General features: G+C 50.6%; 4 protein-coding genes and 1 long non-coding RNA gene across 11 annotated transcripts in view; 2 read left to right on the top strand and 3 right to left on the bottom strand.

Annotated features, from left to right (window-relative positions):
• AEN (apoptosis enhancing nuclease) overlaps nucleotides 1-2965 on the top strand; it is a 2973-nt gene extending 8 nt beyond the window's left edge. Inside the window, exons 1-4 of one of the 2 annotated variants that reach the window (XM_056347474.1) lie at nucleotides 1-125; nucleotides 588-1237; nucleotides 1540-1740; nucleotides 2120-2965. The exon at nucleotides 1-125 is cut by the window's left edge and continues 8 nt beyond it. In XM_056347474.1, the coding sequence (XP_056203449.1) occupies nucleotides 1-125; nucleotides 588-1237; nucleotides 1540-1740; nucleotides 2120-2323 (1180 nt within the window). In that variant the 3' untranslated portion in view covers nucleotides 2324-2965. Of the gene's footprint in view, nucleotides 126-587; nucleotides 1238-1539; nucleotides 1848-2119 lie in introns of both variants that reach the window. The other variant, XM_056347475.1, reaches the window with a different exon arrangement.
• A 40864-nt stretch (nucleotides 2966-43829) lies between these two features.
• LOC130152931 (uncharacterized) lies at nucleotides 43830-58117 on the bottom strand. Its single transcript, XR_008823155.1, has 2 exons — nucleotides 57924-58117; nucleotides 43830-44630 (listed from the first exon to the last, which is right to left on the bottom strand). It is a non-coding gene; the product is annotated as an uncharacterized LOC130152931 (long non-coding RNA).
• Nucleotides 58118-67299: 9182 nt separating this feature from the next.
• Nucleotides 67300-117977, top strand: ACAN (aggrecan). Its single transcript, XM_056347473.1, has 18 exons — nucleotides 67300-67664; nucleotides 89772-89848; nucleotides 90387-90758; nucleotides 92066-92240; nucleotides 92787-92914; nucleotides 93482-93775; nucleotides 95548-96060; nucleotides 96570-96744; nucleotides 97167-97294; nucleotides 97408-97701; nucleotides 97862-98056; nucleotides 98734-102054; nucleotides 111391-111504; nucleotides 114227-114385; nucleotides 114869-114951; nucleotides 115297-115441; nucleotides 116022-116204; nucleotides 117642-117977. The coding sequence occupies exons 2-18, from the start codon at nucleotides 89779-89781 to the stop codon at nucleotides 117728-117730; spliced, it is 6438 nt and encodes a 2145-aa protein (XP_056203448.1). The 5' UTR covers nucleotides 67300-67664; nucleotides 89772-89778; the 3' UTR covers nucleotides 117731-117977.
• A 983-nt stretch (nucleotides 117978-118960) lies between these two features.
• On the bottom strand, nucleotides 118961-124063 carry HAPLN3 (hyaluronan and proteoglycan link protein 3). 5 transcript variants are annotated; one of them, XM_056347472.1, is made up of 6 exons: nucleotides 123841-124063; nucleotides 123294-123348; nucleotides 122140-122268; nucleotides 121499-121870; nucleotides 120073-120375; nucleotides 118961-119888 (listed from the first exon to the last, which is right to left on the bottom strand). In XM_056347472.1, the coding sequence occupies exons 3-6, from the start codon at nucleotides 122264-122266 to the stop codon at nucleotides 119608-119610; spliced, it is 1083 nt and encodes a 360-aa protein (XP_056203447.1). In that variant the 5' UTR covers nucleotides 122267-122268; nucleotides 123294-123348; nucleotides 123841-124063; the 3' UTR covers nucleotides 118961-119607. The 5 variants fall into 5 exon arrangements, with proteins under 5 accessions (XP_056203447.1, XP_056203444.1, XP_056203446.1 ...); XM_056347469.1 differs by having other exon boundaries at nucleotides 122140-122299; nucleotides 123841-124059; XM_056347471.1 differs by lacking the exon at nucleotides 123294-123348.
• Nucleotides 124064-127590: 3527 nt separating this feature from the next.
• MFGE8 (milk fat globule EGF and factor V/VIII domain containing) lies at nucleotides 127591-138886 on the bottom strand. 2 transcript variants are annotated; one of them, XM_056347228.1, is made up of 10 exons: nucleotides 138635-138886; nucleotides 134956-135081; nucleotides 134559-134684; nucleotides 133930-134043; nucleotides 133309-133490; nucleotides 132735-132890; nucleotides 131716-131860; nucleotides 130647-130849; nucleotides 129162-129317; nucleotides 127591-129040 (listed from the first exon to the last, which is right to left on the bottom strand). In XM_056347228.1, exons 1-10 carry the CDS (start codon nucleotides 138705-138707, stop codon nucleotides 128897-128899), a joined length of 1425 nt encoding a protein of 474 aa, XP_056203203.1. In that variant the 5' UTR covers nucleotides 138708-138886; the 3' UTR covers nucleotides 127591-128896. The 2 variants fall into 2 exon arrangements, with proteins under 2 accessions (XP_056203203.1, XP_056203204.1); XM_056347229.1 differs by having other exon boundaries at nucleotides 130647-130831; nucleotides 138635-138885.
• Between the last annotated feature and the right edge of the window lie 1210 nt (nucleotides 138887-140096).

The following is a 140096-nucleotide window of genomic DNA, read 5'->3' as shown; positions in this document are numbered from 1 at the left end:
CATCCCTCCGGGACAGCCAATGGGAAGGCAGGGGGCGTGGCTACGACGGGACTTGCCCGGGCATGTGAGCGCGGCCGCTTCCGGACCGGACACGTGGGAGCCGCGCCGGGTCGGGGCAGGCGGCGGTGGGTCTGGGGGCGGCCGAGGGGGCGTATGGGGCGGCTGGGGGCAATGGGGCCGGGTAACGGGGCGGGTCGGGGTCTGAGACTGGGTAACTGGGGGGGGGAGGGGCTTGGGCCGGGAGAGAGGCAGAGAAGGCCTGGGTAATGGGCAGGCAGGGCCCTAGGGGACGTGTATTGCGGCGGGCAGAGGGGTAACGGGGCAGGGGGCTACGGATCGGTACGGCGAGCACGGCCGTGGCACTGGGAATAGGGCAGGCGAGGCCGGGCAATGAGGGGGCGAGGGGGTGCGGCTGGGATAATGTGTCCGTGTCCCTCGTTCCTCAGTCCCATAGGCCCTGCCCGGGCTGCCTGTGCCTGCCCACACCGCGGGAGGGGGGGGGGTCGTTGCTGTGGGATCTGTGGGCCCTTTTTGACAGGGGGCATGGGGGCTGCATGGCACTCATGCCCCCCTGCACACGCCGGCAGGGATGCCTCCCGGCAAAGGGCAGATGACCTCGCTGCTGCCTGCCCCGAAGGTCTCAGCGCCCACCCCTGGCCCCGCCGCGGGGGGCTGTGCTCGGCCCCCCGAGGGACCCAGCTCGCCGCAGGGTCGCAGCAAGAAGAAGAGCCGTAAGCACCAGCGGTTCATGGAGCGCCGGGCGCTGCTGGAGCAGAAGGGGCTGCTGAGCCCCCGCAGGCGCCAGAGCAGCCAGGCCCCTGCACGCAGCGCGCTCCCCAAGGCAGACGGCACCAGGGCACCGCGCTGCGGGAAGGTCCCCAAGCCCAAACAGGTCATCTCCACATCCCTGTCCCCATCCGCCTCTCCGGACAGCATAGCCAGGCACCACTCCATGCTCCTGTCCCAGGGGAATGGCAGCTGCAAGGGGGTGCGAATGTCCTCCCCGCTCCTGCGCCCGGGCAAGTACGTGGCCATCGACTGTGAGATGGTGGGCACTGGTCCTCAGGGCAGGCTGAGCGAGCTGGCACGGTGCTCTGTGGTGAACTATGAGGGCGACGTCATCTATGACAAGTATGTCCGGCCCGAGCTCCCCATTGTGGACTACCGGACACGCTGGAGTGGCATCACCAAGCAGCACATGAAGAGTGCGATTCCCTTCAAGACTGCCCAGGCAGAGGTGAGGAAAGAGAGACATGTAAAAAAAACACAAAACAAAAAACAAAACAAAACCAAAAAAACCCCTGTGTGTTATCTGCCAAATACCAGTTGGGATATTTGGTGGCCTGTGTTGAGCTTCTCTGAGGCAGAGACGCAAGTACAGGACAGGGAGCCTCTGAAGCTGTGCAGTGGAGCTCTGGAGTTCTGGGAACCTAAAAACTAGAACTGAGGGAACTGAATTTAACACTGAATGGTTTATTTTATGCTTAACCGGTGTTTCTTTTGCTGTACCACCTGTCTAACCCTTTCTGACGCTTCCAGATCCTGAAAATCTTGAAAGACAAGATTGTGGTAGGACACGCCATCCACAATGACTTCCAAGCCCTGAAGTACTTCCACCCGAAAGACAGGACCCGAGACACCAGCCAGAGCCCTGTGCTGAACCAGAGGGCAGGGCTGCCCGGCAGGGCCAGCATCTCACTGAAGAGCCTGGCCAGGCAACTGCTACAGAAAAAGATCCAGGTTAGCAGCAGGAACCTTGAAGTGGGGAGCAGTTCCTGGGTTTGCTACGAGCCTGTGTGGTCAGCTTGGTCCCCCCCATCTCCATGGGTGCTCTCTGCGAGATGGAGGTGAGCCTTGTTTATCCTGTGTTCCTGGCTATGATCAAGCTGGGGGAGCCCAGGACCTCCCAAGCTGACCACTAAGTATTTCAGTAAAGCAGGGACAGGACCTGTGCCCTCCAGAAAGTGCTCAAGAGATTCCTGCATCTCTTCAGCTGCATCAAACCTTTGCCATCTCCAAACACCCAGCACCTGAGTCCTTCCGAGCAAGCAGACAAAATGACGCTTGTGGGATTTTTGTCACCCACTTTATCTAACATGGCTTTTCCCCTTTTGTTCAGGTCAGCTGCAAAGGGCACTCATCGGTGGAGGATGCTCGGACGGCCATGGAGCTGTACAGACTGGTAGAGGTGCAGTGGGAGACAGAGCTGGCCCGCAGCCTGCCCCCTCGGCCCCCCAGCCCCATCGAAGATCCCACCGCTGACAGCATCCAGTACATGGATGACCAGTACTGGCCCACAGACCTGATGACAAGCAGTCTGTGATGGGGGACAGCATCTTCTCCATGTGTTTCAGGCCATCCTGTAGCCCTCAGGTATTAAAGGTGGAGGTGGCTGCTGACCTTCATCCGCAGGGCTTGTGCCCCATAGGCTCTGCCTGGCACCCAACCCTACTGTAGGCAACAGCACAGGGGAGTTGGACACCCCCAGCCCTGTTCAGGGACAGAGAAGTGGCGACACTTGGGCACCAGCAGTCTCCTGAAAACGCTGTATGCAGCCTCTTGCTGTCACACAGCTATCGGTGCTGGGGCTGCCCTCTGTCACTTAGTGCTCAGGGGCGAGCAGGGTCCTGGTGTCAGCCTTGGGGAGCCTCTGTGGGTGTGCGATGGCTGCAGCAGTGGGTGGGGGCTGCCAGGGTACCCCCCCTGCCCTCTGGGGAGGGGTTACCCCCATGGTGGGCAAGTGGCAAGTCCTCCTGTGGGAGGACTGTGGCGTCCTCCTGATGCCCAAAGGCTGCAAACTGTCCAGGGCCAGTCTCCTCCTCACTTCATTTGCACAGTGAAGCCTGAAAAGAAAGTCTGGGTCTAACCAGTGTCTAGCCAGCCTGGACAACAGATAGGATGCATTTAATTTAAAATACACTATTCACACAATTGTCCAATTCTGAATTAAAAATTGTTCTTGCTAGACTGTTGTGTACATGTTGCATGATCTTGATCTGGCAGCTCTCCAGGAGGGTGAGGGCAGGGACGAGGTTGGCAAACAGCTGCCTGTGTACCATGCCATTCCCCAGGGCTTAAAGCCCACCTGCAACCTGAAAAGGTGCTTTGAGTGGCCTGATGGTGGCTGGACGCAGCGGTTCCTTGGGCTATGGAGTGGCCCCCTCCCTCTAGGGCTATCCCTGTGAAGGCAAGAGAACCAAGGGATGGGCTCAGCCACAGCCCTGCAGTCCAGCACTGCCAGCTGCTTGGAGAAAGCCCCCTGCAAGAGAAAGCATCCCGCTGTGTCACCCTCCAGCAGCTGGGCTGTCCCAGCTTGGGGAGCTTCCCCGTGTTAAGGAGATTCACTGTTGGGATTTGTCTGCCCTGCAAGGCTGCATCCCTGTGCACAGGGTCTGGGGCCGAGAGCTGTGCCTGCTCTGCGGGGTGGCAGTGATGCTGAGCTGCGGCGTGGGCTGCTGTGACAGCGTGGGGATGGGGTGATGCCCACCTGCAGGGGCTCTGCCTGCAGGTTGCTGCTTCGTGGCTGATGCATGTAGGTAACTTGGTGCAGATGTCCCCCAGCTGGGGGTTCGAGCACCAGAGCAGGGTTTGGGGCTGGACTGGGGGAGTCGCACGCTTCCCTGGGGAACTGAACAGCCATGGTTATAGAAAATCTGTATTTACTATAGAAACCCGCTGCCTGGACTGTGAGACAGGAGGGGGCTGGAGGGCTGCCAGCACCCCTGGGGCTTTTGGGAGCCTGGCCACAGCACAGTGGGTACAGCAGCCAGCACTGAAATGGAGATCATGTTCCCGGTGGCCAGGCTAGATGTGTCCCAGGCTTTTCCCAGCGGCCGGGGGGAGGGAAGGGGAGCTCAGCCCCAGCCTTGGGAAGCAGCCAAGGGAGCCAGTTGACGCAGGCACACCTGACGCACACATCAATGCCATTACAAGATGCATCTTGTACTTCCCATCTTAACTCCTCCCTGCCTGGCAGAGGAAGCTGGGGACAGCTCAAAAACACTTCAGAACACGTTGGATGTGTCTAAAAAGCTCTGCCTTCCTAGTTGCCCAAGCGCAACTATCCTTCAACAGAAATAATAATAACCTGGGCTGTGTTGTGGGCTCGCGGTCCAGACACTCTCCACCAGACCTGGTAGGAAACATAGCTCCACAGCAGGTCTTTAAACCCAGCTCGTGTCGGTTTGTCCCAGGCGTGTTCCTCATGCAGCAAGCTGTAAAACACTGCTGGCATCACCCTCTGTGTGAGCCTCGGGGTGCAGCTCAGCTGAGCCCCATCATGATGCTGTGCAACTACAGCAAGACCCGGCAGGGTATGGGAGGGACCCAAACCCCATGGGGACACCTAGGGGGGTGCAGGAGGAGCACAGTGGGCATAGATTTGAGGAAGAACTTCTTTACTTTGAGGGTGACACAGCACTGGAACAGGCTGCCCAGGGGGGTTGTGGAGTCTCCTCTGGAGATATTCAAAACCCGCCTGGACACAACTCGGTGCAACCTGCTCTGGGTGAGCCTGCTTTAGCAGGGGGTTGGACTAGATGATCTCCCTGACCATCCTGTGATAGTGTGGTTCTGTTTTTCTCTGTTTCCTCTTGTGCTGTTTTCACCTCTCCCGGAGTGGCAAGAGGGAAGCAAAGCTGTAGGAAAGGTGAAAGCTCGGCAGGTCAGCAGACCCACTGTCAGAAGATGGTGGCATCGCAAAGCCAATGCAGCAGCACTGTCTTCTGCTCCTGGGAAAGGAGACATGAAGGAAGGGCACAGCGGAGGGATGCTTTGCTCATGGCCATATAACCTAGCTCATATAACTGCACCCCCTCACAGGGTACACAAGTTAGTGGGGAGCTCGCATGGGGTGCCCCACAGCTCCCGGCTCACTTGCCCACCTGAGTCCCCCACTTGCTGTCCCCCCAGCCCACCCTGTCTTGCCACCCCATAGCACTGACTTGCCCTGAGCCACGTGATGGCTGGATGCGAGACATGGCGTGTTGGGGTGAGGCTGGAGAAAGCTGCAAAAGGAGGTGGAAGGCCACGAGGCTTTATCAGCCTGTGACTCAGCCTGCCTTGCCATCAGCCAGCGTTGAGGGAAAAGTGTAATTAAGGGGGAAAAGAAACCCACATTTCTGTAGTCTTTATCCAAACACTTTAGCAAGACCCACTTCCAAAAGTAAGCTTGGGCTGAGCTCCAGGCAAGGGGGAGATTTCTCTAAGCATTCATCCCCTGTGATTCAGGACAGCTTTTTCCCTGCCCGCCCACAGTGGAGTTCCCCAGCCTACCTGTGGGACTGCTTGGCGTGAGGTGCTGGAAAAGTCTCAGGCTGCCTCTGTGACCTTGTCCCCATCGCCACCACATTGACTTAACAACCCTGCTGAAATACGTCCCCTGCTTTGGGGCAAATTTGAAGGTAGCAAGGCAGCCGAAGGCCAGCTGCTCTTTGGTGCTCACATGCCCTGCAAGCTTTGCCTCTATGCTGTCATCTCCAGCTCTTGGGGAAGTCGAGAAATAAATCCGGGGGAGTCAACCCCTATTTACCTCAGATTTGAAGGGCTGGAAAAACCCCAACATTGTGCACTGCAGCACCCCAGCCCCCTGAGAAGGGGTTGCTGATAAGCAGACCCCACCATGGATGATGAGGGGTGGTGGCAATCCACTCCCTGCCAATGAAGCAGTGTTTGTTTGCTCTGAGTAATCTGAATGGCAACAGGAGCCCTGTTTGCACCAGGTGAATCCTTCAAGAGCTAATCAGGATTTTCACAGGTGTTTGTGAATATTCACCTACATGCCAGGGAGTTGCTACGGCTGAAAGCAGCCAATCTTTGCTCTGTTCTTCCCTTGAGTGGCCTGCTGGTGCTCATGCTGGGAAGCTGAGCATCTTTAGGCAGGCTGAGATCTTTAGGCGGGTAAAGGAGAGCTGGGCTGGCTCACCATTTCGCTAAATTTCATGATAATTGAAGAATCTGCAAAAAACTCGGCCGTTATCTCAGCGACCCTGAATAATGATTAACCCAAACCCACAAATCCAGCAATGGGCTTTTTTATCAGAGGGAAAACATTGTCAAATGAGTTTTTTCCAGCCAACTGCGAGGGCAGGTAACTGATAAGCTCATCATTGGAGTGGGGCTGAGCCAATGGGAGCCGATGGTGACAGCTTTTACTTCTGTCTAGCAACAGCTTCTCCTTGAGCAGCAGACAGCAATTCAATGCTTTCCCTTGCTTTTATTGCACTACTCTCCTGCAACATGGGGGTTTTCGTGGGGGACACTCAGAAACTGAGTTTTGCATAGATTGTCCATGGTTTTCTGCATGTTTTGGTGTCTATTCCTATCCCACAGGGCAAGAGCTTTGCAGCTGTAACAGTGGATGCACACCCCCATCCCGCTCAGGTCCTGGGCTCTGCTTGCACCCTGCCTTGCTCATGCACCTGGAGCTCTGCTTCTGCTGGGTGGCTGTCAGACACCCATAGGGTACTTGAAATAGGACCATAGCAGCACAGCAGCTGTACCAGGAGACCCTGCACCAGTGTTGGGTCTGACTCTCCTGCCCTTCATTGCCAGCACCTGGCCATGGTCCAGCACCTCTCCCGGCTGCCAGGGGCTGTTTGTGTGGGGACCATGGCTGGGAGCAACATTTCCTGATCAAACACCTGGCTTGTTTTGGATGCTGGCTCTGGTTATCACAGTACGTGCGGTTAAAGAGCCACGTAAGCCCCAAACGTCTTGGGGTGGAGCAATGCTGGTACCTAATAACAACCTGGAGCAAGCCCCTAATCTGGGGCAGGCTGTCCCCTCGCTGTGGGGACACAGAGGGTTGGGTCACCCCCTTTGCAGGCAGAGAGACGAGGCTTTGCTCAGGCAACTTGCCAGAGACCAAACCAGCTGCAGTAGAGGGAAGAACTGGCTTCCCTGCACCCCTGCCCCATCAATACCTTTACCCACCATCACCCCTCTTCTCTACACCCCAAGTGTAAATTAGAAGGCAGAAAACTCGCAGCTGGACATAAATTAAAATCTCAGGAGCCTTAATAACTTGCTTGGCCGGAAGAAGCGAATAGGTGTGATGTGGAAATGAATAGGCACATCTGGCAGCCGCTTAGCACTTTGGCTGCAGGAGGGGTGTGTGTGCGTGTGCATGTGTGCATGTGTGCGTGTGCATGTGTGCGTGTCCATGTGTGCGTGCATGCCAACCGCCAGCACAGCCTCCCGGATTGGCTGCAAAACCCCTTCCCGACCAATGCCAGGGACCAGGGTGGCCTAGCAACAGCCTTTTCCTAATGAAAAACAAGCCACTTTTAACCATCGTGACTGTCTGCAGGTGAGAGGAAAAGGCACAATTCCCTGCATGCTCCATCCTCCCCAGGGAGCTGGCCCCAAAAGGGGCTGCAAAGGCTGGGCCGGGTGGGCTGGGGTGCTCCAACCCAAGCACCCATGTACCCCTCAGTCCCTGCTCTGTGGATGCATTGGGTGCATGGGAAAGTTTTACTGCAGGCACAACTGCAGGAGAAACGTCCTCCTGATCAGCTGTGGCTCCATCCCCCTGTGCAGGTAGCCTGGGTGCTGGGCTTACGCCTGGCATGGCAAGGGGATCCCTGCCACAGGCACCCCACAGCTCTGCGCCCACAGGGCAGGCTGGGGGCTGGATGCCAAGAAGCCACAGGGGCTGTGAGCTGCTGAAGATGCCACCTCTAGGGCAGGAGGCATTGGTGGGGTGCAGTGCTAGGGGCATGCAGGGTGTGCCCCAGCACCACCAGATAAAGGAGTAGCCGAGGAGCTGGTCACCATGGTGGTCTTGCTTGGAGATGTCACCTTCCCTTGTTCCTGCCCTGGGATTCTCTCCTCCAACAGCTGTCCAGGGAAAGAGCTCTGAGGACAACGTGGCTGGACACCTGAGCATAAGCCCATGCCTTAGCAATAGCCTCTCTACAAACCAGGTTACAAAATAACTTCTGATCTTATGGCTGGGGGGACCAGGAGTTGGTCCTGAGGTCGGTGGGCATGGGGACACGTTGCAGGAGGCAGGCTGGAAGCTGGGGACAATGACAGAGGTTACTGAGGCACAGCATCAATTTTGGGCTGCAGAAATGCCTCTTCCTTGGAAATAGCAAGCAGCATGTCAGCTTACTCCTGGTAAGGTGTGCAGTTCCCAGTAAGGCAATGTGGGGAGAGGACCCAGCTCAGCCAAGCCAGCGCTGGGAGCAGCAGCAGTGTGACATGGTATTTCCTTCATCGCTGGTTGCTGCATCATTTCAGGGAACTTTAAGCTCTGCACCAAACCTATGGTCTTTCAGCCTGCTTTTCTCCTGTCAGCTCACCCCGGGGGTGATGGGGAGATGTCAGAGCACCTATGGTGATTTTCAAATTTTCTAATTCAAAAGGGAGGCTTCAGCTCAGCTGAAAGCACAGCCTATGCCTCCAGCTCAGACCTGCCCCACTGCAGAGCTGCGTGCACCATTCCACTCCCACACACCCTGCCCCCCTTGTAAAGCGTTAGAAATAACCCTTTAGTTTGGTTTTAGCGTTATTTTTTTCGAAAGAAGAAAAAATAACATCATCTTTCCAATGCCACCTGACTGGGGCAATGCAGCAAGTGCGCTACGCCCCAGGCCAACAACTCTGTCGTGGCAGATGGAGCACGGCAAAGGCTCTCCTCTGGGGGAACCTGATGGACAAAATTAAAACATAACTGGAGGGGTGGGGAAAGCAAAAAACATGACTCTCCACTCCTCTGGGCTGACCCCCTGGGGAGGCCCCCCCCGGTTTTCACTCCGTTTCTGCCCGTTCCAGGTTTGTGCGGTCCTGGCTGTTCACTAGATGGTGCCCTCGGGCTGCCGGTTCCTGAGCTGTCCCCTCGCAGGCTGGGGATGGGACAGGGCTCTGCCCCGGGTTCCCAGGGTGCGTTTTAAGCAGGTCACAAGCACAAAAGGGGCATGAAAGTCATTTGCATCACTCATTTAAATCCCTGTGCGTTTTGGGGGCTTCGGGGTCTGGGTCCAGTAATATGCTGCAAACACTGGTCTCTCTCCCATACCTCAGGTTTATCTGAATCCCTCAGTATTTTATATTTCTGCCACTGGCAAGGTGATTTACATTGCCAAGACAGGAAAAGAAGATGGGATGGGCAAAGAGGGAGTTCCATGGTGAATGCATTTGAGTAAAATAGCAACTAGCCATCCACAACTGTCACCAAAAAAACACCTACAGCCATAGTTCTGCAGCCCTGGTGCAGGGGGGGAAGAGGAGGAAGACAAGCTAACACACATTAGTGTTACTAGGAGGATATTTATTCATTTAGAAATGTAAGTCAATGGGCATAAAGCAGCATTATCTGTCCGTTAGGGAGGAGCCCTGTCACAGGGCAGAAGGATGCAGTGGGACAGGAATGCAGGGCACCCGTGGGGCTGCCCATGGACCCAGGGCAGGAGCAGCTGGGGCTGCTGCAGGTCAGCACCGGGGTCTGTTTCCCATCCTGGGAGGTCACGGTTTGCATTTGGCCTTCACCTGGCCTGGTTGGAGACTCTCTCTGTTTATTTAGACCACTCCTGCCTTTGTAAGACGGGGATCCCAGCCATGAGTGGCAATTTGCAGGGGCCAATTCACACAAGGCCACTCCGTGGTGGCACTGTAGGATGTGCCAGCATCCCTCTTAGTCTCCTGGTCTCTTAAAACCGCAGAATGATGGAAAAGATCAAAGCCAGATCTACACAAAGTAGTATTAGTTGTCATTTTAAGATGGCACTAATATGCAGTTCTGGGTGAAAAAGTTGCTCCCAAACCAATTTCTTGTTTCTGCTCATCTCTGCCCTGCCCCAGGCAAACCCTGAGTCCTGCCCGTGTGCGGGGGACTCACATTGCTCCAGGTTCTGTAGAGCCAGCCGGACAGTAGGGTCTGAGCCACAAAGGCTAAGGACTTCTCCTAATTTTTATTGTTATTTTTATGTTTTCATTCTTTTAAAATCTTTATTTTTATTTTTGGGGGATACTGGACAGATCGAGCTGGAAATAATGTGGAAGAAATTATGTTTGCCTTTAGCATCAGTAGCCCAAATGTCCCAGAGGGAGACACCTCACCAATGAGCCTTGAGGAGCTAATGTCAGCAGGAGGCAGGAATGGTCCTCTTGGCCTCTGGCATCATCAACTCCAATAAAAAGATGTAAAAGAGGACAAAATAGCACTCAGAGGCCTCCACAGTGTCTCTCATTTGGGGGTCAAATGTGAAGAAAGAGTGCATGAACACAACAACTGCCCACAGAGCCTGCTTTTGACCTTCCAGGTCTCCCTGGAGGAGGGAAGTTTGGCAAAGCCAACCCATTAAATTGGGAATTCAGTCCCAGGTACCTCTGTGAGGGCTGCTCTTCAATGATCAAATGATGCTCCTGCCTTGGACAGACACAAGTTCATCCCACCTCTAGGAATGGCACCTTCCTCCCAGCTGAATCCCACCTTCAGGAACCTTCACCTGTGGGCAGGAGGCAGACCTGTCCCTTCATGCCTGGGGGCCTGACAATCCACTGCCTTCAGCCCTGCAAATAAACCCCATGTTTAGCACCTAAGTCCAGCGTCAGGAAAAACTGCAGTAAAGCTACACACCCCTGTCATGTCTATAATTTACCTTTGTGTAAGCTCAGAATATCCCCTTATGAAGGAGTTTTTGTAGCCCACGCTACATTGAACATGAATGTGTTTTCCATATTTACTTGCAGCTCAGGAGAGAAAACTTGCAGCAGGGAACCAAGTCTTTACCTGCCTGCTCAGACAGGTGAATATTTCATTAGGAGACCACAAAAGTTGTTACAGATGTCTGGGTTTGACCCATTTCAGCAGATTTCTCAAATTCACAAAGAATTTAACAGAGAATAAATCCATTAATTCACACTCTGATGAAACAACACGGGCACAAAGAGGGAAGCATGCAGAAAGCTATCCCCTCCTCCCTTCCCGAGCCTCCCCTGCTTCGGGCTGGCCCACACAGATGCTAGCCAGGATGGCCACACAGGTGCTAGCCAGGATGGCCACACAGGTGCTAGCCAGGATGAAGCAGGCTAAACCTGAACCCCAGTTTGCATCCCTGGGGCGGCACGGTCCCTTCTGCAGCTCTCAGAGCTGTGCTGCAGCACCGATGCCCTCACCAAGAGGCTGAGCAGGGACTGCAGCCTGGCCCAGCGGGGGCTGACCACTGCTGCTTGCCCTGGGCAGTGGGAAATGCTCGGCACAGGCGGGCTCTGTCTCCTTTCAAAGCTCCTTTGGCAAGCGCCGAGCCCTCCGGGAGGGGACGGGGGCAGTAGGGGTGGGGAGAGAGGAAGACGAAGCAGCTGATGGGGAACCGGTTTAAGGGGAGGGAGTACTCCCTAGGACTTGCCTCTAAATGTGTCCCCTATCTCAGGCTACCGCTGCCTCCCCCAAGGGACCCATTTCACCTCCTGACAGCTCCGCACATAGGAATTGCTGCAGCGGGAACCCACGGAGCTTTGCCGGGCTCCACCAAAGGCTTTGGGCACACGCTCATACCCTCGCAGGGGGACAGCCATCCATCCCCCAGTCCCCGATAGCCTTCATAGGCAGGATCAGGATCAGTCCTGGCCGCCTGCATCCCCCGAGGCTGACAAACACTCGTGCCAGGACCAAGACACTACGCATGTGTGCACCTATTTGGCCTGTCTCTCCATCCCCGGGAGCAGGGCTGACCTGCTCGGCATATCCTGATAACGGGCCATTTTCAGCAAGAGCCTTATGAAACTGCCTTTCACAGGCAGCACAGAGGATGGTTGTTCCCAGGGCCAAAACCTCCCTCTCCCCCGCTCCTGCCATGGGATGCTCGGCTGCTCAAAACCTGCGGGAACCCGTGGTGAAGGAGGAGATGTGGGAAGGGGGATTTACGGCTTGCTGCAAGGCAAGCGGGGGTAGCGGGAGGAACCGTGCCGAGGCAGGGGTTTTGGGGGAGAGGGCGGCATCAAGGCAGGGCTGTAGCCGGCTGACGCCAGCCCCACTCTGTGGCCTGAGACCCTTCCAAGGCGCCGGCCGAGGTACAGATGTTCCCATTGTGCATCTTGGGAGCCTTCTCGGAAAACTCCAGCAGCTTCGTTCCTCAAGCTGCCTTTTTAGCTCCAGCTTTTGGGTTTGTGTTTCTTTTTTTTTTTTTTAAATCATATATATGTTTGGAAGAGAGCCTTCTTGCTGCTGCATTTCTTTGCCTTGTGCCAACCCCCCCAGTGTTTTAAGAGCTCCCTCCCTGCTTCATGTCCCCCCCCTGCCTGAATGATCGTCACCATCTCGGGGGTTGGCATATTAGGCTCCGGTGCAAAGCAACCGCTGCCAACCACAGCCTGTTTTGTACTGCAGGGGCTGGTTAGTGGGGTAAAGCAGATGGGTGGAAAGGCAGGCTGTGCACCAGGGATCCTGCAAACCGGTTCTGCCTCAGCATTGTCAGGCATTTGATGCTAGACATGCACATGACCCTGTCACTGCTCCCTAACTCAATTTTCCCACCACCAGAACAGGCAGCGTTACAGTGGGGAGAAGAGAGGTTTGCAAATCACTTTGAGATTCTCAGTGATAGGGTTTTTGTTTCCCTCCCAGCTTCCTATGGGCAAAAGCAGCTAAGCAGGGATAAGAAGTGAGATGCGTGACCTGCGAGAGGGATGTTAGATCAGCCTTCAAATGCAGTGGAAGAAGCAGCTTTGAAAAACTGAGCTGAGAATGAAGCTGAAAAACGATTGAAGGATTTTAGGAAGAAGCAGCTTCTTAGAGCAGGATCAGGGACAGGAACCAGAGCTGCAAGGTGCCTGCCCCTGCCTCTAGCTCCATCATTGGCCAACTTTGTTGTGTGCTCAGTCCCTGCTTGGAGAGGGACTGACCAAACCCTTGGATTAAACCCAGGTGTGATCAGAGAGGCTGATAAAACCCTGTTTTGGGACCTGCTTGTCTCCTGCATGTCACCCTGCCCTTGCTTATAAATCATTTTGGCAGTGTCGCACAGCACTGCTGGCTCCCCATGGCTGAGGTTCCCAGTTAGCCTCCAGGTCCAAATGCAAAGGAAGGGGGCAAGGAGAAAGCCCTGCAACACTCTCAAACCCTTATCCTGGCCTGAATCCTCTCTCAAGTACAGCATCTTTAAGGTTAGCAGTGAATCCAGGTGTAATTTAGTTAGGAAGTATAGCTTAGGAGAGAGGAAATTACCCCACCTCCCCCGGCCAGCACTAGCAGCTTAGGGAGAAGTCGGCAATAAATGAGAATCAACTCCCAAAGAGAAATAAAAAAGCAACACTGCTAAGAGCCAGAAAGCAACTGAAAGGGCACATTTGTAACAGGAAAGATGTTTACAGCCTGCTAGCAGCAAGAAAAGCCATGGCTTTTAAAGGTAGCAGGGGCAGAGGGCATCTGTCTTTCAAAACAATCAGGAAAGGGAATCTGAAAAGCAAACACAGCTCTCTGAGACATTAAAGAAAAGGCAGCAGCTGGTGGAAGTCACCCTTGGATCACAAGGGCATCTGGAGCAGGGATCACATCAGGAGGCACGCCAGCAGCAGGGTGACAGGCAGGGCTGGCAGCGGGCAGGAGGACAGAGCTCCCACGAGCCCTTTACTGGCGACAGACTGCCTTGGGAAACTCCAGGCCAGAGGGTTTTAATCTGCTCCTGGAGATAGGCTCTTCCTTATCAGCTTCCTTCTCCAGGCACAAGGCTCTCAGGGCTAGTGAGCCAGCACATCCCCCCACTCTACTGGTGGCAGGAGGAAGAGGGCAGCTCAGAGCTGGTGTCGACATGGTGCTGATTTCATACTGCTTTGCTTCCCATGTTCCCTAAAAAACATCCAGCAAAAACGTGGGCAGCCCCAGCACCAAGCCATAAACACAAGCCAGACCAGTGTCCACTGCTCCCCAGCATAGGAACTGGGGTCTTACAGAGGCTGTTTCATATCCTGCAAGTTGCATTTAAGCTACTAAAAGCATAACCTCTACCCTACCGTGTCCATCTTTGAGGTCTCTGTGCCTGCCAGGAACCATGGCCCCATCCACCTTCCCCTTCTGATGTGCACCCCAGACACAGAACGTGGGCATGGCAAGGTGCCGAGGAAAGGGCTTTCGAAGGCTGCCTTGCTAAATAGGGAGTCAAGACAGCAAAGCAGGGAGAGCCCCACACAACAGCTTTGAGATGTCTGGTCTGAGAAACTGAGAAGCACCTGTAGGATTAAGGAGCCAGGCAGAAGCTTTCAGAGCACCCTCAGTCCCTAAGTGATGAATAGGAGCCACCTCCCTCCCTCTGACACCTCATGCCTTTTTGAAGTCTTGGCTCATACCCTGAAAAACTAATAGCTTTAAAGAGAAACATAAAGAGGATGCATCTTCCAGCAAAAGGTATGTAAGCATGCACATCCTACTGCTGTTCATTAAAAGTAGCTAATAATTGCTACTTTTTTTTTTTCCAGCTCAGATGAAGCACTGTGTATAAGTAGATAAGAGGCTTACATACCCAGGAGGCTCAATTAATGTTCTTAGTTCACACGGCCTCAGGTAGAAGGCATTGCTGACCCTGGGCTGCAGCTTCCAACTGTTGAAAGAATAGCTTTAAGTCCTTATAATCCAAAGGCTTTTATTTTTAGGTATTCCTAGTACTTCTCATCTCCACAGCACTTCAGCACAATTTTCCCTGGCTCTATAGGTACTGCTGGCCATACACCAGCAGCCTAACAAAAATTATTTCTTTGTCCTCCCGCACCACCTAAATCCTTACAGGAAAGGAGACACCTGATGAACCTGATCTTATATAGCCCGGCCGGTGAGCGGGCAGGCTCAGCTGGACTGGCATGAAGGGCTGCACTGGCCCACCTGTAGCCTCTGTCCTACATCAAGCAGGATCTGCCTCTGGTGCTGTTTTAAGTGAGTCTGTGGGAGCCCAGGATACCTGGAGGAGGGATTGGTTGTTTTCCTCATCTGAGCCTGCTAGGCAGGCTTGTTCACTCTGAGTTAGTTTTTGCTATTTACTCTCCTGTAGTCTTTATCAGAGAAGAAGCTCTGGGGGTTCTATTTTTTCCTAGAAAAATAGTGAATATTTGAGCTGGGTATGTGTTTTCTAAGGAATGTTCTGGGGTGTAACTCCCAAGTTTTGCTGACTTTCAGAGGTGGCTTTTAGGCTACTCCCTGGGTAAACACCCTACGCTGGGCTGTCAGCTGGTCCCTGCAGCTACTTGATGCTTTCTTCATCACTTGCTGATGGCAGCAGCAGGGTTCGGGTCTGTCTGTTTTCTAGGGCTGATCAAAGGAGCAAGGTGTCCTTCACTGATGAAGTCAGAAGGATGGTTGAAGCAATAAAAAAGATGCTTTAGAGTTGCTGGGGTATAGTCACGGGAGACAGCAGTGCTATAGAAGCACTGGTGATAATATGGGTGCAGCACTAGTGCTGAGAGCTATAGATGTTCTGGGGCACAGGTGCTATGAGCAGGTTAACCATGGATCAAGGGTCAGCAGAGCTGGGCAGGGCTGTAGTCATGGCTGAAGCCTGCAGTGTGTCAGCCTGTGCTCCTGGGCTCTTCCTCCTGCTCTTATGTCGCATCAGTGGGTGCCAGAGCATCCTGAATATTTACAGGGTGAGGTGAGTGGTCTAAGTGAAGGATGCTGTGCAGATGCAGTCAGGAAGCATAGCAGCAGTGAGCAGGGGGTTCTTCTGCCTCTGTGGGACACTGCCCTACTGGCATTGCCCAGAGCACTGCCTGTGCCCTGGCCATGGAACACAAGTGTTTGCATGTTTCTTCCCTCTGCTTGGCTTGGGGCTGTACCCTGACCCAGCCTTCCAGGCTTTGGTCCCTTCTGGCATCATTGGTGACCACATGTGAAGGTGACGTTCAGGTACGAATGGTTCCAGTTCCCAGCTGTATGCTTCCCCACCAGCCCACTCCACCTTGTAGCTGATCTTCCTCATGGCTGGGTGAACCTGGCATAGAAGTATGCAAGTGCTGAGATGAACACTGTGTTTTATTCCAAGAGCACAGCGTCCCTACGCTGCTGGACACACCGTGCTCCCACATTCATCCTGTGCGTTGAAGCTGATGATCACTGTTTCTCAAGCTGGCACACACCCTACCCCTCCTGCCCAGCTCTTCTTTGCCAGCCCAGCCATCCTCTGGGACTGCACGGTGTCTGCAAAAGACAATGTGGGCTATCTGTTGGCGATCCTGGCCGGGAGGCTTCACCAGCATCTGCACTAAACAGGGAAGAGAAGATTAAGTGCTCTCTCTGCTCCTGAAAGGACCATTTAATTCACTTTCACCCTCTCTTCCCCCTCCCCTGGACCTCCCTGGCATCCAGGACACAGGGACTTTTATTACACCACTGAAAACCTTGAAGGGGACGGATCCTTTTTTTTTTTTTTTTTTTTGCCTGTTCCACCCCTTAGAGAAATGTCTCCTCTGACAGGCCACCAAGCTTACGTGCCTGCTGTCACGACCAGACAGCTCGTGCCCCAGGACAGCCTGCCAGTGGCTTTGCTCAGCCAGCATCTGCTTTGGGCTCAGATGGCCCCAAGAGCAAGATTTAAAGCTTGGCAGTGGGGAGGGCTCTGAGAAAGAATGTGTTATCAGCCAGGGACAAAGATTGTCTCTTGCTGTTGGTCCCCTTCAGTGCTTTGTAGGGACCTGGCACAAGCCCTGAGGTGCTGGCAGGGTGGCAATAAGATGGGCAGGAGGCTGCAGCTGGCACCAGGATGGGGACAGCCTGGCCTTGACTTTTCCTCTTCTGTTTTTTTTTCTGTGCTGGGCTATCAGTTTGCCTCTTGCTAGCCCTTAGCACTGACCAACTGTGGCAGGGAACAGCTGCCTGATGAAACAGTTGAAATTCCAGAAATGTCTGAAATTAATTTAGCTTCCTTGGTTTTTGCTGGGGATGCTGAAACCCACTTCACTCCGGGTTTGTCCTACTGGAAGTGAGTTTTTCTCTGCATTGCACAGGGGCCAGCCATGCAGCTGGGCTGGTTTTCTTCTTTGGGGGGGAAAGCAGGCTGTGGGGAATGCAAGGTATTATGGGCTTTGCATATTTGTGTTCTCTGGCTCAGCTCAGGAGCGAGTTTGCTGTCTACGTGGGGCCAAGTTCTCCCTGGTGTAACAGCCCTAGAGGCATCAGGAACACAGGTGGGACTACTCTGGCCCGCAGAGCAGCTTTCACAGCTCAGCACCAGGTGACTCGCCAGATGCAAGCATCTGAGTTTAACTGGAAAGGGGCTAGATTCCCCACTGGAGCAGACAACTGCAAAATGTGCTGGCTGTTAGATACTTAATTGAAACCCCTTTGGACCTGCCTCATTAAAACAAACTGGAAATCAAAAGGTTTCTCTCAAGAGATGCATAAGCAGGAAAGGTATATCTGCCTGTTTGGTGAGCCCCCCAGCCCAGAGAGGTTTCCCTTTATTTGCCGCCCTTTACCAGGAGGGGTTTGGATGAATCCTGCACCCTGTGTCTGACTTTGAAATACTGCTTTGTGTGCAGAACCCCTCCAGCCTTCTGATGAGAGTTACAAATGCACTGATGTAACTGTGACAGCAACCCTGCACTGCAGCTTCAGCAGTGTAGGAGGGCACCTGTAGAGACACACCGCTGTCACTGCCTTCCAGCCCTATTCTCAGCTCTTTGGGTTAACCAAGATTGTGTCCTTGCAGAAGTCCATGGCAAAACTCCAGCTGAGCTGAAAAGTCTCAAGTTTCTTATTAGGAAATCTTGCTAAAGGTACAGTAATAAAACCAGTATTTCTAAAAGAAAATCAAATGCCAAGCAAGAATAGTATGTTCTCCTAAAGATGTGCCAATAATGAGAAAATCCTCAGTCAATAAACAGCAAGAGAAATTCTAAGCTGCTAGAAATCAGGTGCGGCTGTCTCCAATTAGCCTCTTACCATGTGAATACAGCACATCTGGATTTTCTTTTGTTGCTCTGACATTTCTTTTCCAACAGACATAAATGTCCAACATGTCTTTTCTTTTTTTTTTTCTGGGAGACAGTCCCGCCTTTCCCAGCACTCAGTCCTCTGGCAGTTGTGCTTCCTTACTGTAAGTGGGTGAGGTGCCAGCCTGCACCGCCGGGCTCTGGAGAGACAGTCATTTACCCCAGGGAAGGTCTGGCAGGTGAATTTGAGCTGCATGAGAAGAGCAGTAGGCTTTGAAAATTGAAACCTGAAAGGAACATATGCACATGCTACTGCAAACCACCACCTTGCCAAAGTGTAGCTGTTGTAGACAACGGAGATCAGAAGACATGCCATATGCCCCCAGCACCAGCTTGCTGCAAGGCTTGCTTTGGGGCGATGCGCTGGCATTGCTGTGCCACAGCACCAGCGTGCCTGGGCTGCTCTCATCCCACAGCAATGCTAGCGCATCGCCCCAAAGCAAGCCTTGCAGCAAGCTGGTGGTGGGGACATATGGCATGTGTTCTGACTTCTGTTGTATGGGGAAAGCAAAGATGTGAGTAAGGCAGAGTGAAATGAGGCTTTCTGTTTCAAGGAAACTGCAGGCTTTGAAGGTCAAGAACTCTTCCATAAGGTCCATGCCATGGGCTTGCCCAAAGGCTCCTGGAGACTCCTGGCTCTGCCATGGAGGTTGCGAAGGGGGCACTTTCCATCCACGACTCAACAAGCTCTTGGGGGAAGATTCAGCCTATGAATAAGGGTGAAACTTCAGAACAGCCTGGCACAGCCACTGTTTGGGTAAGGCGTGTTGGCAAATGTCTTCCCTTCACTCAGCAGAAATGGGGAGAAACCTGTCAGCCAGTGGTTACTAAAGACTTTTGCCTTTTTCCCTTGTCCATTGCTTGAAAAGAAAACACAGCTTTCTGCAAAGTGTGTGTTTATTTGAAATGAGTTCTTGAACTCCTTCCCTCCCTAGGTGTCAGACTGTAGGACATCTGTGGTGTCAAAGCGGCATTGCTTGCTCTGATGGGACACAGGTCAAATTTCTTCCTCAATCTCTCACTCCAAACACCCTCTCCAATATTTGCTTTAAAAAAAAATCACTCTTTCCATGTCCATTCTGCCAGAAATTTCTCTTACTAGAATCTCTTGTAGTTCAAGTGCTGTCAAAAGAAGAAAAATAGCCCAAATAATCTTATTCCCTAGTGTTATCACACACTGGCTGCTCCATCCAGGATGTGCTCCCAGTAAAGCAGAACTAGAGTCGCCAGTAATAATTACTATTATGGCGCTGCTAAAAGCCTTAAAAGTCATGGTGGTTACGGGCAGGAAAACCTGCAGCTAGCAACCAGGTCCAGTTTATGCAAACACAACCTGACTCACAAAAGCCGTAGTCAGACGAAGAGTTGAGAGCTCCTTCTGTCATCCCAGGACTCTTTCCGGCTTTTGCTGGGCTGGCCGAGCTCTGGGATGAGCTGTAGCCCAGGCTGTGCGCTGTAGCAAAGCGGGCTGTGTGCGCCCCAGCAATGCAAGCCCCTCTGTTTCCTTCCCTGAGGCCAACCCGAGCTTGTGTGCACACCACAGACTCCTCTCACCACTTAACCAGCTGTAGGACAACAAGCAGGGCTGAAACCTGAGCAGTGCTGACCACTGTTAGGAGAGCAGGAGAAGGAGAGCACTGAAAGATTGCTTTTCAAGTAGCATGCTCGTTTTCCAAGCCTTAGTACACATGGAGAGGACGTTTCTGTTTCTAGATCTGTCCCCTCATGCCAGGGCTGGGGAAAGCAAGGGTATCTATGACTTTCCCTGGGCACAGTCCCCAAGCCCACATCTCACCCGTTCACGCTGCTTGTAGCAACAGCAGCCCTCCCAGTGCTCTGGCCATTCAGAAGCGGGCTGTGTCTAACCATGCTTTACAAAGAGATAAAACCTGGAGACTGCTGGAGAAGAGAAACCTCACCTTCCTTTAACAGCGTATTACATGCATCATCTCCTGAGCAGCACCCCTACCTCGAGACACTGGACAACATAACCAGAAGTCATTATGTGATGGACAGTTAATGCAGAATATGTGTTTGTGTCCTGGCAAGGCTGTTCTTCCTGCCCAAGATCAAGTACAGTCTCCTTCTGCTCCTGTCTTTCTGGGGAAGCAGAGGGAAGGCAGGTCTCCAAGACCAAGACTTCAGAAGAGTGTGTTCAGTTCACACAGCAGAGGTACGACTGCCTGGTGCCTGCAGCCTGTGTCTGCAGAAGGGGTGATCTTGCTGGGCTCCCTTCCTCCAGAGATCCCTGGTGCCTTGCATATTATCCTGGCAGTACCTCGTTCCTACCTCTTTTGCACATCTCTACCTTCCTCTTGTCCAGGGGCAGAGCTCTTGGCTGGGACACCAGGAAAGGCAGCTGCCAACGTTGGCAGCTAGACTTCTGCATCATGTACAGAAAGCTGGAAGTCTGGGGGTGGGATATTTAGGTGAGTATTTGGTGGATAAATGTTTCAGAGTCATTAACTGAGCAGGAAAGGAGTTGAGTTTTGATACCCTAAAGCACATATCTCTGCTCTTTGTCCTGCTGCTTTGCTGCCCATCTGCCCCATCCCAGGTAGCCAGGAGAGGCATGACGTGCCAGCCTGTGTGTGTGTGTGTGTGTGTGTGTGTGCAGCCATCAGAAGCTGTCAGCTGGTCACAGGGGTGTGTGTTTTTTTCTGGTGAACTCCACGAGCAGAGGAAAGAGGCGATCCTGAAGGCAGTGTTGCACCCAGGGCAGAGGCTCACACGTGCCACTGTCCACTGTCCCAGGGACAGGCGACCTTGCCAGGGTCTGTGGTGCTTCCCCACATGCTGCGTCATGCCAGAGGCTTCAGGTTCACATATGTGAGGGGACAGCTACTAGGACTCTAAAACATAAGGCTGCCATCTTTCTCCCCAGACATGCTGGCTCCGTCCTCTGCAGGTTACCATGGGAGCCACAAAGCTCTGCCAAAATTCACACCTTATAAGAACTTCTGAGTGGAAACTCCAAATCTGTGCAATTTCCACATTCTCAGCAGCAACTTCTCCATCCTTCCCCCCTTTTCCCAGTCCTTCATTATCCTATAGATCCATGGATCGGACAGGGCTCCCCATTTCAATGTCCGTGCCCTGCAGCTCTGTGCTGTGCCTGCCCTGGCACTCAATGGAGCCATTGATAGCAATCCCTGGTTTGCTTTGGCCTCTGGTTCAGCTCCTTAGAAATCCTGAAAAAGACACCAGCATTTCCCCAATGTACACCTAGGAATAAAGCATTTCAGGGAGGCCACACAGCCCTGGCCCTGCCTGAGTGGCGCAGCAGGACTCAAGGGAGGATTTGACTCCATCTCCTCCCTGCTCCTCTTTAGCTCTCCCTGGGGATGTAGAGCAATGGCTTTCCCAAAGCAGACATTGCTTTCTCCAAGCTGTGGGTACAGGGACCTCACAGCTACTTAGCTCCAGCCCAGGCCCTCCACCACTCGTTGGCTACTGATCTAATTTAGGGACTTTCTACATGTGTTCTGGGGCACCCCCTTGTCCCCTCCTTCTTGCCCCTTCTCTGCCCTGGAGTAAAGGCACGTCCAGCTGGTTCACAAGCTGATGCTTTTGGCTTTATGCTAATGGAAAGTTTTCCTCCACAAGGCAAATTTATTTCCTCCGGCCAGTCACAACTAAAATCCAGTCCTCAACTTAGCAAGGACAGAGCAAAAGTCTCTGTATATGACTTGTGGGTTCTGGCTGGCAAATCTTAACATCATATATGGTTGTTGACTTTTCAGGTTTACAAATGTACAAGTCACACATTTTGTAGACCAGCTGGTGGGAGGTATTTTCTTTAAGCTCTTTGAAAGCCCCAGTGAAGAACAGTGAACATTTCTTATCCCCAGGCTACATACTTATTTTATCCTTAGATGTTCTTAGTAACTATTCACAGATTAAGTCTCTAATTTTCTTCAGGTGTAAAGGTCAAGACAGATTTTAGATAGCAAGGGCTATCAGCAGAAATGGAAGAGCACGGCTGAGATCCTTTTTTGATCACTACAGCGTGATGCAGAGAATTTAACAAGCTGCATGTTGCAAGGTGAAAACTATATAGACCAACATTTTGATGAATTACATAAAGATTTATATATACATATTATACATGTATAAAAATGCATATACAAACACACACAACTGGAGAAAATTAGTTTAGCTAAGGGTTGTGCCTGGCACTTACATTGCTTTCGTCATATAAGGAGCTCAGCATGGTTTACCAAGCTATATGAGAGCACTTTTCCCTTGCTGCTGAAAAATGGGAATAGTTGTTTTAATGTTTCATAGCAACAACTTGAAAGAGAAAGCAGTGTCCAAGTGAAGCTGTTGGCTAGCTGGGGGAGGCAGGTTTATTGGGGGCTGGCTAGTGCAGCGGAGTTAATGCACTTCTTTCATCAGGTGCCAGGGGCACTCTGGTGACCACAGGCTCACAGGGACACAGGCTGCCAGAGACCCCGTCTTCTCTGTCAACCAAAAGGCAGCCTTTCGTGGTGTGGCTGGGCTTTCCATAAGACTTAGCTTGTGCTGATAAGCTTCTTACTGAACTTGCAATAGAGATTGACAGCATCTGTCCATCGTGGTGAATGCTCCTTGGACCTGCCTGCCTGCTGGCGTGGTAGGCAGTCCAGTGCTTGGACAGGCAGGGCAGCCTGGCTTCCAGTGTGACCAGCAGGTAAAGGTGACCTCCACACTCTCTCAGAAACCAAGAAAGTTCTTGCCTTGTGGACAAACATCCCACAAATCAGTTTCAACTGGGTCGTGCTTGGGTTCTCTGGAAATGTCTTATGGACCCATCTGTGAGCTTGAAAGGTATTCATCCCCTGTATCTACAGTGTGGTGGAGTCCAGTCATCCCAGTCCTGCCCAGTGTGCCATTGTGCTTGGTTCTTAAACAATCAGCAAAAACTAGATTTTGCTCCAAATTGTGCCATTTGTGATGAAGCATGTTGGCTGATGGAGTTTTGGTGCCTGGAGGTTCAGTATAAACGGCTTTCATCTTGGCACACCATGAAGGGGACCAGTGTTGGATTTCCATGACTGCTCATGGCCCAGCAGAAGGTCTTCCAGTAAACAAGCAGATGAGAGGCAACATCTAGCAGAGCCAGCTGGGAGAGAAGGGGAGAGGCAAAGGAAGGGTCAAGCACCACCATGCATGGGCCAGGGTTCCCCTAACCTTGGGAGTACTCCATCCCAGAAAGCACTCTCCCATCAGCCAGTGAATTGTATGGTGCCAACAGAACGAGAAGATACCCTTGGTTCTAGCTTAATCCTTACTGTTTCCTTCTTCTCAATTCTAACAGTTGTTCTTTTTTTCTTGGTTGCTCTTTTCCTTCCCTCCCTGTCTCTTCTCCCTGTGCCTGCTCCAAGCCATCTTTTCTTAATTGCCTGCATGTATTTTTTAAAATGAAAGGGCTATACAAACAGAACCCCATGAGTGCCAGGCTAAATTCCTAAAACAAGCTTTCTCTTCCGCGAGGAGACCCAAACACATTCACTCATTGATTGGGCCGCTAGCTGATACTCGGCTCACCCCCCTCCTCCTGTATTTCAGATAGGTTTTCTTTTTTATTAAACGTCTCTAAAAAGACCAACAGATTGCCTGTGAATGACCACACAGTAGAATCCTACAAAGCTCCCATTCATGGCCAAGAAACTTGTACAATCCCAGTGGTGCAACAGAAAGACAGCTCTTTATAAACCAACCTGAGTTAAAAGGTCAATGGCCATAAACTCCCCCTCCCTGCTTTCCTGCAGGGTTTGGGTTTTTAATAGTAATCAGTACTTTTTTACTATCATAAGGAATAGGTCTTTTGAAGGGTCGGGGGAAGGGTTATTTTTTTGCTTGAGGACTGCAGGGAAAGAGCTGTATCATGCTGAGAGATGTGCCCCAGGGCTCCTCCACTGCAGTTCCCTTTATTCAGTGGAGTTCTTGGCTGGATGGATTAACGCTGGCCTTGTTTGTTTCATTCTGCTGGCCTTGGAAAGCAGAAGCATGCTTTGGCTTGAACATGGTCTGAAGGTGAAAGAATGTCCTACAGATGACCATGGAATCTCCTACAGAAGATGACCATGGACGTAACCTCTGAGAGAAGACAGGCAATGGAGTTATCTGGTCAAGAGTCTTAAAATCAGGCCAGCTGTTATGGCCAAGGACAGGCAAGTTTCCACAGTGTCAACAGTCTCTGTACATATAGCAGCATCCTCTCCACTTGATCATTTGACCTTCCTGCCATGAAGAAGCTGCTCTGGCTGCCTGACCCACTTTTCACCTTCTGTTGCTTAACTATAGTGTACAGACAATACACAGGTCTCTTCAAGGTTCTTTCACTTGCACTAACAAGAAGCCATACAAGAACGCTTACAAAAGGACAAAACTAAAAGGAAACAGGTCATCATGGACAGAACATCCAGGTGGTCTGTGCCTGTGTGGCCGGCTAACATCTATATGTCTCTCCCCAATGGCAGAGCTATGACAGTAATCAGATGTGTCCTAGAGACCGAAGTGGAGAAGCAGAGAGAGAAATTTAGCTTTGCTACATCTATGTGAACACAATCAATACCTTCTCCAAGCAGGTTCCTCAGCCAGAAGGTTAGGAAGAGCCTAAGGACATCACTCATTAAAGTGTGCGGTGGATTCCCAGAGAAGAAAGCACACAAGTAGGCTGTGCTAAGGCAGGACCAGTGAGCCCTGTTAGCAGATGACCCTCAAGGGTTTGTCCAAGGAGGAACAACTTCTGCCACCCTTTTGGACTTTTAGGAATTGACCTGGATACTTTCATATCTCTGATAGCTGTAAAGTGAAACTGATTTTGAAAATGTTAAGTAAATTTTATAGAAGACGATAAAATTCCTTTCTTAAAAAACGCTGTAGCCAAAGGAGACGGAGTCCTCCACTGCAATAAAAAAGCATTAATGGGACCACAAATAGGAGGACTTGTAGCTTTTTCATGAATTGAGCATGTATTTCCTGTCTGAGAGACACGTCTTTACTTAGGAATTATTGGGAAACGACTACAATTCCCCGTGGCAGTAGGGATGAATGGGTGGGCCTGGGTAAAGGCAAGCATGTTCCCATGGAAGTGTATGTTCAAGTGAACTTCAAAGGCATCAGTACACAAACATACACGCTCAACGTGGTGGGAATAAAAGGTTATTTAAGTTCTTTCATTAAAAAATATTATTCTTCAATTATTTTAGCATGTTTAAGGTGTTTAAGCCCTCATTAATATCCTTTAAATCTGCCTTTCACATACACTGCAAGGCTTTTCAATGAAGGACTCATTTTAATGGATTTAGAGGTAATCTTGTTTTTTAGCAAATAAAATAAAGATTTCACTAATTAAAAACGTTACAACATTTAGACTGGTCTTTTCTTTCCACTGCTTTAATTAAAAAGCATCTTGGGGGAAGGTTTCAAGAGCTGGATTCAAGTTTTATTTAATAATCCTAATACCAAGGACAAAAAGGAACAAACTGTTCTTGAAAGAGTTTCATCCAGGAGATGTAGGGAGTGGGAAAGGCTTGGCTTAGCTATGAGTGACTACTTCAGGTGGTCAGATCTGAGCAAACCCTTCATGAGAACAAATAGTGGGTATGTGAAGCAGACGACACTGCTCCGTCTCTTACCATGGAGAGCGGGGTTAAAATAGTCATGCTTTTGGGTCAAGGATGAGGAATACACTTCTTAGGTCCCTGGAGAGCAATCACAGCTGTGGCAGCTCTAGCCCCATGTGGTCAGCTGCACATCCTATCAGCTATCCATCCCCTCTGCAGAATATACGTCCCACAAGAGCTGCAGCCCGGCCAGCTGGCCTCACAGCCTGCCAACGGAGGGATGCAAGTGCTTGCTCTGTGCACTCATTTAACAACCCACACCACCTTTGGTAGGTGGTTGAGGTACAAGCTACAGCAGAGTTGAGATCTGGTGATCCCTGTGTATTTGCTGGGAAAAGGCAGGTTATCTGTTCCTCAGGCTAGCTGTCTGCAGGAGATGGTGTGAGCGCTCCCTCCAGAGCCCATGCTGACTGCCACGTGTGCTGGGTTTGAATCAACATCTTGGTGGAAAACAGGTTTCTTTGGTGGAAAACCAGATAGGAGAGGTTCTGCTCCCTCCTCTTTTTCCTTCCCTCACCCAAACTCCTGTTGGTGAGCACCTCTTTTGTGCTTAAAATCAGTGAAATTATCGAGGTTTGTAAGACAGCTTATGTTTATTCTTGATGGCTTTTTTATAACACAGATCCCTGACCCAGTTAGACATAAGCTGGCACAACAGCGTGGGGTGGCCAGCTGCCTCACAGCACAGAGGAACAAGTGGCTGGAGGTTGGCAAGATGTGAACTCGAACTGGCTTTGCCACTAGGAAAATTGCAGTGGCACCACACCCTGCCCCTCTTCTCCCTTCTCCTCCTCCTAACAGTGCTTGAACAAAAGACCGAACCCCAGCCTGCTTTGCAACAGGCACCCTATTACACAGTGCTGCTCTCTGCTTGATCCCAAATCCTGCCACCTCGACTCTGAGGTGCTGGAAGACATTGAGTTGGTGCTAAATGGCAAGGAGGCAGAGAGGTCCTGGTATCCACATAGCGCACAAGCGGATGAAGAACAGCATCCTAAGGATTGCTGCTGTTGTCCCTTTTCAGGGAATGGGAAAGGGCCAGAGGCTTCCTTTTCCCCATGGAAGGAAGGAAGCTGGACTAGATGACCATTTTAAGTTCCTTCCAATTGAAGTATTCTATTATATTCTATTCTATTTGATTCGATTCTATTCTGTTCTATTCTATTCCATATCATCTAAGCCTGTTTCCTTTGGCTAGTGCAGGAATAGCTGGAGCTCTGGCTCCCACTTCATTCTGGTGAGCAGGTATGAGTGAAGACACATGGTGAAGATGAAGGCTTCTCTGGCACTGACCTAAACAGATACCCACGGCTTTGACCATGGGAGAGGGACTGCCCTTCCACCTTTCAGCACCGAATGCCTCTTCCACCCCTTGATGGAGAAGCCCTGAAGGACTCTGTTGATCTTGGATGTGTTTTACAGCCTTCACCTTGCTCAGCATCTAGGCTGTGAAAACATACAGGATGAGATGGTGAGAGTCTGAACATCAGATTCAGCAGGGCACCTTGTTGCTAACTAGCATAGAGGGTCTTTAGGTTCACTCACTTGTCCTTCATAGACTATAAAAGCTATTTTCAAAGCCTGGCCTCACGTGTCTTTATTGGTGTTGAGCAATACACCACTTCGCAGCTCAGTTGCTTGCATTCTTCCCACACATCTGTTAAAGGACCAGCAGCAACTGTTAAAGAGTGCATGAGACATCAGCCACTTCTGGAAAATGTTAACATTTTCCTGCCTGATATGCTCAACTACCCTGGAATTATTTAAAAAAAAAAAAAGGACTTTTCCACAAGATTTCTGGGAGGGGTCTGCAAAGAGGAACTTGTTGTCAGCCACAACTCATGACTAATGTAATATAAAAAGCGTCTGTTTGGCAGGATTTTAGGTAAGTGTTTCAGGCATGAGGGTATTATTTTATGTGCAAGGTTATATTTAGAATTTGTAGACTGCAGAGTCGCAAGAAAATAATTGCATCAAGGAAATCTGGTGAAATCATAAACCATGAGAATGCAAAGTCTGAATCATCCGAGCCCGCAGGAGCCTGGGATTTATTCCACCAGAGCTCGCAGCAGCTCATCCATTTGTTGGTGGCTAGGGTATTTCCTTAGCTTTAAAGAAGTTTATGCTTCCGTGTTGATATATTTACTAAGGCAATAAGTGCAGCATGTGAGAATGACTGAAGCTGTAAATGGTTTCTAGACCCTTAGAAATCAGACTTCAAACTGTCTTGTTTTGAACTGTACCTCCTCCTTCTGGCACGGGTGCATCTGGAAGCTCCAAAGATATGAATCCTCAGGAATCTGACTGTTGTTCAGATGTGGCTTTCCACATGATGATTCACACCCTCCTCATTTTGGGCATCCTGGTGTTCAAGAGATGATGTGTCCTTCCTCCTAAGGATCAGTCTAGAATATAAAATGCACTAGGACGTGATGACAAAGCATTGGCCTGTGACACCCTCACCCCCCTGCCCCCACAAGATCCTCTTGTGTGAGATAAAAGACCCTCAGAGGGCTGTGGAGGTGTTTATAGCCCACAGATAATGCACTGTTTGCCTGTATGAGGTTGGAGGTGGGAGGGTTGCGTATAGTGGCTCTTGCATTCCTGTATGGCAGGACTGTAGATATGCAAGCTGGATGCTTTTAAAAGAGGGGAGAGTTTTCAGCTCAGCTGGGACAGGAACATGCAACAAACCCTCTGACCCTGATCTCCCTCTGTCAGCTCCAGACCCCTTCTCCTCGCCTCTCTCCATACAGGTGCACAGTGCTTCCCCTCTGCCTCCTGGGGCGGGCAGCCCACGACTCCTTCTCGTCCCAATTCAGAAGATCTCGCCATGTCTCCCTTCAGCCAGGTTGGCATCCCCATCCCGGCTCAGCCGTCCCCAGCAGCAACAAACACTCAGCTTTATGACTCTTGTGAGTAGGCTGCAGTGACATCTTTGCATACGTACAAAATCTGACTATGTCTGCAAAGCAGTGCTGACAGTAGAGGCTGCAAGGAAAGCTGAGAGAGAATTCCTTCCAAATTCTTGTGCTGTATCTCAGAAATGGTCTGATCTAATGATTTCACGTGTAGCCTTTAAGACTCCTCAACATGTTGCAGTTGGCTAAGCAGAAGTCTGTCTGTTTTTAAATTAAATAGATACTTTATTGAGTCTTCACTCTGGTTGCACAGTGCGATGGGTCAGAGATGATCCTGGCGGTCACTGCTCTTGCCTTTTCTATCAATAAAGGCACATGTTTATCCCAGGGCAAGCAGGACGTGTGAATGGTGCCAAGGGTTGGCTCAGGTAAATTTTCCTTGCAGTAAAATCATAACACCTCCTCTTCACTTCTGCATCTGAGCTGAAGAGCATAATGGGTTTCAGTTACTTTTATTTGGGCAGTGAAGACAAGAGCCTTGTCACAGCATCTCAAGGGACAGTCAAACACAAACCGTCCATGGTTCCCAACCTCCCTCCAACTGAAGGGCACATATGATACCTAAGAAGAGTCTCTTTCTTCACAAGTCAATACACTGCCATAGTGTCCTCAGTGAGCAGGAAGGAGGGATGGGGCAAAAGAGGGTTTCGGAGAAAGAGATGAGAGCGGTGGTGACATTTATTTCAAGACCTTCATGATGAAAGGTTCCTCATGCTGTGAGGACTCATTCATGCCATTTCAGAGCTGGCATTCAACCAGGGCTTAATCCGGTGCAGAATGAAATCAGGCATTATGAAGAGATGGATGGTTGTAATTGAAATAATAACATAAATATAATTGAAATATAAATATATGTATGCGCGCACACACACACACTGTATAAAACCTCCGAGGAAACAACAATAACCTTTTAGCTCTGCAAGCCAACTAACCTATTCCTGTAACCGCCTCTAATCTGTATGTTTGCACCTGGGGTTCTTTAAGGAAACACAGAGTTGTAATTAACTGGGGGTGTGGAGAAGTCAGATGAGTGGGATATTCACACTGCAAGACCAGAGCGTGAATTTGCACCAGGTCACAAGCATAAAGAGAGCAGGCGGGCCAGCTTCGTCCCAAGAGATTGTTTTACGTGCTCTCCATCATCAAATAGCCACACATTGCAACTCACAAATTTCCTCCAGTGACCGTAAAGCTTCTCAGAAAGCTTTACTTCTGAGTTAGTCATTCAAAAAGTTACTCTGTGACATTAATAAAGACCCTTGGATTTCGTTAGACTTCTGCACAGCTTTAGCAGCCGTGAAGCTGGTACCGAGCTGCCATGAGACATTACAGTACCTACATTGTTGGTGGGAACCTCAGGGAAAGAGTTTTCTGGACATGCCCTAGCGTCCACTTTCAGGTGATAACTTCTTGGCTAATAAACACATTTAAAACACAAAATATGAATTTCCCTTATTGCTTATGATGGAGTGGCTGCCAAGCATCGGCAATTAGGATTATGTCTGGAGAGGGAAGGGGCTTAGCCAGCGCCTTCGGATGCTCAGCACAGGAGTCCTGGCTCACAGCTGAGACTGCTTTCACATCTGGCTGGAAAGGCTGGCTGGTTGTGATGCTTAGGTGAAGCTTTAAACTGGGTCTAGGTCTGGCTAGATGAAGCACAGCTTACCCCAAGATCCCATGGTCCAGTTCTTGGGCAAGCAGTTCATTCTTTTTCCCTGACGACAATACTGTTCCTGGCCTGGTTTTAACTTGGGGCTGAAAGCTGTCTGCAGAGCCTCCACATCCAAACCAGTAGTGTCAAAGGTGTTCAGGAGGCTCCAGGAACAAAACTGAGGAGTCTATAAATCTAAATCTCCAATCAGTCTAACACAGCCCACAAACAGGCTCTTGTCTGTTCCTCTCTTGTCGCAGCACTCTCCAAGCTAGCCAGCTGCAACAAGGTCTTCTACCACCACACTCGTCATGCCAGTCCCTCTGCTGCCTTCTCCTCCTCTCACCTCATCCAGGGCCCACTCTCTCATCTCTTGCTTCTTCTTCTCTTGCTTCTTCCTCTCTCTGCTCTCTCTTCATTGACTATCAACCATTTAACCAGCCACAGCTGCACCTTATCTACATTGGCCAACCCGCCACCCCTGAAGCCAGCCCACAGTTGTATATTATCAATGCTAATTAACCTAGCTTCATTCCTCTACACTCTCTCAGATGCTGCAGCCCACAAAGTGGCTTTTGAAAGGAGATGATGATTGCACTGTTTGCTGAAGAATGCTCTGAAATGATTGAGACATCCATAGCTACCTTAAGGTAACACCGTGGTGCGGCTAGCAGGGCAAATGTAGAGAAATTGACAGTGAGTGATGGAGCTGAGAATAATATGGAGGTTTCATTCTGTCAATGCGGATGTTGCTGATGGGTGGAGGTGTCTGGTGTGTGTTCTTGTCAGTGACAACTCTGAAAAATGCCAAAAAATTGTCATCGGTGATTAAGCTCCCTCACGCAGGGAGGCTTTGGGAATAGCAGTCAATGGCTTTATAATTAGCAAAAATTACTGAGAAAAGAGTCATTTGGATGCTTCTTTTTTCTCATCAAAGACTGTCTGTCTCTAAGTCCCCTTCTGAGCTGGTCTCTCTCCCAGCCCAGCCTTCTTGTGATGACAAGGGACAACAGACCGCCTCAGATCACACAAGACAGGGTGGATTCACACTTGCCAATGTGTGAATCATATAATGACTAAAGAAGCTCCACGGGAGTCTGCTCCTCTGGATACCAGTCAGCATTTGCATCGCACCTGATCCTGGCTGTGTGGTCAGTCCCATGCATGGTGTTCCCTGCTGGGGCTCATCCCTGCCAGCTAAAGCAGTTGATCATTCAATAGACCTGCAGCTGGCTAACAGACCTGTAAGCCTGTGCTCTAGAAACATTCTGTGATCCTCCCGGCCTGCAGCCCAAAGATCCAAATGTAAAAACTAGGACCACATCAGGACCTTCAGCTCTGAGCTGGTCCTCCTGGACCAAGCTCATCTTTTGCTCCTGGTACCATTAAATCCTCTTTTCTAGCTGGATCATGTGTGCAGCCAGAGGAACAGGAGCCTGTCAATGTTTAGAAGTGGGTTGCTGGTGTTTTAGGCACAAATTATACTCGGGAAATACTGCTAGTGTGGCTTGCATGCTCAGCTATTCACCATATGTGTATGAAGGCCTGGCCGGCACGTCCATGCTGATACGCAGAGTGTGCAGAAGCCCGAACCTTTCCTTCTGGAGCTGATGAGCCTGGCTGAGCCCCACGGAACTGTGATGGATTCACATCCCTGCTGGATGAGGCTCCAAGAGGATGCATAACATGCCTTCCACAGGCAGATTGCATACATTAGTGCAGCAGTTTCTCAGGAAAACCCATTCTTAGAGAGAGCTGGCTTCTATTTAGCAAACACCACATGAAACAAGCTGTCATAAGACTGCTGTCTCCTATAGCAGGATATCTTTTCTTTCTTGAAGGAGTCTTCTTGGATGTACAGATTTTATCTGCCCACGCCCCCAGCCACCCCAATTTCACCATCTTTGTATCTGCAGCTGTATTTTTCTTTCCAGGGGGCTGGACATGCCTGCCAGTGAGCCTTCTTCCACTGGTATGAACCCAGGGACTGTCACCAAAACACAGTGTGATGAGGGTTAGAGTTACTGGGTGCAAGGGAGCTGGTGGCACAGTGGTCATACGCTGACCCTGGATGATACAGTGACATCCAGCAGTGGGATGCTCAAGTCACTTGTCAGTGTATAAAGCATGTGCTCAAACACCCATGAGTTGCCCTTGGTTACTTGGATGTGACTCTGTTGGCTGCAGGGGAAGCGGCAATGGATGGGGGAGCAAAGCAGATCCCTGGGAGAGGGACACGGTGTCCCCGTTGTCATCTGCCATGTGGAAGCGGCAGGGATTGCTTCTGCTGCGTTCAGCAGCTGGTCCTGTAAAACATACCACGGAAAACGGCAAACATCTTGACAGCAGAGGCCCCTTAGCAGAGAGCGCTGCCTGCTCGCTGCTTCAGGGTGACACTCGGGAGAGGTCCCCGGAGGCATCGGTGGAGCCTGGGGCTCCCACCGGAGCCAGCCCTCAGCTTCCCTGAGTCCTGCAGCCTCCGGCGAGCCCTGGGCAGCGTCCTGCCAGCAGACTGGAGCTCCTCAAGTCTCAAAGACTGGAAGTGTTGTTCCAGGCATAAGGCAGCAGTGTTTTAAGCCGCCGGTCCCCCGGGCTTTCTCTCGCAAGCTCTGTGATTACGTCATGTCTCCAGTGAGGTCAGTGCTCAGCTATCGGGATGGAGTTTCAATTACTCCTGGGCTTGCAGGCACGCTCCCGCCTGCGCAGGATGCGGCCAAGCCATCAGCAGGAGGGTGCAATGGGACTGTCCCTCCTCAGTAGTCCTTTCTTCAGGGACCGGCTTCCCCTCCCACAACCGTGCAAGTCCCGTGGCGGGAAGAAAGGGGTGCTTGTTTCTTGCCTACCGTTAATAGAAAGGGCTGGAAGTGTAACCAGAAATGACAACTTGAGTGAAATGCGATGCCTCCAGAGGGGCCCAGAAGGCAGCAAAGTGGTGCCTTCCAGCCATGCTAGAGACCCCTTTCTCCCCCTTACCGAAGAAGCAGTCAGCTTGGGAAATCTTGCTTTTGCAAATGTATATTTTTCCTTCTAAAAACAATAAATGGTGTTATTGATGGACAAAGCTGAGGTCCAGTGTGGCCACACACCGGGGTTTGGCTGGCTTCCTCTGCTGTCGCTATACTCTACATTTCCCAGGGAGACTTTGGATGCTTCCTTCTGCTGCAAGGGCCACACAGGCAGACAGAACAACCCATTGGAGGATCCTCTGCATCCCATCCAGTCTCATTGAGGACCTGGGAGGTGCAGAGGGGTCCAGGAGAATGAGGCACTGGCCCCTGACTGTAATCTGTGTCTCCAGCTCCTTCTGTCACTGCTGCCCTGCAAGAACAGAGCCTGCCTGAAGCCTTAAGGTCCAGTCCAAGCTGACCAACCCATTTCTCAATACTAAGTTTCAATTCACAAGCCTATAAATTCGTGTGCACACAGAAATGACCATCCTCAGATGGAGAAACAGCTCTGAGCAACGGCTGCTCTTTCAGTCCCACCTACTGCATGGGCTGGGCTCATTTGAAGCCATCCTTATCTCTCAGGTACAAGTGATTCGGGAGCTCTGTTGAGCACAGATGCTCAGGCACGGGTCCAATGTCACCTGGACAAGGTCTAAGCAAGGAAGGAAACATGGCTTAGTGTCTGGCTTGGACAATGTTTAGTTCTCAGGAGCTGTCCTCACAATTTCCCCCCAACACTGCCTCTAACCAGTAGTTGCCAAAAAAAAATAATAAAGGTCAGACCCTAGACAGATGTTAGAAAAGAAAAATTAGAGCAAATAAATAGTATCTGGCTTCATATCAGGAATCCAAACTACGAACAAAACCCAACAGCCGGTCACCATTAAAGCAAACATAGGAGAAGCAAGCGGAAACTGGCCAAGCCCTTGATCTCTCCCACACATCTGCAACACCGTTACTTCACTGATTTACATCCCCTCCTGTCTCACCCAGCTCCCATGCATCACATCCCCCTTCACGTGTTGACTTCCATGTGTGCACAGGCACACTCACACATGCTCACGCTCACACGCACCCATTCCTCCCATCCCCTCCAGCCCACTCTGCTCATTTTGGTCAGTGCCCTGGCTGCCATGGCATGGCTGCTGCTGATTCACATGTCGTCACCGGCGGCTGCCCTCCCACAGTGCCCCCATCCCTTGGATCTGCGGCGCTGCACGTCGCTGGCACGTAACAGGGCCAGGAGCATTTACTGCCATGAAGTAGGGTACTGGGGCAAATGCCCACTGCATACCAATGAGTGGAAAGCAGCCCGTGAGCAGACGCAGAGCAAAGGTTCCCTATTCTCTTTTCTTGGCTGCCGGCACATGTGGGGCAGCGGGGATGTGGGAGAGGAGGGAAGGAGTGGCGTGAGCCAGAGACAGCAGTAGGAGCTCTGTCGCACTTTGGGATGAATGCTAAGCAGACCCCACCGGGCGGGAGTGCCCAGATGAATGGGATCCTTTCACATCAGCCTGACAGAGGAGGGATTTCATAGTTCTCTGAGCAGCACAGAGCTGCCTTAATCCAGCAGATACAATGCCCTGCTCATACGGCTCAGGAAACAAAATAAATATGTTCTTGCAAAGACATCACAATGAAGCTTTTAAGAACTCAACACAAGAAGGCTCTACCTGGTCCTCGGGTCTCCTTGCATGTGTGGGAGCTAAGAGCCAGGCTTTTTATTTTCTCACTCTCTTTACTTTTCTCAACATTTTCCTCCACCGCTGAACCTGGCCCTGGGGTGGAGGAGAAGAACATTTCCATATAGGCTCTCCTCTAAAAATAAAAAGAAACAGTCACCCCCAGGTTCATTCTAAAGAAAACGATCACAGAGACACCTGGCGAAAAAAGTAGAAATACAACTGACTTTGCAGATCAAGTAAAAATAACCAAAAAAGACTAGAAGACCTGAGGGGACCATGCCTGGACAGGACAGAGAAGATGTCTGCTCCCCATATCTAACACCTCTGGTGTCTCTACCAAACAGCCATGACAGCAGCAGCATGTAGTAGTGACTGCAGAAGAACCATGGAGGGAAGCCCACCGTTGAGGAACAGGGGCTGTTCATTCCACCTTTCCACTAATCCCACATGCAGGCAGGGATGCAGCAAAACAGCCCAACAGGGTGCAGTGTAGCAATGCCCAAAGTGGAGCCTGAGATGAGCCGTTTGTACTGTGGCTTAGTCCTTCAGCAGGTATGCCAGCCTGCAGGACTACACACTGCCACAGCTTGGCAGAGTCTGGTACCCGCCGAGCTCTGAACAGCTTCGAGACACTTTCTCCACTTGCATCCAACCATGGGTGGAAAGGAGTCTTTAGCATTAGTGGCTAACCCAGCTGCCCTGCTCTGGCATCACCTGGCTCCTCATATTCTCCTTTTGTTCTGTGCTGCTGCTGCAGCAAAGAGCATTAACTCTGCTGTACAGGTGTGATGCTATAAGGGATCTGTGGCATACTTGCTGCGCTGTGTGGGGTGGTCATGGTGCTGCAGTCAGGGCCGTTTGAGTCCACCCCTCCCTCCCAAGACTGCTCTTTCCCAAGTAGCATGCAGCCTTGAGAACAGGCTGGGTGACTCCAGCCCACTTAAGGCATATATGGTTCATTTCTTATTTCCTTGATGGTTTAGGTTCCCAGCTGAAGGGAAACCCTGTTGTGCTGGGAAGGGATACATTAATATCTCTGCTCAGAGGTCACAAAGGCTCTTTCAAACACTGCAGCTGAAATCTCCCCTGGGTATGGCTCCCAGGAGATGGGCTCATAATACCCAGAGGTTATGACAGAATTATACCATGTATACGGGAGGGGTGACTGCCTTGTTCGGCCATCTGTGCTGTCCTTGTGGTTGAGGGTCATGTACGCAGTGCTACTTGGGCAGCCTTTGGCACCTATCTGGAAAAAATGTCAGAGTGCAGGACTCTCTGCTCCCACACATCAGCTTGGGAAGCTGCCTGCATCTTCTGCACCTGGCAGGTGCCGAACAGCAGTATAAAACTGTCAAATCCATTCCCGAGATAAAGAGCTTGTGTCAAGCTGATCAAAGCATGAAGACATGAGAAACACACAGAGGCAAAGCTTTTAGGACCAGAACTGGTGGCTTTTCCGCCAGAACCCCCTGCATCACCCAGGCCATGTCAACTGGCAAATCCTGCAATGGCAGAGATTGTTCCTCCTATCAATGAGAAGAGATGTACCTTCTGGAGAAAAAGCTCTGCTTTCCAAAATGCCAGCAGCCTGCTGTCCCACCACAAGACTTCTGGCCACATTTTGCTTTCCCGAAGTATCAAGCTCTGTCAAAAACCCAGTGCCAGTGCCCACCGCTGAAACGGAAACATGCTCTTCCAAAAATTAACCGAACCGTGGCCCTTGCTGTTAGATGTGTGTTAGCTCCCATGCTCTGCAGCCTGTCTGGATGTGGAGTAAAATTCCCATTTTTCTGCCAGCTTCCCCTGCCCCTCTGTGTGCGAGCGCTGCCGTTCCCGTGCCAGAGCTGCCGAGACGAGGCGGTGGGTTGGCTGGGATAACGGCAGCTCCGTGATTCCCCCGGCCGATGATCTACCAGAAGTGCCAAACTGTGTCAAGCGACGTGTGAGTCACCACTCACAGCTTCTGCTCAGCAATTCTGGCAAAATTTAGGTCTTTTTATTATTCTTTCTAGCAGCCTTACCAAGCTGGCATTTTTAGCGTCCCAAACCGAAGTTGAATAGAGCTGCCAAGGGCTGTCATCCCAAATTTCTGCTTCTAATTTCCTTGCAGTGGAGATGCTGAGATGGCTGAGAATATTTCATTTTACCACCTGGCCGCCAAAAAGCTGGGTCTGCATTTTGGGTGATGTCACATTTCCTGAGCTTTGGAGAATGGTTGTCTCTCCTTTCTCTTTTGGCGCAAAACAAGCTCGATCATTCAAAAAAAGAAACCCCTCATGAGCTGCCAAGGAAATACCAATGAGAGAGACAGGAACAAAAGCACAACTGTAAAATCAGAGGAGACAAAAGGATTCAATAAATTTGATTTTTTTTTTTCCCACCCAGACTGTACCATTCATGTCAACTGATGACAAGAATTATTTGGTGACGTTGGAAGAAGTCAGAACAAATCTGCTCTTCCTTAACAGCCCTGTGTCTAAGCCACCCATCCCAGTGGGTTTGTGGTTAATCTGGCTAAGGTCTATGCCCTCTTTGACAGAAGCTGTAGCTTCCATACAGCCCTCCCTAGCAGGATTCATCTTAGACATGTCAAGGAGATGACTAATAACCAAATGTGCTCTCAGGCTCGGTGATTGAATTCATTTGTGTGGCCAAAACCCCCATTAATAGTCTGTACACACAGTATATATAGTTACTTTTTAAATATAGAGGCATTGTCCAGAGGTATTTCTATTGCCCTGTTTACTCCCAAACCACTTGGGCTCAGACATCTCGACGTCCTGAACCTAAATGTGGATAAAGTGTGAGGCAGCGCTCCAAAGGGTGAGACAGAAGGGAAATCACTGTGCCCAGCAGCATTAATGGAAAAAACATTTGAAGCTGCCACAGTTCAGCATTTCTTTTTTTTTTAACCTGGGTAACCCAGGTTAAGTGCTATGGCTGGGTGACATTAGAGGTGGGGATTACGTGCTCAGGGTCACACCAGAGGTGGGAGTTAGATGCTCACGGAGAAGGAAAGGATGTCAGTCACAAGGGGAATGCCAGATTTGGTCATTGGAGTATCTCGCTACTGGAAAAAAGTGGAGGTTGATTTGCTGGGAATTCCCATAGGGGCAGCTATCTCCTTTTTGAGTTGTTATTTGTCAGGGCGCAGCCTTTTCTTCAGTTTGCTAGTGGAATGACCCCAGCTTCCAGAACATTTGCTACTCCGAAGCACCTATGAATGAACCTCTCTGCAGCGATTCTTAGGGAAAGAAGCATCTGATGGCTATTTCCAGTTCACTCCTTACACTCTGTCACTCAGGAGCTGAACTGCACCAGGTTTTGATTTTGGTTTGCACTTGGTTGTGTTCCTGAGGGCCTTGTGTTTTTTTTTCCATTCTGAATGAAGAACAGAAAATCATTTAAAAAGAGCAATGGAAAAAAATAGCATCTGTATGGCAAGGCCATGTGAGCAGATGACCAGTAAGGCTTAAAGAATATGGGGGTTTGCAAATATTTTCACCCAGAAACAACATTCCACCACCTGTAAATAGCAGCAATACAAACAGAGAGCTTGAGCTCAGAAATAAATGCATGAATCACTGTTTTTATTCTTTAGTCACATTAGTTACTAAGTACTTGGGAACTCCAGTTCTTGCACTCTTCTAGCTGGGCTGGGAAAAGCAAAAGTGTAGGGCCAAATTCTGACTCAGAACAGTGAATAAAAGTATATAGGTGACTGAAGAGCTTATGAGAGCCATTCTCCTTTCAGTCTGCCTTGTTCTGCTAGAGCTCTTCTGCGCCTTTCGCTGAGGACTCAGCATCTTTAGAAATGTGCTTTGGTTTGATCAAAAACAAAACAAAACTTTCCAGCTAAAGGAAAGCCTGAGGGTCTGTGGCTCCGGGGTGATTCTGCTGGCTGGTATGAAAAAGGATGCAGTGGGGATCTGATCCCAGCCGCAGGCAGCCGTGGGACTAGACTCCTCTGCTGTTCCCGTCCCTACCTGCAGATCCTGGGAGCTGTGCTGTGCAGGAGTCAGGGACCACCATTTTGGCTGACTGCAAAGGCAGCTGGTGAGATTAGTACAGGTCCCGGTGCACCAAGCAAGCTTCTGGAGCATCTCCTGACATGCCAGGGGTGGCAGCCATTACACAAGCTTTTTTTCCCACATTTAGCCCCCGTAGAGAAACCCTGTTGGTGGTTTTGGCAACACTGAAAGCACATCAAAAAAGAAAGGGTTCTTGGGAGAGGAAATGGGGAAAAATGAAAGGGAAGAGCCTGAGACTGCATCTCTGTCACCTAAGGGACAAAGAGAAACGGGCATTGCTAATTAATGGGTGGTTTTCAACATTATGTAACATGTTTTAAAAAGTCTCATTTGAACAAGAGCTGCCCTGATGTGCCGGGGCATGTTTGAGCTCTTTCAGGTCTCAGCTGGTTTGCTCGCACCTCAGCCCTGCCGAGCCCGCCCAGCTGCTCCCGCAGAAGCAGGGCATTCATGCTCCCGGAGTGTTAATGATTTCACCCTCCATAAACCCGGCCACTCAACCACACGCTCAGCGGGACACACACTGAGATGAAATGCTCTCTTTGAAGGCCAGGAGGAGGTGACAGGACTGAAGTTTCTTCCTGGGACAGTTTCACCTCCATCCGAGGGAAGTTCCCCATGGGAAAGATTGTCTGATTCTCATCACCCATGGAGGCATCTAGCTCTCTTAGCCTCACTGGTATTGGTGTATTTTAACAGAGTCAGCCAGCCCTGGGCTTGTGCAGGCTGTTAATGCCTGTCCTAGAGCATTTCTCAAAGCCAGTCCTCCTCTTGGCTCCTGCTTTGACAAAGGGGCATAGGCAGAAGACCTTCTCGTGGCAGAGCTCTCCACCCCAGGCACACACGGTTAATTTGTTCCCCAAGCACTCTGTTGACAAATTTTACAGGAGGCTGGGAAAGTAATGAAAATAGTCTGCACTGCATGTTTATTTGAAAAATGCTATAAACCCCCCCGAAAAATTTTCACACTGAGGTGATCTGACCAGCCCAACGTGGAATACTTAAGTGGGTAACAGCCCCGGACCTGCCTGCATAACCCAGCTGGGCACGATGCTCTTTGTTGCCGTTGCGTGCTCTAGCCATGCCTGGGGGTTGGTGAGACTCTGCTGCTGGCTCTGGGCTGCTCCCACTTGCATCCAGCTGTGGGATCCACCATGCCACTGCCAGGACTGCCAGTGCACCAGGGTGCTCTGTGATCCACCCTCCCCGAGCCAGGAGCATGGGACACATGGAAGGAACCTGAACCAGGGATGCTCCTGCATTGGGAGGTTCTCAAGTGGTGACACAGGGTAGCACAGCATCTTCCCAAGGCAAAGGCAAGGGAGGAGGAGACAGCAAGGAAAACCCAGGATTTCCCTTCTGTTTTCAAGGGGAAAAAATGATGCAACCATTCAGATGCAGTGAATTAAACATGATTCTGTCTCATAACTAAAGCATCATGGGGAACCACCTCTTCAGATGAAACTTCACAGGTTCCTCTCCCTGCAGTTTGGACATTTGCAGCTGAAAGGAACGACAGATCCCAGTATGCAATGGTCCCTCTCCTTCTAAAAAGCCTGAGGGAAATGTGGGTACTATTGGGTTAAAGCATTTTCACTGGTAAGACTCCTCCACACCAGTACAGATGTTTCTATAGCTTTTATCCTCACTCCATCTTCTTGGCTGCAGGAGGGAGTATTTCCCTCTGTGACACACTAATGCTTTTTGCATAGGTGTTAATGGCAGTAAGATCCAAACCCGCCAGCTCTGTTGGGTGAAGCGGCTTTACATGCTCTCACACGGTGGTAACATCCACTGAGAAAAGCCAAAGGAAAACAACTGAGCCTCCTGCTGCCCTGTCCTGCCGTCCTGGGTGGGGAAATTCCTGTTAACCAGCCCAAGTGATCACACGAGAGGGTGAGGGGGCAGAAGAAAATGCAAGTGAATGGTTTTACTTCAGATACAGCTCTTAAAGCTTGTTTTGATGAGCGGTCATCTGATTTTTTCACTGTGCAAGTTCAGCCATCCATCTCAGGAGGAGGTGGGGTGGTCCTTTGCCAGCAAGTCCATTATGGATGCTCTGGGTCAGTGAGGGGTAGGACTGAGAACTGGAGGAAGGCAAGAGCCTTCTCAAAATAGGGGACGGAGGAGCACAACATGTCTTCATCTTCTGGAAGATCCATGGTCCACAGCAGATAGAAAAGCAGGAGAGGAGCAACACAGTCTCCATGAAACTGCATGGTGCTTTTGGAAGGAGGAAGGGATAGCTGAGGTATTTCATGGGGTAGCTGAGGTCAGAGTTTGGACCAGTGTGTGACTGAGACAGCAGCTCACATTTTGCTTCAGGATCACCCAGACGCGCTTCTCCCAGTGACCAGAGCTCCTTCTCCCTCTTCTGTAGCAAGAAATGCCAGTGCTCCACCTTCCCATTTCAGAACCTCTGGCCTCCAGTGAGGTGCAAGGCAGCTTCAGAAGGATGAGTGAAATCCCTTAGCTGCTGGCATCACGAACAGGACATGTCACTAAAGTGTGGGAAGATGGAAAGAGGACACAAACTGCAGACTTCCTGAGCAAAGAGGGAACTCCATCCTGTGCCTGACACAGCCCCTCCAGCCACTTTTGCACAAGCCACCCGGTCCCCACCATGAGACTGACCACACGCCAGCCTTCTTGCCTGCCTCTCCCGCCCCCTCCTGCCTGCCTGCCTAGCCTCTCCTAGAGAGGGAAAGCAAACAGCTTCTGTTTATTCCCTTTCCTCCATCTGCTGGTGCATAATATGAGCCCACTCTGCCGTTTTTCCCCTTCTTTTCCCCCTTTCGCCTTCATGAAGGAGCCAGTCTCCACTGAGCCGAGGGACAGCCACCCACACTGCCCCACGCTGAGACATGGTCCTTGGTCTAAATGAGAAAATTTAGAAACAAACAAAATCTTTCATTTGCCTTCACCAGTTTCAGATATTTGTCACAGGAAGACAAGTCCAAAATATCGACTTCACGTGCAAAATGTTTCTTCTATTCTTAACCTTCTAAGCTTTTTTTAAAATAATACCTGTCATCCCCAATAAATGAAGAAAGGACCTTTCCACGGGGGGAAAGTTAAAAAAACAACCTTAATTCTTGTGAATACACCTGCTGTGCTGTCTTTTCCCATTCCCTTCCTATCCTACTCTGCTGTGTGGGACAACTGCATGGTTGCCTGCAGAGCAGCCCCCACCGGACACTGCGAAGCTCTGTGGGATTTGGGGGCTGGGAGGCAGCAGGGGAACATCACAGCTGGCTTTCGCAGCTCCTCTGCCACACAATGCCACTGTCATGAGGTAGCTACAGCTGAGCACGGGACACTCTCAGTGTTTGCCCTGCTCCTGCACACTTCCCTGTAATTTTTTGTGGAGCACTTAGCTTGAGCGTGAAAATCCTGTATCAATACATAAAGCAGAATCTTTTCTAATTAAGCACTCTGCTCTTAATTTTTCTGGGGAGAAATGGCTAGAAAATAGCCAGAGGTGCACTGGGGGTTGAAGGTCCATCCTTTTTTCTTTCTGTCTGCCCGACTCATATTCTCTGCATGCGACATCAGATTAAACTGTCCCCCTTGCAAGACTAGAGCTGGTCCCCCACAAGGACTCTCTGCAGAGCCACACTCAGCATGACAGTATCTCTGTGATGGTGTGTCAGCTCCCTGGCTGGATGCTCTTGCTGCCCTGCATGAGTCCCACATCATATATTTCATTAATACTCCCTGGAAGCTTCACCCATGGGAAGTCAGGAGTGTGTTTGTCACATCTAGGCATAGCAAAACACGCCCCAGCACCTGGGAGCACTGGGACCTGCTGGCAGCATTTCTGAGTTATACGCCTTCACGGCACAGGCAGCTCCCAAAGCTCAGCAAATAGCCAAAACCTCCCTAAAACTCACTTTTCGGTAATGGGTGGAGATGGGAGGAGCTCTCCCACCCCCGCTGCGAGTTATCCAAGGTGAGTCTCCACTATATGGGTCTGCTTCCAAATAAAAACCATCATTGCTTACACATAGTATTTATATGTTCCTCCGCCCTGGTTTTGGCTCCTTCCCACTTTTCTTCACAAACTGCAGGCTGAAAAGGGCCATTCAGGGAGGCTGGCCGATGTGAACGTGGCTCCAGCCCCTCTGCCAGTTCCCTGCTCCAGAGTGAGCACAACAGATTTTCAGCAGGAGAAATATCTTTCTTGGCCTCTGTTAACACTTTCACTTCTTACACTTAGACTATGTTCCCCTGGGCTTTTCTTTTTTCTTCTTTCTTCTTTTGATGCTAATTGTTTTGATAGAGACCATAGCAGCAACTGGGCAGCAGAGCTGCAGCCCATGTAAACTCCAGGTGAACTCTGCGTATCCACATAAGCCTGGGGAAACGGCGCCTTCTTCCCATGACCCCACTTCTGAGAAAACTCTAAACCAACATAGACAGCCCTTGATTTCTGCTCCTGAAACACATTTGCACCTGGTTTGCTATCAACAAGTGCAAAATGGAAAATAAGCACAAATGTGGGTTCCCCTATAGTGGATCAAACAGGTCTTTATTTCCTTTAGTGATTAGATGGGAAAACGTATATTCACCAGCAGTTTTGAATGGCAGGAGCTGTGGGCATCAGCAAAACACTCCTGCTCGCAGGACATGGAACCATTTAAATCTCTTACCACGTGACAAACTGCACGCAAGTTAAGGGGGGAATATGCCAACAGTAAAACTGTCTTTCCTTTTTCTCTTTTTCCTAAATCATGAAATCGAGATGCAAACAGCTGTTTGCTGTGCTGCAGATTTCCGAAGTTGCAGGGTGTTCCCGGGAGTACCTGACAGCCCCACAACAACAGCCAGGGCTGGAAGGAAGGGGCAGCTTCCTCTCAAAGCTTGAAGAAAGCTCAGTACTAATCAACCCTACTGCCGTCCCAGATTTTATTGTTATGCCTATCAAATCTCAACCAAAACCAACATCCTTTCTGCTTAAACTCATCACTGTCTTTCTGATTAGATATATTCCCTCTGTCTATATAAATAGGACAAGCTGAGCCAGGAGTACTGTAAGAGAGGAGACAGCCACAAGTAAAGAAATAGTATCTTCAGGTTTTATTAAGAGTAATAATGTTGGGAGCTAAAAACAAACCAAAAAAATGTATTTTACCCTCTTTTGAAGACACAATCTTTATCTTTAAGGATAAGGATTTCCATCTGTTAAAGAAATTCCCCAGGGGAGCCAGCGTGTTTCCTTTCAAGGAGAGACTTGAATCCCATGCTGATCTTTTATTCAACAATTTCATTTCTTCCCAAGTGATGCTGGAGTCTACATTACTTTACCTGATGGAAATTTATGCAGAAGGGTGCATCTTTCGCATTACAGCTCAAAAAAGACATCACCTTCTTCCTAGAATAGGCCCAAGACAGCACCAGCTCCAACTTCTTCCAGTCGTGGATGCAGAACAACCTCAGATTTGGGCATACAATTTCTTTGGTGGTTTTTTTTCTTGTTGGAAGCTGAATTCCTTGCTTTCTGTAATATATTAAATGTATCCTAGCAATCAGATCTGCAGCTGGGACAACCAGTGTGGCTCCACTTAGTCATTGGAGTTTGGCTGATTTGCATTTCACAACCATTTCACACCTCACTTCCAGTCACTTATAAGCATACATGAACACACTTGCAGTGTCTCCATAATTGCTATGAAGCTGATTTTTAGAGGAAATTTGAAATCTCTCCACTGTATATTAAGTCACTGAAGACATTCTTAGCTCCAACAGGACAGCTGGATTGGTAAACATGGATCAGATATCCTCTGGTCATCAGTGCAAGGACAGACTGGGCAGAAATGGGACAGAAGCTTCTCATTGATCAATATGCTTGAAGGTAAGCTGAACCTGGTGGTGGAAGCACATGGAAAACTCTGGAGCACATAGAATGACCTTGATCCTTTTTTCCAAATCACCAAGCCAAGCAATGCCAAACTCCACAGCTGCTGGGTTTTGCAGAACACTGTCATTGGGGTCAAAAAGGGGATTCCCCAACTCAAGCGATGAAAAATACTGCCAAATTGTAATGGCTTTTGTACATAGCCGTGTCAAAAGAGAGGGCCAATTATCTAAAGAAAAGCTGTTTTCCCCCTCTCAGTACTTATGCTAGCTGTGCAGCAGACAATTATTCCCCCCAGAGGCACCAAGGTCCATTTGCTGTGAGTTAGGGTCATGTTTGTTGTACACAAACACTCCTTTAGCCATTGGGAGCTTGCAAAAATATTTGTGAGTCCAATGACAATATACCTGGTAGCACAAAGATCTACCTGTGAAGGAATCGTCTAAGGAGAAGAGCATTATTATTGTCCTGTTTTTAAAAAGATGCCTTATACAATCAGGAGGCTGGAGTCTGGTAGCCAATCACCAAATGTAGATGGCAAGTAAACAAAGGACGAAGTACACAAATGACCTGTGGTTCTGGCTGGGATGACTCAAAAGCTCCTTACAAACACGTAAGAGAACATGCTGGGGACCTGCTCCCATGCCAGTGTTTGCGGTGGGGGTGGCAGGGTGCCGAACAGGTGCTCCCATCAACTCCATCCCAAGCAGCATCTCCTTTCCAGGTGGACTGAGTCAAAGAATCTGGGGAGAAGCTGGGGGCTGAAGCTGGGGATGTGAAAGATTTTGTCTGGAAGACATGGAGTAATGGCAAGCTGAGAGGAGGCCCTGCAATAAACCAAACTGTGGGGAGGGCACGGTGCTCTTTGCTCCCACAACACCACCCAGAGCTAAACCATCTCTTGAAGGCTGCTGATAAAACCCACCCCAGCCCAGCTTCGCTTTTCAAAACATCTCTGGAGCAAAGAGCCCTGCTGCCCACCATGCTGTAACCAGACCTTGTCCCGGTGAACTTGGCAGAACAGCCCCCACCCCCACCCCCCCAGCGCAAAACCAGACCACATTTCTCTCCTGGTGTCCATCACAACACTCCGAGAGCTGCCCAATTTAGGGACCTTACAAGGCTTTCTTCTCCCCCTGCATTTGCTACATGTGTTTGCTTTGGCTGTCTCACCCCAACCTCCTTTTCATTTCTAATTTTTTTATTCAATCACTTTACACACAGCAATTGGCTCTGGTCAGAGCACACACAGGTCCTCACTTGTTCCTCAGCTGGAGCCATAGACCATGCAGTGTTCGAAATCACAAAGGGGAGGAAAATGTAGACAGAGAAGAAGTGACTTAAAGACCCAGGTAGCTGCAGCATATGGCGAGTGGACGGGACTAGTTCACAGTGGTCCTGGCTCGAGGGGTTCGTGGAGCTGGGCTGAGCTTTGCTTTTCTCAAATGGCTTTCTGTTGTCCACGTGAAGGGACATCATATTTTTTAAAAAACTGCCAGTCAGAATACAAAATGCCATGTTGTTCATGGTGGGGGTTTTCATCCGTGACTGGTTTTGACTGTTTTTTTTCCTGTTATTACCGCTTGCAGTGTGTGTGTAAGCTGGTGTCGGCATGCTCTGGTGAAATAAGACATCGATGGTTTGGTTTGTTTGCTTTGCTCCAGCAGGTGCGGCTCCCTTGTGGCAGCATGGTCCTGGCTCTTTCACCTGCCTCATCATGTAAATGCAGAGGTTGTGATGGTGTCTGTGCTAAAAGCCATTACAAAACTGGGCATAAGGGATGTGCTCAAGCCACTACAGAGGACTGGGGAGAAAGTGGGCACAGGGTCCAGCTCTTTGGCTCAGGCACAGCCTCTGTCCTCACAGAAGGACAAGAAACTGTCTCATTGCCATGTGAGTCAATGAGGGAACCTCAAAGGGGTAAAGCCTTGAAGTGGTGGCCATCCATACACCATGCTCTGCGCCACACACCACAGCTGGGCTGGGCGAAGCCTCATAGCTCAATGACAACTAACAGGTGCACTGAAGTTAGCTAAAGAGTTAGATGACATCTCTCCCTCTCTCCTCCTCAGGGCGCTTACTGCTTTGTAAAACATCTACTACATGATGCTGCCAACTTTGTCACGCAGGATTTTATACCAGTCTTCATAAACGCTGTTACACCCGCCTATAACATCACCAATGTCCTTAGGACTTGACTAAAAATCTTCAGGTCTCATGGCTGAAGCGGTTTCTCAGGATCTCTTTTCAGTTCTGTTTTGACAGGTAATTTATAATCCACCTCTATTATTTTTACAGCACTGAAGAGCCCCATTATGAAATAAAACATGGCCAACCAAAGACACACATTGCTTCCAGATGCTGACCAAACGCAGACCAAAAACTATCTTAGATCATTCAGGAAAGGCTCAGAAATGAGACACAGAGCTTGTCCTTGCTCTTAGGGAACTTCCCCACCTTCTCTTTTGCCCACTGTCTTTCTAAATCTTGCGTCACAAACAAAAGCTTGTGTCACAAGCATCCAGAAAGCGGATGCATTTTGAGAGGGAGAAAACCACAGTCACCTGTGGCTGTGGTAGCCTGGCACTGGAGGAGTTAAACCCTGGTAGCACCTCTGAAGGGCTGGAATCCACAAAGGTGTGCAAAAGACAGCCAGCCCCTCTGAAGTGCTGAGTTTGCCCAGGGGCTGCTAAATTCCTGCCTCTCCCCAAGCAGTTGACATCTCCATCCCCACCAGCTTGCTGGCTGCCTTCCCTCCCCTGCCTAGCTGGGAGAGGGAAAGGAAAATAAAGATGACTATGAGGCTGGAGAAAACGCTGCTGCTCCTGCTGCAAAGGTGGTTCCTGGCAAAGGAGGATTTGCCATGTCATGGGACATTTCTTGGCTTCAGCCCTACAAACAGCTCCCACCGAGGCAGCCAGCAGCCTGCGAGGAGGAGGATGATGGAAAAGTACCAGTGAGTGCTCGCTCCCAGCCCTCCTCCTCCTGGAGGGAGCTTTACAGATACCCCACACGCTCCTATGCTGCGGTATTTAACACGGGCCTGCGGGGACCGTGATGCTTTTGGAGGGCAGGGGCCTCGGGGGGTCGCAGACACTGCGGTGGGAGCATGGAGAGTGCAGGAGAGACAAGACCAAGTGGCCTGGTCCTTTCAAAGGTGATTGGAAAAGAGTCTCCGGTCTCCGGCTGGCCCTATTCCCACAGCTGATCTGGCACCCAAGGAGGACAACAGAGGGGTTGCTTGGACAGTCCCAGGATTTCCAAGCCTGTCTCCATGCAAAGGAGTTAAATCTATAGGCAACTGACCAAACTCCAAGCCCAGGAGCCAACAGATGCCCCAGAGATGACAGACTAGCTGATCTGAGAGCTGTCTGAATATTTTGCAGTTAAGACTTAAAAACGGGAGGTGAGCAATTTATAATGAAGCAGTGTCACCAGCTGGCATGAGAAAAGCATTTCCTCTCTGTCAACGAGCAGGAGAAAAACTGGAGGAAATTATGTGAAAACAAATTTCATTTGCTTTTATTCATAAAACATTTCCCCAGCTCAGCAGCTGAGCAGCTTCAGGACGGTTTTCGGGATCAGGGATCAGAGTGTGTCCCCTGAGCCAGCAGCAGCAACTGCCTTAAGCTGTGTTTGCAGTGTGGCATGGATCAACACTTGAGTTAAGCCTCATCCCGATGTCAAAAAGCATGCCAAGATAGCACATGTGTATGAATATTGGCAGTGGAGGCATGACTGTATTTTCTTAAGCTGATGCTATGTAAAAGATAAGAACACTCAGATCCCATGTTTGTGGGCTTCATGCAGCCATGCAGAGGAAGAGAAACAGCTCTTCTCCGCCTCTGAATCTCATTTGCCCATTATCTCCCAGCTCCTGCTCTCCAGCCTGGGGAGTAATTGGGAATACAGATCTCTTTGTAATTCTCCTCCATAAGCACATGAGTCAGAGCTGCTGCCTTCATTTGCAGGTAATCACACTAGTGAATGCAGCCACACTAGCTCCTTGCCTTCCAACGTCCTTAGAGGGGGTCTTCAGAGTTTTAATGCTCTGAATCTGGATCAGCTCTCTCAGCCCATTATTTATGGCCATTTCTCCCAACCTGAAACAGGTCCTACAAGCTCTTTGGTAAATGGGATGAGAGATCATCTAATTCCAAAGGAGTTTCTGAAAGTGCCACCGTCTTCTACTCAAAATGGCATCATCCTAACCATTTAGCTTCATGATTTTCCTGTGAGTTAATGTCATAACCATCCCTTCCTTGCCTCCGCAGATACCCGGGAGTCCTAGGGCCTCTGCAAGTCACCCCATGCTGATGCAGGAAGACACTGTCCAGAGTGTGTCATAGAATTATTTAGCTTGGAAAAGACCTTTAAGATCATCGAGTCCAACATGGTTAGAGGAGTACGGTCATTCAGGGCCAAGCTGGGGAGGGTACTAAGAATGGTCAGGAGCCACAGCATCTCCTGATCCCCTCAGCAAGCCTGCCCTTGTCACGGCAGATCCCAGCGTGTGTACTGTGGCTTGGTAACATGGGAGAAGAGGGAATTAGAAAGCAGCTCTCCTCACACCTCCAACCACCTCTCAGAGCTTTCAGCTTTGCTAACTTAGAAGGACCAGTGGTGTCTTCTTGAAATGTGGTGGGTGGGTGTAGCCCGATTCTCTGAGCTGGCCAAGCGCAAGGCTGCACTCAGACCACACAGATAACAGTCTAACCCCAGACAACAGTTTAACTCCTGCTTAATTCAGTTGAAGGATTCAGCAGCAGATATCTGTTGAGTTCTTCTGGGAAAAATACAAAAGCAGCAGGCACAGGAGCCTGTTGATTGAGGAAAGGTGATAGGGAGAAAACAACTGTCCAACCAAGCTGGGCGGCGTGCAGCAAAGTGCAGGGCCCTCTCTGAGCATAAACAGGGGTGCTCTGTGTGCAGAGAGCTGCAGGACTTCTAAAAGTCCAGGTCTTGAGTCACTGTTCCCTGCCAGATACCTGTGGTCATCAGCTCCAGGGCACTGGCAGGCAGGACAAAATGACCAGAGCTACCTCTGCCCTCCTCAAATCACAGTTATGCAAATTGCTCACTGGATTAACAAACTGATTTAGATTAAACACAGGTTTCTTTTTTACCCAAAGGTTGCAATGCCAGCCATGCTACCACTAAGACCAAGAGTGGATGTTAAATTCCTGCCCTCTGTTCATGTGCTGAAAGAAAATCATGGCCAACAGGCAAAGCATCCTCGCTAATCCAGCTTGGACCCAATGCCCACACAGTCCCCAACGTTTATGTTTAGCGTCCAGAAACCCAGCTCCATACGCTCCCATGCTCTTTTGCTGATGAATCTTAACCTTCTCCCAAAGGACTTCCTCCTGCTGTCCCTGGCAGGTGCCCTGGGTTTATATCCTCTTTGGTACCTTCAAAGCCTAAGCATGAGTACCATGTTAGGGCCACTTCTTGCATTCCCGTAATATCTCTGCTGCCTTCCCCACACAGACACTGTTTCAGGAAACTCCCCTAAGACCCCTGTAGAGTTCTGGTAAAGAGCATCAAAAGCTTTGGCCATTTTCATGCACAAGCCTTGAACTGTACCCTATTGCTTTCACTTCTGCTGCTGCCTTTTCTGAAGATGGGGGGTTTACCCTCTCCCCAGCCAGAATAGCTCAAGATACCTATCATATCAGGCCTACTGATGTTTTTAGGAAGATTCACCACCAGCTGCTGAAACAAATGCCTAGCAGCTGGAGCAGGGCCCAGAGAAAAGACATCCTCTGTAAAATCCCTCTCTACACCTGATTAAAGCTCAGCAGGCTTTTCTGCTGAGACACAGATGCAATCCTTGGCCTTGAAGAGGGGCATTTCAATAGCCTGAAGTGGCTTGTTCGTGAATTAAGCACTGGACTGGGAACAAGATTCCTGCTTTTCAGCCCAGAGGCTGTGTGCAGCTTTGGTCCCATCCTTTAAAGCCGTTGATCCAGTGTTTCATGAGTTTCTATAAAGGGGCTGCTCTTGCGCGTGCCTGCGCTGCCAGCAGCACAGCAAAGTGCAGTTATCCCAGGTAGCTTTAAATGAGTTAGCACAAGCGCTGGAAGGAGCCTAGCCCTAGGCATCTGGTTTGCTGCGCTGCAGATTCCACCCACTCCTCCACAGCAAGGAGCCAGATGCCAGGCTCACCCCAGGGAGCTGGGGCTGGGGGTAGCAGCAGGCTCCCAGCACACCAGGGTGTCACCAGGAGAGACGTCCCACCACACCGCTCAGCCCATGGGTTCGCACCACTGCAGCCTGGGTTTTTGCCCTGCTCTGTGCTCTCCGGTCAGATGAGAGCCACTTTAATTTGATGTGAGTGTGGTAATACAGACATGCCCAAACGCTGCACCTCCAGTCCCTCATCGCAGACATACACCTGGCCAGGCAGGCACTTCTCCAGCCAACACAAGAGGGGAAATAGATCTCTGGTGGAACCTGAAAATCTGCTTTTTCCCTCACTCCTGCTCTCTCTCAACTGGAGTTTTCTGGTCCCACTGGCTGCCGTTGCTTATGCAGAGGTCTCTGACATGTGAAATGAAATACAGAGGCAGCCACAGGCCCTGCAGTTAGGTTCTGTGAGTCTCCAACGGCAGCAGGTTGGCAGCTTCTCAGAAGACAGCACCAGCACTCACCCCAGGACAGAAATTTATATCTGAGTGTGTTTGAGGTCAGTCTGCTCTGAGCTGTGTCAAGCATCCCGTTGAGGTCTCAGCTCTTATTAACCAGTTCCTTCATTCCGCTGCGGCTCACGGCCGTGCCTAGAAAGGAAACCTCTTTCTGTATCTTTACATACTGAAGTTCCCTCAGCAGGAGTTCACTGCAGCACAGACCAAGGCTCCATGGGGAGGTTGGATCCATGTGAGGGAGGCAAATGTATTGCTGTCCAGAGAGCCAGAAGCTGTTATACCAGACCAGTTGCTTCTTCATCCAACCTCATAAATCTCTCGTGTCATCTCTCTTTTGCGGAATTGAAAAGTGACCATTTATTCTCAATCTACCCCATCTCTCCCAGCTGGTTTCTAATCCTGGCTCTCTGATGTTGATCTTGGGGCAGAAGTTTCCCATCAGCTCTCCCCAGGCTTGCTGCTTTGAGGGAATTTAAAATAATTGACTTGTTATATCACATTGTATGCTTATATTCACTTGACAAGTGTTTTTTGAATGAGTTTCCTGCTCAGAGCTGGGTTTCTGAAGGTGTCATTGAGTAACTCCTTGTCACACAGCAAGGGGGTAGTTTTCCTCCTGTGTTCAAGCTGCCTTTCTGGTTCAAGTTATGCAGGCAAGATAAAATTAAGGTGCCTTTGTTTGGGGACTGTCAGAGAGGACAAAAGTGACAGAACTTGGCAGGGCCAGCAGCAGGGAGGCGATGCTCTTATCATTCACTCAAATAAATGGCAGGGAGTGCGATGGACTCTTACTCTGAGTGTGCTTGTAGCTAGGGACTACCAACCTTTTGCTGGTGCAGTGGTCACGTACCTGGCCCAGGTACTTGTGGAGACAGGGATGCCACCTGAGACCAGTACTGTAATTTGTGGGGTCTGTGGGGAGGAGTCCCAGTTGTGGAGCAATACCAAGCCCAGGCAGTGGGAACGGAGCATGCTCTGGGACACTTTGTTTCTAGATCTTCCTTTCCCACCACTTGTGCTGCCTTGTTTTGCTGTGGTGCATGCATGGCTGTGGCAAAGGCACTGGACCACTGGCTTTCTTAAACCAGAGACATGCCAGTAGCTTATTTGCCCACCTCAGCAGAGAAAGAATAAATGTCATGAACCAACCTCAGCACTAACGGACATGGAAAATTGGCAGGGAAGAGAGCAGCATAATTGTAGTGGCCAAGGGAGCATGGAACAACGCTGCCCAGAGACACACATCAAAGGAAAATCCCTGCCAACCTGGCTGGCTCTGCCACCAGCCCTGCTTCCCTCCTCCATCTTTTGTCTCCTGCCCCGAGGGTACCATGAGGCAGAGCCTGCCTGCCAGCCCTCCACCTCTGCATCCAGACTGGAAGGTAAACAGTGTGGCTTTAAATGAGGCAAGAGTGGCAACAAAGAGACCGCTGCCACCTACGTGTCTTATGGGCTGCTGGGGATGCATGCTGTCCTTCCTCGCACCCCAGCCTCCTCCCCACAGGCTAAGCAGTGTTGAATAGAGAAGCTTGTTTGGGGACAACCGGGGCAGTGGCTTTTCCAGGGCTGGCACGCGCCAAGGGACAGAGATGAGAGCCACACACAGGGCAAATGGAAAAATCCAGCCAGTTCACCTTGCTAATGGCTAATGGAGGGTTATTCTTGGCCACCCTCCCCCGGTACCAAGGAGGAGTGCTGTAAACACTGTCCCAGATCCTTCCCTGCCTCCTGGTACTGCTTCCCAATTAATCCGCATCCTGAGTTTCAGGCAATAGCTTAGGAATGGGCAGAAATACTCACTTACTTAATCTAATTCCCAATGCCCAGGTTCTCCTTGGCCAGCAGAGGCTAGATGCATGCCATGTTACTCAGGACCATTCTCAGACCCAGCAGTACTAGTGCATCACTTTCACCTGTGACATACAGGGTTCACCAGGCAGATCCTGGCAGGGAAAGGTACAAAGTCCAAAAGGGAGAAGAAGAAAGGTGATGAGCTCCCAAGAAAAAGAGTGGGCACAGCTTGAATTTAGTGCTGAGTGACTTGTGTGCTCTGCTTTACCTCCATTGTCCTCCATGCTCAACACCCCTAACTTTGTGTTCTCTAGCCAAGCACCACCATCCAGCCAGAACAACACAGCGTGGCAGCTGAGGTGACATATCAAGAATTGAGCAGCTGTTGAATTACTGAATAATCCGGGTGTTGCCAGCTTATTTGTGGAGTAGCTAAATATCCTGATGCCCCTGTCAAGGATGAGGAGACCGGGTCATGTCACTTTATCTTCAAAGTCAGTGGCATTACTGCGCAAACAGCCCAGAAGTCCTGACTGCTGGTCCCTGCACTGACCACCAGGCAATGCTCCTCCCTAAGGTCTAACAGCAATCACCACAAATATGCTTCACTCATCTCCTAAGCACAGCAGGAAATAAATGGCCGCAGTATATTCGTGCCTTCTGTAGAGCTGCTGTTCAGTTCTGGCGTTGCCCTCAGGTAACCTGGGAGAGAGTGGCTCTTGTAAGGTACCCACGACATTGCTGGCCACAGAATGATGTAAGCTTTAAAAATGAAGTGAGCAACAATAAAGAAGACAAACCAGACAGCAGCGAGCACTTGGTTTTCATAGAAGTTTCATTTTCGTAGGGAAGAGCAGGATTTGCAAACAGGGGAGTCTAAATGCTGCTTCCCCTGCCTGGGAATAACCATAGCGAGCCACTGCAGGGCTATTTGTAGGCAGCTAAATATATGTAAAGCAGAGGTTTTTAACACAGCCCTGGGCAAGGCTATGCACTTCTTTTAAAGCAGGAATAATGGTATTTCTGTGTCACAAGTTAAAGTGACACATCAGCATGGGTGGAGAGCTCAGAGAGATCAGCAACAGATGCCGTGCAATAAAGTAGTAACATGAGTCTCATGGATGGGTCAGTCCTTCGCTCCCCATATCAGTTTCCCTCAAACTAGAGTAAACAAGAAACTCAAGATCTTTATTTTCAGGGATCTCACTGAGCCCAAGGGGCCCAAAATTCCCAACAATGGCAAACACCTCAGCCAGATAAGGTCATGCCTCACTCACACAAATCACTTTTTAGAGGGAAACACACACAGATACAGCAAGGTCCACCAGGGAACTTAGAGCTCTAGAGGTTGCAAAGCCCTTGATGATGGGTTTCATGGAAACACCTGGAAAGAAAGAGGTCTGTGATGGTCTTGTCACTAGAGTATGGACGAGGTTGAGCAGCTTGAATCTGTCTTGGGAGTTTTTGCATTCAAAGAACTGCTGTTTTGTGTGGAGTGGGGTCAGTAGATGGAAGAAGGGGGCAAGAACTCTTACCGCATGTTGGAGAGGTCTTCAAGACAGAAAGACCAGCTGGTTTTACCTGCTGACACAGGGCTGAAAATGGGTGGATTTAGCTGAAGGAGACACCAGGGTTTCTGAGTAAGTCAGGCGCTTGGTCCTTGCTCTCCTCCCTCCATAGGAGTGGTGTCTTACCCGTGCACTCCACACCTGACCACCCAGGTTGGCAGTCTGCAGCACTCACAGGATCTGGGGGAGGGAAGCAGGAGCATCACAGCCCACAGTAGCTTAGTTTAATCACAGGCCCTGATGCACATGCTGCCCTCCTGAACAGTTTCTTTCTTGCAGCTTGAACACTCCACATTGTCCTTCCCCACCATTTTGCAGGCAAGGTCCTTCTCCTGGTTGCTAGTGTTAACACAGGTTTCCCTTGTTCTGTCCCTTGAAATTTCCAGTAAAGCGCCTTTAATACAATCTCTCTGTGGCTGCTCTAATTATGTGTGAAATATTTTTTCCCCCCATAAACCAAAGAAAACAAATCAACACAGTAAGATCCTTTCTCTCTGGCTGGTTGGCAGGTCTCACGGTCTTCAAAAAAGTTACCCAAGGTCCACACAGTCTCTGCTGTCTTTTCACAACAGCTACTTTTGGGTTCCTGTAAAAGGACCCAACAAAGGAAAGGGTGAAACAAATCACAAAGCTCTGAAAGGCTGTTTTCCCACCTGAATAGTCCCAGGCCAAAGAACAGGCTGCCTGCTGAATGGCAGAATATGTGTGGCCTGTGTCAGGGCTGTTTCTGAAGGAAGGAGGGATATGAGGCAGGGTGGCAGCTGACCAGGATCCTTTAAAGGCAGGGATGGGTCAGTCAGTCTTTTATTCTCACAAAGGCCAAGATGCATTCACAGCATCCAGGAAGAGAAAGGGAATTTATTCTGTTTCTGGAAGTGAGGGACTGTTTAACCTCCTCCCCACACCTGTGCATCTCGACACCTCGCTGCCCCATCCCTGGGTAGCACCCAGGTGCGCACACAGCCCTGTCAACACACCTCGGTCATAACCTACGGACCCTGCACCCTTCCCGGTGCTCCTCCGCCTGCAGCCTAGGCTCTCTGCTTGCACCTCCGTCCCTCCCCACAGCAGCCCTGCTCCAGCCCAGCTCTCCTCAGGGCCACACCACCAGCGCTCTGGAGCCCCCCCAGCCCTCACTGCCTAGTGGAGGGATTTCCTTGGTCTGCTTAATTCTGCTGTGGTTTATCGCTTCCCTCTTCATAACTGTCAGCTGCTGCTCAGTTCCAGTCTCTCTTGCAGTGGCTTTTGCTTTTGCTTGCCACCTGGGCCACGTAGGTGGCCTTTTCTAACAATGCTTGGGAAAAGAGGGTCCAGAAAGTGAACGACTTTCAAAAGTGAGCATAGCTGTCACTCCTTTCACACAAGGAAGTATTCTTACATCTTTTTTTCCAAAACCAATACCAAGCACTTACCACTTAGGGGAACATTATCCCCATATTTGGGACTTACTTGAAACACCACAAAGAAGAAAGAAAGAAGGGAAGGAGGTCAAGTTTATATGCTATGGGAGCAGCCAGTCTTTATCTGGTAACCGTGCCAGGTCTGTTACTCACTCATCTGAAGGGTCCTGGCATTATGTCAGGTTCAGGCTCCTAGCCCATTCTTTCTGAGGTGGCTGGTCCCCTCCTGGGGACAGTGACGTTACTGTTGCAGCCTGCCATCAGCATCATTACATCAAGGCTCAGCTTCTTGCCTGCACACACCCATTTCAGGGCTGTGAGATTCACGTCACTGTTAACTCGCCCCCCCAAGGAAGCAGCGTTTTGATGGGGTGACTGCACCAGAGCAATATTATCCCTTTGCAGACATCAAGACTCTTCCCCCATGCCCTCAGGCAACTCTGACGCCGTATCAAAACCAGTTCACTTCTGCATTTTGCCAAAGCAGAAACACCACAGCATCAAAGCAACGCTTGCTGTCTGCTTCTCTGAAGAACCGTATAAATCTCACACAAACCTCAAAGGGGCAGCTTAGGGCTGTGAATAGAGCCATCCCACCTTCACCTCACCAGCTTCATGGGGCAGATCCAGGTGGGGGATCCTGCAGCAGCCCCAGTCCCAGGTGTCCCAGGCTGAGCCCCAAGCAGCTGCCCCAGCTCTGAGCACAGAGACTTGTTTCTGGAAATGCTGCAGCTGGCAGGGCCCTTCCTACTTCACAAATATTGACACTGAGATCTTTGCATCCCAGCCGAGGAATAATATTTTCAGCGAGCCCTTGATCTGCAGAGCTTCTCTGTTGAATGGGGGGGGATTTGGACTTTAGTCCTTTGTTTTCCACTGTAGCATCCCCTTAGGTGGACCTGTCCAACCCTGACTCAGCTTCAGGCACCAGGAACCTCTGGAGAGCCCACAGAAATGCCTCCTGGAGGTGCAGCCACCATTTTGCAGACCAGTGAGGGATGCACATAAAAGTACAGATGCCAGGAAGCACCAGTTATCAAAGACAGACCTGTTAAGAGCTCTGAGCGCATTCGCATCTGGGTTTTTAAGAAAGCAACAGCAATCAGTAAAGTAGAAGCACACAGACTGCTGGGAAGGTGTCCTGAGGACTTCTCCCCTGCATCCTAGCTTGGTTCAGTATTTGGCAGTGAGTGTGGATCTATATCCCAGCACAGATGCAAAAATGTAGGGCAGTTCAAGATGTTCTCTCCTAACACAAGCATAAGCCAAGACAAGCTTTTCTTACCAGCCACACCACATATGCCTCAGCCCAGGTTCAAACATCTACCATTCATATCATCAGACTAGAAACTCAGCAGAGGGCACAGACAGACATCAACATGTGGTGAAGGGCTCAGCTGCAAGGAGCTAAGGAAAAGGAGGAGGCCGTATGGAGGTGTCTTTGGTGATGGAGAACCATATGAGCATCTCTCATAACTCTGGATGCTCCTCAGAGAGCTGCTCCAGTGCCGAGGGAAGGATGGGAGGGTCACAACCTGTTCTCCAACCATGGGGTTTTTTAGTGCAAAGTTTGATCTCCCCCTGTCAGAGCTAAAAAATGAGGCAGATTACATCTTGCACTGGCAGAAAAAGATGAGGTGTGCTATTAGGAGTAACCCTGAGGATATTTCTTGGCCTTCTGAATTAAAACTCCAGCTCCACCTACCCACCCTACAACCCAGACAGAGAAACATGCTCTCTTCTGCGGCAAACAAAAAGATACGTTTGCTGAAGACTGAAAAACAAGGATTGAAAGGCTGAAACCAGAGGCTGAGGTCTTGTGGGTAAATAAACCAAGAAAGAGAAAGACTAATAATAAATGTAAAATAAGTGGAAGGAACAAGTTGCCAACTCACTGTCAACCCTGGGGCTGGATAATTTATCAAGGTCTCCATGTGTCGTGCCTGGAGAAGCCCCTGACACTCTTCTCCTTCCATATAAGTCTGCTACTGAGCTCTGACTGCTCCCATGGGAAAAGGGCTGATGGCAGATGGCGTCTAGTGGTGATCTTAAATCCACATCTGTCATATGCAGGTCCGTATAAATATTACTGTCAAAGTGTGAAGCTTTGAGTGGGATTTTGGTTTTGAGATTGACTTTTTAACAATATTTTCTTGTCTACCAGCATGAAACCTATTTCACTTGCAAATTAGGAACTGAGATGTACACGGGGAAGGGAAAATGAATACTCCAGGGCAAGACTGAGACGGTTAAAAGGCTCAAGGGGCTTCTTGTGTTAATGGAGGACAGAAAAGGCTGACCTCCAAAAGATGAGTGTACACCTCTTACTGAAGGACTGAAAACCCATTTAACTACAGTAAGAAAAGCCCACTGCCTGCTGTGAATGTTCTTGGACTTTCTGCTTAAAAAATGACCTCTGGGCTGTTTCATGCCAGCAGAGCCGAGTATGTCTGAGATCCCCTCATTTGTCAGCTGAAGCTGCTCAGCCTGGAGGATTCCTGGAAAGTGGAAAGCTCCTTGCAGCTGAGTGTCTTGGCCTAGTCCTCTGCAGGGATTTTAAAGCAGCCAGCACAATATCCATGACCTTCTGAGTGGGAGATACATAAGATGTTCCTTCTAGTGCCTAGGAGGAAGCCTTTCCCCTCCTAGAAATAAGTGACTCTGGGTGAGGAGCACCTCATGCACCTCTCAGCACTGAGATGCACAGGTTCATTCCTCCTGTTTCTCAGCAACACTGGCCAGAGGACAAGTCATACCCAGCGCTGCCGAGCAGCCCCTTCCACAGTGGCAGGCCATCGCTGGTTTTGCTGAGCTTACTTTTCACTACTGACAAATCAGCTAAAATATTTCTTTGTGGAGGAGCATTGGTATGCTCATGTCAAAAGCCTTTCCAGCAATCTCTCCCAGCTCCAAAGCAGCTGAAGAGCCTGACACAGGCCACCAGTGCTTCTTTTGCAGAGAAGCTTTTTGAAGAAGGCAGAAGGAGCTACACCTGCTGCCGGACAATATTTGCTGCCTGTTCTTTGCACTCCTGCATCCTCTCACCTCCTCTTCCTCACCAAGCTCAGACAAGCAAACACATTTCATTGAAATAAAACGAACACCACAAAAACCTTGTTTGACAAAAAACCCCAAACAAAGCAAAAGGAGAAACTCTCTGCAGAATTTACCCTGCGCAGCCAGTTTCACTGGGGGTCAGGGAGACCCCCAGGCTTCCCCGCTGCCCTGTCGGCATGCAGGGAGAGGCAGCCAACCCTGCTTCGGAGCCCAGCACATGGCTGAGTGTGCGCAGTGTACGTCACCTCTGTAGCCAAAGTAAAAGAGTGCGAGACCATAAATATCCAGCCCAGCAAACCTGACAGGCTTGACGTAATCTCTCCGCCAGCTTCCAAGGTCAACAGCAATATGTTTATACTGCGCAGGGCGAGAAGAGGCATTCTGGGGGAAAAGCAAACAGAGGAGATGTCCTATGACTGTACAAAAGGTGCTGTATTCCTGTGTTGCTCCATCCCAGGCTGGGAGGAACATAAAATTAGCACTGTTTTCATTCATTCATTGTATAAATATTCTGCGTGGTGCCCACCCCCATGTTTCCTTGCTGAGCCTGCAAGGCTTCATCAGGGACGCTGGGAGGGGGGGAAGTTAGGTTCAGTCCAAGCAGCTGGTTATAAGGTGAGATGAGGGCATGCATGTGTGCAAAAGGGTAAAAAAGGAGGAAGCGAGAACTGAGATTTGTGTTCGAAGGCAAGCAGGGTGCAAGGGGAGTGTGCATGGGCAGGGAGGTGCACACAGCACTGCCCTGGCCAAGGGAGCATCCACACCATACCTCCTGGACAAAAGCTGTTTCACCATCACCTGGGAATGGCTGGGAAGGCTGGACACGTACCGTACACTCTGAACATGGAGCTGCACAGCAAGAAGGACAGCAGGTCCCTTGTGCAGCGGAGGCACTGTGGATGGAGCTTGACGGGCCGAGCAGTCACATCTCAGCCAAAGAAGGGGCAGGGAACTCAGGAGGACTACAAGGATGTTGTGAGCTTATGCAGGGGGAAAATTAGAAGGGCCAAAGCCCAACTAGAACTTAATCTGGCTGCTGCCATAAAAAAAAAAAGTAAAAAATGTTTCTATAAATACATTAACAACAAAAGGAGGGCTAAGGAGAACTTCCATCCTTTACTAGATGTGGGAGGAAACATTGTGACAAGGGGTGAAGAAAAGGCTGAGGTACTGAATGCCTTCTTCCCTTCAGTTTTTAATAGCAAGACCAGTTGTCTTCTGGGTACGCAGCCCCCCTGAGCTGGAAGACAGGGACGGGGAGCGGAATGAAGCCCCCATAACCCAAGGGGAAATGGTCAGCAACTGCTGCAGCACTCAGACACACACAGGTCTATGGGGCCAGACGGGATCCACCCCAGGGTGCTGAGGGATCTGGGCGAAGCGCTCCCCGAGCCGCTCTCCATCACTGACCAGCAGCCCTGGCCGCCTGGGGAGGTCCCAGCAGAGTTACCAGATGTGACGCCCATCCACAAGGAGGGACAGAAGGAAGATGGGGCCAAGGGGACAGAGCGCACCCTCAGGGAGCACTGCCCTGCTGGGGGGCAGGGGGCTCTGCAGAGGGGCCGGGCAGCCGGGCCCAGGGGCCGGGGCCGGTTGTGTCAGGTTCAGCCGGGCCCTGCCCGTGGGTCACACCAGCCCCACACAGCGCTGCAGCCTGGGCCGGCTGGGCATGAGCCCCCCGTGTGCCCGGGTGGCCAAGGAGGCCAGCAGCGCCCGGCTTGTGTCAGACACAGCGTGGCCAGCGGGGCCGGGGCAGTGACCGTCCCCCTGCGCTGGGCACTGGTGCGGCCGCCCCTCGAATCCTGGGGTCAGCGCTGGGCCCTCACTGCAGGGGGGACACTGAGGGGCTGCAGCGTGACCAGAGCCGGGCAGGGGCTGGGGAAGGGGCTGGGGCACAAGAACCATGGGGAGCGGCTGGGGGGGCTGGGGGGGGTCAGCCTGGAGAGGAGGGGGCTCAGGGGGGACCTTATCGCTCCCCACAGCTGCTGCAAGGGGCTGCAGCGAGGGGGGTCGGTCTCTTCTCCCAGGTCACAAGTGATAAGACAAGAAGAAATGGCCTCAGGTTGTGCCGGGGGAGGCTTAGATTGGGGATTAGGAAAAATTTCTTCACTGAAGGGGTGGTCAAGCACTGGGACAGGCTGCCCAGGGAGGTGGATGAGTCACCATCCCTGGAGGTGTTTAAAAGACGCATAGATGTGGTGCTTAGGGACATGGATTAGTGGTGGACTTGGCAGTGCTGGGTTAATGATTGGACTCAATGATCTTAAAGGTCTTTTCCAACCTAAACGATTTTGTGATTCTATGATTAACAGCCCTGTGCAGCCCTGCCACTCCGGGCTGCATCCTCACCACTCCCCTCACCAAGGAGGTGTCAGCCCTTCCCTGCACCCCAAAAGCTCCAGCCAGCTGCAAGAGGCAGTTTCCCTGGGGTGCCCTCCATGAGCTCAGAGGGATGAGCATCCCCAGGGCACCAGCCACCCCCTCTGTTGCCAAGCCCCAGCCCAAATGGCAGCATAAACCCTGGCACTGCACATGTTTAAGCTAGTGAAGCCCATTCCCCCAGACACTCCCTTCACACCCTGCCTGTGGCCATCCCAGGTTGGAGATGAGATGCTGGGCAGCCAGGACAAGCACAAGGGCCCTCACCCAGGCGAGCCTGTGCTGCCCAACACTGAACGTCTGACTGGAGGTATCTGTCCCCACTCCCTCCGTACAGCCTTGTTGTGCAATCGGAAAGACACCAAGAGGACAGGAGAAGCAAAAAGAAAATATTTCCTACAAAATCCACTGCCAAACAAATGTCGTTCTGTGCGCACCATCCCAGCCGCTGGCCTGGGCTTCTATTTTTATCGGGTGATGAACAAGCCACAATACTGGGGTGGGGGCGAGCCCCAGTGTTTACGTCTGCCGGCGCAGGGACAGCCACTGCGAGCAGAAGGCAGCTCATTCAGCAGGAGCTGGAGCGTCCTGGTTGCTGCAGGTTGAATAAGTACATTGTCCAGTGCAGGAGGTTCAGGAAGGGCACCGTTTCCAATCTGGGATGCAAACAGGACTGGGAGAAGTTTTGTGTGTGTATGGAGTTTGCTTTTTAAATATGGAGTGAGTTTTCCACCTATACCAACAAGGCTGATATTCACTCTGAAATAAAGGGTCACAGGTGCTGTGTTTGGGGGGGGGAGATTCCTCCATGTCCTTTTTACCCCCAGATGTTGACACATTTCTTTTCAGTCCTCTCCAATGGATAACATCTCAGTGGGTAAAGCCTCTCCTGGGAGGTTTCAGACCCCTCCTAGCTTTTAGTTAGAGGGATTTCAGCACTGTCTCTTCCCATCCCTCCAGTGGGACCCCAAAGTAAGACCATACAACCCCCACCCAGGACCCAGCAACAGGGGTTCTGCAGGGACATAGACACTTCAGCATCACACCATACTTTCCCCATCCTGGGATCTTGGCTTGGAGAAGTGCAAGCCCCAAACGTGAGGTTCAAAGCTGACGTTGAGGCACCCTGACAGCAGCACTTGGGCAACAGCTGTTCAGGCTTTGCCCATGAAATACTGAGGATAATCCTTGCTGATGCAGCCTCAGCACCAGCTTTGGAGGGTTTCCTCCCGGTGCAGGAGTTTCACCACCAGAACACCCAAGCCAGTCCCCAAGTAAGCAAGAGGAAGCTGCAGTACCCATACAGTGAGGGCTGTGTGCATAGTCTGGGCTGTAAGCAGTAATGAGCCGTCCAAATGGATGTATGTACATGTGTGAGTGCACATGTCAGTGCCTAAACCCTCAGCCTTTCTCTCCCATCCACACCCGCACACTCAAGCCGAAAGCTAGAAAGGATGTGAAGTGTCAAGCACCTGAGCAGAAACACAGAAAACGGGCCATCTCAGCACTCTCCCCACCCTCTCAATTAGTCTCTCGTTTCTCTCATCAGTCAGCTCGCTTTGGTGGTGCTTGTCTCGCTCCTGCTGTGGGAGGTATGGAGGCTGTCAGCCTGCTTCCTCCACTCCCTGCTTCCCAGCCACTGCTGCTGGGAGGTGAGCTCTGGGCTGGCAGGTAGGTTGGGAGCTGCATCCCATTTCCCACCTGCATCAAAGCACAGCAGAGGCTTCTAAGGGGCAGCCTCACCCTTGCAGAGCATGGCTGCCCATCACTGCCTCAGAAAAGAAAGGTTAGCAGTGCAGGCAAACCCACTCCTGAGTTGCCGCGGCTGGTCAGGGCCTTTGCTGGCTCTGCCTTTGAAAGAGGGAATAGGGCTGGGAGCAGGGATGCTCTAGCTCTGACACTGGCTTCACCCATAGCCTTGAGCAAGTCATCTTGCCTCTGCCTGCCTCAGTTCCACGTGGTGTCAGGGCTTTAGGAGCACCACATGGCAGTGGGACCTCAAGTACTGTTACCTAAAGGAACCTGTGACGGAAAAAATGTCTGTTGTAATGTGTTTTGAACTCCTCAGACACTGACTGTAAAAGCATGACAGTACTTTCTGGGCACAAGCCCAAAGCTCCTGGGGTGCCCCTCGATTTCCAGTGCCTTTTCCTGAACACAGGTCACAGACTTAAATTACGCACCAGCCCACTCAGCTACCTTTGCACAGAGTAGCTGGGATCTCGTACCCCCTTCTCATGTCTCTGTTGTTCTTTTCTTGAATGCCTAATTAACTTTTAATAGGACACAAGTGTTCTAGGGACACAAAATCTTCCTTTTCATCCTGACAGTAAGACAAGGGTTTGAGCTGAGAGCTGTGAGATGGCTGCACTGGTAGCTGCAGCAAAGGAGCAACAGTGAGTGGTTTGATTTGCACAATTTTAAAAGCAGTTTGACATTTTATTCTTTATTCTACTATTTGTTCTATTTTTTTTTTTCCCTCTCTCTCTTGGCTGGAAAGCCACCCAAGCCTGCCTTTCATTGCTTCTGGAAAACAGCAAGCAACTATCACCTTAACTGATATAATCTTCTTCTGTCTGGTATTTTTCTCCTTTTCTGCCTACCTACGTCCAGTGACTGCTTCCACCATACAAATTCTGGATATTCAATAGTTTTCATGGCAAAAGTGTTACCCACTCTTCTTTGGCCAAAAGGTTTGTCCTCTGTTCAAATATTTGCACTCCCTGAAGGCTGAACTTCACTGGGAATAGACATAAGCCTCCTTGGAACTTTATAATGACATGTAAAAATCTTACCTCACTGTAAGCACTTTTGCAATGTGTTACCTGTATTTCAAAGAGCTCTGAATCGTTGCTCCCCTACTCTGAACAAAAAACAAAATCCATATATGTGACTTTTTTTTTTACCTGGCTTCTCCTCAGCTTAAAAAAACAAACACACACAAGAGCAGTTTATGAATCACAATTTCTCTGAACGTATTTAGCTGTTTTTCCAATCATTCCTGATGCAGACAAAAAACTGGGACAGCCAGCAGGTACTGAGCAGTTTCTACCCTTTTCCTGAAGTTGCTAAGAAACTACGTTGTGTGGAGCATCACATTTTCCTAACTAGTCATCTCTGAAATGGAATTTTCTCTGTTCCCTGGTTTAAGCTAACCAAAGGTTTAGATGGGGTTTTCTTCACCAAACCACAGTAGCAGCAGAGGGTACACAGGGCTCACAGTTATTCCACAGCAAAACAACTAAACATATACATTACCCAAAAGGTCTTTATGTTACGGGGAGAAAGGGCTGTGGTTGGGCGTGAGGTGTTTCAGAGTCTCACATACATGAGTCTGAACAAAATCAGTCAGGTCACATTTTATAGCTCCTGCCTATGTGCTTTTTATCCCCAGCTGGAAATGCTGAGTCCTGCCTAAAGCATGAGCTGTCGTGCCGCATCTGGAGTGTGTACTGCCTGTCCCCTCTCATTGCTACTGCTACACCGTGCTGCCTGGTGCAGAGACACCCCAGCTAGCAAGGTGGGGTGGCAGGTGGTGCTCCACTGCAGCCTGCGTGGTTCTGTCTGTCCCAGCCCACCCAGCAGCTGGGGGTGGTGGCAGCCCTGGGATGGATGTGATGCCCTTCAAGTAGGTGGGAAGGCCCTGCCTGACCTCAGCAGATGGAGAATTAAAGTTGTTACAGACCAGCAGTACTCTTACACACTAAAAGGTGTGTGAGGTGGGCAAATAAAGTCCAGCGGTTTCAGATGGGGCTGTAAATGTACTGTCCTCTCTAATGGCTGCAAAGCTTTCCCTCACTGCCCTTTGACTTTTGACATAAGGGCACCTGGAAAGTTTTACTGTTAGTATCTAGTGCTTCACTGCTGAAAAAAAAGGGATGATATGAGGGGAAGACTGACAATCCAGATCTGGTCTTGAATCTCTAAGGCAGAATAAGGTACTTATGGGAAGAAGCAAGTCTTTGATCTGGGAGCATTACCTGTTAGGACGGTGGATGCACGGCTCTCACGAGAGGACATGAACATTGCAAAAACATTATAAGCTTCAGGTGTAAAAGCGAGAGAGTCAAGGAAGCATGCTTTGAAATGAGACATGGGGTCCAAACAATTCACGGAGAAAGGAGAAACTATTATGTCATAAACCAGAAAGCAAAGGAAAGTGCTGGGAACAGAAAGAGAAGTGCAGATGTTAAAGACTGTATCAAAAAAGAGCTGGAAAGAAAGAGGCTGAGGACAGGTGTGTGGTTTGGGATGACCAAGGAGGACTTCTCTGCACTCAGTTTTGAATTTTACATTTACTCCAGGCTGGCGATGCTCTCTTCCATGTTAGGGAAAACAGCTTTTTCTTTCTTAAATCCAGAGGGCTTCCCACCTTTTAAAACCTCTTTAAGAACTAAGGGCTTTTAAAACTTTTCCTTCTTTCCCACAGGAACAGCAATGCAGAAAGTAGGCTGTTAAGACCTGATATAATTTGACCTACAAAATTATTCATCTCTTCGTCTCCTGCTCTTCTCTGTGGTAATCCGCATCACAACCTGCAAAAAGACTTTCTCTTAGGCTGGAGATACTGACTCTCCTGCAGCAGAGGCACCTTCACCAAAGAGCTGTAAGGAGTTGTTACTACCCAGCCTGCATCATACCATTGCATTTCTGCACTCAGGATCACCACACCGTGATCTCTTGGAGATCTCTTAGCAGCCAAAATAGCAATGAACAGGGAAGCAAAGAGACCAAGTCACAGTGTGGACAGTCTCAGCCTAAGCTACGGTCTTCTTGCAAGCCTGAGCAACTTCAAACCCAAGATCTTTGTCCACCCTCAGGTTTCCCTGCTGAGGTACAACAGGTTTTTCAGCCAGAAGAGGTTTTCTCACCTGTGAGAGTCTCTGCAGCTTCCCACCTCCTCCCAGCCGTCATCCTAGCCTTTCACAAGCTTAGGTGTGGGCCTGCAGCAAGACACCCATTCCCTCCTCCCCAAACACAGCCTTTCCTCCCACTCAAAGGTACCAGCATCCCCCACAGTAGGAATAAAAAATAATCAAAATACATTACAGCACCAGAACTACCAAGAATTCAGTTACGGGATCATCCTCCAAATTTTGGAGAGGTTACTTCAGTGTCCATCATCACTAGGTGCTTACAGGCTCCATGTTTCTTCCTATTTCACCCCAAACAGCTTTTTTAGACACATCTACTCTCAACAACTTTCTTTCTCTGCCTTTATAGCACTTATCAGTTACTGATGCTCCAGGTGCTTTCCATTTCCTAATACTGAACATCCCTACCCAGCTCCACTGCTATCACCTGCCTCTTCCTCTGCAGCAGCTAGTGGAGCCCTGTAAGAGAGTTTCCTAAACTTTCTTGTTTGCTCCTCTCTTTGGATTTCCTAGATTTGGTTGTTTCTACTCAGACTGCAGTGATGTTGACTGCATCGCAGACGCACATACTTTGCTCAGGTTCCTTAATTAGCTTCATCTTATTTTAGTTTGCATAAACCATGTTCTCTTTTCATTACACAAACTATTTCTTCTCTCTCAACCACTTGTGGTGCTCCAGCCAGTTTGCTTCCAAACCAGAGGGCTAAATTTAATCCCCCCCTCCCCATTCAGCTTTCTCCATTTACAGTATTTTATTTTTTTTGGTAATGCTTTTTTTCCCCCCTTTCTTTTCTTTTCTGGGTTGGGTGGTTGGTTTTTTTTTTGCTTCTTTCCAAGAGGCTGGGCTTCCTTTTCTGTCCATAAGCCCTCCTATTTCCCCCTGCCCCCTGGATGCCTGCCTACCTTTACTCTAAAATCCAGAGGAGGATCCAATACACTTAGTTTGCCAGCTCTTCAAGAGGTATCTAAGGAGGCTGACAGGAGTTTGATGGTCTCTCTTGCAGCCAGTGGCAGCTAATGTGGTCTGAAACCCTCTCTTTCTTTTTTGCCATTCACACACAGTACTTACTCTTCAAGCCTGCTGCTGCTGCCACTGCCTGAAAGGACCTGAAATACCACACAGGGAATTTTGATTTCTTCTGGGGAACCAGGGAAGGAAAAAAAAAAAAGGAAAGGCAGGAAAACTCATCTGGAGATTGTGAAGAAGACATACAGTAATAGCAAGAAGTGGCAAGCTCTTTCCTTCTTGAACACCGAAAAACACCTCATTTGTCTGCCAGGTGTATGGGACTTAGCTTCTGGAAGCACTGCACTGAACTGTTAAAGGTAACATACTGCACTTTCCTCCCTCCTCTCTCTTTGGTATCTTTTCCTTAACTTTTCTACTTCTTTCCTCAGTGCTCTAAAGATGCAGGCTCTCAGTCAGTGGATTGGTTGTTTCCCTGGTGAGCAACCAGCAGAGAAATGTGAGAAAAGTTGTAAACTGAGCCCAAGCTTCTCCACAGTTTCCCTTCTGCCAGCAGCACTGCTGTGAGAGGGGAGCCTGTGCCCCGAGTGCCTCTCAGGGCGACGGTCCCCAGCGACAACCCACCCGTTATGGGGAGAGAACCTATATCCAGAGGCAACAACTATGTGTCAACTTTATCAGTTGGCTGGGGAAGGGAGGGAAAGCAAACCCCTGGCTTAAGAGATCCTATAGTCAAAACCACGAAGCGGGAGAGCAGAGACAGGGTTACCCCCATTCTCCCTCCCCAAAAGACCCTCTGACCCATCGGTGTTTCTTTGTGATGGATTTCAGCTACTGATCAAGCACTGGAGATGTGTCTGATCCTGCTTCTGAGCACTGGGGAAGGAGGCTGCTGTCGTGCTGATTTGTTGCAAGCGTCCCAAACGGCTGCAGTGTCTCTCACGATTATTGCTTTGATTGGTGTCATTGCTTTGCTACAGGGAAGGCAAAGGGCGATCTCTGAGCTAGAGGGGCGTTAAGCTCTGTAGGGGCTGACAAGTTCAGAAAGAGAGTGAAGAGAGCCTGGATGCCGGAGGGTTTGACAGCACGCTCCCTTTGCGTGAAGATGGCAGGGACTGGTGGTTGGCAGCGTCTCCTGCATTATTTCCATTTAGCTGCTTCGGGCGTTACTCAGTACCTGCCCTCTTTCCGAATCCGTTCACAGATGAAGCATATTTTTAGCAATAGTTTTCAGAGAGCTGAGCTCTTCTCCAGAAATGGGCAGAGCAAAAAATAAGATTTTATTTTTCAGAATCTATCAGAAATTTCTTCTTTTCGTTCATTTGCTACTTTTTAAGGCTCTTGATTTAAACCTTGTGCTAAGTAATCCTCTGCAGAAAGCATAAATTTTAACCTTTCCCTTTTGAGTCGTTTAGCCAAAAAACTTCAGTTTGAAAAGCTTTCCTAGCTTTCTAAAATAAGTTTGCCAGATGTGGAAAGGGGATAACATCCCACAACGAAATAGTTGGGAGAGAGGAATCTCTTAGCATTCCTCACTACTTTGGGTTTTGTCTATAAGCTCCCGATAAATGACGTTGGCTGGGCAGAGGGGCCGGTGGTTTGGGGACTGAGTTTGGTGGGTTTTCTGATCTTGCAAAGGAGGGCAATTCCATGTGCTTTTGGAAGCTATTTGTTTCTTTGCTTTGGTTGTTTGACGTTATATTTTCCTTCTGGCTTCAAGAGACTGTATCTGCCTGACAGGTCAAAGGGGAGATGCTGCCCCTTTCTGAGATGTTTTGAGTTGCTGTCGGAGTGAAGAAAGGGGAGGCATCGCCTCCCACCATCGCTGGATGGGGCAGAGGGTGTGGGCTGGAGATGTACCTGTGCTGGCTGAGCGCTCTCAGCAGCCTGAACGGTCTTTGGGGGAAGACTCCATCTGTTCCACTTGAGCTGCTGTTTAATGTTTCCTATAATCACCTCCGTGTACAGTAGCAGGGTTTGACAGCATCACAAGGACTGGAGGATGGATGGGTGAAGAGAGCTGATGAGATAGGAAATTGAGGGAGTGAAAGAGATGGAGGGAAAAACTTGCTAAGGAAAAGGGGTTATTAATAAAGTTCAGTGGACTTAGCACTGTCAGAGCAAACAGCAGCTCATCACAGTAAAATACTATCTAATTAGTGAGGAACATTAAGGGTTTTAGAGAAGAAGAGGATGGATGGTATCACTTCAAAGACAGAAATGAATGAATGAATGTGTAAATGAAAAGAGAGACCAGCTTGTTATTCAGTGCTCTGGTATCACCCAGGGATGTGCATAATGGTCAGAAACCCTGAGGACTCTAAAATCCACTTCATTATCGATCTCTTCTTTCCTCTTCCCTCTCTGAGGCAGATCCTCTGCAAACTCTGTAAGTTGCATGGATCCAGTGACTTTGTTGCCTTTCCATGCTGGCTTACACTGGGCAGAAACGCTGGCTGGTTGGGGGGCCAACTGATCCCATTGTAAAAATCAACGGGACCTTTCTTAGCTGCCTGAGACATCTTTTCCACCACCACCCTCCTCCGCCCCCTTGCTTCCCCCTTTCCCCCACCAGTGGTGGGACAACTGCTCTACCACAAGACAACCTTCCCCAAACTGCTGTCTTCCTCCTCCTCCTTTATGCCCCCCTCCCCGAACCCACTGCAGCCTCCACGTGTGAAACAAGCTGGGCTGTGTGTGCCGCTCTCAGGCAGCTTCCCAGCAGCAGCAACAAAAGCAGTGTTCATAGCGGGGCTGGACCACATACGGAGCCAGCGCGCGACGGCTGCTGAGCAGCCCAGAGCAGCCGGGGCTGTTTAAAGAGTGAGAGAGAGAGAGAGACGGCAAAGAGAGGGAGCTGTTATATATTTAAAAAAAAATACTTGAGCCCAGTGCAACAACGGAAACCTTACAGTTTACTTTTAAAAACTCAGTGCTTCCTTGTGAGAGGGCCGAACAGCTCAGCCTGTGTGTGCGGGGCAGGTCTGCGGGCTCTGCCTGTGTGCACAAGGGTGGGTGTGTGAGCGCTGCCTCCCCTCCCCTCCCTCTCAATGGACTCACAGTATAAATCTAAAGAAGCTTTTTGTTGGCCTGATGAATAGGCAGGGGGTTTTGTCGTGCTGCCCGCGCAGCCTTTTTTGAGACGCTTCACACGAGATTTTTTTCCTCCATGAGCTTTGCGTTGGGCTTTCCCTTTTTAAGAAAAATTTCCATTTCTCCCTTGCATGATATTCCCCCTCCTCAGTGATTGCTCTGTACATTCCAGAGAGCAGAAAGGTGGGGGGAAGGATGAGAAATACCAGAATCGTTCAGCTTGGGTACCCCAAGAGCCTCTGTGTGCTTTAGCTGTTGAAATGCCCTGAGGTGTTAAGTAGCAGCCCTGTGGACCACCATGCTCCAATTTCCTTCCCCTGCTTTACAAGCCCAGCCGCTGTGCAGTCGGCTTTAGTGATCTAATGCTCCCAATAGCTTCAGCCCATTGACAGAGGCAGCTGGAGCTGTGTCACTGCCCCGACAACCAAGTAAGGATAAGGGAGATGATGGGACTTGAGCACGCTGGCCATGCAGCCAAGTCCAGAAGCCACTAGGTCCCTGTTCCTGCTGTGTAAGCTGCATGGAAGCAACCTGGGAGCCGGCTTTGCCTGCGGGTTTCCATGGCTCTGCCTTTCCCTGATGCTGGCTGAGGATGTAACCTCACTGGGCTTGGGAGCCACGGGAAAGAACAGAGCTGAGGCCACAGAAAGGACTCTGCTGAGAGAAGGGAGCAAGAGATGAAAGCAGGGAAACAGAAGACCTCTGACAAGTGTAATCATCCGGGTTTCACCTTTGTAGTTACTCTTTATGTCAACCAAGGCATGGCAATGCACGGCTTTTCTGCAAACCCCAGTGTGAGCCAGAGACAGTGGATCAGCTGAAGTAGGGGAAACTTTGGGAGAGACCCAAAATTAACTCAGATGAAGAGTCCTACCTCACGGCTCCGTTCCCCCAGGTTGTCACTGTGTCCTGAGAATGTGGAGGCTTATGATGGAAAGGAGCAGTGATTGCTGTGAAGAACCTGGGTGACGGGTTGTCCCAGGAAAGACAGGTCTGTGCTGTTTGACCTGGCAGCAGTACTTGCTGCGACAGCTAGTGAGGTACTGCGTGAACCTTGAACACGGAGACAGTCCTGGTTTCCACCATGTTACCAGGGAACTACCTGGGAGCCAAGGACCTTCTGACACACATTGGTGCTGCACAAGGGTGGAAAGAGCTGAACCCAGCCTTCCCCCATGCCCAGCAACGGGTAGGGCAGGTCCCAGAGGAAAGGCACTCGCTTCAACAGAGGCCACATCAGGCAACGCAAGAAAAAGGGCATTTGCAAGAGCGACCATGTTGTATTGTAGGGACAAAGTGATCAGAAAAGGAAATATCTTCTGGCAGGAGAGTGCTCACGGGTTAGGCCTGACAGGAGTAAAACTGTCTATTAAGCCATGCCAAATAAACCTAGCTTACATTAGTGGGAGAATACGGAATGTAAATACTTATGCTTCAGGGCATAAGGTAACCACTAAATGTCTAGTGTTAAAAAGAAACTTCCTCCTCAGCAACTTATTCCCTATTTTTTGATGATGGGAACTTTTCTCTGAAGCTGGTGATATAGGTCTTGTCCAAGACAGGATACTGGCCTGAACACACCATTGGTTTCATCTGGTCTGGCAATTTCCATGTGCCTTTGGCTTCTCCAATGCCCTTGGTTAGCACTGGGCAGAGAACTGGGACACTTTATTAGCAGTACTGTAGAAAACCACTGAAGGACAGAAGGAATCTTCTGTGATGGCTGCAGGAGTTACAGATTTGACTTAATAGGCGAGAAATTTAAATAGGAGTAATTTGGCAGGGAAAAAAAAAATCCATAGGGGAAACTAGTAAGAAATAACCAAGGAACATCTCCTGACTGAGGTTAGATCAAAGACTGGAGGAAAAAGGTGTGTAAAGAAGATGCAGAGGCCAGCAGCTGATAAACAGCTGAAAATGATGGTGCTGATCCCTTCCAGCTGGAGTTCCCATCCATCATTCACACCTCCGTAGGGAGAGCAGCCGCTCTCCTGGTGATTGAATAACCTATAATCCACAGCAAAACCCGCTGCTCCTGCTGGGATCCTGCACAGGGTCAGGGATAAACACCCCGCCACAACCTTGGAAATCCCCGGGCACCACAGGCTTTGCACAGGGCAGGGCAGATTCAGTAGTTTTGCTGGCACAAATCTATTGACTTCATAAGGTTACTCCAGCTTAGCAGTCCTGTGGTACAGCAGCCGTAGATCTAAGTGTAATTAACATTACATCATCTCTACCACAGTTTCAAGGTTGAAATAATCACGTAGTTCACATATTGGAAATTACAGGATGGCTTTCATATAAATGATTAACTGTCACTATTACTTACCCCAGAAAAATAGTTTCTATGGTGTTTGGTGTATAAATAATACCCTGTACCTCTATAGCACTTGGCTTCAAAGTAATACTTCAGTGCTATACCATAACGAATACCCTCCCATTCTGTAATAACCGGTCTGCAAATGATGTCTTTTCCTCTGTTGTAAATTATACCATGCAGCTACTGCCACTGCTGCTGTAGCATTCAGTCTGGTTAGTAAATAATACTCTTTCCCTACCATTGTATCTGGGGTTTAAATAATACCCTGTCCTTATACAGTAGTTGGCATGTAAGTGTCACCCTAATCCTGCTTGGTACTTTGGAGTGCACAGAACATCCTGCTGCTGAGGAACAAATTGCAGCCTTCCTCTCTATAGTATTTGCCCTCTAAATATTACCCTGCTGTTTTGTCTACCACTTATTGTATAAATGATACCCTGCTGCCTTGTAGTAATTGATATGTAAGTAATACCATCAGACTGCAGGGTACTTAGTCTGCTAATACTGCCTACTACACCGACATTAGATGACACAGCAGGGGATGCTGGGCTCCCAGCTCAGCCTTTCATCACTGTTACTCGGGCCTTCTCTCAAAGACCAGGGTGGTCAGCAACCACAGAGCTGGATCTATCCTGCAACCATCACTGCATGTCAGCAGGGAAAAGGGGGTCACCCCTTTGCTTAGCCAGCTAGCCCATGGGATCTTGACCCTTTCTGGTGTCCTTCAAGATCACGAGCTGCTTTGCCAAAGGAAGGGAAAAATCCTTGTCTCTTCATGATTCCTAGGTTCCCTGCAGTTTGCCTCTTAAAAAACCCACCTTGATGCTAGCTAATAGCAGAGATTACCTTCCAGTCTCAATTGCATGGTTTCCTGTCATAGGACAGCATGAAATGATTCAGCACCACCAATAATGCTGAGTCATGTTTAGCAGAGGATGGAAAGGTCTTCACTGCTCTTATTGTTGGGCTCTGAATCTGTCCAGCTTTTTCAAATGCTGCAGACAAACCCCAGCATGTGCTTGAGACTACAGCTCCGTGCAGTGCTGTACCCATTTCATCTGCACAATTACTCCCATATCAGTATGGCGATGGGCATGTGTACCTTCCTTCACACCTTTCTGAAGCATGTGAATGCTGTTTTGGGCCATTCTTTTGCTGTATCCAGGCATGCATGTGGGTTACAGGCATGAAGATCTGAGAGTCAACCAAGATCTTAATTTCAGTTCATCTTCAATGCTGTGCTTCCAGCTCTTACTAACATACTCAAAGTAACTCTTAATTACCTAGCCCAGGTACCATTGCAACTCTGACCAAGACGACACCGAGTTCAGGGCGGACTACAAAACCTTCCTGAGAAGCAAGATAAGTTCTCAGGTGAGCTGGCCTCTGCTGGACATCACACTGCCATGGCATGGTGCTTAGCTGGGTGGCAGCCAGCTCAGTCTGCCTACAGTGACATCCTTCTGGAAGAAATTAGGGCAAGTGCCCGTCAGTCTTCATCTGCCTTATTTGTTAGAGAAGTAATGCATTTTACCCTAGCGACCCTGTTTCAAAGAGCTAATAAACTTTTGTCCTTCCTTCTGCTAGCCCCATCAGATGTTCTCCTTTAGGGAAGGTAAGGTTTGTAAGCAGAGGTGGTATCTTTAAGAGCAGCAGAGAACACCGGAAAGCAGAGATGCTTTGGCTAACACAAGCCCCTTTTCCACTTCTCAATCCATACAGGCTACCTTGCTTCAGATGTTGTTTTGGCTGGTTTCATACAATTGCCACCAGCCTCCTACTTTGAATAAGCACATCCAACTGACATAAACCCACATACTTTATGAATATTATGCTCAGCCTTTTCTGACCTGGTGCTAAGGTCCTCTGCTCTCCCTGTATCCTCTGTGGCAGCTCATCTGTTCACATGTTGTTGAAATGAGAGTTTTGACAGCTTCAAGATCATGGTCTAGCATCAAAGGCAAGAAAGTTGGGTTTGCTCATGCTTAAAATGGAAACACCTTTCCCATACTGCAGTCTCAGAGTAATGCTGAAGCTTTATTCCTGCCTCCATTATGTGCATTGGTGAAAGCGAAGACACTCAAATACTCTGGTTGGCACCTTCTCTTCAATCCTGGCACAGTTTATTTCCAATTTCTTCTATTCTCCAACTGGATTGCTCTCTGTTCTGCAACAGCAACTGCAAATACAGCTGACTTTTTCTGCAGATCTCTGTAGATTTCCGTACATTATCCATCAGAGACGTCTCTCTCATCTGTGCTGTGGTGTAATTAAACAATAATATTTCAAAACTGATTTGATATCAGGGTCATTAGACACTCAGATAGCTGATTGGATTTATCTCCCTTATAAAATTATGTCCTTTTCCAGAAGTTGCTTTAGGGACTCAAGGCCACGTTTTGCAGAAGCAGCAGAGTGCCCAAAGACACGAAGAAGCACTTCTGCAAATTCCGTTAGGTGCCTCGCTCATCCATTTGCATCTTTAAGTTCTGAAATACCATGGACAATTTGGCAAGCTATCAGAGTTCTACTCTGATTTTCATCAGAGTTTTACAGATTTTGACATTCCTAAAAATCTCACAGTACCGTGCAAGAATGCACGTATTTTTTGCTGTAATATCAAAACTTGTATTCAATATATTTTAAAGCTCAGTTTAGAAGCCATCTGCTAATTTTCTTACCAACCAGTGGGCCTTAATTCTCTTGCTCTCCAGAATACTTGCTTATACTTTTCATTCTCTTGCAACATCCTTACGGTAGGAAAAAGATTGCATTGAGTCTTTCAGAGGGCAAGCACAGAGCGCACAGCCGAAGGGGAGAGGATGTCTGATGTGGCTTTTGAGCATCCTCAGTACTGCACGGGAGGCTCGAGAGGCTCCCAGACATTAGCTGGACACACCTGGGGTCTGCATGGACCAGTCTTTGATGACCAGAATGAATATCAGCTGTAGCCACTCACCTTCCCAGTATACTTCCATTAAAAACTACTAACTTAAAGTATGACTCCTTCAACCACATTTGCAGGAATGCTCATCCTCGAATGTTAGAGAAAATTTTTGTTTTGAACACTTAGCTGTCGACTAGTTTTCCTGAACGTCGTTCCCTTTGTGTGGTTTATTTATATGATGTGGATCAACGTGCATTAATGCTGTGCTGGCTTTTCAGTTGCAGCTATGGAGTTACCACGATCTGCAGACTGCTCTGTGACAGTACCCAAATGTTATATATGATTAGATCCAGTTCTCATACTGGGTGTAAAAGCTAAACAGGATTTTCCTTGCTATATCGTCTTATGGAATTAATTCTTCTTCTGTCTGAAAGCAGAGTGCTCTGTACAAATTTGTGGGGATTTAGGCTTCCTTTGCACAGCTCTCCCTGCTGTCTGTTCGGGACTTGCATGCAGTTACTTGTCTAAACTAGGTTTTAATACCAGAACTCGAGCTTAATGTTCCTAACCCCAGTGGTAAATGGCATCTTTTCTATTGATTCCAGTGGTAACTGGATCCGGCCACCAGATAATTTACCTGCCCATCTTATTGGAAGAATTAAAAGATAGTTTGGTTAAAATAGATCATAATTATTACTTGCCTTTGAATTGGTCTTTTATGTCAATAGTATAAAACAAATTCTACTTTTACACGGTTTCTCTTGCTAGTGTTGTGTGTATGAGTTAAAATACCAGTGTAGTGTGCTCCAGAATCCATTTTAAAGCCCACATCTCCTCTGTCAATGCCAGAGCGTATTTGCAGGTTTGAAACACTTTGCTAGGCAGTTTATTTTGCCTACAAGGGGATCTGTATTGATGCCTTTCTGTTCCCCAAAAATGTGGGTGCTGTTGGTTTTAAACTGTTCCACATACCTCTGGAAAAACATTTTCTCTTGCCCTTACAGAACACTTCACCAAATGCTGGACAACGTTTTGGCACTTTCCCTCAACCACATCTCATACATAGGAATTTTTTTGCTTCTCAGAAAACTTTGTATTCCCATCTAATTGCTGCTTTGGTTTCCTCCATACCTCGCTTTCCGTTTTTGAAGGTATGACATATGGACTTTGCTTAGCAAACTGGAGATTTGGGCTTAGCAGCAGTGGCTCTCCAAACGTTTGTGGCTTATATTAAGGTTAAATTTCTTTCCCTTTACAGGCTATACCTCACAGAATCATTTTATATTTTATGTAAGAGCCTTGCTTTTATTCAGGATTGCCGTGGTGTCTCCAGATTGGCATTTTTGCTCTCTAGGCTTAGTCACCAGCATACTTTCTAGACTGCAAGATCTTGAAGGCAGAGACTGTTGTCTGCCTGTGCTGGGGTAATTCAGTGGCGCCCTGAGATCTGAGCTGTAACAGAAGGATTATTGATATGCATTCATTGACCCTAGCCTGAAACTAATTTTGGGGAGGCTAATTGTCTTCATCTTGCTCTCTCTTTCAATTTCACATCATCACAGTTGCTTCCTAAGTAATACCACACCTAAGCCCATTTATAAATTCATGTATATGTAAACATAAAGCTATATATATACACAACATACATTCAGGTCAAAAAGTTTGGCTGTTTTTCAAGCGCAGTGATTCTGTTCTTCAGGCAAGGTTCACCATGTGTTTGAAGAGAATAGACCTTTTGGTGTGGGCAGAGTTTTGTGAATCCATTGAGGTCTCCTTTAGAAAAAAGCAGAGGGCTGTGACTGAGTTTTAAATTGAACAATGGGTCTCATATAATTAAAAATGTATCCTTTCACATTTGTTCCTTGTTTCAGAAGGTGTTTGTTTGAAAGGTTTTCTTAGGGAAGTTTTGGACTGACCCAAAATGGAAATCTCAGCCAGGGAACTGAAACCCTTCTGCCAATTATTCCCTCTCCTATGCTGGGGGTCCCGTTAACTTTTCTGCTGGTGGATGACCACATCACCCAGAAACTGACATCCACCTTCATGGAGGGGCTAGAAGAGGACAATTTTCTTGGACATCTTCTCCATCACCTTGCTCCTTTGCTTCCAGTTCCCTGCCAGTCTCATAAAGTAGGACTTAAAGCTTTTGAGGTCTCTGATGGATGGGTTTTCTCTGTGGCAAACCCAAACCAAGCTTGTTTAGCCGTGAACTATTTTGTCATTATCTTCTTTCTTGTCATTTTTTGTTTTCGGTGTACAATTTGGCTTGGTTCAAAAGCAGCACTATAGTAGAAAAAAAACAAGAGGAAGATTTATTTTCTGCCTAGAGTCCCCTTTTGTTTCTTCACAAGAAGAAAAGAACAGGCTGAACCAAAGGCAGGAATTACTGTTTGGATAAAGTGACTTGACAAGTGAATAGGAGCGGTGGAAAAGTGTCCATGCCCAAAGGGACTGCCCCTAGCAAGGAGAGCACTACATCCTTCAGGGTTCCCAACATGGCGAAATCCCCTCGGAACGACTGGTGCAGGACAGGGCAGCTGACTGTGCTTTGAGGTACCTCCGTCCCTCAAAAGGAATAGAGCAACATTAAAATAAACAGGGAACCTATTGACTGAGCCAGTTAAGTTGAATTAAAGACACACTGTGTGTCTTGGCTAGGAGGGAAGAGGGCACTGCATGCCAGAATGTGAATGGTTTGAGCACACAAAAAAAGGAAGGAATTGTACAGGCATGCAGAACTACCAGGTGCCATGAGATGGGTACTGGTTGGAGCAGTGACTGGGAACGAATGTAAAGGAAAAACCTGACAGAAGAGATAGCCTGGTGAGATTTTAACAGGGCCTTAAAGCCTCCACACCCTTACAGGAAAGCCCTTGACCTGTACAGCCAGCCAATAGCCGTGGACACTGCCCCTGCTCAGCACCCACCTGCTGCGTGACTTGGACCCTGGAAGGGAGGCAAGGGGGGAGAGTGTTGTCCATGGTCCACATAAACTTCCACCACTGCTAAAACCGTTAAGAGGGGGACAAAATGGGCTGGGAGAGCTGGTTTGGGAGGAAATGAGAGGAGACAGCAAACTATTCTCCTGCTGTCACACATGAGGCAGTTTCAAGGGGTACAGTGCCCAGCCATTGATTAAACTTTCCTAGAACCAGAGAGGGGAGTGAAAAGCTGCTTCTCTTTCTTAATCCTTCCTGTACCATTCAACCTCCTAGATTAGTACAAGTTGGCATGGCTGTTTTGTGCTCAGTATAGTTGTCAGAGGTTTGTTGGCAGAGGAAATTGAGAAGCAGGAGAGTCTTCCTAAACACAGCCAAGGCAGCAAAACCCTCATTACAGTCTGAATGTGCAGTCTGTGGTCTCTGTTTATACTGTGTGCCCCCTCCATAAACTGGAAGGCAAAGCCAGCCCAGTGCCTCCAGAACTGAGGTTCATCATAGCAGTCCCAGACAGCAGAAAACTTGATGAAAACCTACTCCAACATTATGGTAAAGACCCTTCTTCAGACACCAGGGTAAGTGAGATCCGTCAGCAGCAGTAGCAAAACCCACTCTTGCATTAAGGCTGGGGGTCCACATAGCTGCCAGAAAAAATATCTGAAGTCCTAGTGACTAGAGGCTTGAGAGGAAAAGCTCTTTTGCTCCTAGGAGGCTCTCTCTGCTTGCAGGCACAAGAAGTGCATGTGAACATTTGATACGCATGCGCCTTTCTAAGGAGTCACAAATAGTTTGAGCACCAGGAAACAGGAGAAAATAGTAATCCCTTGCTTCTCCACTGAAAATGCCAGTGATCTGCTCAGTAGGAAAAGATGGTTCCCCATCTTCTGGGGTTATGAAGAAAAAAAAAGTGAGAGATTGGTAGATTTCAAATCTTGTAGATTTTTTTTTATGGCATGTAGTAACACTCACTTGAACTACTGGCATTACCTCCTGAACAGCACATAGCAGGATGTCCCCCACTTTTCCCGGCAGTAGCCAGAAAGCTCCAGGCCCTTTCCCATGGCGTTTGCCCTTTTGTCTTCCAGGTCATCTCAAAGGGAGGATCGAGTCGAGATCCACCTTCCTAACAAAACTAAACTGTGCGTGTCTTGAATTTATGAGACAGGAAATCTACTTGGGAGGAAAGCTAGGGCTGAAACAGCCTCATTTCAGTAAATCTAAGCACAGTGTTTACACAATGTCTGGAATTAATGCAGAGAAAACTTTCAGGTGCCAACTTTGGAAAGAGAAAATGGGGAGCAAAAAGAGGCAGATACTGAGACTGTGATGAAGCTGGAAGCTCTTCCTCCAGGTTGGATAGAAGCTTGCTTTTACTGCTGTTCAGCACCAGCAGTAGGCTATACTTGGTAATGCAAAGGCCAGATAGGATGTGATTACTCACCTATCTCTTTTGTGTCCAAGCTGTGACAGTATAAGGGTGTTTAGTATTACCGTCTGTGTGTATTCCCAGCATGGACCACCTCACCAAAGACCATCGTGCAGCATGATGCACTTAGCATATCAGTAGAAGGTATGCTTAGCAAGAGGCTGCTGCAGCCTTTGTGTCTTATTAAGAGATGTTTATTACATGAAGGGACAGTAGTGCAAGCTGAGGCTAGGCGCAATATTACACGTGACTGATACCAACCAGAAATGTGGTCACACTGCATGTCATTAGCGTGACCCAAGTGTGCGGTTGTTACTGAGGCCCTACAGCCAGGCACGTGGTCTTGTGGCTCCCACCTTGAATCTCCTAAGTGTGTTGTGCTTCCAAGCTAGCATGAGCTTTGTCTACCTGGAACACAGCAAGAAAGATCGTTACCATGGTGTAGCTGACAGGGACCAGCTTCATGATGTCTCTTCCAGTCCTGCCCAGTGCCTTGTTAGGTGAACTTCCACATCACCTTTCTTAGCAGCACATATGTCACATACAAGGCAATTTTGGGTAGCAGAGTATTAACAGATACCAGATGTAGGCATTAACTAGCAAAGTCAGTGAAGACTTAGGACTATGTGCCTATGGATTCTGTATTAAAACATGGTTTCAAAGGCGTTACGGATTTCTGGAAAACCAGGTTTCTGAAGGGCTGAACTGGGTCAGAGCAGAAGGGAAGCTAGGCAGAAGATATCCATGAATCTTCTGCCAGCATAAAAGCACTGCAGAGATTTGCTTCTCTGCAGTCACATTCACATCTTGTTCTGTAGCCAGAGGGGGACATTTTCTCAATTTTAAGGCTGCTTTTTCAAGGCTCTCTTTGCACAAATGAGGGTTCAGCCTACTCAAGTGAAAAGTCAAATTCTGCACAAGTGAAAATCCCCAGGGCAGCCTGTGCATCATTCTCACACTCCAGCAGAGTAATGGGCCAACCCCTACCTGGGGCAAGCAGCTGCTGCCAGTCAGCTGAGCGTCACCCATCCCACACTAGCTCTCTCGGCATCTGCAGAGGACCTACCTGCCTGTTTAGCTGATGTGTGCTTGGAGCAGGTAGTCATATGGTGATCTAGAGAAGCCTTGCCAAGCTAATGCAAGAAGGGTTTTCCAGGTCCCTCAGTCTTTTCTTTCTCCTGCTCTGTACTGGGCTTAGGTAGCTCAGATCCCACGTGCACAGAAACAACAGCTTTTGTATTTCTCAGTGGGTTTTATAGTGAGCCAGGGCATTTAAATGGAAAGAGTTGTCACTGCAAGGGCTTGTTCTTGACTTCCTTGGATCATGGCCCAGGCTGCCATCTTCACACTTGTCATCCAGGGAGGATGTGGTTTCTCTTCTTTTGTGTTTTGGTGGGGTTTCTTCCTTCATCTAGGGAACCTTCGCTCAAGGCTGACAGCAGCTCCAGAAAACAAGTGTAGATTGTTACTTTCTTTCCCTGGGATATAATTGTTTACCTGCTGCTTGCTACCAAAGAAGGGTGATGGGTGATTGTCATTCCCAGAGACAGCATATCTTGGAGGAAAGAGATTTCCAAGTTTCATTGCTTCTCTGTAAATTAAATTCTTCCTTCCTGTCCCAAGCAAAAGGATAAATCCCAATTACACCCAACTGTTTTGCATGAAAAATAGGCTATAAGGAGGCTTTATAAAGTGCATAATCACCCTCCCATCTCTAAAAATTAGATGTCTAATAGTGCTCCAGGCTCCCTTACTAGCTGACAGAGAAATGGCTGAGCCACTCTCAACCAAGACACCTATTTCACAAGGAGATGAATTGCTCTTTAGAAGTTTCTTTTTCTCCCCTTGGAGCAGAGAGGATTTTGAGTGCGAGCTTCAGCTAGTCTCAAAGGCTCATTGTTCCCTTGAATTTAGAAGCTCTAGGGGCCGTTTGAATGTGGCTCTTGCTTTCCATATTGAGCAGACACTCAGAGCCATGGCAGCTCAGGACTTGGTGCTGATCCCTCACCTTGCATGAAAGGCTGCAGCTGCCATCTGCTTGCCTTAATGGACATATTACAACTTCTTTGTCCTTGAAAGCTAGGAAAATTGCTGGGGTATGTGTTGCCCATGACAGACGTTCTGGTTTTCCTGCAAGGGAGCTAGTTTTGGGGTGGCCAATGGTATGTGTTTCTGCTGTCCTGGAACCTGTGTTTAGCTTGCTTCTGATGAAGGGCGGGGGGGGGGGTGGGGGTGGGGAGCACAGAGAGAAGAAAAAAAAGGGAGAAATGCTGCTGAAGTTCATGGAGGTGTAATGTAAACCCAGTGTAAGTCAGGGGAGAATGAAAGCCATTCTGTGGTAGATACCAGAAAAGGGATAAGAGCTTATAAAGCTTTTTGTGTTCAGTACGACATTTGTTCCAGACCATACAACTGAGCTTGGATCACTAACTGAACCTGGCATATAACTGTTTAGGTTTTGCTAAGATTTCCTGTGGCATCTTGCTTGTTGAAAGCATGTCCATACATCCTCAGGTATTTGGGCTTTTCCTGTCATGTATGTGCAATATAATTAGATAAACAGTCAAATTATAACAGACTGCAACTCTTTTACTGAAAGAAAAGTCATAAAGACACTGAAAATGGTACAGCATAGAAACAAAATTACAAGTCCAGTCAACTTTGGTTCTTTGTGGAGGAGGACAAAGAGGAGCTCTGGACCATAGGTTAGGGCTGAAGGGCACACTCATGCCATCACCAGGGTGTATTAGCAGAGCTCTGTCTGACCGTGTTCATGCCTGCAGTAGCAAGGGGTGCTTGAGGATGGGAGCCAGCTGAGGCTTGAGGTGAAACCTGACATTATTCCTAGTCCTCAATAAATGTTCTCTGTTTTGTGCCTTGTGCACTACGAATGCCTCGGTGCTGTCAGTTTGTCATCTCCTGTAGTAATCCAGGCAGCCAATGCTGCAAGACTGTCAGCGTGTAGAGGACTACATGCCTCGATGACAAAATATCTGAGCAGTTACTGCCATGCGTCTTTCTGATAGGGGAAGAAAGGACTTTATTGTTCCAGAGATGGTTTCAGAAGCAGAGCAGGCAGGAGCAGCATCCAAGCTGCTCTGTACATAAAGACTGTACTCTCAGAATGGTTTGGAAACCAGACAGAATGGAATATTTCTTCTATTTTCTTTACAGCTGAAAAAACATGAAAAATCACAGGAGTGCATTTATTGCCATATTTCAGTTCCAAAGTTTGCCTTATTTAAAAAAAGAAGAAGAAGAAATAAAACTGGTTTTGCCCACCCCCTTCACTTTTCCCCCCCCCCTCTTCCTTCCCTCCCATTTCCTGGATCAGGCTGAGGTTTTTAACAGAAAAGCTCTCAGTCCTGCACAGAGGCTAGGAACATGCAGAGGGACAATAAAGTGTTTGTTCATAGAGATCACAGAGGAACGGTCTGTAGTTTTACACAGGAGAGGAGAAACCACCGTTTGACTCCAACACCTACAAGGGCATGGGACAGGCTGTTTAAACACACGTGAGAACCTTCCTAATGTCCCTGCTGGATGATGGTGTCTCCTCAGACCTCTTCAAACTTTTGGTGCCCATGTTGGTACTGAAAATAATAGTGCTGAAATAAGGCTGGATGGAGGCGACCATGTGTCCTAGAGAAACTAAGGTCTGTTCCCTGATGGGGAATAAACTGGAGGTGGAAAACTAGTTGAAGAGAGAGACTCCAAGACTAAATGAGTAGTGCTGGTTTTGACTCTTGTTCAGGAGCCTCTTTATATCCACAGTTTTAAAGGAAATATTGTCTTTGGAAATACCTTTATGGCCAGGCATATCTTCTAGGTAATGAGTGGCATTTTATTAGCTGCCAGAAAAAATATGTAAGTGAATTAAAGGTCTTCCAAAACTGAGAAACAAGGATGCTTAAAATGACCCATCCACCCCCATCCAAAAAAAAAAAAAATTAAAAAAAAAGACAACAGCAGGATTAAGGGTGATGAAAATAAATTTAATTGCAGCAAGGGTGATTAACATGGTCTGGAACAAGTAAAGGCCACAGGAGAAACTGCAGATGGGACTCAATTAAAATAGACTAGAACAGAAAATGCTTTCCAGCAAGCAAACACGTTAGACTGGGCTGCAAATGGGCCATCTGGCTATTTTCCACTGTACAGTCTTACTGTGTAGGCACTTTGTTGGACTTTCACTGTGGTGACTTTTCCTTTTCTTGCTCCCTCCAGATTCTTCAGTCGTTTGAAAGCCTGGGGACAGGGTTGGAAGAGCAAGGGATTAAACCTGTCTGTATATATGTACACACTTCCCTCCACACACACTTAGATTCTCAAATAAACATATTTATATGCAGCCAATTTAGGACAGTCTGCACACAACCTGATACAGAAGCACAGCCTTAGGTATGAAATAAAGCTGCAATAAACTGCAGTGAAAAGGACAGTTGTTCTCTGGGGTGGAGAGCTCCTGAGCCTACCAGCATTTCCCAACTCTGCCTTTTTTGGAAAGGCAAGAGCTTTCCCTGAATTCTTCCTGGCCCAGACTGAATTGGAGAGGGTGTCTCGGTCACTGGTTAGAGAAGGTAGGATGGCTGAGATTTTTGTGGCAGTTTGGTTGGATTCTTGTTCCTCCAGCCTGCTCGGTACCCTGCACAGCGACAGTTATTCTGATGCAGAGGCATAGCCGTGTCCTTGTGTAACTTGTCCTACCTTCTCCTCTCTTCTGGCCACAAAAGCCGCCTACCCCAGCTGTTCTCCCAGCAAGCACAAATGGAGTTTTGCAAGAAAGCAGTCTGCAGGGCTGGAAGGTTTAGGACCTTGCAGAAAGCACAGCGTGATGACTGCTGCTTGTGTGTAGGTCTCTGTGCTGCAAGAACTAGTCCGTCCCTTCCAGTGCTCTCCACTAGAACTTGGACAGTCCTCTCTGAGTGGTCATCCTACAAACAGATCCACCAAAGTGTCTGCAGAGCTTCTTCCCTTCAAGATGACTTTTTCTGCTAGAAGATAAGGACCCTGCAACTGAATTGGTGTTTGTCAGCAGTGATCTGGTAGCTACGATGTGTTCAGTAGCTCGTCTTTTTCTAGTAGCCAGGCTGCCTCAATGATTTTTCAAAAAGGTAGTCAAATGAAGTTATCTCCAGAGGCCTGTGTTATGATATATATGGTAGGGGCATTGCCTGTATCCCCAACATGTTGCTCAGGTCCACCTCTCTCCTTAGCCATCTAGCTACATTGGGGGCCAATCAATAAGATGCTGACCAGGGGACATTCCTGCCACTGCTTAGTCTGCTCCAGGCTTTACTCTGCTTTTACTCAGTCGTGTAGCTCAGGCACTTCCTTATCGATGAAAACTTTTCCTCTATGCCAGATCCCATCTCAGCAAACACACACTGCTTTCTCACACGTGCTGAACTGTACCTTCATGCTCCATGGGCACAGCTCATTCAATCTGAGCCCAGGCCTCTGCAGAGACAACATCCACACTTGAGCTAATCACCCTTCTCTGCTCTGACAGTCAGTGGAGAGGAAGCATCAGTTTTGAGGAGTGTGCTATATAATCTGGTTTAGATGTTGCTTTAGAATGAGAGGAGCAACCTCCCCAGATCCCTTGGCTAGACAGACCAGGTTTCCATCACCTATGTCTACATCTCCTCAGACAGACCTCCGTCTTTATTTACTTCCAGAATGGCTCCTTCAAGCAGCTGTTTGCTGATTACCATGTGCTTGGACATCCCACTAGAAACAACACAGAGCAGACATATTGCAGCATGGAATCACTGCTGTAACAACAGGACATTAATCAAAGGCATTCCCAGCACAGTGAATCCCAACCAGACCTGTGCTCAGACTCAGGGCTGGATCTCTTTGGCACGCTGAAGGGGAATGAAATATGGAGATCAACATTGCAAACAGCACCCTGAGGAGTAGATTGGGTTTCTTACTGGCAGGGAAGCAACTCTTTCACAGAATACACCCAAAACATTGTTACTGTGATTTGTTTAACTACTACTCACAAGGAAAACCCATTGCCTCTGGGTTTCTGTAAGGTGAGGGTGGGGTTTTTCTCCATAACTAAACCAAACTGCAAAGAAACTGCTGGTCCCAGCTATTATCATATGAGGCTCTTTTCCTTTGTGAAAGATCAACATAAAGCTTGAATAAGACTAGGAGTACATGAGCTTGTCTTAGCTTTTAGGACAAAGTGCATTTCCTCTTTTTGGGGCATTTTGTTCTGTGATGTCTAACTGATGGACAGATGAACCTGCTCTCTTCCTACCCATTGCCAATGTAACACAGAAATAACAACTGCATGTGACTCAGAACAATACCGGTTTGCTGTAGGCACAGACCCTAAAAGTCTTTTCAGCCAGCCAGCTCCCGTTATATTTAAGCACCTCTGTTTCCATGCTCTAGGATGTTTCTGTTCCTTAGTAGGTAATCCGGGTCTAAAGCTGCCTGCCTCTCCTGGCTGAGCTTATCTCCTGACACTCAGGGCTGTTCAGCTTACTTGGATCCTGGCAAAATGCAGAGGCAGCTGAAATTTACCTGTTCTAAGGAGCCTGGAGAAGTAAGAGATTTTATTTAGTGCTCAAGTGAGTATCTTGGCTAAAAACTTAGTTACTAATAGCTAGAAAAGTATTCTCTACCTGAATCCCCTCCAAGTGCCTTCTGCCCAGGAGGGTCCACCCCTGCTCCCAGGACTCACCTGATCTTTGCTTTCCTATTTCTCCTTTTATTCAGAGGGTGAGAATGGAGGGTATCCACCGGAATGGCAGCTTTGAGATGGTGCAAGTAGAAATAATCTGAGCTCACCCCACAACCTCATTTCACAGAGACAGTTCTCACTTGATGTCAGGCTGGTCCCTAGTGAAAGCAGTGACCTACTTTAGAAGGGCTCTGGATGCACAGACTCAGAGTTATTTGTTCTTGTAGGAAGCTTTCCTCTAACTAAACAAGAATATGCTTCAAAGAGTGGACTTCGGTTTCCCCCCAAAGCTTAAAGATACACCAAAACACAGAAGCTGTGTCTGCTTCAAGTTTTCTGCAGTGCCTCATGTGTTACAGACTGGTCTGTAATCTGGAGATGTTCCCCAAAAGGTTAAGCCCTTTTCCTTCTCCCCTGAATCCCTCTCTCCCTACCTGACACGGCCATGGGATGCCTCGCCTGTGCGGGCTTCAGGCATGGCTGGCTGAGACTGAGCAGGGAAGGGGGTTAATTTTACAGGATGCCTTTTTGCCTTAGATCCTACAAGACACGTAAAAAATGTGTGCGATATCCATAAACATGATTCTTTGTACTGCCTAGAGCCAGGCAAGATGAATAATACAAGACCAGAGATCGAAACATTGATACATTCGTATTCATGAATTTTAATGTCAGAAGGGACCATCCTGTTTGTTTTAGTGTCAGATAATGGCAGTAGCTCTCCTGAGTGACTGCTTTCTAGGACACAACATCCCACTGTCAGGCATGCTCTGCATCCCTTCTATAATTTTATATTTGATTCTATTGAAATACAGACTATTTGGAAACACATTGGATCTAATACTGACCCCTGCAGATGCCCATTAGAAATATCTCCTTCAACGTCAGTGTCCGTCAATGGCTCCTTTTAGAGACCTGCCAGCTAAGCTTCTGCTAAGCCATTTCAATGTATGTACTACTGGCATTACAGATCTTCGTATCATGGAACCCTGTGAAAGTCAGACCTTATCAAATTCTAATTACATTATGTTACAACCATGCAGGCACCTTTATCAGACAAACTTAGAATCGTGCCAGCTAATAAAATCAAGTTTGGAAGCACCTGTTTCATATACAAGTGCCTCAACTAAGATTATTACACCTATTCTTCAGTGATTAATGAACGGAAGTCTGTATCAGATTTTCCATTATTTTGCCTGGAATTTATGTCAATCAAACTAGCATGTATCTATGAGGCTTATCGCTGTATATCTTGGCTGACTATTGGCACAGCACTTCGGTATTTGGGACCTGCCCCAGTGCTCCAGCACAGATTATAAATGAACATCAGTGGGCCAGCAATTTACTCAGCCAGCTTTTTAAGGACTCTTGTGTATGGCTGTTTAGCCAAGCTGATTTCAGACTGTTTATCCATAGCAGATGGTGTTTCCAATTCTCCTTGCTTACTGATGAGCAGAAGGCACTTCATTGCCCCCCACCACCCATCCTATGGGCACATCCCCGTGCCATCATCCAGGTACTGACTGCCAAACACTTTGACATCTTCTGCAGCATGGCAGATGACTTGGTACTGGCCATCAGCAGAGGGAAATGGCGAAGTCAACTGTCATGCTGCAGAGAGGTTCATAATACATTGCTTGTGCAGATATCATTCCTAACCAGAGAGACACTCAAACATATGTGCAACTCCACGGTTTCTCCCTGAGCTTGGCACTTACCTGAAATTTTTTTCCCACACCCAGAAGAAATTGAGACATGTCCATTTGATCTTGTTCAGCCATACAGCTGCAAACACGAGCCTTCATGCTTCTCTGCTGATGTGTTCCAGCCCTACTCTGTCCTATTTTCCACCAGTATGGTTGTCTCTGTTAACTAAAGATTTCACAAAGATAAGTTTTTCTGATGTGTCAGGTTGAAATTAATGGAGGTCCACTTTTTCATAAGTGAAAGGCTAATGCTGGACTGTAGAGGATAAGGTTTATTTTTGGCCTTTTCTTGTGCCAGTGAGGGTATTTAATGAACTTTCCTGCAAGGTCAATAGGTATATGCTCAGAATGTTCCGTTAACATTAACATAACTCCGTTAACAGGAGTTAAACAGACAATATTTGGGCAGGTGACCTCAAAGGAAACACCAGTGATTCAGTAGGTGTGGTCCTTCCTTCTGAGTCAGTCCTGAAATGTGGTGCCAAATGATGCTGTGTTGCCAGAGAACATGGGTTTTATTTGAAATATTAAAACCAACTTGAATATATGTGGCTATTTGATATCCCATGGTATTATACTGGATGATAATCCAGACAGGATTAATTTGCTTGGCTTCCCTATATTGCTTCTGCCATTCAGTGTCAGTATGATGCTCTTTTCCTTTCCTAAAGCTTTCAGAAGTAGCAGGTTGCTCTGACTAATTGAGGGACCCCAGGAAGATATTTTTAGGGTGGAGTTTAGATGCCCAGAATTGTATCCTGTGGATTTCTTGTATCAGTTCAGGATCCATTTACAGTTAAGGTTATGTATGCTGGCAATGCAAGTCTATTGGACCAAAGCGTTGTAACCTCTGGGTTTTTCACCATGTAGAGGGCAGGTTTCCCTTCAGAGCATTTTGTGGTATACAAAATGCATCCAACCATCTGGCCTGAGAGCCAGTGCTGGCTTGGATGGGGGATGCTGGTGAGGGGCAGCTCCTGCTCCGAGACAAAGGCTTAGTGGACGTGATGGTCCCTCTTCAGTAAATACATAGTAAGCGTGAAGATCTTTTGTAAAATTGTCTTTCTGCTCCACAGGTAAGATTGAATCACAAGAGAGAGAATGGGACAGCAATATAATAAGTGATCAATAGTAACATTTCTGTCTGATGTACATAGCAGAGCATCTTGTTTATTTGTCTTATGGACAATTCAGGAAATGATTCCTGAAGCAAGAGGCACTTTGAGACAGCATCCTTCCCCAAGGACTGGCTTTCACCACCAGCCACATGTAGGAGGTTTAAGGGGTGGCTGAAAGCATTGCACTGCCTCACAGCAGCATCCACAGCTTTCGGCTCCCTATGAACATACACCTGTCATAAATCGTTTCTCCCTGTGTTGTTTCTTGCAGGTAAACTATGACCACTTTACTATTAGTGTTTGTGTGTTTGCGAGTCATCACTGCAGCCACCGCTGTGGAGCTCTCAGGTACGTGCCCTAGGGTGTGGGAAAGTGGGACTGAGCAATGTGCTGCACTCTGGTCCCATCTCCCGATATGTGCAGCTGACAGAAATAAGTGTACATAAGATCTGCTCTGTGTATGCACAGGGCTCCTCTATTTGGATGGATGCTATGCCATAACCTCTCACTGTTCTTGGGGAGCCAGGGAGATAGCTCTAGGCAAAAGCAGATTTATGAGGAAACTAAGGGAATTTCAGCATTCCCCATTTTAAACCCGATCAGGTGTGATCCTACAGCATGGGCAGCAGCTACACGGCAGTAGACCCCTTCATTCCCACACCCAGCCCTAGTCCAAACCCAAAAGCAACCACGGCACAAAGGTCATGGTTGTAACTTCCCTTTCGGCCAGTCATTTTCAGCAGACTAGACCAAAAAGCGTATGTATGTCCGGATATGCAGGTACAAGTTTGCAAAGCAGATATAGGCATTGGAGCATACGGAAGCACTGGATATTTTGGATTAAATGTGTTGTTGACGTGACCATTGCTTTGTTTGGGAACTGCAGACAGAAGTGATGGCCTGGAAGTCAAGATACCTGAGCAGTCTCCCCTGCTTGTTGTCCTGGGAAGCTCCCTGAACATCCCCTGTTACTTCAACATCCCAGAGGAACAGGACACCAGTGCTCTGCTGACCCCACGGATCAAATGGAGCAAGCTCTCAAACGGCACCGAAGTTGTCTTGCTAGTGGCCACCGGTGGGAAAATCCGGCTCAACACCGAATACAGGGAGGCGATCTCTTTGCCCAATTACCCTGCCATCCCCACTGATGCCACTTTGGAAATCAAGGCGCTGAGATCCAACCACACTGGGATTTATCGCTGTGAAGTGATGTACGGGATTGAGGACAGACAAGACTCAATAGAGGTCCTAGTGAAAGGTGAGATCCTGCCCTTGCTCTTTCCTCTCAAGATTTGCTGCCTGCCCTGGGCAGAAGGGAAAAAGAAATATATGGGCAGAGAAGGTACTGCTGTCCCTGCAGGCATAAACCCTTTCAGCCAGGTCACAGAGAAGGCAATGGGCAGGCAAGCAGAAGCCATCAGCCAAGCATTTATTTTAGCAGGCTAGGACCAGACTAAACAAACCAGTAAAATGACTCATGGCAGAATATACAGCAATAAAACGACTCTTCTGGCAGAGGTGACTTACAGAGACAGCAAGACGACATCCTTGGCAGGAGGTGGTACTGGATATGCTGGGCTATTGCTCAGAGGGATGAAGCTGGAACAGGGCTGTTACAAGACCTTTTATTTCTCCCAAACATTTTAGGAGATGGGATGCCCTCAGCTGGAGAATTGGTCTGTTCTGGAAAAACTTTCCCTGTTGTCTTGCAAAGCCCATCCTAGTAATAGGTGGATAAAATAACAAGTTTCCTACAACCTTTATCTTTATCCTGGTTTCTGCATTCAGTGTAGGACAGGGAGACAGCTTCCACTACAACAGTTAACCACCGTGTCTCTGCTGCTCACGTGCGCTGGAATACATATCTGACAGTGGAGGCTGGGAGCCCTCTCATTGCCTCCTGCTGAATTTCCCACTTGACATAAAGCCTGCTCATGCCAGACCAGAGTGTACCAATAGCCATCCTTTATAAAGATCCCCTTCAACAAAAAAATACAACTTAGATTTGCAGCAGATCTGGAGGTGTTAAGTATATTTGCATCTTGTTAAGGTTTCCTGGGTGTTTGTACAGTGATTGACACTCTGCACCCTTGGTCCTGAGCAGGACCTTGCGAGGTGGCAGCTTTCAAACCTTCACAGCAGCACAGTCCTTGTTCTGCCCCACTGGCTGGTTTCTGAACCATGCATTCAAAATGCTGCGCAAAGCTGTATCAGGGAAGTACTGAGTTCTGATGGTGATATAGCTCTGTGTTCTGGGTGATGGGTTTCCTTCCACTGTTCACACTGCTGTTCAGGTACTGGCCTTTAATGCCCCGTGACTTTGTTACAGCACCATGGGAGAGCAGTTGCTCTCCTAGGTCACCAGTGTGTCCCAAAAGGTCCTGCGAAAGGAGCCCACCAAGTCATGCTTGGCTTGAGATGCTCAAACACAGACAATCAGCATAAATAGTTCATTGTTTCTGGTCGACATGTAGTATCTGTTCTTTGAATCCATCACTTCTTTGGAAGGCAAGGGGCTAGTTGCTCTGTAGTAGACGTGTGAATGACAGCCATTGTGTTTTCCAGGCATCGTATTCCACTACAGAGCAATCTCCACAAGGTACACCTTGAACTTCGAGAAAGCAAAGCAGGCCTGTATCCAGAACAGTGCTGTCATTGCTACTCCGGAGCAGCTGCAAGCTGCCTATGAGGATGGGTACGAGCAGTGTGATGCTGGCTGGCTGGCTGATCAGACTGTCAGGTAATGAACGGTGGAGGGGAAAGGAAAGCCACAGCAGGGTCATTAGGGAAAGGCTTCTGTAATGAAGCCACTGACCAAAAACGATTGAGAAACAGTTGTGAAATAGCAGCTGTTGTAATTGCTGGCGTGCAGAGGGAGGTGGTGGATTGCAAGCCATTTTCTGCCAGGGGAATCTATAGCAGGAAAGCAGAGTGACCACTGCCTTCCTCAGCTGGTAGTGACAGCTGAGTAGACAATGGTTTAATCCTGATCCTTCGTCCTCTTTAAACAAAACATGCTATGCCAAAATGCACAAGTGTGTCTCAACTGTACCAAGCTGTGTATCCCTCACAAGGGCAACTTGGCCTGATGTCTTTGGCTGGTGCTCCCAGGGACGTGCTGTGCTCAGGACCATCAGAGGGAGGGCAGGACAGCAGATCACCTTTCCCCATAACCCAGGAAAAGGCATAAATCATCACACTGCACAGTGCTCCACAGCCCCCTTCCAGCCTCACTGCGGCTGCCGGGGTCCTGGCCCCCTCTCTTTACGCTTCCTTTCTCCCCCAGGTACCCCATCCACTGGCCCCGGGAGCGCTGCTATGGCGACAAGGATGAATTTCCAGGAGTGAGGACCTATGGTGTCCGTGAGCCAGATGAAACTTACGATGTTTACTGCTATGCAGAGCAAATGCAAGGTGATTTGGGGCTTTTATTGTTACTAGACAAAGAAACAGCCAAAGCTCTGATCATGCCTAGACTGAACAATGGTAAATACAAAGGCAAAGGGACTAGAGGCAAGACAGGTTGAAGATGGAAAAGCACATACCCCAGCAAAGCTAGATGTTCTCTACAGTCTCTTTGTCAGACCTTGGACAATTTTAATGTCAAATGACTAATGCAGTACAGAGGGTGGAGTCCGTCTAACCTCCACAAAAGTCCGTGCCATCCTGCAAGTCGCTGGTCACCCATTAGAGGGTGTGACATTCAGAGGTGTCCATCACCCGTGCTTATGAGAAGGATCCATTGAAATATCCAGCACATTAGAACTGAAATTGTCTTTTATCTTCCTCTTGCCCTGTGACTCCAGTAAGACTCCCTGTCTCTCGTCTGTATAGGTGGTCACCAACATGGGGATGCAGTTCAGCTGTAATGTGCAAGACTTTTCATCTTATCCAGACTTTCAGGAGCGGGAAGGGGAGAGAAAGGGAATGGGGGTTGAATTCTACAGCTAATTCCTGTGCTAACGGATGGTGTGCTTGCAGGTGAAGTCTTCTATGCCACCGCCCCCGAGAAGTTCACCTTCCAAGAAGCTTTTGACAAATGCCGCAGCTTGGGAGCTCGTTTGGCTACCACGGGAGAGCTGTACCTGGCCTGGAAGGACGGCATGGACATGTGCAGCGCGGGCTGGCTGGCTGATCGCAGCGTCCGCTACCCCATTTCCAGAGCACGGCCCAACTGCGGAGGAAACCTGGTGGGCGTGCGGACAGTGTACCTGTACGTCAACCAGACGGGGTACCCTCACCCCGACTCTCGCTACGATGCCATCTGCTATAGTGGTGAGTGTGTCAGGGCTGCGGGACTAAGCAATGTGTCTCTACACATCAGCAAGCAGGAGCTCCCTGGCCAGAGCTGACCTCTTGCTTATTTATTTATTTTTATTTTTCAAATGGTCGGGGAAAGTGGGTTTGGCAAAGGACTTAGTCCCCTGCTCATGTTCAGGTAGGAAGCAGATCCAGAAAGTGCACAGATGCCTGACCTGTATGGGGGGGCTCTGCGGAGGTGGATGTGACACAGCCCTCTTCTCTCCAGTCCTCCCACACTTTCCAGCTTTGGCAGCTCTCCTGGAGACATGGAGCAGAGCTCAGGTGCTTCATGTACAAGACTTTGAATGCTAGAGATGGAAAAGAAGGAAAAAGAGAACAGGCCTGACCCTGAAAATGTGTATAGTGATATAATGTGCTGTGGTACAGACACATGCCTGAGTTTCCATGCTGGGATAAATCAGAGGCCGCAACAGTCTCTGACAGACAGAAATGGAGCAAAATCACACCTAGGAAGTTGAAAGCAGTCCAGCTACTCCCCTTTTCTTCTAACTGCACATTTTTCTCTGCAGCAAGAAGAGGGCAAAGCACAGTGGTATATGGTCTATTCAGGGCAACCAGAGGCTAACATTCAAATAGGATTGCCATCTTTTTAAAAAAATAGTATTTTAAAGTATGTTTCGAAACCCCTTTGATACAGACCTATCATGCCCAGATGCATGCATGATCAGTGTGTCAGGAGCCTCTGTAAAACCTCCCAGACACCTTGGAGGTATCCAGCTACGTGGCCAAACTAAAGATTGGTCCACCAAGCCACAGACTTCTGGTTATCTCAGGGTATGCATCTGAAACTGCTGAGCACAGCCAGCCCCTGTCTGAGCATCTCTATCTAATTTTCTGAATCCCTTGGGAGCTGAGAGTTACTGGCTAAAATGAGCTAGCAGGAAAATGGGATTGGAAATAAATAGAGCAGGGAAAGTGGTATTAGGGAAAAAAGCCTGATAGTGTCTCATTATCTCTTCCTCCCCAGCCAAGACCTGCCTTGCTGCGTACTCAAGACATCCCATCCCTCCCTCACCTGGCCAGTTCTGGTTCATGCTGCTCTTTTAACTACCATCCTTGCTGTAGGCTGACCTGCTCAGTGGCATGTTGAGCATGTTCTGCTACAGCCAAGGGATGTGGCTTGAGCAGAAAAGTGATCTGGGAGGGGAAAGGTGGGAGTTATTTGAATGTATCTGGTACAGCAAGTGGCTTTGGCTGTCCCGGAGACGAGCTTAGCATGCTTAGATGTGATGAACTCTTAAGTCATCACCTGGGCAGAGCAGAAGGAGATGGTGATCCTGGTAAGACTTCATGTACTGAGTGTGGGGATCCAGTTGTCTTTCTCCCATGGCTCAGACCTGCTGTGGAGGTTACCCACGCTCCCCTCCTTCCCTCCGGCCACCTTAAATTCCTTGTAGCAGGCACTAGAGGTCAGTGCAGACTTGGATATGGGCAAGGTGTTCCCGGGAAGGAGAGCTGGGAGAGCAGGGAGAGTCCTCTGATTTATCAGCTGTGAAGCATGCGGTGGCTCGTTGCCTCTAACTCATTAACGTGCCCTCCATCCTGAGGTGATAGAAAGCCATCACGGAGGAAGGAAAGCCATTTCTTTTACCAGACTGTCATGATGTTCCTGCTCCTCTTTGAGCAAGCAAACACCCAGCATCTTCTCAGAGACAGCACCAGCACAGCACACCTTGCTAGACTGACCACGTCCTCTCTGATTGCTGCTTTGTCTCCTGATGCAGGGGAGGATGTTGAGACTTTGGTCCCAGGGCAGTTCATCGACGAGACGGGAAGCGAGCTGGGCAGCGCTTTCACTGTCCAGACCGTCACCCAGACAGAAGTGGAGCTACCTCTGCCACGCAATGCCACGGAGGAGGAGGCCCGCGGCAGCATCGCCACCCTGGAGCCCATTGAGATCACCTCCACTGCCACAGAGCTGTATGAGGGCTTCACTGTCCTGCCCGATCTCTTTGCCACCGGTGTCACAGTAGAGACAACTGCCCCAGAGGAGGAGAACATGACCAGGGGGGATGTCACAGCAGTGTGGGCTGTACCTGAAGAGGTCACCACCATAGCCTTAGACACTGCCATCACCACCGAAACAGCAGAGGTGAGCTCAGTGGAAGAGGTCGTGGGGGTGACTGCCACACCAGGACTAGAGTCTGCTTCAGCATTCACAGTGGAAGATCAGCTTGTGCAAGCAACGGCAGCCCCCGGTGTTGGTCTCCTCCCTGAGCAGCCCATCTCCCCCACGGGTAAGTCACCAGAACTCTGAGAAGCCTGAAGATCAGTTTCTCCTAGAGGTAACCTTTCAGCTGAAAACAGCTTGAGCTTCTGCTGTCGCAGAGGGCATCCAGGCCCCTGGAGGTGTGCAGGTCTGTTTGGGGTCACAGGCAGGCGGAGTACCTTGACTATGGTAGGACAGGAGGGGTGAGGAGGAGGCTGTGGGCCACCCCATCATGTGCTGAAAAGAGCTCAGCTGGCTGACACTTGGGATTGCAGTGGTCCTACTCTGCACTCCCATGTGCATCTGCCTCTGGGGAAGGGGAAAGTCAAGGTAGGAAGATCCTAGAGGAGGGCTGAAGAGATCCCCAGAACATCACCCTTGATGGCAGCAGAGCTCAATGAATGAGGCATCTCCATCAAAGTGGGCCTGACAGGCACTGGTCCTTGCACAATTATTGGGAAGACCCTTTCTGGTCATGCATCTCGGTGGATGAGGGGTCCCATATCTGCTGTTTCACCATGGCTTCTCTTCTCCCAGGTGTGGTGTTTCACTACCGTGCCGCCACCAGTAGATACGCCTTCTCCTTTGTCCAAGCCCAGCAGGCTTGCCTGGAGAACAGCGCAGTTATAGCCACTCCGGAACAGCTCCAGGCTGCCTACGAGGCTGGCTTTGACCAGTGCGATGCCGGCTGGCTGCGGGACCAGACAGTCAGGTAAAACTACATTGACTTGGGGAAGACACCTCTCAAAATGACTATTCAGCCACCAAACTGAGGCTGTACTCTGGGCTGTCCTGCTGCTCTGCTCATCAGCATCTAAAGCTTTGCTGATCTAAGGTTGTCTCCAGGCCACAATACCAAGTGGCCGATAGACCTGTTCTTTTTAACCTGTCCTACCTGTTTCCTAACCTGTGTATACACCCTGCAGCAGTGAGCTCCCCTGCCATGTTGGAAAAGTAGAGGAAAGTTGGTGTTCGTTGCCCCGAGCTGTAAGTGGACTTGTTTCCAAGTCATGCTGGGGACTCCGAGCACCTCTGATGGTGAAGTGTTCATGTCCTACTCCCAAGTACACTGAGGTTCTCCAGTCCGGGGTACATAAGGCTGACCTTGGGTTACCTCCTCTCTTCTTTTGGTAGGTATCCCATTGTGACTCCCCGAAGTAACTGCATAGGAGACAAACAGGGCTCTCCAGGTGTGCGGTCGTACGGCATGCGGCCAGCCTCGGAGACCTACGATGTGTACTGCTACATCAACAGGCTCAAGGGTATGTTCTCCCCCTTCCTCTGGGCATGGTTGTGGAGCAAAACTGTGCTTCACACCTCCACGTGCAAAGGTGGGATGCAGGGACTCATGCCTGTTTTCTCTCCCGTCCCTCAGGCGAGGTGTTCTTCGCAACCCAGCCAGAGCAGTTCACCTTCCCAGAAGCTCAGCAGTACTGTGAGACCCAAAACGCCACACTGGCCTCTGTTGGCCAACTCCACGCCGCCTGGAAGCAGGGCCTGGACAGATGCTACGCTGGCTGGTTAGCCGACGGCAGCCTCCGCTATCCCATCGTGAGCCCCCGTCCCGCCTGCGGGGGGGATGCGCCTGGCGTGAGAACCGTCTATCAGCACCACAACCAGACAGGCTTCCCCGACCCACTGTCCCGGCACCATGCCTTCTGCTTCAGAGGTACCCTCCCGCTCCTTGCAGGGCATGTAGACCTGTATCCTCGGGGAAAGGGGTTTTACGAGGGAGGACGGGCATCAGGGTGTCGGTTTGGGCAAAGCACTTCACCAGCATCTTGGACTGTAAATTTTTGGAAACTCCCTCCAACACCTTTCTGTTCCAGCTCTGCCACCTGTGGAAGAGGAGGGGGTTACCTCATTCTTTGAAGAAGATGTGCTGGCAACCCAGTTAATCCCTGGAGTGGAGGGGGTACCCTCCGGGGAGGAGGTGACCGCGGAGACAGAGTTTGCCACTCAACCTGAGAATCAGACAGCCTGGGGGACAGAGGTCTTTCCAACCGATGTGTTGCTGCTCTCAGGTGGGTCAGAGCTTCCCTGTCTCCTGGGTCATGCTTAGCTGGCATCGTAGGGTGGGGAAACTACCAAAATAAGTGGGCTGTGCCCTTGTGAAGGGGACTTTCTCTAAATCTAGATGATTATCACCATTATCAGCAAAATCGGAGTCTGTGCACGCAGGAGGAGTTACACTTGTACGTTACAGGACTTTGGTCTAGGACTGAACTAAATGACCAGCAGGCCAGCACACACAGCACTGCCAGAACACCTTGCAAAATATGTTGTTGTGTATCCAGGATGGGGAAGGCTGGCTACAAACAGATCTCAGGCCATGCCTTCGAGGGAGGACAGAGCTGCAGCATGGTCAGAGCAGCATCAAACTTTTTCTCTTCCACATGTTCTCTCTGAGGAAGCAGTGGCTTGGTTTTGGCACCTGGGCATTGGTGTCACTGTTGCCATCGTCCCACATCAGAAGATTATATATTCTGCCAGTTTCCCAGAGGTATTTAATTTATAGTTGATTAACATATAATGTTCATTAACAATTTGAAGAGACCAAATTGTTTCTGCAAGCACATAGTACCTTTATCTCAAAGGTACCAGTTTAGGGTAAAGTCAATCAGGAAATTGTTACTAGCTTCTTTAAAACAATTTGGTAAATAATTTTCCTATCTCCCTTTGTTCACTCTTTCTTTTCCAGTGAGTCCATCTGCTTTTCCTCCAGCTACCGTAATACCAGAGGAAACAAGTACCGATGCTTCTGTCAGCGAAGTGTCAGGGGAGGTGATTGAATCTGGAGAACATCAAGTCAGTGGTGAATCTTCAGCATCTGGGTGGGTATCTGGAGTCCCGGATACAAGTGAAGAACCATCTTCTGGAGTTTTTGAAGTTAGTGGAGAACACTCAGGGATCGGAGAAAGTGGATTACCATCGGTAGACCTGCATACCAGTGGCTTTCTACCTGGAGAAAGTGGGCTACCCTCAGGGGACCTGAGTGGTGTGCCTTCTGGCACTGCTGATATCAGTGGCTTACCTTCTGCAGAAGAAGACATATTGGTGTCTACTTCGAGGATACCAGAAATTAGTGGGATGCCATCTGGAGTGGAAAGCAGTGGGCTGCCTTCTGGATTTAGCGGAGAAATCTCTGGCACAGAGCTAGTCAGTGGCGTGTCATCTGGAGAGGAAAGTGGACTTGCCTCTGGTTTTCCCACCGTCTCTCTTGTGGATACCACATTGGTGGAAGTTGTAACAGCAGCACCAGAACGGCGAGAGGAGGGAAAAGGATCCATCGGAGTCAGCAGTGAAGGAGATCTGTCAGGTTTCCCATCTACAGAGTGGGACACCAGTGGCCGAGCCCAAGGCTTACCCTCAGGAGCTGAGCTCAGTGGGGAGCCCTCCCGGGGGGCTGAGCTCAGCGGGGAGCCTTCTGGGGTACCTGAGCTCAGCGGGTTGCCCTCAGGGCTGGATGTCAGTGGAGAACCATCTGGAACACATGAGGTCAGTGGCCTGGTGGACCTAAGTGGCCTTGCTTCTGGTATCGATGGAAGTGGTGAGGCCTCAGGCATTACCTTTGTAGACACCCATTTGGAGGAAGTGACCTCAACCCCCACAGTTACAGGAGCAGAAGCAAAAGAGATTTTGGAAATCAGTGGATTGCCTTCAGGAGGTGAAGATGCATCAGGTGTAGTATCTGGGAGTTTAGATGTCAGTGGGGAGTCTTCCGGGCATGTAGACTTCGGTGGGAGTGTTTCTGGAGTGCTTGAGATGAGCGGACATCTGAGTGGAATGATTGACAGCAGTGGAGAAGTCTCTGGAGTTGATGTCACCAGTGGTCTACTGTCTGGAGAGGAAAGTGGACTCACCTCTGGCTTTCCCACAGTCTCTCTCGTGGATACCACTTTGGTGGAAGTTGTAACACAGACCTCAGTTGCACAAGAGGTGGGAGAAGGACCATCGGGGATGATAGAAATCAGTGGATTTCCTTCTGGAGACAGAGGGCTATCTGGAGAAGGGTCTGGAGCCATGGAGATCAGTGGGTTTCCCTCAGGGACAGGAGACTTCAGTGGAGAGCCATCTGGGATCCCATACATCAGCGGAGACATTTCTGGAGCCACAGATCTAAGTGGACAATCTTCAGCAGTGACTGATATTAGTGGGGAGGCCTCAGGGCTTCCAGAAGTCACTTTAGTCACTTCTCATTTAGTAGAAGTTGTGACAAGACCAACAGTATCACAGGAACTGGGTGGGGAAACAGCTGTCACATTTCCTTACAGTTTTGGGCCGAGTGGTGAGGCCTCTGCATCTGGCGAACTAAGTGGGGAAACATCTGCATTGCCAGAAAGTGGTACAGAAACATCAACAGCTTATGAAATCAGTGGAGAAACATCTGCATTTCCTGAAACTACTATAGAGACATCCACGATTCAGGAAATCAGTGGAGAAACATCTGCATTTCCTGAAACTAGTATAGAGACATCCACGATTCAGGAAATCAGTGGAGAAACATCTGCATTTCCTGAAACTAGTGTAGAAACATCCACAATTCATGATATCAGTGGGGAGACATCTGGCTATCCTGAATTTAGCGTAGAAACTTCTACAGTCCACGAAATTAGTGGAGAAACATCTGCATTTCCTGAAATTAGAATAGAAACATCCACCAGTCAAGAAGCCAGGGGTGAAACATCTGGCTACCCTGAAATTATCATAGAAACATCCACAGTTCAAGAATTAAGTGGGGAAACCTCTGCATTTGCTGAAAGTAGCACAGAAACATCCACGATACAAGAAATCAGTGGGGAAACATCTGCATTTCCTGAAATTAGAATAGAAACATCCACAAGTCAAGACATCAGTGGGGAAACATCTGCATTTCCTGAAATTAGAATAGAAACATTCACAAGTCAAGAGGCCAGGGGTGAAACATCTGGCTATCCTGAAATTAGCATAGAAGCATCCACGGTCCTTGAAACCAGTGGAGAAATGTCTGCATTTCCTGAAATTAGCATAGAAACTTCCACAGTGCGTGAAATTAGTGGAGAAAGTTCTGCATTTCCTGAAATTAGAATAGAAACATCCACAAATCAAGAAGCCAGGGGTGAAACATCTGGCTATCCCAAAATTAGCATAGAAACATCCACAGTCCACGAAACCAGTGGGGAAACATCTGCATTTCCCAAAATCAGCATAGAAACTTCAACAGTCCATGAAATCAGTGGGGAAACATCTGCATTTCCTGAAATTAGAATAGAAACATCGACAAGTCAAGAAGACCGAGGTGAAACCTCTGCATTTCCTGAAATTAGCATAGAAACTTCTACAGTCCACGAAATCAGTGGAGAAACATCTGCATTTCCTGAAATCAGGATAGAAACACCAACAAGTCAAGAAGCCAGGGGTGAAACATCTGCCTATCCCGAAATTATCATAGAAACATCCACAGTTCAAGAAGTAAGTGGGGAAACCTCTGCATTTCCTGAAATTAGAATAGAAACGTCCACAAGTCAAGAAGCCCAGGGTGAGATATCTGCATTTCCTGAGACTAGCATAGAAACATCCACTGTCCACGAAACCAGTGGGGAAACATCTGCATTTCCTGAAATCAGCATAGAAACATCCACAGCCCACCAAACCAGTGGAGAAGCATCCACATTGCCTGCTGCTAACATCGAAACAGCTGCCACATCTTTGGCCAGTGGTGAGCCTTCTGGTGCTCCCCAGGAGAAGGAAGTTCCTGATGCCACATCTGGAGCTGTGACAAACTCAATCGTAGGCATTTCAGGAGAAACCTCTGTCCCAGACATTGTAATTAGTACCAGTACTCCAGATGCTGAACCAACACAGGGACCCAGGAACCTTGAAGAGGCTCAGCTGGAAACAGAGCCCTCCCCTCCCGCAGTGTCAGGACAGGAGACGGAGACAGCTGTCATTCTAGACAATCCCCATCTGCTGGCCACTGCTACTGCTGCCCTGCCTCAAGTCTCACAAGAAGCAATAGATGCATTAGGACCCACTACAGAAGGTACCGTATCTTCTTCTCATACGGAAGGGAGTGTGTTGTGGAAGGGAAGGGAGGGAGGGGGCATAGCTGTCACTTTTTTTCCTTCTTCTACAGCAGAGAACGTTAGGACAGAAGCAGACCTGAGCAGAATATTATTGTGGTAGGAAGCCATAAATGTGGGGTTTTCCGTAGGTTGTGTTCATAGAAACATAGAATCATGTAGGTGAGAAAAGACCTTTAAGATCATCGAGTCCAACCTTTAACCCAGCACTGCCAAGCCCACCACTAAGCCATGTCCTTAAGTGCCACCTCCCTGGGCAGCCTGTCCCAGTGCTTGACCACCCTTTCAGTGAAGAAATTTTTCCTAATCCCCAATCTAAGCCTCCCCCGGCACAACTTGAGGCCATTTCTTCTTGTCTTATCACTTGTGACCTGGGAGAAGAGACCGACCCCCCTCGCTGCAGCCCCTTGCAGCAGCTGTGGGGAGCGATAAGGTCCCCCCTGAGCCCCCTCCTCTCCAGGCTGACCCCCCCCAGCCCCCCCAGCCGCTCCCCATGGTTCTTGTGCCCCAGCCCCTTCCCCAGCCCCTGCCCGGCTCTGGTCACGCTGCAGCCCCTCAGTGTCCCCCCTGCAGTGAGGGCCCAGCGCTGACCCCAGGATTCGAGGGGCGGCCGCACCAGTGCCCAGCGCAGGGGGACGGTCACTGCCCCGGCCCCGCTGGCCACGCTGTGTCTGACACAAGCCAAGTTTAATAGCTTCTGTCTTAACAAACGATAGCCTGTGTTTGGGCAGGTAGTGCAATTATCCAGCCACCATAACTGCATCCCCAGAAGCCTCCAGGGCCTCTCTCCTGCCTGCCCATGGCAATTACGCGACCCAGGACTTCAAGGGAAGCACCAGGGGATGCATATCTGGCTTTCCTCCCCTGCACCACAGCAGCAGGCGTCAATCACTCCTCTGAACCGCCGTTCCTGGCAGGCACGGCTGCACCCCAGCCATGATGAGCAGCCTGATGGAGCTGGCACCTGCCAGGAACATGATGGAGGCATCGCCTGCTTGTGTCTCCCAGTATACCCAGGTCATCACTGGGGCACAGGCAAGCTTTCCTCTCAGTGCTGCCAGAGGTGGGGGCTCAAAAAAAGAGTATTCTGTGAATGGTCATTGAGAGCCAGCGTGAGCAGGTCCCTGGGTGTGATATAGCTGGGGAAGGCACTAGGGCATTCACGCCCCCTCTGAAATTGCTCTAAACTGTTGCTATAATCTAGAGAAAACAACAATTTTTTTCTTCTCTTTTGGAAACAAGAGCAAAGACAGCTCCACCCACAGAGACTCCCACCCTGGCCAGGGAGCGCAGCTGAGAAGTTGGATAAGACAGGTTGCAAGTCTCTGTCTTGTTTTGTTTCTCTTTCTGTGGTGTGTTGACTTGCTGCCTGCATCCCCAAGTGTTTCATAGCGCTTGCCCCAGAGTGGGAGGCTGGCCACTAACAGCTTTGAAGTGCCAAGGGGTAAGAAGCACAGCAAGCCAGCTGGGGACAAAAATCTCTGCTCTCGGCATCATCTGCACTGAGTACAGTGTTTGTATCAGGCAAACTGCTCTATCCCTTCTGCATAGAGTGTGGCCAGCCTCTGGTCTGTGTCTTATGCTGTTTTCTGCAGCTAGAACAAGCTAAATGGGTGAGACTGCTCAAAGCACCACTCCCTTTTGTCAGCTCTGCTGATAAATGTCCTTCCTTCCACCCTGCCCCTTTCTGGCATTCTAGTGCTCTGTCTTGGTAGGATCCCTTGCTGCCAAGTATAAACAGACACAATATTTAAATCTAGGTAATCATTTATGGTGAAAGCACTCTGCTAGCTTTCTGACAAGCATCCTCAAAACAGTGCTCACATGCCATGGTGGAATTAGGATACTACAATTAGAAGAAAATGGGATAGGACGTTGTTGGGCCCACCGGTGGCTGCTTCTTGGCCAAGGGAAGAGCCCGAGTCTGGTAACACAGGGTGTCCTGCAACATCCTTAGCCACAGCTTAGTTTCACTTTGCTGCAGCCAGGAGCAGGCTCCTGGGGACAAGCCCCATTTGAAAACCATCGATGCTTGTGCTGTTGTATGAAGGTCCTACATATGCTCAGTTCTCAATGGGCCATACATTCAGGTAGGACATGTTGCTTAAGTACGGTACAAAATGTATGTTCAGTTCCTTCTAGCAAAAGTAATATTAATTCCACCCCTTTCCCCCACTACTTCCTGAACTGCTTCTCTTTGGTTAATTTACACCATTCAACACGGGTAGCTCTGGACTCAGTAAGGGTCTGTAAGTGCAGGGCTTTGTGAAGCTCAGCCTGGTTTCTAACATCATTTCCACCCCCAAAGTGTTTTGAATGAGTCACTGCGTTTTCCCCTGCATCACTTCTCTCCCTCTGAGAAAACAGGTAATCACAAACCTTTGTTCAGTCCTGCTCATAACACATTTGAGGTCCTGTGTGTCTCTGCTGAGCAGCTGCATAGAGGATGCAGCAGGAGTGGGTGAGGGGAAGTCAGCGAGCTCATCGCCACCACACTGGTCCAGCCTGGCATGACATCTGGGGCTTGGCAGGGTGCTGCAGGAGTGATACACCCAAAAACCCTCCTTGCAGACCTAATGGGCTCTGCTTTTGGACCATGCCCACTGCCGTGTCCAAGCCACAAAACAAACCACCAAAGGCAGGGCTGAGGGGAAGGAAGCAAAGTAGCCAGTGAGGCTCAGCCAAAAAAAAAAAACTTAAAAAATATTGGCCCCACAGAATGGTTTTATTTCACTGCTTTTTCTTTTTCTAAATTACCCACAAGGCGATTGCCAGATTCTTCGAAGCGTTTGTTAGCCAACATTCTTGCAAAGAATTTTGAAAGAAAACCATGTGTTCAGCAGCTCATGTGTGAAGAAGTTTGAAAAATGTTCTGAAATTGGAACATGTTGTGTATTTGCAAGTCACAGAGATGACGATGTAGCAGCTGGGTTTTTTTAGCAGGTGACAGAGAGAGGTAGTGACGACTGCATGAAGTTTAACCATACAATCTTTATAAACTAGAGACAGGCTTGAGTACATGTGCATGGCTGGTGCTCCCACTAGGGAAGATATTCTAGGGTAAAATTTCCCTTTTTATTGGTAAGCCTCTTTACTACAGTGTCCCTATAGGGTTAAATACAGTCCTGGTCAGGGTCTGAAGGCAGATCATCTAGATGGCAAAAAAGCTTGTTGACCTTGAACTTGCAACACCCCTGCAACAAGGAGAAATTCTTCTAAAGAATTAGAGCAAAGTGATGACAAAAGAAGAAGAAAAAAAATAGGAGAAAAATCACAGATTTCCTTTTTTGGGTCGTTACTCTTTACAGTGCTCTGGGGATTGTGACCATGGAAAGTCTACATGGAAGAACCATAGGCTGGAACCCAAAATCTATTTCCCATGTTGCGTCTGCCTTTTTACCTGAAGCTTCCTAGTCTGGAAATTAACTGATCTTACAAGAAGATCAGTTCTGATATCTGTGTGTTGTGCTGTGCTTAGAGTTTGCAGGATGTAGTTGATGACCGCTGAGTGCAATTAATTTTGACTAACATGAAAGCACAGGTGAAGCTAGTTCAGCTTACAGAAGGAGCTTAGAGCGAGGAGCACGGAGGCATGTGGCCACTGCCCTCTTGTCCTTTCATCGAAGGGTTCCAGTTGGATCCAGCAGTCTTTTTAGTAGGATGATTTAAGTAGAGTGGTATTTTTCTGCTCTGCTCTAGCCTCTACTTCTCTCTCAAACTCAGAGCCAGAAGCACAAGAAGACCGAAGGTTAACACTTGGAGTGCCAGTATTTTTCAGTATTTAACCAAACTGAAGGCTATGCATGCACGCGTCTTTAGTCAGCAGTTTGATTCTTCCACGAGGACAGGAACTCCACAAGCTTGAAGAACTGTCCATAGGCTTGGCTTCTTCATCCAGAGTTGTGCCAACTCAGCGGGTCTTTTTGCTTCTGGTAAGATTTGAAGACAAATAATTATTAGCTGAAAAAATAGCTGGCACTTCAATGAAAGACTGTGGTTTGGAGCACTCTGACCAGTGAATGACTTAAAAACTTCGCTCAAGTTGGGGGAAAAAAAGAGAAATGTGCTGAAAAGGCAGATATTTATGTTAAGTTTTGTTTGTCTCTGCTGAAACAAGTTCATGAAGTCTGCTGCCTATGGCCCCAACAGAGATGAAGGTTAGAAGGCAAACAAGGAAAGGTCTTGGTGGGCTTTCCTTGTTCTTCACACCCTGGAAGTCTGAGGGATAGAGTTTTGTTGGTCCAGAGAAGATCAACCCAGAAGAAAAAATCTAGAAAATATTTACCTGATTCATAATGTTTGACCTGACGTGGAATGAAGACTATGCTCTCAGGAAGGAGTTGGAGGTACCAGTCCTGGCTTTGAGGGCAAGCAAAAGCACAAACCACTTGTGGCTGACCGGGTGTTTTGATGTCTCCTGGATATACTGTCTATTTTGCATCAGAAGTTTATTAGCTTAATTAAAGCCTTTCTCTGAAGAGGCAACCTAATGTCCATAACTAGCATTATATATAAGTCAGTTGACTTCCACACATAGTATTTTGGAGGCAGAGATGTCCTGAGTTCTCCTTCCATGAGAGTGTTGGACAAATCAACAGGTTCTCCTGGAAACTTGCTGTTCCCTGAATGAATGTAACTTTTTAAGGCTGTAGCAATATCTGCCCCTTCTGCAGCATGGAGACTTTGGTTTAACTGTTGTACTTAATCATTTCAGTGACTTAATTGCTAATTAATTAATTAAGTCACTAGCTGGCTATCTGAAGTTTGATGCCAGCATTTCACTTAAAATGTGTGAGAACTGTTTCCCCACCTCCCAGGAGCCTCTGAAAAGCAAATTTTATTTGTACCTGGATGACTTTATTTTTCCCTCAGTCTCTAGAAGGTAATTACCTAGCTGGTCTGATTCCCTGTTTAGATAATTGCACTTACAAGAAGCTTATAAAGAAAGGGTGAAGGGCTCAAAAGGGACTGTTGGCTGTCCCGAAAATGCCTTGTCCTTCTGTCTTACCTTTTCCTCTCTATGAAACAAAAATAGGAGTTTAAACCCGAGTGTATATTTCTAAACCAATTGCAGCTTCAGGAAAACTATACAGTTTGTTCAGGTTTGGGGTAATAGCATCCTCTCTGTTCACAAGCTGCTTTTTCTTAGTAGATGTTTTAAGCACAAAGCTGACCTTTTTTAATGGGTATTTTTGCTCGTCTTCCATACAGGCTGCCATTGAGAGAAATGCCCGGACTGTACTGTTTTAAAAGTGTTAGCACTGATTCTAGTATTGTCTTCTTAACTTGGGAAGAAGGATTTTAAAAGCATTTCCTTCTCACCACTGACGCTGCATGTTCACTTTTGCATGCCATTTACCTTCTGAGCAAAACCAGCACCAATCTATTTCTCTTTCATTTCTAAAGGATTTCTCTTTCCAATTTCCATGATCTAGTACAGAAAATTGTTTTCAAAGGCACTGGGAGAATACTTACATTGTGTTTAGTTGCACCAGAAGAAAATAGTTCTGACTAAATATAGTATGTAGCTGCAATGTAAAAGGAATCTTAGTAAGAAAATGGTGAAACAAATTCAAAGTTTGCATTGTAGCTGTGTAACTGCCCTTGCTTTCTCCAGCCAACAGTTTACATCTTCCAGATGCAAGACCCTGTTAACATCGGATATTTTGTTTTAATTGTTTTGTTGGGTTGTTTTAATCTAGAAGTTAGACCTTGGGTCCTGTTAGTAGCAAAAAATAGAAACTGTTGAGAAAACAGATTTGAATAATCTTTTGCACTTCTGGGCAATATTAACTGCAGTACGAATCGTCTTCTAAAGTGCTGCTAATTTTGCATTATCCTCAAAAAGTGAGTTAATAATATGTTCTAAATGGGCTTCCTATGCTTGGCACTGCAAGGCATCTTCTCCCCTGTCTTTGTTTCAGAGCTGAAGCTCTGGAAAGCAAGGCTGCCTCTGTTCTGCATTCCATGCCACATCACTTGTCCTTTGTTAGGGCTGGGTAATAATAGAAGTAGTCTTGTCTTGTCGGTTGATAAGCATTTGAGCTGCATCTCAAAGCAGACTTTTTGAATGACTGCTCACCCAAGCAAATAAATAGCTCGTGTCTGCATAAGATCCTTGAGTGTCAAGCTACCCAGCAGCCGGTGCTGTGGAATCGGGAGCTTGCTCCATGCTGCGCAGAGCTGGCACACCTAGCGTGCAGTGGGCTTTTCAGCTGGCTGAAGATGTGTACAGTGATTTACTAGCCTCATCTAGCTCTAAACAATATGGAAGTGGACACGTTTATGGTATATAAAAGGTTATGAAGAAAATAGCTTTGTTGCATGATAGATGGGATTATTTTTTTTTTAACTAGAGTTCTCACCTCCCATAAATATCACTTAGATGTGATATGCTAGAAACACCCACAAACTGACTTGCCATGGTATACAAAGACAACATCACTGCCAATTTTGCGATTTAGAACTTACTTTTCTAAAAGACCTCCAAGACGCAGATTTTCTGGGAGGACCAGCGACACTTCCTCCAGCCCACCAGATGTGTTTCAGTTTCTTGGTATCAGCTTGGTGAGGTGATTCTGCATCTAGATAGAGACAGGGTCACTGCTCCAACAGCCCAATGAGTTGAAGGAAGAGTCTGGTATTTATGATCATCGTGCGTTTAAAACATCTTCTCTTCAGCCATTTGCAGCATGCTTCTGGGAAGAAAACTTGCCTGTGTCTCACTTGTATTTGTTGTCTGTTTTTCCATCACTACCTACAAGTACACACCCTTTTTCTATGTGTGATATGTAAAAATATATGTGTATAAGTACAGAGATATATATAACATATATTATATGCAGAGATTTGTTTTTACAGCATATATAATATGTGCAATCATATTATGTACAATATCTGTAAAAGGAAATTCTGTTCCAGTGTTATTTTCCAGCTGGAAATTTGTGGCAATGACTTTGCACTTGTGTGCCTGCTCCCTTCTCTAAGACCAGGGATGGCAACTCACAGCAGGTCTCCTGCATCTCAGAAGAGATCTCGGATGTGCCAGTTTCTAGCCCACATGGCCAAAGACAGCTGAAGACTCATGATTCCCTGCTAAATGTTCCGCTTTAGCTTTTGTACGCGCTTCGTTCTCACTCCTGCAGCCTGCTGTCCACTTCGTGGAGCCTAACGGACAAATGAGAGCCTTTCCTTACTTGTTCAGCTGGAGCCCACTGGAGTCAACACAAACTTCTGCTGCCACTGCTGTTGGGAAGCCCAAGGGGCCTCTAGAGTTGTAATCATCCCTCAGGATACCTCACTTTCCTTTATGCTCTCTATCTTCTAGGAACTCCAAGTGTGACTAATAAGCCATACTCAGCCAAGTTCAGCTCCTCTCTTCTACTTAGGCCTGTGACCCCCATTTTGTTCTGGAAAGTCTCAAAGTATTTATTAGTGTCATGGAAACAGGAATTCTCTTCCTGTTGCAGTGAACAAAGAAATCCAGAAAGCATTCATGAGTACTTAGAAGGGCAATCCAGAGAAAAAAATACCTTCTCTCAGAGGAAAACTGCGAAACTGGAGTAAGAAGTTCATCGGCCATCTGAGGAATAATTGCATTGCTTGCAGTGATACAGCCTGAAATAAAAATGACAATCTTCTTGTTCCAAAGCACAAACGGATTTACCATCCAAGGTCAGAAGGAATTTTTTCCATCACTTAGGCACGTTATGGAACTTGTCAACTTTTAGTTAACATATCAGACATTAGCCACTGAGTGACCATGCAGTGACATAGGGTATAACATGCATCTGCTCACACGTGTCTAGGGACACTGAGCAGCTGGGCCACTGATCTTCAAGGAGACAATATCTGACTGAATATACCCCAACCAGAAGATGAACAGAGACCTTGCGGAGTCACTGCTCTGCTCTGGTATTTCCATAGCCAGCATGTCTATCATCTTTGAAAGTTTCCTCACTAACCCCTCTCATCCACAAGAAGAGCACGGAGAGTTAGTCAGCACCTCTAAAGCCTTACATTTCTTCTGACCGTGAAAGAGAGAAACGTCTTGCATGAGGATCTAACCTGTCACCATTTAACCTAACTTGCGTGGATGTGCTCCCCCTTTTGTCCTCAGTCCTCCTCCTTGTTTCTGAACATCTCTGAAATCTCTCCGATTTGAATGACTCTTCCTCTGATTCCAAAGATCAATAAATAGGATTGAGGCTCAGTCTAGAGCGACACTGGGAGAAGAGCACAAGCTAGATTTTGCAGTATATAGATACAAACTGGCTACCTGTGGCCTTCTTCAGAGCATCTATTCTTCCTTCTTTCCTTCTGCCCCAAGATGACAGGGGGTGGAAGTGCTACCAAATGGTGGCATCTACTACCCAGGCTTGTGCTAATTAGCAAGTTGAGAAACATTGGAGTGTTGGGGAGTCAAACTCTTTCCATACCAACTTCTCTTTTTGCCTCCAGAAAAGCTAAAAGGATTTTAAGGGCTGTTCTATCTAGATGGCAAACTAGAAGTAGTTTCCTCCACCAAGATGGAGTCTACAGCTGGAAAAGACTTATCATCTTCTTCCACCCCCATCACAAGCAAAAAGGTGCATAGTGGGGACAGGTCTGGAGAAAATAGCACTGCATTCCAGTATTCTTCAGCAAGGAAGAGGCACCTATAGTTAGGCCTAAGATCCTCAAAGAGAAAAAATTTAGGGCCTCTGAACACCTTTGAACCCAGTTCTTTTCTTCTCTGCACTTTCTTCAACTTCACTGAGAAGAGATGTCTTGCCCCAGAACGTCATCTAAATTATGGTTAGGAAAAAACTAGTAGCGATCACTGGCAGCAAGGAAGACCAGTTAGGAGATAGAGATCTGTTTCAGGATGTTTCCATCACTTATGAACATTCCACATTTTCTTCCTCATAGACCCATAACTGGTGAAGACACAGACACAAGTTAACACACTTGATGCATCAGGCAGAGACAGCGGACAAGGAAGAGTTACCACAGCTGTCAAAGACACTGAGTGCTGTGTATTGGATACATCTTGCTGAGCTGGTACTGCTATCTTCAGAGTGGTGTTCAACCATCAAGTGACAGAAAGCCAATGTCTTCCTTGTAGGGTGGGTTGGGTCTCATGCCTTCATTCTTCCAGCAGCAGCAGTGGCAGTACGTTCTAAAATAAGACCCTAGAAACTCCCAAGTTTCCCCAAAACAACTGATATTCCATCCTAAACAAGCAAGGAAACAAGTTCTCCTGGTAGTTGAGTTGTCTGCCCAGAGCCCTAATGGAAGCCCTTGATTTCTTGCAGACACTGATGAGTGCCACTCAAGCCCCTGTCTGAATGGAGCTACCTGCGTTGATGGCATCGACTCTTTCAAATGCTTATGCCTTCCCAGCTACGGAGGGGACCTGTGTGAGATCGGTACGGCCTACCTGGCTTCAGCTAATCTTACTAACTGCTGCACGACCTTGTTGCCACCCTACCCCCAAAAAAAGCTGATCCCAAGTGGTCCCATTAGTCCTGCCCTCATCTCAGTAAGCTAACCTCTAACAGCAGCGTGAAGTACACTAGGGAAAAGCTTTGAGACTTTTCCTTATATATTTTAATTAGTTTGTTCGTCATGACACCATGTCTTTTAAGACACCTAAGCAGGAGCTTCTGGTGTCTTCTTCAACTTACTCTTTTTTAAGTTTCTCTAGTGAAGTTCCATACACATCATAACAATGTTGATCACACAAGTCACTGTCTCTCTGGGTCAAGGGTCTTTCTGTTCATCTGTAACAGTAAGGAAACATCTGAGTACATCCTCACCCCAGGCAAACTTTCTCTGCTAGACTGGAATTTCATAGAAGGATATTTCAACTGAGCCATGAAAAATGATTGTGTTTCTCTCTGTGAAGATGCAGCTGAGAGAAGCCTCATTCACTCCAGGAATCTCCACCAATTTGACACAGCATGACATTTTTGTCATCTTCAACGTAGCTTCCTGTGGCAAAATCAGCAGGGAATACACATCTTTGAGAGAATGTGAAGTGACCTATTTTTCCATCAAAATTAGGTACTCTGATCTGCACTAATACTTCTTTTTGTTTCTACAAGGAAATAAAAAGAGTTGAGCTTTTTTTTTTTTCTTAAAGCTGGTGAAAGTCCAAACTTTTATCAGCTTAGCTGAGGGGAAGCTCTCCTGCCTTGCTCAAACAAAAGAGAAATAAGGTTGTAGTGTCTTCTTCACCTTGGCACAAGTAATGATAGTATATATTGGATTTTTCTCCTCCTCTTCCTCTTCATCTCTTTTTCTGCTTCCCATACAAACATTGGGAGCAGACCATAAGAAGGCAGTTCACGATCATTGGACCATCTGGGCAGGAATTGTGCTGCCTTAACATCAGTTTCCTAATGCAACCTAATCAGGCCCGTATTTACCCATCGTTGCTACCTGTTGTTGAAGATCCCTGTAATTCAACAAGAGGTTCTACCCTGCAGCTGCTTACAATCTTGTTTGGCCCAAGCCAGACCTAGTTTCCTCTGATTTATGGGCTCATGGTGCCTGGGGGCTATAGCCCGGGAGATGTAAGAGGAAGCCAGTGCCCCGAATTCAGTGGGGAGTATAAGCGTTCATTATTCCCGTGAGGCAGACCATCCTTTCTGTCAGTCTCCAAGAACAGCAGGACACCGTAGGTGGGCTCTGCTGTCTGTGCACACAGCCAATCTTTGTCACCATGACAGTGTCCCTGCCAGGGAACAAGATTTTTGCCATTATTTTCCAAGATGGTTGCTGTCTCATTTCCCCATAAGTAACAGCTATGTAGGAAAGCGTAGCCTTTCTCCTAGGAAATGTCCTGCTGAGGATCTGTGCCATGTGCTGTCCCATCCCCAAAGCTGTGATGACAAGAGGTGGCATTCAAGCTGCTGGAAAAGAGACTTAAATCTCAAAAGACGGAGCATGTTCTCTGCTCACCTTGTGCAAGCAATCTGCCTGCAAAGGCCAAGAATCCTTACAGCTTCAGCTGCTTCCAGATAATCCATGTGACCTGTTGAAGAAGGCAAGAAAATGTTTTTAGTGCCTCAGCAAACTATCAACCCTTCCAACATCTATGAAGGATCTGCAATCTTCAGTTCAAAGAACACCAGAAGGGTAGATTAGGAGGAATTACTGTGACTGAAGGTGACAAGTGCTTTGACCTACCGAGTTTAACAAAGAAGAAAGAAATTAAGTACAGAAAACCTTACTGGAAAGGGAGAGAGGCATGAGGACTCATGAAAGCCTATCACTCCAAGATCAGCAAGTGCCTGAGAAAGGATGGTAGACAGGTATCTAAAAGGCTGAGACTAAACACATTTCATTTTCTGTTTCCTTCAGTCACATGGAGCAGATGTGTGGTGTTGCATTGCATGGAAGCTGCTGATGGTGTTTTCTGGTGGTTTCTCCATTGGCCTCTGCTCTCCCCACCTGTGGTTTTGCTTTTTTTAATTGATGGATTCTGCTTTTCAGTGTCTCTCAGATGGTAAAATATGTTCTGAAAAGTTGAGGAATTTCTGTACTTCCCTAGCTGCTTCCAAGCTTTTCCTTGAGATTTCATTTTCTCTCTCCACCATGCTAAGTTCCTGCCTCCATCTCTTTTCTCCCATCTTGGTAGGCTTGCTTCTCCTCCAGAGCCCCAGCACCACGTGATCCAACCATCCAAACCTGGGCTTTCCTCCCCTCTTTCATTTTCAACACATGTGTGTTGACCGTGGACAACTGGATTCAGATTTTGGAGTTTCTTTCCAAAGCAAGAAAATTCTGCAGGCCAGCACAACTGGGAAGACAGGTGTTCCTGCTTGGTCTGTTCCTCAAGAACAGAGTCCATGACACAGGGATTGAATTGCTCAGGAATAAGTTTGCACCACTGAAGTTTTCTCGTAGCACTGGCCATGTTACTGCAAACACGGGGTCTTCAACACAGGTTCCCCTCTGTGTGTGTGTGTGTGTCTTGGATGCCTTCTGATAATTTCCCCTGGGATTTCCCATAAGGGTTTGCTTTTTAGTGGAAGTGACCATGTGTTGTCCCATGCCATAAGAGCATGAGCTTCTAAGAGGTGAGTTGGAAGACTTCCAGACCCATGCACCAACTCCTTTTCATCCCTCCTTTGTGTGTTTCAGACCTGGAAAACTGTGAGGAAGGCTGGACCAAGTTCCAGGGCCACTGCTACAGGCACTTTGAAGAGAGGGAGACTTGGATGGATGCAGAGACCAGATGCCGACAACATCAAGCCCACCTGAGCAGTATCATCACCCCAGAGGAGCAAGAATTTGTGAACAGTGAGTGCTGAGGGCAGCCTGAGGCTGGGCAGGGTCCTTCCATTAGACTCCAAGTCTATGGGCAGATTTATCCAGAATGACATAAAAACCACAGTTTCCCCCACTGGTGTGTACATATTTCCTGATGAGGCCTCACCCTTGCGTGGGAAAGGAAGAACCTTGAGCCATGAGACAGAAGAGGGCCCTTTCTTGGCTAGGCGAGATCTTTGCTCTGACCACATTGCTGATGTGGCTTGTTCACAACGTGTTCACTTGATGCAACAAGTACGGTGACCCATGTCAGCGTGGGTGGATTCACGCTCATGGCATGCTGAGTGGGGAGGGAGATGGACAAGCGTGATGCAGGGCAAAAGGGACATCAGGGGCTAGTGACTGGGAAGGAACTGAATGACTCAGAGGTGACAGGGACAGCTGAGATGGTAAAGAAACATAAGGTGTAGGGGAACCATGATCCACTCTCCTCTCCCCCTCTGGCTCTTCCAGGCCATGCACAGGACTACCAGTGGATCGGCCTCAGTGACAGAACTGTCGAGAACGACTTCCGCTGGTCCGACGGACACCCCCTGGTGAGCCCACGGCCCGCGGTGCGGGCAGGCACTGGCTTTCGGTGGGGGAAGAGGTTCCCCTTGGGTGGGAAGAGCCCTGTGAGTTACGTGCTGAGCGCTTTGGTTGAGCATTGAGTGGAGGCAGCCCTAAACTTTGTATGGCTCATGGTTTTTCCAAGCCTCTAGTAAAGCTGCTCAGCTAAGCTCCTGGGCACCATCACAATAGAAATAACGGCTGCAGTAGCAGTGCTGGCAACCCATGGTCTTTGCTGGTGAGAGGCATGGGGAAGGCAGCAGCAAGGATGAAGGAGGGAGCAGGAGAGGGAAGAGCTCAACCTTAGGCGAAGGGCTTTCCTCTCTCTGCAGCAATTTGAGAACTGGCGGCCCAACCAACCCGATAACTTCTTCGCGGCGGGTGAGGACTGCGTTGTGATGATCTGGCATGAGCAAGGCGAATGGAATGACGTTCCCTGCAACTATCACCTCCCTTTCACTTGCAAGAAAGGAACAGGTCAGTATGCTGTGCTGCGCCAGCAAGGATGGGGGGCTCAGGCAATGGCTGCGGGGCTGGAGTGGGACCCCCCAGTGCACATGAATGTGGGTTTTGTCACTGCAAAAGGTGGTCAAAGAGGCTGAAGGCAATAGCAATAGAAGTTGGCCAAGGCTTTAGAAGAAAGTTTCCCAACAGCTTGAAAACAAGTAAGATGAGCCACCAAGGATGGGGTTTCGCACCCCCAGGCAGAGCCGTACCCTGGCTGCAGCATCACTCCTGCACACCAGCTCCATGCCCTCCCACAGAGGCAAGTGGCTGCTTTAATGCCTGGCCCTTGCTGCTTTCTCCAAGAGGCAGGAATGGAACCCAGAGGCAGACCACTGCTTAATTTCAAGGCCACAGGATTTCCATATACCCCTGCCCCTACTTGTTTGTGGACAGAGGCAATCTCAGAGGGATTTAAATTTTTTCGCGTGGGAGTGTCAAGGCTGTGCATGCCCAGCCTGTGCTAGGCAGGCAGGAGCTGCCCGGGTGCAAGCTGCTCGCTCAGCCAGGCAGGACCCCTCGAGCTCTCCGTGTCTCTGCCCATCTCCTGCAGTGGCCTGTGGGGACCCCCCCGTGGTGGAGAACGCCAGGACCTTCGGTCGGAAGAAAGATCGCTACGAAATAAACTCCATGGTGCGGTACCAGTGCAAACAAGGCTACATCCAGCGCCACGTGCCCACGATTCGGTGCCAGCCCAACGGGCAGTGGGAGGAGCCACGGATATCCTGCACAAACCGTACGTCTCAGTCGCTTTCCCTTTGGGTTAGGGCTGATGCATCCCTGCAGCTGGAAGGAGGAGCTGGGAATGAGAGGGACATTGTCTTGGGGTGCACTTCAGCTCTGAGCCAGGCAGAAAGGGACATCATAGTCCCCTTTGCTTGTTGAAAGATCCCCTGTGATGGGGCAGTGGGAGCTGGCATCTCTGGGCAGGTGTGCACTACGGGGGCTGGCCAGAGGGACAGCCCAGGCAACAAGGAGCTTACCAAGGGCCCAGGCTGCTTAAAGGAAGGAGAGGAAGAGAAACAGTTTCTGAAAAGGGTGAGTTTTGGCACCACCTGCATCAGCAGAGAGAATAGAGGCAGGGAGCTGTGGTCCCCCTCAGCCCTTCCCTGGCATCCCCCTGCCCTGGGAGCAGACGGGAGCCCTGTGGCAAAGCTAAGCCAAGGGACAGGGATCCCGACCCTTCTCCTGTCAGGCCTCCAGCTGACAGCAGCCATCCCTCTCCCACTGGTGTCCCAGACCACTCCCACGGCTGCCTACACCCACATCCCATCCCTGCTCGCCTGCAGCTTCCCAATAATTTCGTCGGTCTCAGCTAAATCACATCTGACCAGTGGCCTCCTTGCCAGGTCCTGGTCCAGCTGGGCAATTCCAGCTAAAGCAACGGTCCCACAGCCAGGAAAAGTTGATATGAGCTTAAGGGACAAACCTCTGCCCCAGGGAGGAGACGGAAGGAGGAGGGATGGAGGAGGTGTCCAAGGCGGCTGTGTGGTGCAGACCGCTGATTCCCTTGGCTCTGCTGCAGACTCAGAGAGCTGCAGGCTGCTCCCACCATGGTCTGCCAGCAATCAGGAGACCTAGGCTGTTCCCAACCAGCTTTTGCTGTTTCCATGAAAATCCTCCTGCAATCATCACGCTCTGGAGTGGTGCCAGCCTTGAGGGAGACTAGCAGCAAAGATCAGGCAGAAACCTTGTCCCTGCCAGCCAGACGGGTCTGTTTCCCCTCCTGAGCCCCGAGCACATCCCACCCCTGATGGCTATTTCCCTCCCTGTCCCAGCGGATTGGGGATTGACTGGTAGGACAGTGGGAGAGATGGGGAAGTGGTCCCCATGCTCACCCTGTTGGCAGAGCTGCCCTCCCAGCAGGGCATGGGGAAGGGATCGGACAGGCATCCGCAGGGAGGATGCTCCTGGCCAGGCTTTTGGAAAGCACCGGCCACCTTCACCCCTGGGTGAAGCAAACCCCAGCCACAGGGGCGAGAGGAGGGCTGGCTGTGCAGGGGCAAGCAGGCTGGTGCCAGGGCACACACAGCCGCCTGCCCAGCAGCGCTGCCTGCGCCTGCCCGTGTTTCTCCAGGGAGCCAGGGGCTGGGGCAGCCAGTGCGGGACAAGCAGCATCTCTGTCCTGGCTCCTGCTAACAAGGTGTCTTTTCTTCTGCTCCCTCTTCCGCAGCCTCCAACTACCAACGCAGGCTATACAAGAGGAGCCCCAGGAGCCAGTCAAGACCCAGTGGTAGAGCCATGCACAGACCCACCCATTAGAGCGGGGCGAGAGAGACCAAGGGGGAAAGCGAGAAAAAGAGATTTTTAATGGAACAGTTATATTAACAGAGTCAATTTCTTCTTCTTCTTGTTGCTTTTTTGTCATATAAGGAAAAAAAATTATATTAAAAACAAACCCACCTTTGTGTATATATATAAAAAAAAAATTAATGTTTTCCAAGCACCAAAGCAAAGCGAATTAGATCTCAGCATTTTTACTAACCGTCCGGTTCCAATTATCTTCATGCCTTCGGGGACGGGGGGGGGGGGGGGGGGTTTGCAGAGGGCAGGGGGTTAAGTTAAATAATAAAGATGATTATTTTTTCCTGATTTTATCCACGAACAATGTAATTATTTCTGTTATTTAATCTCCAGGGTGAACAGCACCTTTTGGGGTTTTGTGTTTGTTTTTTTTCCAGAATCCTCCTACTGCTGCAGCACGTCAGGGCGGGTGGGGAGGGCCGGGGGGCTGCGGTGGAAGGAGCTGTGGGAGGAGGGAGGCGAGGGGATGCTGAGACCCAGGACCAGGGTGCTGGGGACTGTGGCCCCTCTCTACTTCCTCACCGCCCCCTGCAGCGCAGCACCCATCCCGGGACAACGTGCTCTTTCCAGGGGACCGTGCGGGGCACCAGCGTTCCCTGCACCTATTTATATTTTTGAACATATCCTATTTTGAAAGAACGATAAATAATAAAGAGAGTGAAATCGGAATGGGCACTTTGTCAGTGTTGTTTTTGTTAGGCAGGGCGGGTGTCTGTCTGGGCAGGGGGAGGTCTCCCATGGCAAGGCAGCAGGGAAGGGGTGAGCAAACAGAGTGCTCCAGGCTACGTGGGACCAGCTCAGCCCCAGCCAGCACCAAAGGGTCCTGCCCTGGGGACAATGGAGGTCCGGGGGAATTCCCAAGCTCCAACCAAAGAAGGATCCTGGAACAAAACAACACCTCCCTGTTCAGCTCTCGCCCCAGGAGGGGATTAACACACGTACCTAAAACCATCCCCAGCAGAAGCTGCCTCACCCTCCAGCTTTCAGTCCTGACACCCAGGGGGTTAATTAACACTCATTAACGAGGGAGCACCAGGCCCTTGCAGGAGCTCAGGTGGGCAAAGACATGAGACGGTGCTCAGCCAAGGATGAGACAGTCCCCGGTGCCCAGCCAGGGATCCCCAAATCCTCTCACTGTGGCAGACTCCTCTCTCGTGCTGGGACAGAGATGGGACACAGCCACATCCCTCCAGGGCATTCTCCACCAATTTATTAGAAGAGGTCCAGCAAAATACATCTTTTCATAACCAAATGCTTGAAGAAGAAGGCACCAGAGTTCAAGTGGAGTCCGAGCGAGAGGCACACGGAGATAAGGCACTGGCACTCCCACAGGGACAGGCACACCATCATCCTTCAGCAGGATGGGGAGGGGGGGCTGGAAGAGGGGCCAGGATGCAACAGAGACACCTGCTCTCTGCCTCTGGCCAAATCCAGCCTCGCCTCGCTCCCACCCCATGAGCTCACGGGCAGGAGTAGCCTGGAAGGGCAGGCGGGTGTCAGTGACATGCTGCCACCATGGGAAGGGGCCACCACCCACAGGGTGGCAGAGACCAATTGGGGTGGCAGCAGCCCATGGGGATCATTCTTGCACGGACCCCATGCCAGGGACAGTCCAGCACTGCCCCAGCTGGCAGCCACCCCAAGCAGCTGCATGTGCCAGCTGCTGAGCAAGATGTGGAAAATATAAAGGAAGGAAACAAAATAAAACAAAAAGAAGCCTCCCCCCGCCATCCCACCGCCCCCTAGTCACCCCCAAAACAGCCCTGGGAAATGCCAAACACCAGGCACCGTCAGGCTGGAAACATCCTCTGGCCAAGAAGGAACCCTCCGGCTCCTTATCTTTCCTTGTAGCAGAAGACCCCAAACCTGCCCTGGCTGGGGAAGCCGAAGCTGCGGACACCGGGCTCCTCGGGGCCGCAGTTGGCTCGGGGCTTGGCAATGGGGTAGCGGACGCTGCCGTCTGCCAGCCAGCCAGCATCGCAGCGGTCCAGCCCCAGGAACTTCCAGGCAGAGTAGAGGTGCCCCACTCGGGCAATCTCAGCCCCTGCGTCCTGGCAGCTCTGCTTGGCCTCTTCCAGCGTCATTCCAGCCAGGCGGTCCAAGTAGAAAATCTCTCCTAGAGGGAGAGGGGAGCAAGAAAAGGGAGTGTCAGTGCTCAGCATCCTCCGGAGCATCCCCATCTGGAGCATCCCTGCCTAGAACATCCCCACCCAGGCTGTGCCCTAAGAGGGAGGGATTCCACCAACAGGACATAGCATCTTCCCCAGGATGCCACCCCCAGCCCATGGCCCAGCACCCACCTCTAAGCGCAGAGGAGAAGCAGAAGGCATCGAAGCGGTGCAGGTGCCGGTGGCGCGGGCCGTAGCTGCGGATGCCTGGGGCAAGGTGCAGCCCACCACAGGGCTTGCGGGGCAGACGGATGGGGTACTGCACAGTGCCATCAGCCAGCCAGCCCGCATTGCACCAGTCCAGCCCCTCGCTCCAGGCCTGGAAGAGCTGGTTGAAGGTGGCGAGGATGGCACCTTGCTCCTGGCATGCTCGCTCAGCTTCATGGAAGTTGAGCCTGTACTGCCCGCGGGGAGGCTGGTAAGGGAACACCACACCTGGGGGCAGACAGGGTGGGTGCTCAGGCGGCTCCATGGGCAGCGCCCCCCCCCCGCCCCCCGGGGCCACCCCCAAAGGGGTCCCCATCCCATCCCAAATTCAGGCTCTGGGACAGGGACTACCCCAGGGTGGCACAGGCCAAGGCACAGGCATGCGGGGATGGTGCTGCTCTGGGCATGCAGGCACCAGCGGCGAGTTGCCAGCGACATCTGGTGGCACAGGGACATGGGGGCTTGGTCCTGGGGATACATGGACCACCCTTGTGGGGCAGCACCTGCACATACAGGGATGCACAGACTATGATAATGGGGGTGCAGGGACCATCACTACGTTGTATGGACCACAGCCCTGGGGACACACAGACAGTGGTCCCAAGGGAGGCATGTACCACCGCTGTGGGGATGGAGACACCGTTGTCATGGGGATGCACAGGCTACAGGAACAGGGACACAAGGACCCACATCACGGGGATGTATGGGCCGCAGTCCCAGGGACACACGGACCACCATCGTGGGGTGGATGCACTGCTGTCATGGGGATGGATGGACCACAGGAACATGTGCACCACCACCATAGACCACAGTCACAGGGACTGGTGGGGACAAGCCACCATGGCAGGCAGGGCCCACAGGCAGGTGTGGACAGGGCACAAGGGGGACGTTTCCACAGCTCTGAGCTTGCCTGTGGAGCCAGGGCTGAGTCAGTTCCCTCATGACAAGTGAGCAAGAGGGGTTGGACCAGTCACCAAGGTTCATCACAAGATGCATGGGGATACTCAGAGCTGGGAGGCAAGGGGGTGGCTGCACATGATGCAGCACAGTGGGAAGATGGGTGGATAAAAGCAGGAAATGTTGCAGCCACGGGGTCACCCCCAACTCTGACTCCACAGTAGTATTCCCAGCATCCCAACTGGGCAGTCTGCTCTGTGCTCACTTGCTGCTGAGACCCCACAGTCAGACAGCCCCAAGCCACCACGCCATCACACCAAGCATCCCAGACTCTTCCCATGACTGCGCTCCCTGACCCCCCACATCACTACCTCCCTCGAGGAGGGGGTGCCACAGGAAGGCCAGGCGCTCTGGCTTTGTGCAGGATATCATGTGGTCCCCAACATGCCCCTACCTTGCAGCCGGAGGTCCACCACATCGCTCTCATCCTCCAGCCCATCAATGACCTCACAGCGGTATTTGCCATCATCCTGCAAGCGCACATCACTGATGACCAGTGAGGCCTCATGTCGCCCAGCCTGACGGAGGTGAGCACGGCCCTGGAAGTTCCCGAAGGCCACGTAGGTCTTCCCGATGGCCACCAGCACATCCTGCTCCTTAGTGTAGTCATCCCGCAGCTTGGACCACTTGATGCGGATCTTGCGCTTGGCTTCCTGGTCAGGCTCGTAGTGGTACTGGCAAGGCAGGGTGACATTGGTGCCACTGGAGCTGTAGACAGGGTCTTTAGGGGTGTCCACTATCAGTTTGGCTCCATTGAAGTAAACCACTGGGGACAGGGAGGGAAAGCATGATGAGCAGGTCAGGATCCAGGGCCAGGCAGCGTCCCCAAACCTCCCTGCAGCCACTCTGTTCCCTCCATCCAGCCACATCCTTTTCTGCCTGCGCATCCCATAAGCATCCCCCAAGCATCCATGGAGTGTCCCCGCCTACTCCTCTGGGCCCCACATCCCCCCCAAGAGATGGGTCCCAGCCCCATCCAGAGGCAGCCAACCTGCCGGTCCCCCTTTCCCCCAGCCCTGCCAATCCCCAATATACCTTTCTCCTGCCCACTGCCCTTGTCGTTCATGATGTGGTTGTAGTAGAAGCCGTTGTAGAAGGGGTGGTGGGAGCTGCTGCCCAGCCGCAGCAGGGTGGCCTCCAGGAGCAGCGGGAGCAGCAGCATGGCTGGGGAGCGAGGCCAAACCCTGAGCCCGGGCTGCGGAGGGGGAAAGGGCTGCCGTAACACCCCAAAATACCCAGGAGCGCCCCAGCGCATGTGGTGCCAGGCAGACCCCATCACAGGGGTGCAAGGAGAGGGGTGGGAAGAGCTGGCAGAGGAGATCGCCTGCAGGGGAGGGTGCAGGCAACCTAAGCCATGGCCCCAGGCCTGTCCCACAGCCAGGACTCCCAGTCCCCTCCATCCTCCTCCTCCCGCCTGGGTCACACCACGCACCACCACGTTTGCTGCTGTGGCCCATTGGGGCTTGTGGAGCTGCGACTAAGCTGGGGATGGGACAGACAGGGGAAACAGGATCTCAGGGCATCCTTTGAAGAGGGAGCACTGGGAAAACATCACATAGGGGGTGCAGCAGAAGTGGCTGAGCCCTGCTGCAAGCCGCAGGCTCGGTTTACAGAGGCAGCCAAGCGTGCAGCCCAGCCAAGGAGGGAAGGAGAGAGCTCGGGGCTGCCTCCGCTGCCCTGCCACCGGACAAAGCCCAGCAGCACCCAGCTGGCCTGGCCGAGGACCCCCGGCTCTGACCCAGGGCTGCCGCTTTGTGCCACAGACACAGCTGGCACCGACTCCATGCAGGACTTTTTGCTCTCGTACTATGTCCCCTGAATGAGAGGCCGCCCGGCTGCCCCACGGCACTGGAGATCCACACTGCCCCAAGCTCTGGGTGCCCCAGGCACCCAAGGGTGCGCTGCACGGGGCTCACCCAGGGCAGCTCACAGCAGTTATTTGCCAGCCTGTGAGCTTTCCCAGAGCCGGCAGAGGGGGCCCGGCGCCCAGCAAGCCTCCGGCAGCCCCCCTCCAGGCTTGAGATGGATCTGACATACGTGCCCCCTGCTCAGACAAGGTTTAGGAGTGCCTGCAGAGGTGCCCCAGGCCAGGGGGGCTGGGGGAGTGTGGGTGCTCTCCCCCAGCAGGGTCCAATATGGGGTACCGTGGTGGTGTCCAGGGACTGGGGTGTGCAACCGGCTGCTCTCACCATGGGTTGCTCACTCCTGGGCTCTCCTCCGCAGTCGGTACCGCTGCTCACCTTCCTGTGGGGTGCAGCCCACGCTTGTCACCCGCGGCTGTGTGCGGAGGCGGTGCTGGAGGGCGCGGGGTGCACCCACCCGACGCCAGCACAGCCCCGGGAGCCAGCGGCAGCGGCGTGCGGCACCGCAGGCACTGGAGCCTGGGCGGCACGCCGCCACGTGCTGCCCGCCGCAGCGGGCTGGGCTCGAGGCACCCACAGCCTCGCACCTCGGTTTGGGGGGCAGCAGCCCCGGACCCCCTGTGCCCCCAGTGCCTAGCCACCCCGCAGAGCCCAGCATTGCGCTGATGTGCTGGGGGGGGCCAGCATCCTCAGCAGTGCTAGTGAGCATCGTGCTGCAGCACCCACCGTGGTCATGCCTGGCACATTCCGTGGCGATGCCCGGCACCCTCCGTGGTGATTGCCATCCCTCCCTGCCCTCCAGGCATGCAGGGTGCCCGCCACCCCGGGGTGCCAGCCCTCTCCAGCCCTGGCTCCGGGGCCAAGCCCTACTCACGCTGAGTTTCAGGCAGGCTGCAGGCAGGCGTGCTGGCAGGCTGCAGGCAGATGCACTGTGTTTAGGGCTCTTGCAGGGCTGAGAGGAAGCAGCTCCAGGGCCTGCCTCTTAAAGGGAAACACACGCCTTTCCCAACCCCCTGCTCACAGCCTGGAGATGGGGTGGGTGCCCCCGGGCCCCCGCCTGCCCTCCATGCCTGGGCAACCACCTCACCGTGGGCCTGCAGGCTGCCTGCATGCTACCCACATGCTGCCCGCACGCCTCCTCTGTGATGTGCCAGCTGCCAGCATTGCCCCCAGCAGCAGGGAGTGGGGTGCCCCAGTGGGGCTGGTGGGACCGCATGCAAAGCCCTGGTGAAGCCACAGTGCCAGGGGAGAAGAGCCATCCTTTACCCCATGTCCCAGCAGGGGCACTGCCTGCCGTCCCCAGGCAATGGTGGTGTTAAACACGCATGGCAGGAGCACCACGGGCAGGAGCAGGAGCGGATGGGGATGGGTGGGCTATGGCCGGGGGTGGGCTGTGCCCAGGGTGTGCAGGCAGCGTCTGCCTGCTCTGGGGGCCAGGGAAGGCAGCTGAGCTGCGGAGTTCAGCCTCTTCAGGGTCCACGTGTGGCTGTGGGGGCAAAGCAGAGGCACAGAAACCAGGGCAAAAGCTTTGGGGTGCCCAGTAGCACCCATCTGAGAAGGCGTCGCTCCTAGGCTTGGGTGATGCCTTCCATGCCAGCTCCCCCTGGCACACACCCATGCAGGTCCAGCCCTGAGGAAGGGCAGCACAGCAGCAGCACAGCCGGGGATGCCGGTCTGGGGGTGGCCGAGCACACGAAGGAACCACAGACCAGCGTGTGCCCTGACCTGGCGACCCACCACCCCGGCCCAGCCCGCCGCTTCGCCCCCCGCTTTGTTGTTTTATGGCAAGGAAATGAGGCATGGGGGCCCCGGTCCGGCTCTTGCCGCGTGGAACGGCGTCAAGCCGGAAAGAAAACAACTCGTGTAAAAAAATAAACTGACCCAGGGCTGGCTGTGGGGTGAAGGGGGACGGGACCCCCTCCCAACAGCCCCCCAGCAGGGTGCATTTGGGGTGCAATCTTGTCTGCCAGCCGCCCCCATGCTGATAGGGAGCAGCCAGCATGGAAATCGTGTTATCTGCCACCAGCACCAGCCTGGCAGCCCCCGTCCCCCATGGGAAGCCCAAACCGGGAATGGCTGTGGGACCCAGGTTCTGGAGGCACTGCCCTTCCTTGCTCTCCTTTTCCCTGCACATCAGGGCCTGCCAGCCCTCCCGGAGGAGGGACACAGCAGTGCCAGGCTGCCCAGGGACACAGGAGTGTGACGGCCGGGCACACTGCCCGCTTGCCTGCTAGGAGCGGGCTGCTCCGCAGCCCACAATGAAGGGGCGATTAAATCTCCCGGTGCAGCAGCACGAGGCTGCTGTGCTGCCTACATCCCGGCCAAGGGTCCCCAGTTCCCCCAGCCCTGCCACATGGCCGGAGGAGGTGGTGGGACGGATGGCATCCCTGCTGCATCCCAGCTGCATCCCAGCCACCCGTACCCCTCTGCAGTTGCTTGCCCAAGTTACCCACGTCCCCACGAGCTGGCAATTGGGATGGTTCCCTCCACCGACCCCCACAGACAGACAGCCCCACAGGGGCACGCTGCTCCTGGCGTGGCCGTGCCGTTGTTTCAGAGCCCAGGAACAAGCCACCAGTGCCCTGTGCTGCCTGCACTGCCTGCACCACAGCACCTGCCAGGAGCCATCCTCTGTTCGGCCTAAGGAGGAGAGCAGTGCGGGCAGAAGGGGAGAGGGATGCTTTTGTGCATCTTTTCACATCAACAGTTCATGGCCCACATTCAGCCACAGTTCTTGTCTGGATATGGCTGACAATGCCCTCCACCTCCTCCTGGGGAGCAGGTGGCACGGGGAAGGATCTGGCCACCAGCAGCCTCCCAAGGAAGGAGGAATCTCCCTCACTCCCTCCTGGATCTCACCCTCTTTTTGGCTTCAGGAATGATCCCAGTTTTGTTTTCTGTTTCCCAAGGGGGACACAGGGTGGGACCATGGGTTTCAGGGTGACCGCGGCTGCGCAGTCAGGGTAGCTCTGACCCAGGAGCACGTGTTTAGGGCATGTGTTTAGGGCTGGCTGAGCTTTTGCTTGAACAGGAGCCATAAAAATGTCATCCCTGTCTTCCCTGCCTCAAACGCAGCAGCTGACAGCTCCGCAGTGGCCCCACTGGAGAGACTTCTTCCTGAAATTCCAGTGGGAACCTGTTGCCCAAGGCTCAAACCGGGGAGGAAAACCAATGTTCCTGGTGGGATGGAAGAGGCTGTGATCCTGGGCTTTCTGGATGAAGGCAAGAGGATGCTCTCCCCGACAGCTGCTTCCTGAGGAACCAGCTCGCGGGCAGCTGGCAGCACCGGCAGCCGAGTCAGCAGGCAGTGGAGTGCTGTGGCCACAGCATGCCGGCCCTCCTGGCCTTCCTGCTGCCCCAGCAACCCAGCCATGTCCAGGAAGAGCATCCGAGAGACAGGAACAAGCCATGAGGGGCTGTGCATGGTGTGGAGGGTGCCCCAGCCCTCACCAACCCCCCCATCCTGGGGCTCTGGAGGGGGAAGGAAATGCCATAGAGCTGGGATGGGGCTCAGCATCCGTCAGAGGATCACACTGTGGGGTAGCAAAAGGCAGGGGGAAGCAGCGGTGGGCACTGAGGATATGTCCCCTGCGCTGACACACAGCATCTGCTCCCATCACCCTCCCCATGGAGCCTCTGCTGTGCCCCTGGCTCGGGGCTGGACTCGGGGCTGGACTCGGAGCAAGCTGCACTTATCTCTGCCTCAGCTTCCCAGCGATAAGGGTGGCATGTCTGGAGGTGAACCAGGCTGACTGTCCCCCCTGTCCCCAGCTCTAGCTGTGGCTGCTATATGTCACCAAGCAGCCACATCCACAATGAATTCAGCCTGGTCTCTGCAAGCACCAACCCCCAGCCCCTCTGGTGCCCAGGGCTGGCCCGAGCCCACCTGCAGGCAGGGCCCAGGGAGGGGATGCACAGCCGAGCACAGCACCGCTGGCAGCAGGAAGGTGCATGGAGGTTGTCTGGAGCTGCAGGGATGTGGAGCTGCAGTGGGATGCAGGTGGTCCTGCACCATTCATGCCAACCTCAGGGGTTCCTGCTTAGTGTGGCAGGGAGAAGAGCAAAGCTCCTCTGTCCTGTTCACCCCAGCGCTCCTTCCTTACCAGGGACCCCTCAGTGTCGGGGGATCCTCCTCCAGCAGCACCTGTCTCCCCGTCCTGTCCATGGGGGGTCTGCTGGGAGCATCCCCACGGGCAGCCCTGATGAAACTCATAGCTCCCTCCAGCCCTGGGAGTGTGCTGGAGTGTAAGTCGGTTTTGCTCCAAACTGAGATTTGCTCCAGGATCAAAGCCAAAGGAGGAGACGCAGGGCGTGGGGTGCTGATAGCGGCTTCCCCTCCCCAAGTCCCATTCTGCTGCGCCTGGCCAGCTGTGAGCACAGGCTCCAACAGCTGCGACGGGTGGAGGCAGCGGGGAAGATGCACAAAGCCCTGGTACCTTGTTTTTCAGGCAGGGAAGGGAGCTAGAAGGGCCTGTGAAAGCAAGAGAGTTGTGGGGTCAGCACAGCAGCCAGCAGCCCCCCAGGATGGTGGAGGCAGCAGACTCAGAGTGGATCCTGGGGGACCGCCAGACCTCCCGGGCTTTGGGAGATGGCTCTTGGGGAGGCACAGAGCAGCCAACAGTCCCAAAGTTTCAGCTGGTTTTAATACTGTCAAAAACACCCCGGAGGGGGGCCTCCGCTGCCATCCCACCCGGGCTCCCTTGGTGCTTGCCAAAGTGAACCTGCGGCCAGCCCGGCCACATGGCCGCTTTGCATCCCGGCAGGCAGGGGAAGGATCGCACCAGCACTGCTGCCCAGATGCCCTCCCTGCACCCCTGCTTGCCGGTGCCAGGTCTTGCTCATCACCTGCTGCTAATCCCGAGGGCTCGAGCATCACAAAAGGCTCCCCACAACCCCCCAGAAGGGGCAAAACTCAGGTTACAAAATGGGTCATGGCACAGCTCTCTGCCTACTGCATTTTGGTGGTTTGACCACCACCTTTCTCATCTTTTCTCCACACCCTTGTGGCTACAAACCATCCGTCCCCCACTACCAGATTGCAGCCCCCCTGGTCACCTTTGGCCCTGGGGACAAGGGACCTCCTGGCATCCCAAACTGCAGTAAGGTGGGGACGGCAGCAATGCTGAGACTTGGAGGATGCTGGAACCGGCACCTTTGGAAGCGGAATGAGCAGTGCCTGCCAAAATGTCAGCCACAGTGCTGGCCAGGAGTACACAGCGGGTAGAGCCACCAGCAATGGGGACTTGGTGTCTCTTGATAAGAGCCATCTCATCACTCCGTTCGCACTATGTGGTGCTGACAACGCAGGCAAGGAGACCCAGGACCTGGCAAAATGGGCAGGGGACAACAGCCAAGTAGGTTTTTCAGAGCCCCTGCTTGTAGACATGCAGGCAGCACGAGGCACATCAGAGGCTGCAAGCCGGGGTGCCTGCCCTAGGCCCCCCCAAAACTCCTGAGCCCTGAGCCCCAGTGCAGGCAGGGGACTGCTGCTGGCTGCAGCCTCTCTGCTGGAAGCAGAAGCAAAAAGGGGGAGAAAATTTGTCTCCAGGCTTAGTCAGGAGGATGCAGCCAAGCCCTGGTTGCACGACAGGGTCCCGCAGCAAAGCCCCATTTGCAGGATGGGGTCCTCCAAGGAAGCCCCAGTTGCAGAAGAGGGTCATCCAGCCAAGACTCAGTCGCAGGAGGGGGTCTCACCCCTGGCTACTGGGGCAAAAGGGCAGGAGCCATCCCTGCATCCCACTTGCAAGGGCCCTGTAAAATGCAGTGCTGTGGCCCCAGCACCAATGGGGGGCAGGGGAGCCCTCCCAACCACCTCCCAAGTTTGGGGACATGGAGAGGGGGGTGTGAGGTTGGAGAAGGAGTGGGCAGGGGCAGGCAGGGTGCAGGCCGGGTGGCAGGGAAGAGCAGCCCCGTCCTTCCTCCCCACGTGCCTACTCATCGCAGCCCAGCAGCTCCACACGCAGAGTGATGCGGTTGTGCCAGGCCACAGGCAGGATGCGGATGAAGCGGGCGTAGAAGGGCACGTCGAACACATTCTTCTTGTGTGAGTAGTTGTCGCTGTTACCGTGGAAGATCTAAGGGGAAAAAGGTGGGTGCCAACACTGCCAGGACCTCCCCACCACCATCCCATCCCTCCCCACAGCGGCATCCCTGAGGCCCGGGAGGTAGCTGCCCACCTTGCCCTGCCCCACACACCTTGGTGCTGTTCTTCTGGCCATCCTGGTAGAGGGTCCAGGTTGTGCCATTGTCACTGTAGGCCACCTTGTAGGCTGCCACATATTGGATGTGCCCAAAGTCACGGGCTCCTTGTGTGATGATGCCCGTCACCTTCTTCTGGTCCCGGAGGTCAATCTGGCATGGAGACAAGGCTTGCTGAGGCTCCTCGCAGGAGCGGTGCTCCCACCCCAGAGCATCCTGCGTGTCCCAGAGGTAGCTGGGACATGCTGGCCCTCGCAAGTCAAGAATGGAGAAGACACCACTCGACCCCTGCCCAATGCCAGAGCAACCAACAAAGAACTGCTGTGAAATATTTGACCCATGAACACTTGCAGCATCCCTCAAAGCAACCCAAAGCGGGATGCAAACCCCACTGCCTCAGCACTCTTTCCCACCCCTACCCCCCTGACATCTTTTGCTGAAAAGGGAATTCAATGTGGGAATGACAGCAAAAAATCTCAATTCAAAAAAAAATAAAGGATTCCCGGAGGAAATGCATTTCCACTGGAAAGTGATTCTGGCTGAGAAAATATGCAGTTCAGCACAGTCTGACATTTGGGTAGTGAGATGGTTTCTGTTCTCTTTACTCTGCCACACTGCTACTGCTGCTGGCACGCCACAGGGTAAACCAGCAAATGAGCTGAGCTGTCTCCTTAATTTAGTTCCCATTTTATGTTCGTTGAGGGCAGTACTAGCTATACATACACATGTATATGTGTATATATATGACTGTGCATGTAAATCTATATACATGTACACAAACAGGCAGCCTGTGGTGCAACAGCCCAACTTGGTCATCCTGACCACATCAGCAGACATCTTGATAAGCTGGTTTATTTAGGGCCATGAAGCAGCTGCTTTTAATCATTTCCCAAATAAAAAGCGGGACAAATATCTAAACTGCTTTGTCCTATTATGTCATGAAATCATGTGAAAAGTACAAAAACAGTGGAGGAAAGAAAACTGAGAAGGAAATTTCAAAACTATTTGTTCCCATTCCAGACTGGGAATAGAAAAGCAAACCTGATTTTTTCCTGCAAAACAGAAACACGGTGTTCTGGGCAGCTGGAGGGTTATGGGGCAGTCATCCCGGGCTGCAACGGCACTTCCCAAGGGGATGATGCAGAACTGGGGTGCTGTGGGCTCAGCGTACCCTACAAGAAGGTCTGTGGAGGCAGCACCACCCTGTCCCTACGGGCACTGATGTTTCTGACCCAGAGCTCCAGCACCGCAGTTAAAACTGCTGGCCACAGCCCCATCTGGGCATGCCCCTGCGATCCCAGCTTGGGGAGGGCACTGCTGGGCTGTGTGCCCCACACCAAGGCTCCAGCTGCGCCGTCCCAGTGGCTCTGCCCAGCCTCTCCCACCGTGCACGTCCTGCGGAAGCACAGGAGTGGCCCAGGGCACAGCTGCAGGAGCTAGGGAGGAGAAAAGAGGTTACAGAGGAAGGGCACCAAGACCCACCTGCAGCCACTCAGACTGGCCGTTGTGGAGTGCTGTCCAGGCGTTGGTTTTGCCCGTCTTGTCCAGGCGAGCGTAATGTGGGTGCCAGGTAAAGGCGTCGATGCCCCAGGTCTTGTAGACACTGGAGGCTGTGATCTGCTGGTCGGAGATCAGGCGGGACTTCATGCCCAGAGGCTCCGAGCAACCTGCCGTGTTGAAATAAACTGTAACACAACAGTTTACACAGACAGTGAAAAGGAAAGAGTCCACAGCACCATCCTGAGCAAAACCCCACAGCCCTGGCAGATGCCATCCCCAAATTCCCACATTCCCACTGCCCATAGCAGCAGGCAGGGCCAGGCAGGGAAAGGCTCAGCAGAGGCACAGGGTCACAGCCAGCTCGCCTTTTCCCAGGATTTTTAGCTCCCAGCTATTCCCTGGCTCACAGTGCCTCCTGCTGCAGGAACGCAAGGACATCCCCACAGCACAGTCCCAAAATACAGATGGCTTCGGCAGGAGGCAGAAGAGGATGCTTTCACAGGTGAAGAGAACAATGCAAAGACACCCCCATCTGAAAGCACGGCTGGCACTGCACCCATGCAGTGGCAGGACAGGACCCAAGACCCCACAGCACCCCACTCCCACACGGGCACTGGGTCCCTCCCGCCCAGCTGCTGGGGATGTGCTGCAGGGCAGGAATGTGGGAGGCACAGGGAAAGGGCTCTGGCTAATCATCCCTCATGTTTCCCAGAGGACTTTGATCCTCCAGTGCTTCACAAGTTCTCCAGCAGGAAAAAGCATCCAGTTCACAGCTCACACAGGGAGGGGACACAATAAAAATCCCAGCTTGGGAAGGTGTTAGCAGCATGAGAATGCAGCTCGAACCTGGCTGAGCTGGTGGGATTAGTGGCTTGTGCTCCCCAAAGGCACCCGTGGGTATTTCCAGGCATCACATAGCCAGCACGAGGAAAAACAAGCGCTAACAAATCCCCTGCCCCAGGTGATGAGAAGCAGTACGAGGGGCGATGCCCTGCCCAATGTCACACCCTGCCCTGTGGTCCCTTGGAAGGGAACAGCCACCCATATTTACCATTCATCTCACAGCCGATAAGTTCAAAGCGCAGCGTGCAGGCACGGCGGCACATCACGGGGTAGATGCGGATGAACTGGGTGACGATGGGAGGGTTAAACATGTTGGTCTGCATGGTACCATAGTCCACGTTCCCCTGGAAAACCTGTAATGGAGAGCAGGACTGAGTGCCCCAGCTCTCCCACAGCCTCACGCATGAAATCCCTTGGCCCAGCAGACGCACAGGCCTCGGCACCGCCGGCAGCAAAAGCAGGGGAAGCTGGGCTCTGCTTTTGTGCCCTCGAGCAGTGCATGACCTTGCAGCAGCTCCACTCACAAGAGAACATTGCAACACTCCCTGCTCCATCCTTGCCCCATGGAGCTAGACATGCAGCAACATGCACTCCCTCCCACTATGGCAATACTCCTCAAATCACAAGAAGCGGAGAGGTGGCTCACTTCTTTCTTTTTAACACAATAAACAGAGTCAGGTTGTGTTTTCATGCATTTTTTCCACTGCTGCAGAAACAAGAGAAACTTTCCTCTTTTTTTTCCAAGAGAGGCAGATACTCCCAGCCATCCCCTGGATACTCAAAAACCATCCAGGAGATGCTTGCCATAAAAAACTGCTATCAACAAGTACTCCTGCTTTGAGAGCGACACACACTGTCAGCTCATGCTTGCCGCAGACACAGCACCGAGCTGTGTAAGCCGTTCACTCGCACTTCCAGACCATGCCCAGTTCCCACAGTGTGTCAGCAATAAAGATATTATCTGAATGACCTAAATAAGTCAGCGCTACATCTTTGGTTATGCTTATTATGGCAAATTAAACAGAGCCAGAGAGCGCTGCCTGCTGCTGGAACCGCCTGTGTCGTCACACTGCTAGGACCAGTTCCCAGCATGGCTTTGACCCAGGTCAAAAGCACCTTCCCAAACATGGGGACAGTTTGGGGTGCAGCTCACAGCCACCCCAGCGCCCACAGCACCGCTGGGTAGGGAGAGCCGGCACAGCCCCCACATGGAGCATTGCAGCCCACCTTCTCTGTGTCCTTCTTCTCGTCCTTGCAGAAGGTAAACTCCCGCCCATCCAGGCTGTAGGCAACTTTGTAGGCGCGGACGTACTCTGGCTGGCCCACGCGGCGAGCGCCTTGCGTGATGATCCCGCTCAGCCGCATCTTCCGCAGCAGGTTGGCCTGGGGAGGGGAGAAGAGCATGAGCAGGACAGTGTGGATGGGGTGCACAGCCCCTGTGCCCACCAGCACCGCCAAGCCTGGATGGGAGGGTGGGCTCAGTCTCAGCACTGGGACCAGGAGAAGGGGCTGCTCAGGACACTTTGACCTCCTCAGGGCAAAAGCCCTCCATCCCTCCAGCACTCCATGCCAGGGCGAGCAGAGAAGGGGGCACCACCACCCCAGGTCCCCATCTTCCCTGCAGGAACCTTGCCTTCTCCAGGCACATCACAAGATGCCCCTGGGTGGCACCTTGCTGCAGCAGTTTAGCCCCACATTTGCCACCAGGAGCAGAGAAATCCCATGACAGCAGCCCTGTAAGACCAGCCATGGCTACCAGGGCTGCCTGCTATCCTGGTGTTCCCAGTCCTGCTGCAGGTACCTGGATCCAGGGGTTCTTGTCATAGTTGCTGGAGGTCCAGGCGTTGACGATGCCGTGGTTGTTGAGGCGGGCGAGCTCTGGACCCCAGCGCTGGAGGCCAAGGAAGCCGTAGTGGACAGAAGATGCTGAAAGCTGAGCATCAGAGATGGCTCCTCCTTCCATGCCCAGGAGAACTGCGCAGCCTGCGAGCAGTGGGGTCATCAGCACCAGAAAGAGATGATGACCAGGCAGCAAAACCAGGGGGTCATTTGCCTGTTGTCTGGAGCCAGGGCAGGAGATGGAGGCCAGCCCTAGGACCAGGCTGTCCCCAAGGTGTCCCCCCATCCCTACCAGTCTTCAGCCAAAACAGCACCACCCATCAGCCCCTCTCAAAGCATGGAGGTCTGGGAGGAAAGGGCTGCTCTGGACTCCCCACAGACAGCACTTTCCCGGGGATGCTACCTCCATCAAGACCAGGACTGCTGCCATCAAGGGCAGCTGGCACACAAGCACCGACAGCTGCCCTCCAGATCCCCCAAACCACCTGGTGAGATCTCTCCTGGGCATGATGGCAATGGGCAACAGAGCAGTGGGGAACAGGAAGCGAAAGGGAATTCTGTACAGTTGGTGCCAGGGACTTACGGACATGGCAGGTCTTCCCCAAGAACGGAGAAGGGCATTTGCAGGTGTAGTCGCCATCCAGGTCCAGGCAGGTGCCTCCATTTTTGCAAGGCTGGGAGTAGCACTCGTTCTTGTCTAGGAGACAGAGTGGGGGAGCTCAGAGGTGACTCCAGAGCCAGGCCTGGGGAGGAGGCCCCTCATTCAGGGCAGCGGGAAGAGGGGGAGGCATCCCCTAAGCAAGGGCCATGGCAGGGTCCCTGCTGATACAGTGGCACAGGTTGAAGCTCTGACCCATGGAGCTGCCTAAATCACGTCCCTGCTGACTGCAGCCACATGGGTGCATCAGGACAGGTAGCCACAGCAAGGCTGGGAGCCTGTGTGGAGCAGGTTGAGCCTTGAGACACCCATTGCCCCATTACTCGAGGTACCATGTCCCTCCAGAGATGCAGAGCAAGACTCAGACACAGCCGTGACCCCGTGTCCCTCCACCCTGCAAGGTCCAAACCAGCCCGTGGTCCCCGACAGAGCCTAGCACCCAATGCAGCCACAGCTGCAAGACACCAGATGTCCCCCTGGTGCTGCCCAGGGGGTCCCCAAGCCCTTAGCGGCAGAGCAGCCCCCCTCAGTCCCCCCCACCCCACTGTACTCACTGTTCTGGCAGTGCACCCCATCGTACCCTGCAGGGCACTTGCAGATGTAGTCAGTGAAGACATCCCCCCGGTTTGGGACCAGCTGGCATTCACCGTTGTTGTGGCAAGGATTGGGGTGGCAGGGGCCTGGAAAAGGGGGAAAAATGACGGTAACACGGGCATAGGTAGAAAATAAGAGCATCTAGTGGGCTACTGCTCCCCAAAGACATTGCATTCCCCCCAAGTAATGGAGGTCACCACATCCCTTCTCGGATCTCCACTCTATATGCCCATCAGCAAGGCTGGACCCCAGAACCAGATCCCAGGCCCAGTGGTGCAGAGCCACAACGAGAGCATGCTGTCACGCTGCAGGGCTCCTGGCCTTCATGGAGCATCCATGAGGGGGTCAGCCCCTCACCTTTCTCTGTCTCATTGCAGTCAATCCCAACGTAGCCCTCAGGGCAGATGCAGAAGAAGGGGGTCTCATTAATCCCGGTCAGGCAGGTGCCCCCATTCTGACAGTGGTTCACATCACAGAAGTCCCCTAGAAGTAAAGCCATGTGTCACTGCAAGCCATCCCTAAGGCAAGCATCCAGTAGAGCCCCACGGATCCACACAGAGGCATCCCAGCTCAACAGTAGGAACTGCTCCCCTGCAGATGCTGTGGGGAGAGGAGCACCTGGCATGGACCACTTGCTGGATCCTGCACGGGATCATCGGCATTCAAGAGCAATGGCTGAGACCAGGAACATGAGAGAGCGGCCAGGACCTGCCCTGCCCTGGTTTAAAAGGGGTTTAACAGAACCTGCATATCAAACCAAAGCCAGAGGAAACCCAGGGGTTTTGTACGTCAGATGTTTCTGCCGCTCAGCGGGGAAGTAGGGGCAGCCAAGCTGGGGCTTGCTCAGGCACGAGCAGGACAGGATTATTAAAGGGAACAAGGCTGGTCCTATTGCTTGGTTTTGCTAATGAAAGTTAGCATTCATAAGACACACAAAAAAAAAAAAATTGTTGTAGGGGGAGCCCGCATGCCTCAGTTCATGCGAGGAGGGAGCACAGTGTCCATCCCTGCATGACGCCTGCCAGACCTCCATCACTCTCCCAGCAGCTCCCACGAGGCTGGTTCCCCCAGGGAACTGACAGGGCTGTACCATCTTCCCTGCCTGTTCATCCACCTCCAGCATCCCCCCATGGCATTGAGTTGGGGGGGGGGGGGAAGGAGGCGTGCTACAAGGGTGGCTTCTGCCAGAAGACACGAGGAGCTGTCCCCATGTTGGAGAGCACCAGTCCCAAACAACTCCGAGACAGACCCACTGCTGCCCAAAGCTGAGCCCATCACCAACACTCATTTGCTTCTGTGATAATATATGTAAGATAAGGTAAGAAATGCTGCACAGCAGCTATGTGACAGGAGTGAAAAAAATGTGAGAGAAGCAGCCCTGCAGAAACCCGTGTCAGAGAAGGAGGGGAGGAGGTGCTCCAGGTGCCAGAGCAGGGAATCCCCGGTAAGCTGTGGTGAATACCACAGGGAAACAAGTTGTCCCCCTGTAAGCTGTGGTGAATACCACAGTGAAGCAGCTTGTCTCCCTGCAGCCTGTGGAGGACTCCACGCAGAGCAGTCTGTTCTGATGAGCTGTGCCCCATGGAAAGGACCCACACTGGAGCAGTTCATGAAGAACTGCAGCCCACGGGAAGGACCTACGTTGAAGCTTTTTCATCTGTTCTCCCCTCCGTCCTGCTGACGAGGGGGAGTGAGGGAGCGGTTGGGTGGGCACCTGGCAGCCAGCCGAGGCCAACCCACTGTACTCATCAACCTTCTGCTCCCCATTACAGTGCTGAATTAGACTGCAAGAGCCAAGCTGAAATTCCTCCCACCCCCAATTTGTTCTGACTCAAGAGCTGCAAGATAGTAACGCTCTCTGTAAACCTGGACCAGATTCCCACAGATCTGGCTGAAAGCCTCAACAGCTCCTCACCAAGCACTGGAATGGCACACACCTTGATGCCAGACTCTTCTCTGCCACGCTGCAGCGGTCAGAGGAAGGGCTGAACTCAGGTGGAGACCCAGGAATAACCCCCCACTACCTGCATGCCCTGAAGAAGGTGGAAGTTAATGAGCTGTGGCTTCGCCGCCCAGACCCACACCAAACAGCACGGCTCTCATTAGCCTAAGCCACTACACAGTGAGCTCTTACTCATTAGTCTTTTAATAGCAGGGCTCCATTGAGTTAATCCCACTCTTCCTGACACTCCACATCTGTAGGGTACACACTGGTGGCAGACAGGCCTGCATTACGTGAAGGCTTCTGAAAAGATGCTGTAGCTCCCTTAGCCCAGCCTCAGGAGGCAGAAAAACTTGGGCACTGGTTCAAGTCACTGCCTGCACTGCCCAGCCTGTTCTGCATGACCTCATGCTCCATCAATGTGCTGCCATGAGCTACAGCACGGGAGGAGAGCTAGTGCTGATAGTGGGGATGCCTCTGCCCCACGCCCCTCCGCAGGTCTCGGGCACATCCAGCCGCCCCATCCCAAGGATCTCTCCCGGCAGCCGGCCGAGGCCACACAAACAGAGCTGCTTCTGTTCGGCCATGGGGGCCGGCTGCTTCCCCAGGCACGGAGCGCCAACGAACGTGTGCTCCCCAGCATCCGTGCTGCCTCCGATGCAGGAGTTTCTGGGGTGGGACACAGCAGCAAAGGAGCTAGGGCTCCTCCCAGGGCCAGGACAGGAGGGGTCCCCCAGTTTTGGACTCCAATTATCCCAAGTAACTGGGCTCCCTTTTATCCCCTCCCAGGAATAATCTGTTACGCGGTGGGTCCTACTAGCCAGCCCCCTGGCTAGCAGCAAGACAAACAGGTCACATTTTCCACTGCAGGAAAATAGTTTTGGATGCTCCTATTTCTTAGCTGTTTCAGGCCTGGTTTTGGAGCCATTCAGCATCTCCATCCTCCTCACACACATTTTTCTCCCATCAGAGACAGAGCTGTCACAGGCTGGACAATCAGGAACCAAGGCAACAAAGATCAGCCACCGCTTTTGGAAATGTTTGCTTATATGAACCCACAGGCTGGCTGGAAGGCAAAAATAACATCCTCCAAAAACTGGGATGGCTTATCCCAGCAGAGCTGGGGGAGGTCAGGTCAAGCCTGTCTCGCGAGGGCAAAATAGGCACCTCTGCCCAAGGAGAGGGAGCACAAACAGGGTCGTTGTCCCCAGCACACTTTCCACCACCTTTGTCCCCTGGCCTGGAGCCCACAGTTGGTCTTTGCTGCCCTTTTCCCTGGTCTCATCCCTTTGGGAGTCAACGACCCCAGGGATGATCCACAGAGTGCTGATGGAGCAGCTTCTCCCCGGGATTCCCCTGGCCGGACCAGCCAGGTGCGCTGTGCCAGGCAGTCCCAGGGAAGCTGTTTACATCGCAGGCGCGGTTATCTAAGCCTGAAAGCACGGGACAGCCCCGCTGGGCTGCTCGGGACTGGGGAGCAGGGACAGGGACAGGGACATGGCCCTGAGCTCCTCTGCTGCTGCAGCCCTGAGCGCCGCACACCCCCTTGCCCCCCCTGCACCCCACACAGGGCAGCCCGCACGCTCTCACCCTGCACCCCAGATGCTCTCACTCTGCACCCTGGATCCCCAGCACTCCAGATCCCCAGGACCTCAGGCTCCCCCTGTTCCCCTAGATCCCCTGCACACCAGACAACCCTGCACCCTGATTCCCCGGCACCCCTGATCCCCTGCACCCCGGGGTCCATGGCACCCTGGATTCCCTGCACCCCAGCTCCCCTGCACCCTGGCTCCCCTGAACCCCGGGCTCCCCTGGCACCCTGGATCCCCTGCACCCCGGCTCCTCTGAACCCCGGGCTCCCCTGGCACCCTGGATCCCCTGCACCCCGGCTCCCCTGAACCCCGGGCTCCCCTGGCACCCTGGATCCCCTGCACCCCGGCTCCCCTGCACCCCGAGCTCCCTGGCACCCTGGATCCCCTGCACCCCGGCTCCTCTGAACCCCGGGCTCCCTGGCACCCTGGATCCTCTGCACCCCTGCACCGCGGCACTCCGGCTCCCCGACACCCCACAGCGGCCCGGCACCCCGGCACTCACCGACCACGATCAGCAGCAGCGAGAGCCCCAGCCCCAGGGCGAGCAGCGCCTGCCACTGCCTCACCGCCCTCATGCTGCGTCCCGACCCGCGCCGAGCCGAGCCGAGCCGAGCCGAGCCGAGCCGAGCCGAGCCGCACCGACCCGCGCCGCGCCGAGCCGAGCCGAGCCGAGCCGAGCCGAGCCGAGCCGAGCCGAGCCGAGCCGAGCCGAGCCGAGCCGAGCCGAGCCGCGCCGCGCCGCGCCGCGCCGCGCCGACCCGCGCCGCTCCGCGCCGCTCCGCCGCGGGGCTCGGGGCGGGGAGTGACTCAGCCCGGCCCGGCGCGGCCCCACGTGCTCCGCCGCCCGCCCCCGGGGCGGGACCGGCCCCGCCGCGCCGGGCAGAGGCTGACCCGCGGGGCGGCCCCCCCGAGAGCCCCCGCCGGGGAGCGGGGGGTGGCTGCCGGCTGGGAGAGCGGGGGGGCAGGCAGCAAGCGGGGTGCAGGCGGCAAAGGGGGTGCCTGCGGGGGCGGGGAGGGGGGGTGGGCGGCTGGGGGCTGCAGCAGCAAGGGGGGTACCCCCGCCCCGGGTGCAAGGTGTAGGCAGGGGCGGGGGGGCGAGAGGCTGGGCTGGGAGACTGGCCTCAGCCAAAGGTGCTTCATTAGCGGCCGGGAAGCGAGAGCCACCGCGGCACGCTGGTGATGCTCCGGGTGCGGGGGGCCGCTGGCTCAGCCCCCGGCCCTCGGGTGGCCGCTGGGGACTTCTTGAGCCTGGCAGTGCCCAGCCCTGGCTGGCAGGCAGAGGGGTGCAGGGCTGGACCGGGATGCACAGGGGGCTGCCAGCACTTGGTAGGAGGAAAAGCTGTCTTGCAGCGTAAACCCTGCTTTTCTCTCCCTGGGTGGAGAGAAAGCTGGAGAGGGCTTCCCCTCCGCGGGGACCTGGCATGCATGAGTGCCTTGTGCCACCCTGGGCACCCAGCATGCCAGCAGCATGGGGTTTTCCCAGGCTCCTCCTAACCAGCATCAGGGAAAACAGCTTGCAGCCAGGTCAGGTGTGCATGGGAGGGAAAGGGATTTGGGGTGACACCGGCTCTCTGACCGAAGCACCACACCACAGGTCTGTTTGTTCAGCCACAAACAAGCGCCACTTTGAGTTGTGCCCGGCCAGCAAGGGCTGGAAAGGCCTAGCCATGCTCTCAAAAGGAGCTGGTGTCATGTGGGGAGCTCTGCCCTGGAAGGCAGAAACCATCAGGCTAAATCATATTCAGGCTAAATTCATATTCAGCAGCAAAAGCTTTGGAAAAGAGAAATGCACAGCATGGGAATGCTGGATCATTTGACCTCATGCTGGAAATCTGCTCCCAAGCCCTCCTCCTAAACATGAAGCTGATTTTATCTCTTCTTGCAAAACCCTTGATTTCAGCATTAACAAACCCACCTCAGACACTTCAGCTGCTCGTGTTTACATGTTGACTCTGCCTGAGTGT

The sequence above is a fragment of the Falco biarmicus genome, chromosome 7 (assembly GCF_023638135.1).
Source record: "Falco biarmicus isolate bFalBia1 chromosome 7, bFalBia1.pri, whole genome shotgun sequence".
NCBI lineage: Eukaryota > Metazoa > Chordata > Aves > Falconiformes > Falconidae > Falco > Falco biarmicus.
The sequence above is the reverse complement of the archived record's forward strand: the minus strand, read 5'-3'. Positions and strand labels throughout refer to the sequence as shown.

What these genes read in the sequence shown, in the direction of transcription:
- HAPLN3 (XM_056347468.1), bottom strand. An exon ending in GGTGGACCTCCGGCTGCAAG is followed by an intron (nt 120,376 to 121,498) that starts GTAGGGGCATGT and finishes GTCTGCCCCCAG; the next exon opens with GTGTGGTGTTCCCTTACCAG. An exon ending in CTTCTCCTCTGCGCTTAGAG is followed by an intron (nt 119,889 to 120,072) that starts GTGGGTGCTGGG and finishes CTCTCCCTCTAG; the next exon opens with GAGAGATTTTCTACTTGGAC.
- MFGE8 (XM_056347228.1), bottom strand. Translation starts at nt 138,707, where the DNA reads ATGAGGGCGGTGAGGCAGTGGCAGGCGCTGCTCGCCCTGGGGCTGGGG. An exon ending in GCTGCTGCTGATCGTGGTCG is followed by an intron (nt 135,082 to 138,634) that starts GTGAGTGCCGGG and finishes CTTTACTTCTAG; the next exon opens with GGGACTTCTGTGATGTGAAC. An exon ending in GCCAGTCTGAGTGGCTGCAG is followed by an intron (nt 129,318 to 130,646) that starts GTGGGTCTTGGT and finishes TCTCCATGCCAG; the next exon opens with ATTGACCTCCGGGACCAGAA.
- ACAN (XM_056347473.1), top strand. Translation starts at nt 89,779, where the DNA reads ATGACCACTTTACTATTAGTGTTTGTGTGTTTGCGAGTCATCACTGCA. An exon ending in CTACATCAACAGGCTCAAGG is followed by an intron (nt 97,295 to 97,407) that starts GTATGTTCTCCC and finishes CCCGTCCCTCAG; the next exon opens with GCGAGGTGTTCTTCGCAACC. An exon ending in GGAGCAAGAATTTGTGAACA is followed by an intron (nt 114,386 to 114,868) that starts GTGAGTGCTGAG and finishes TGGCTCTTCCAG; the next exon opens with GCCATGCACAGGACTACCAG.